This window comes from Anas acuta, chromosome 11 (assembly GCF_963932015.1).
Source record: "Anas acuta chromosome 11, bAnaAcu1.1, whole genome shotgun sequence".
In the NCBI taxonomy this organism is placed as follows: domain Eukaryota; kingdom Metazoa; phylum Chordata; class Aves; order Anseriformes; family Anatidae; genus Anas; species Anas acuta.
This window is the reverse complement of record NC_088989.1, coordinates 19,702,971-19,847,149: the sequence shown is the minus strand read 5'-3', so window position 1 is coordinate 19,847,149 and position 144,179 is coordinate 19,702,971. Positions and strand designations below refer to the sequence as shown.

The 144,179-nt window shown below is 41.7% G+C and overlaps 1 protein-coding gene across 1 annotated transcript; it reads left to right on the top strand.

Annotated features, from left to right (window-relative positions):
- Positions 1–29,486: 29,486 nt before the first annotated feature.
- WNK2 (WNK lysine deficient protein kinase 2) lies at positions 29,487–140,227 on the top strand. The gene is made up of 29 exons (XM_068694091.1): positions 29,487–29,847; positions 30,136–30,840; positions 70,699–70,871; positions 71,845–72,065; positions 75,902–76,059; positions 85,368–85,456; positions 86,233–86,452; positions 89,219–89,507; positions 92,529–92,725; positions 95,398–95,550; positions 98,800–98,988; positions 99,991–100,530; positions 103,065–103,379; positions 106,386–106,435; positions 109,015–109,180; positions 109,261–109,377; positions 109,536–109,703; positions 109,932–109,977; positions 111,172–111,288; positions 112,456–113,549; positions 115,408–115,480; positions 117,179–117,234; positions 117,312–118,006; positions 119,233–119,447; positions 121,509–121,724; positions 122,648–122,746; positions 127,974–128,018; positions 129,548–129,801; positions 138,033–140,227. The coding sequence occupies exons 2-29, from the start codon at positions 30,223–30,225 to the stop codon at positions 138,381–138,383; spliced, it is 6,924 nt and encodes a 2,307-aa protein (XP_068550192.1). The 5' UTR covers positions 29,487–29,847; positions 30,136–30,222; the 3' UTR covers positions 138,384–140,227.
- The last annotated feature ends 3,952 nt before the right edge of the window (positions 140,228–144,179 follow it).

The following is a 144,179-nucleotide window of genomic DNA, read 5'->3' as shown; positions in this document are numbered from 1 at the left end:
TAAGCTTATTTTAATATTCAGATGAAAAATGGAAGTGTATAAACACAACCTGAAGTTACATTATAACTCTCTGCAATCTTCCTTATTTATTTACAGCATTTATCATGTAAACAACCGTGTTGTCATAATTTCCTATGCTAGCGTTTGTACAAATTAAATTTTAATTACCCAAGTATATCCTGAAATAGGAACGCACTGTGGAAGACGCATACTGTGGGTGGCGGGTGAAAAATTAATACTCTGTCTTCGGTTCTGAAGCAGCACTTGCAGTCTGTGGCTGGATCCGTGCTGACATGGATATATTTACCCACTTAGTCGCCAGAGTGCATTCTAAGATCATAATGGCCACTTCTGTTAACCGTTTGTAGGTTTTGTCTGACAATGTGTTTAGTGTTGGTGTGTGGAGCTAGTGCTTGGAGGTGGAAATGCACAGTCCTAAGCAACATCCTGAGGGTCAAGGACGGCTGTGGAAGTGGTGGAGTTTGTGGTGATGGAGCCGAGCAAACACCGGCAGGGCCAAAGGCCTGGTGTGTGCCCTCCTCTGCAGGCCCCTTCCCCCCTTTGGTGGGGGATGCCCCATAGGTTCCAGCCCCAGCGGCACAAGTGACAGCCAGTTCTAGTGGTGGGGCTCTTTCTGCTAACACTTAGGCTGGAAGGGTAAAGTCCTCCCCTTGCAGAGCTTTCCAAAATCTGGCTGCTGGAGGACAAGCTTCGTGACCACTGAGGGACTGATTCGCAGGGTTCAGACTGAAGCTGTATGAAGCATCAGTGCAAGGGTTCGGTGGGTTCCTGGGAACCCTACCCATGGGGAATGAACACCATCCACCTCAGGTATTCTATTCCATCATATAAAAATGATTTCACCTTTGATTCAGGCATAGGTTAGGTGTGTTCTTCATCGTTCTAGAATTGGGGTTTGAATTGAGCTTGGCAAAAATCCTAGTGCTCATGTGAGCGCTTCTCATCTCTGGGTGAGTACAGGCAAGGTCCAGGGGACAAGACCGTGCAAGTCCTTGGAAGAGATGAGGACATATCTCTTGGGGATAGATTCAGGTTGTCAATTAAAATTTAATGATAGCCTTTGGCAATATGAGAGCAAGGGTTGGATCTAAAGCTTTTGTTCAGTTCTATAAATAAATTAAAGCCAGAAGGTGCATTGGTCATCATCTGAAAGACAGCTTTTGCCAGTAAACATAGTCACACCGTATATTAGATTATGGAATTATGAACACTGCTGTACAATGACAGAAAATTAAAACCTGGCTTTCAGTGCAGGTTTTATGTGTTTAATCTGCATAGCAGCTGAATGAACCCAAGTGAGAGGGCTGAACATAATCAGCAGGAGCTGACTCCCTGCACTGCCACTGTTCTGTGTGGCAGGCGGTGAGGTGAGAGATAGGATAGGGCTCTTTCTGGATCTCAGTAAGAAAGGCCTGACAACAAATAGCTGAATAAGCTAACTGCTTTCATAAGGCAGAATAAGAAGAGGAGTAGAGGGAGCTAATAAATCTTAGGTCCTCTGAGATGCCAGGCACCCTGTGTTCGTGCAGCACCGGACAGCCCAGGTGGATTTTCCCCCAGCACACTGTGCAGAGCAGTGCAGCCCCTGCCTGTGGAGAGAAGATCTCTTGGGCATTCTAGCCAGTATATGATTTCTGTACAATAAAACAGCTCTATTCCTACAGGATGTTCTCAGGAGAACTTCTTGTAGCACTTTCAGGTGAGGGCGAGGCCAGACAAGTGTGTAATTAGCAGCAGTACGTGGCAGCAGCTGGCAGGCTCCTCTGCTACAAAGAGTAGGGCTGAGTTTATCCCGAATCCAAGGGGTTTGTGCGGCACAGCACTGCCTGCACCCACTCAGGCTAAACCATGTACATCATTAACTCCTGAACCTGCAATGGTCTCTTAGTCAGGATCAATGCTTTACACCTCTTGATCCACTCACAGTTTATCTTTCCTAAAGCTATGGTAAGTTACAGATTACATTAATTACATACAGGCTTCTCAAGCTCAAAGTATGAGGCCCAGTAGAGCAAACACGGCCCGTTTAAGATCATTGACTCCTCCATACGACGTCTTTCTTCTGCAAGGCTCCAATACAGTTACAGTGTGACACTGCAAGTGAAAAATCCATCTTAACATCTTTCACTTAATGTCAGCTGTGCAGAGCTCCATAGCCTACCTGCCTTGCTCATAATTTCACACAGAGCAAGCATGGAGAAATCCTGCAATAGGGCTGCCCCCCCCCCAACCCAACAAAACCAAAGACACACACAGACACACACACAAAACAAACAATAAAACATAAAGATGTGGTATGGCTTGGTAATCAGAGTGCCACTCCTGAGAGTATCCAGCACCAGCAGGCTTGTTGCTAGGCAAAAGCACAAAGGACTGCTGTAATAATGCTCCAAAGAGGAGCCTGTAGATTCAATTTTAAGAAAGCAGTTGAATTTCAGTAGAGACATTTACATATTTTGTTTGTAGAGCTGATGTTTGATATTAATTTTGAAAGAGATCTATAATTTCCCTTGCCTGACTCTGGTGTTTTAACTATTGCCTGGCATTATATTTTTCCCCACTGCAATTAACATACAGAAAATCTGCTGTTTCTTTGGATTTTATGAAGACGATTGCTTTCAATATGATTACTGTGCCATGTATTTTCACAGTGAATATGTTCATCATCTTACAGAGTTAAACATGTTATTAAAATGTAATAACTGTAACATCATGGAGTTATAATTACATTATAAAACCATTATCTGCACAAAATAATGGTACTTGAGGGACATGGTGAAGTGTACAGGTTTTTGCATTGTGAGGTTGTTTTACCACCACAACCATGTCTTTCTTTCTAGGAATGTCATGAGACTTTTGCAGTGCTTAAATAGTGATGTGTAATAATAAGAAATCTTGAAAGCTAGAACCCTAAGTGACTTAATTTGAGCAATTTGACCACATTTTCTCAGTTATTGTTTGTGGCTGGAACCTCTTAACTGTTGAGGGAGTTAATCAGTAAACGAATCTATGTTTGTACCCTGTACATGCATGCATATACAGACAACATGTATGTGTATGTGGGTGTAAATCTACCTGCAATACAGCCCTGTTAAGTGACTGGATATCACCAGATTTTTTCATTTCACTTTTCTCAGTGAGAGAGACACATGATGAAATCCTAATGCTGACTAGCATTAGCTAGCTGACCTTACTAGCTGACCTTACTGGAGCTAGAATTTCAAACTAGGGTTTTTAGCCCCCAGGCCAAAAGAAATATTTTTAAAAAATAAATAAATAAAAATCCCAACATTAGAAATTTAAGAAAGAATATATTTTTTAAGATTTTTAGGGGTGTGTGTGTGTTCAAAGTCTGTCTAGCTGAGTTGTACAAAAGTTGTATAGCAAGAAGAGGATAAAGCTTTGATATTCTTTGTTGAAATTTGTCTCCTTTTTATAGAAGATCTGAAATGTGGATGATGTGCTGGCACATGTTGCATGCTCTACAGACACCGAGCAGTGTCTTATTTCCTTGGTAGTGGCTGGTCCATTACTTGCCATAGTACATCCTCATATCCAATATAAATAGGCAGAATGAAAGGTATTTCATTTACATAGATAATTAACAGCAGTAATTAGGAAATCAATGTAGAAACTTCTTTATGTGAAAAGAAAAAAGTAACTGAAGACAAAATTAACTGCACATAATAGCATGAGTCAGATATCTCTAGGCAATTCCGTAAGGATGGCTTCAGCATTTATATCACTTACCTCTGTGATGTCTCAGCCAGTTCTGGCATGCAGCTAGGGAGAGAATAGATTATTCTGCAACAAAATGAAGTTATTTGAAGAAATATGGTCATTTAGTCATCTGTTTGTGTAGGTCTGGCTCAAAACTGATCTCAGCTGCTAGGCAAAGCTGGGCCTCAGGGAAGCTTCTGACAAAGGGGCTTGGGAGCGAGTCTGTGCCTCTCGATGGCCTGGGGACTGGGAATGCTGGGGCTGCTGCTGCTTTTCCTGCTTTACAAACCTTCCTTGAGGGTGTCTGAAGACTAGATTAGCATCTCAGTCTGCTCTTCCCACAGCTCTTCCTCTGCAGCTGCTTTCCCTTCACATCCATTTCCTTCATGCACCAGGCTAGCCTTAGGTGCGGGCAAACCCCTGGAAGGGAACACTGTGCCCCTTTGTAGTGCGGTGCCTCAGGTAACTGCCTTCACTTAGAGCTGAGGCTGCTCCAGCACCTGAATTTATACACGGATGTACGTTTGTGACCTCTGATCTTCACCGTAACTCAGACAGGAGTTGCCCACAGCCATTGGTACCACGGAGCCCCGCTGCAAGGCTTGTAGGATAGCTTTCAGGCCATGATGCAAGTTTGCAACAGATTGCATCAGCCAGCATTACACATCAATATAACCCCAGCAGAAGCCATCAGCAGAGAGAAGGAAGCAATCTGGCAGCAACTGAGTTAGCATGGAGTGAAACGCAGGTATCAGGGCAACCCGGAGGGCTGGAGTAACACACTGACACAACGCGTTCATCTATTCTGCAGTTTGTAAGGAAAGGAGAGGAAAAAATGGTGGCCAATGTATCCAGAGAGGCAAAAGCAAACAAGGAAAGACCAGTTTCTGCCATTCAACATGATGTCAGTGGTACTGCCTTGCAGAAAATCCTGTGTAAGACTTGAACAAACTGGGTGCACATGAACATCCCAAATCTTTTAACTGCTTTGCAATGTACAGTATTCAAAGTCACTGCTGCACCGAGTAGTTGTAAGGCAAAATGTTTTCCTTTTTGTTATGAGCAGTGTCTTTCAGAAGAACAACCTCTTGCTCCTTGTCACACGAAGTGTTTGTAGGCTTGTCGTGTTTCCTCTTGCCTGTGGCTTTGAGCTGTGACGCAGCAACGTGCGGCACAAGGCAGGAGTGCTGCACTGGGGTTTCGCTCAATAGCTAGCAGCATATAAATTACTTGTGCAAAAGTGTCGATGCAGGCAGTTTTCTCAGACATCTATTTACTTTAGCCTCAAGCTTTCTGACCTTACTTCCACCTTCCAACACATAATATAATTTTTTTGTTAATTCTTTCCCATTGGTAGGAGCTGGGCAAAAAAAATCTAACCTATGCCACTGTTCTGTGTGTGTACTATTTCTTGCATGTCTGAAAGAATACTCCTTGCAATCTTCACAAAACCTAACTGATATCTGAGGCTAAAACCACTTCTGTTGTTGAAAATATGATGTATTATGACATACAGAGCTTACAGTGATCTTGTCTAGGCACAGACAAACATGCTGTGCTTAAAAATGGCCTCTTGCTCGGTGGGAAGCACCAGAAGGTGACTGCTGCTGAAGATGAACACCCACCAGACATGGCTGGGCTGTGAGGCTGTCCACAGGCCCAGCTCAGAGCGCGAAGTGCCCCACTCCTGTGCGAGCCTTGTGCCCGGTGCACTCGCCTTGCACCGCTTGCTCTGCTGCTCCGTGCCCTCAGTGCTCCGTGCGCCATGCAGGCGTGGCAGCAGGCCCACAGCTGGTGCGAGGCGGCACGCTCTGCTGCACTGCTTGGGGATGTGGTCTTGTATTTGTACTTCTGCATTTACAAATTGGAGGTGTTTGAGGAGGCCAGCCCCAAGCCCCAGACTGTTTGGGCTTGTGTGTTTTTTTTTTTTTCTTTTTTTTTTTTTTCCTTACAGTTATTATCAGCTGAACGTATGCAAGTTTAAAACATTTTTTTCTTCTCCAGTGACTCACACTCTGTGAAACATGGTCTGTAATTATGTTCTCCCTTGGTTTTCACAGTGTCTAAGCATTCCTATTACATTTGTCTAATGCTTGTACTATTTCTTCCGCCTCTTTTTAATTTTTATTTTAAGCCTATGACTAAGGGAAACAATTTAAAAACCCATTACAGTGTTGTCCTTGATGATGTGTTCATCGGAGAACGGCTCATAATGCTCTCCTAGGACTGAAATTATTGGGTATCTTCAAAGCTCAGCTGACAGAAACCAACCAAGCGAGGGAATTAGCCTGATCTACGAGATAGAACAAATTCCTTTCTGCATTTGCCAAAACATAATAGAAAGAACCATTGTTAGTGTGAGGGAATCATCCTCTGCTAAGGCCCTGGCCATTGGCCTGCATTGTGAAACGTGGATTATCCACCACTGGAGGTCTTTTAAGAACAGGCTGGAACAACGTGTAACTTGGCAGGAGCATGATATGCCTTGAGGAGCCTGCCTCAGAGCACCGGGCTGGAGAGATGACCTCCCTTAAAGTGCTTTTTTTCCCTACCACTCCAATATAGGGTGTTTTTTTTTTGTTTGTTTGTTTGTTTTTTTACTTGACAGGCAATACAGATGTCTGGGTAGCTAAGCAACATGTCTTCAACTAGACCTCAAGGTTTGCCTCCAAAAGTCACTTTTTCCATTTTTGGCTCAGAAAACACAGAACTTGAGGCTGGCTCAGAACCTGGAGGAACGCTGCAGAACGGGCAAGGACTGCACAGTTCCTATGGGAGTGCAGAGGAAAATGAAGAGCATGTGCTGTTCTCATGAAAGTATACTCTCGAGGCCCCCAAATCCCTGTTTCAAAGCTTAGTCATGGACACCAGCTGAACAGGTCAGTCAGGAGGCCTTGGCTTGCAGAGAACACAAAGGGAGCAAAGAGCGATCTAGCTAGGTTCCAGGTGGATGCTCTGGCATCTATTTCAATTTCTTTTGAATCTGTGATTTACAAACCTTGAAAGAGTTGGTCCAGATCAAGAAAATTAATCTGAATTCAGGTTTCTAGTAAAACCTGGTGCAGTTCTTCAAATCTGTTGCATGACTCCATAGTCTTTTGAGTTCACACTAAAAATGGAATGTATTTGCTTTGAAAAAAACAAGGAGGAACTTTTATTAAAATTTGCTCTAATTCAATTTAGAACCTTTTAGATTCTTAAAATAACATATTGACCTAAAGTTGGATGGGGCCTCATTTTGCTTGGGAGTTGCGACATCTGAAGTGGCTGATGTTGTGCTGTTACTGTAGTGCCTTGCTTGAATACATTCTGTCTGACACGGACAAACCATGCTGAGCTGTGATGCATCAGAAGTTATGATGCAAATGCTTTCTCTTTTCTTTTTTGCGTTGTTAATCACAGTCCAAACAAGCATAGCTATCAAATCCCTCTTCGTTTTCTTTCTCTTTTTGTATGGGAAGCAAGAATCTGTCAGCAGCAAAGTGATATAACTGATACTAACACAAAAGAATGCTCAGCCATGAAGCTTCACTTGTGCTCTCTGTGTGGCCTCCTGAGGGTCAGAGATTTAGCATGAAAGGAGAGTCCAGTCTCTAAAAACAGGAATTGCTGGTCAGGGTACAGCAGTCTAACCAAAGAATATCTAGAGCAGAATCAGGCATTGCCAGGCTCATAGTGTGTTAACTTAGAGTAAATATGGCTTTTTATCTGTTTCTTCTTCTGTTATCTTCTAGTGCAGATGGCCAGTCTGTAACCTTTGCTCTGTAGCACGCCTGAGCAGGACAGCTAGGACAGAGGGGTTCCCCTGCCACTTAGCCTAAATGCATGAGATCTTCCTTCCCTTTCAAGGCAAAACCCAAAGGGTTTTTCTTTAAACAATTTGTAGTTAGTAGTTGCACAAAGCTGTGTTATCCAGAAGTGATTACATTCTTTGATTTCTTGAATCATTTGGAGTACTCTGGAAATGTCACAGCATTCAGTGAAAACTGCTGACAGCCCTTCATATCCTTAATGGGGTATCCCATTGTTGTTAAAAATGTATTCAGGGTAAAATAATGAAATGAAAATAGGCAGAATGTCTATCTTGTCTAAATGTAACCAAAAATCCTTGCATATTTTTAAATCAAAACAGCTTTGCTGTCTTGTGTATACTAATACAATCTTAATAAATAAGAGAGCATTCTTAAAATTCAATTTATCAGCAGTTATTTGGTTACTTGGCTTGATATGATTGATTGTTATTGTGATGAAAGAGGTCTTAAAGTTTCCAGCCCAAAAGTAACAGAACTGGGCAGTCGGTGCCATTAGACTTTTCTTCCTCTATGTTTGTATGAAGATATTTTTATCCTGTCATGGTTTTGAATAACATTTTTCAGGTCTATCTGAAATTGTGTATGAGTAGTGCAGCTCCCGGAAAAGGCAATGGACCAGGTAAAGCACTGGTGTCATTTCACACATACAGCAACCTCATCGAACAGGCACATATGTTATTCAGCTATTTTATAAATTGAATTCAGAAAATGTTGAAGGGAGTATCCAGGCAGAGGAAGCCTAGGTGACAAATTCCTGCAAACAAAACTTACCTCACAACTCAGGTGTAATATACAATGGAGATTGCTCTCTGATGATCTTATCTATTAAGTCTTGCCATTGGGTTGCAATGTGAAATGAAGGAAGAATCTCTTTCTAACTGCAGAAAAAAGGTGTGAAGGATGTTAATATGAGGTATGAATAAAGCTGCACACCATTATAAGCCACAATGAAAATACACAACGAAGCGGAAAGTGGCTGAAAGCAGAACAGTGTTAAAAACTGGTGCTGTGTATACTTAATTTATAGTATTTACATCCTAATGTGTTTTTTGAACAATGTGAATTGTTCTCCAGCTCTAGAAGAAAACAACAGCTGTCTGTGCTAGCACTCAGACTGTCTATTAGCTAAGGTACATCCTTTTTGCCAGTGGAAATAGTGTCCCAGTGTAAAGCTCGACCAAAGGTTTTATTGCTCCACATGTGTTTCCCTGCTGGATTTCCTTATTTTACTGGATCTGAAGCTGTTCTTTCCTGCCATTATGTTCATTGATTTCACTTCCAGAAGAAGCAGCTGGAACCATGTTTCCCTATAAAATGACAATACTTGGCAAACAGGTTGCAAGACCCTGCTGTATCTTTCTTTAGCTGTTGGCTCATGGTTATTTTACATGATAGTGAAGAACAGCCAGCCAGCCAACCAATGATCTAAAATCAATGCATGCTTTAAACAGGCCACATCCTATGCTCTAGTGTAATAAGTATAGATCAGTGAAGAATAAACCCACTGCATGAGTGACAGAAGTCTGTATAACATTCTCATTTGGTTGTTTCATGATAGGCAGCTTTGCAAATGATTTCAGAAGTGCAGAGAGATGACAGTATTTGTTATCATGCTCGTTTTTATTATAGATATTAAGGTCTTGGATGCCTTGAAATATTACGTGCTTTAGCAAGGAAAATGCCTCTCCTGTGCTGCTGAAAGCTTGCTCTGTGCAATATATTTCCGCCAGAAAAGATGTTTGAACCACCCAGGTAGAACAAGTGAAGAAAAAAAAAAACACATCTAACTAAAAAAGTAAGTGCCTTTGCAGAGTTTAGGCTGGTAGGACGTGGGCAGGAGGGAATCCTGGGCCCAGCCTAGGAGGGTCTGTTTCAGGGCGAGTGTGAGGTGGTGTCTGTCCTTCTCTCTTCCCCAGAGACCGCTTAGCACTGATACCCTGTGCGATATGTGAAGGGATGTGTGCCTGCTGCACCTTATTTACTCATTAGGGCCATTCGTGGTGGGGCATTGCTTACAGACTCGGGTCCCAGGAGGGTCTGCAACCAGAAGTCAGTTCCTGTAGGCTATTTGCCGGGTGGCAGCCTCATGCAGGAATCAATCGGGCCCTGCATCTGAAACCGGCTGTGTGATTTGGAGTCACGGCAGTCAACTAGGCTAGAGGAGATGAACTGCTAAGCCTCTCCCAGAGCTAGCATCTGAAATGTGTGTAATAGGACTTCCAGAGACTAGTTTGTTACAAACGATGCCTGCTTCCAATTTTCCTCCAGTAAGCACATGCTTCTGAGAGTGCTCAATTAATTCTCATCACAGCAATCCATTGGCTTTGGGAGGTTGGATTACATCCATGTAGAGATTAACTTTAGGCTGCTGTATTTGTTTTAACCAATTTTCCTAATGAAACTGCAAGCTCATTGATGTTTATTTATGTTGTAATTAGTAACAGCTAAATATTAGATACATAGAAAAGCTCTGCTCAAATTCCAGGCATGATAGCTTGCAGAAGTCTCCCCAAAACAAAGAGCCTGCACTATCTGGAGCATGTCCTTGGCATTTAAGCGTTTTAAAGAAGGTGGCTTGTGCAGTTGTTGTTAATTATTTCTGCTTCTCTTGGGGGTAAAAATCTGACAGAATGCAGAACTTCTCAAAATGAATGAGAAGGAGACAATTCACTTCTTGAATATCAAAGTATATCTTTGACCTTTTTTTTGTAGGAACTTTCAGTTGTTAATTTCTTCAAATCAATCCACCCTTCTCCATCCGTCTTAAAATGCCTTCAGAAGAATGGAAATACTCATTTTAGCAACAATAGTAGTTTCCAAATTTATAAAATCTCTTAAGAATGGTTGCTAATGATCATTGTCTGGAATAGAAGAAATTATAGAAGCCACTAAAACACTGAGGGCAAGGCAATAAAAGTTGAATGTCTCACATTTAAGAGTTTTTAAGAAGAAATTTAATTTAAAATATAAGGATCCTACCTGCAGATTTAGAAAGACTGAAAACCCAAGTATTTCAGATAGTGCTAAACAACCTAGGCATCTTGCTGATATGATTTAGAGTTGTTAAAAATAAGCCACAGTGGAAAAGAAACGTGAAGTACCTATAGACATTGCCAGGATGAAAGTTAGAGAAGCTGATCAGAAGGTGGTGGTAGCCATCTCATAAAGTGTTAGTGCACGGATACTGATCTAGATAAATAACACTGCAAATGTAAGCATGTGATGTTTGAAATCAACATCACACCCTCACCTGAAGCACAACATTCAGTTCTGTTGGCAAAAGGATTTTAGAAATGAAAGTCACTGAGAAAAGTATTGAAGAGATGAGTCAGAAAAATGATAGGCACGGAGAATATGAGTAAGAGGGAATGTAATAAATATGCTTAGATAAATAACGAGAAATCTTGCACCTCTATGTACTTTTATCGCAAGAGCAAGCATTTTAAATCAAAAGGCATAAAATCTGATGTATTGGGCAATGTTTCACCGAGGAGCCACTTGTCTTGGGACTCTGCTTATTCTCTGGGTAAATGTATTGAGCACTAGAAAACAAGGAAAAAGTCCTCTAAAAATTGTTTGCGCTGGCGTGAATGATTGTCATCCTCAGGAATTTATTTCTTAAATCTGGAGCAGGCCCTGGGGAGCTGCAAATATCTGAAAGGTTTTCTCGGCACCATATGGTGGTTATGAAAGGATCCAACACAGGCCTAGTTTTGAGTCAGAAGAATGGAAGTGAGGAGGGCTAGATCTTGGAAGGCAGCATGTTCCTGATTATGAAACCAAACGTGGTAGACAGACTTAAGCCCTCTACACTTCAGCAACACTTGCCCTATGTCTATTTATAATTCATTTTGCTAGAGGGACATTATTTGAGTGAGAAAATACTCTTCCGCTACAGCTTGGGAGTGAAGAAACTATTATTACAAAAGAAAAGCAAACGGGACTATTTCAGGTGTCTGCAAGAGGCCCTGAATACAGCCGTATACTTGCCAGAGATCCTTGCCTTGGCTGTTTTCCCCCCATGCTCTGAGAGCAGTGTCTGTTACCCAGCTTTTCCCTGAACAGGCAGCTCTGCAAAGCTTGTGTTTTGTTGTTCCTTGATAAAACAAAGCTTGATAACGTGTGAACATCTATGCAAATGCCGGTAAAGCATTGTAGAGGTTGTTGTTTAAAGCAGAGCGAGTTCTTTTTGGACATTTGCCTTGCACTGGAGGATTACTTTCTCCGTGATCTCCTCCCCTCCTGTGTTGGAGAGATGCTGCAATAACATTTTGCTTGTGCTGGCAGGGTCCCTCTCATGGCATTCCCAGCATCTCGTTTCCTCGTTGCTGTTCCAGCTCTAGGAGTCCCCCCATTCAGCACTGTGGTGTTTGGGAAGGATCTGCTTTAACTATCCACATCTCTCATCGCAGGTCAGAACCTGCTGGGGCTTTTGTTTTATGATAACAATAGAAGTGCTGCAAAGCATCGGTTGTTTGTCTGTGACATTCCTCCGATAAGCTTGTGCCCTCTCCCCCGTCAAGCAAAACAGGCATATGAGGGAGTGAGAGCCGTAACCTCAGCTGCGCCTGCACAGCTGGGGGTCCTGGAGAGCCCCCCAGCCCCTCGCTTCCAGCAGCAGCATGGCTCCACTGAGGTTGCTGGCGACATCCTTGGGCATCTTGCAGCACAAAGGTTTCATCCTTCTCTTCACGGGGACCAGAGCTTCCTCCTGAGTCCCGCCGGTGGTTCCTGGCTCTCTGTAATGTCCTCCGACTGTGTAGAGCAAGAGCAAGGCCTGCAGCTGTGGGAATTCTTTGTACAAAAGCAAACTTCCAGGAATGTTTTCAGGTTGGCTTTGCACCAGCAGCAGGCTTCAAAGAGTACCCCAGGAAGAGGCTCTTCCAGGAAAGTGGCGTACAGCACGCCGCCGTGGGCTGGCAAGTGGTGAGCACGTGGCTCCGCGAGCTCAGCCAGCTTGTTTCAGGCTACTGGTGCCTGTGTGAGGGAGCCAAGGGGAGGGAGGAAGAGTGCTCATTCATTCTCAGTGTTGTTTAGCAAAAAAAAAAAATACATGTTTGGCACATTGGGAAAATGCATGTTCAAGCACAGGTGATTTTCTTGCTATGAGAGAATCCCTGATGTCTATTGCATTAACTCATTTATTTCCTTGGTACAAATCATCTTCAGGGCATCCAGGTATATTTAAATAGATAACACCGGAATCATTTATTTTTCCAGTGATCCTATTTCGTAATTAATCCAAATGGATCTCTACCCGATAGCAGGATTTGGCACAGAGTGGCTAATCCCACTGGAAAAACTGGGAAATCAGCAGGAAGAGGTGACTTGAACCGCCAGGGTTTCAGCGCAGAGAACAGAGGTGTGTTTTTGTTCCCCTGTGGTGCAGATCAGGGATGTCCATTTACTGAGCACAGATACTGTTTCAATTACTTATTGAAGTTGGACTTCATTGCTAGAACTAGAATAACGTTTTAGAAAATATAAATGCTTAAACAAAAGAGCTTGAAGAATTCCCTGCTGAGGTATTATTTTACTGCCTTCTATAAAGCAATTCTGCCTCACGAAGTGAAATCACAAAGATCCAGCAGTAGCTGGAGAGTACGCAAAAGGGAAGAATGAGGATTTTGCTTTAAAATTAAAAAAAAAAAAAAAAAAAAAAAAAAAAGGACACCCCCCCTATATTTTTATAACTGGTATTCATTAAAATTTTTAGCAAATATTATCTGGAAAATAACTTGATGTAAATTGAATTCATCTATATAACAACATAAAGGAAAAGTTGTACGAAGTATTTTATTTTTCGAGTTTGTTCAAACTTGTAAAAAATGCACTAAAGATCTCTATGTTCAGTTGTCCAAAGCTGCCAAAAATTAACTGCTGGACCCCCTGATCCACTGATGTGTGGTCAGAAAGCCTTATGTTTTAGCTACATTTCCAGCTTATAGTATGGACTTTGGTTTTGTTGCACCATGCCCTTGTTTACAGCAGCATGTAAAAAAATAATAAAAAAGAAGGTGTTAAAATACTATTTGCAAATGAAGCAGATCATTTTTAAAGTGCAAGTAAGTTATTGAAAAGCCATTTGCACAGAGGAATAGCAGAAATATGAATTATTCTGCCCGCTGCAAATGTCAGGCAGTGATGTCTCCTGAAGGCCCTGTCAGGAAGGAGGGAAGGCCAGCTGAAAACCAGGCGTCCTCGTGCAGCCCCACCGCTGCTTCCCACAGTGATTTCCACCATTTGACACGACGCCAGGCTTTAACTTTTGCCCTTTGGAAGTTAACACTGCTGGCAGTTTAGGCTGTATGTTCTAAATTTCCTGAACTGGTTGTCCAAGAGGGTGTCCTGGTTTCCCCCGTAGGAGAGAGCAGGACCAGTGGCTTGGGTGGAAGCTGGAGTGAATCGCGGGCTCGGTTTGGCTGAGTGCTGAGCCACCTTCAGCTCCGTTTTGTCACAGGGCTGCTTGTTTGCTCTGTAGAAATCATCACCTCGTTTATTGTTATTACATATCAATGCAATGAAAATCAAAGATTAACCTTTTCGGCATGTGCAGAAATTCACCAGCCTCCCGTTAATCTCCAGGGACATGCTAACAGTTTCCTGAACCTCGAAAACCTGTGGCTAGGGCGTTTCATTGAGAGAGCTACACACTGCTTATTTTCCCTGTCTAATACAAAGAAGCCTTGCCTAGTAAAAAAGGTGATTTTCAGAGGATGTCAACTGCTATAGCTAAAGACTGTGTTTGCAGCGTGCTGTCAGGTGGCACTGCCGGAAAACACGACGCTCACTTTGGTCTCCAGTAGCAACACAGATTTCTTCCTATCTAGTCATATTCTGACAGAAGCCCTAAAAGATTACATATTGTTTTAGATGAAAATCTGGAAGTACAACAACACTTACAGTTATGGAAGTAGCACAGATGCTGAAGTCTTTGAAGACCTGGCATCGTTTTCAGGAGGGTAATGAAGAAATTAACAAGACTGCCTTAAAGTCAGCCATTCTTGTGCTCAGGACAGAAAATGCTATGCACACCACTTGAAATAATCAGTGACTCAGCAGCTGGGCTTGCCTGTCCCAGGGTGGTGGACTCACAAGCCATTGATCTACCATCATTCATCTACCTCCTTCTTCCTTTATCCCTGGGGTTGCACCCAAGATGAGTATGTCCTGGTATACACTGGTTCTGTATGTACTGGCTCTGTACCACTGTGGAGATTTGCCCTACACATATTTCCATACATGTGGGGGATACGTGTTATTTACCACGTTTCTCAGAGCTTGGATGTTAGCCTTTAAGGGAAAGCATCTTTCACAGGGAATGGACACGGAGGGTCCAGGTGAGGACCAACTGCATCCTGCTGAGGCTTTTCCTAACTTGGCTTCATTCTCAGGTAATTAAATGTCATTAAGCCCTCCAGCGAAAGGATGATAATGGTCATGGAATTTAGCCTGTATCAGGAAAAGAATTTGGGGTGTTGGAAAAAAACTGTATTTAAAACTGTTCTAATTTCCAAATCCAGTGATTAAACATTCTATTATTTTTTATTCTATTATTATTATTATTATTATATTCTATTATTATTATTCTATTTTTTTTTTTCATGTTGATATTATCTTGTAGTTGGGAAGCTATTATTGGAATTCCACTCTAATCTGTCCATTCAATTATTTTGGCTTTGTGTACTACTTATGACCTTTTTAATATTCTGTCATCTGACTGACTGCCTATTCTCATTCTTTTTGCTATTTACGGTTTTACAGCCCCATGGGGAAGGAATAACCACACTGACTATTAATGAAAATGTAGAATGCTGAAATGAGCAGAATGGTTTCTCAAACTGCTACAGTGCAGTACGTTCATGAAGCTTACCAAGAACAGTAGCCTTGTTGCAATGGTAGCCCTCAGCCCTCTTCCCACTGAAGTTGCTGGGTGTTTTACCCTTGTCTCATGAATCTGCAGAAAGCAGAGGCAGCATTAAAGAGCTGTTCCAACAAAAAATCTAACACGATCATGTCAAATTGTTAAAAAAAAAAAAAAAAAAAAAAAAAAGAGGGGGGGGGAGAGAAATTATGAATGTGTGTTGCTGATTTTATTTCCTTCAAGTTCACAGTGTTTTTTTTAGAGCAACACAGAGTGCAAGTAATAAGAAATGGAGAGTTAAGGTGTGAACCTAAGTCAGAACAAGAATCTCTGCAAAAAAACAGGATCAAGGAGCTAAGTTTATGTGCCTGGTCAGCAACACTGAGCTCAAAAGATACACTTGGACTTTCAGTGTGATTTTTGTATTACGGCAGAGCAGTATCAAGTACAGGGCACAGTAGGAAGGAAAAGTGGTAGAGCCCTTTGGCCTGTCTCTCACAGGCTCACAATAGCATTAAGGCTGTAAGCTGTCTAGGGCTGAAGCAGCCCACGGGCTGCTGAGGATGAAATAGTCCGTCAGGAACAGCAACAGGGACTCCGTGGTACTGAAAGACTGCAAAGTGCCAGAGACACCTCGCCCAGCTCCTGTGGGCTGGCTGCTGGAGCTTCAAGTTCTGTCCTATTTTGAATAGTTTATTTTAGAAGAGCCAAATGTTACCAGAATTTGGAAGAAGACATGTAATGGGTAGTGTTGTATACACAGCCAAATTCCAGGTGGTGGATTTAAAGCAGAGAATAAATAGTATGTATGAGAGCAGACAATTGTGAATTTATGAAGCTAAGGTTTATGAAGAATGTCCTTTAAGCCTGTCTGGATGTAATAGAGCAGATACTTGCATACTTCAGGAAGCAGAGAATGAACTTGAGCTTATACTAGAGCATGATTTTTTTTTTTCCTAGCTGTTGCATTACAGTAGCTTTGATAAGATGCGCAGGGCTATTTTTCATTTGATTGTTTTGCATGTGGCAAAAGATAGAAGCTATAACATGCATAGTTAACATTTGAAGAGTATGTACAGAGGAACCAAATACTGGAGAAAATGTGGGCTTCAGCCAAAGGCAGAAACTGACCATATACCATGAGCTATCTCCATCATTTTTAGACTCTGATTTTCTTACACGTGCGCTTGCATAGTGCACCTTGTTAAATATATGTTTGAAGGTTACTTTTGCACACTTGCTTGCTTTGTATCCTGGTAAAGATAGTATGGTAGCTGACAGGATTAACCATGTAAAATCACAGGTCAGAATTAAAACAGGGTCCTCCTGTGCTATTACTTAGTGCTATTGTTGTATTGTGTGCTATGGAGAAAGCGACCACTGGGCATGACATAGCACGAGATGAAAAAGGCATGCTTTAGATTGGCTTTGTAAAGAGTATGGGAAGCAGTGCTGAAAGATGGCCTCTAAGCTTGTAATGGGAAATTTGTAATCAGAAATGGCATGGTTTATATCCTTCTGTATTTCTAATCGTATTGTTGTCTGATCTAATAGAAAGCCTAAAGGCTTCTTGCTGGGTGAAAATTGCATGGGGAAATAGAATCTAGATAAGATGTCTGTCATCTTAATATCAAAGCACTTGAGTCCAGGGTAAAAATGGCAGGTTTTTGTTTTAGGAGAAGAAAGACCTTTTCCTTCTGTTGGATTCCGTGAACATCGTGATTCAAAATATCCTGTACCATTGGACTGCAAAGAGTCAGAGTCGATTAGGTTTCAAAAACGTGGCCATGGTGAGGTGTAACTAATTAACTGCCTGAGACAAATCCCATATCTCAGCAATATAAATCTGCCCACCATTTCTTACTGTTTTCATCCCACAAAGGGAAAGCATGAAATAAATGCAAGCATTGTTCTCCAACAGTGTTTTTGTGTTTACCTGGAGTTCATGGAGACAGTTGCAAATAACTGGTTCCAGGTATTTCTGCCACAACTCTTGACTTTCTGGCAAAGCTGCTGGATAATCGGCACTAAACTGAAAGTGCCTTGTTGCAAAGATTTTTGATTGGGAAGTATCATCTTTTAAATTTGTTTTACCCAAATTAATTAACACCATATATCAGAGCATTTTAAATGGTAACAAGAAAATTCGCTGGGGCCTCTTAATTGGACAGGCGAAGTGGAAGTCTAATGCAGCACATAGCCATGGGTAAAATGTTTAGACTACAAACCTCTCTGATTAATCTTTAGCTTCAAGGCAAAAATAAATGTGTTTAGTAGCAGTCATCTTGGGATTGTCTTTGTGGATCACTGGAAAGAGAAGTGTGATGATAGATAGGTGAAATATATGACCAATGAAGTTAAGTGACAGATAGCAGTGCAGAAGCCTGGTTAAGGCCAAAGCTCCTGAAGTATGAGGAAAGGCAGATATCTATAAATAAAGCACATAAGATGTGGAAGCTGATAAGGAGAGAGGACAGCGTGAAAAAATAAGCTCTGTAAGCCGAATGAAAACATATGGCTTAAGCTTTGGTTGTGTTCACTGCAGTCATCACTGTGAAAGTTATCTGAATATTTTCTTTGCCTAGCAAGAAGCAAAAATATCACTTTTATCCCCAAATTAACAGAATCAAGAAAACCGCAGAATCTGCAGGAGTCATTCTACAGCCCATTCCCCTGGGAGAGAAAGGGAGAGGGTGAGACACCCCTGACATTCAGCAAAGGAATCCAAGTTATGCCTGCTGTGTGCCAAGTCCAAATCTGTCTTGTGAGAATGTTACTGGATTGGTAACATTGAGCACCAAGGAATTTATGCTCTAAGAGCCACTGCCTCCCAAATGGTGGTGCCTGAGGGCAGACTGCAGGGGTCAGAGGGAAACGCACAGCCTCTCTCTCCTCCACCAGCCCCCAGAGCACAAGGACGACCCTTTTGCAAAGTTATTTGTGCTTTAAATGTTCCAAAGAAAAAGAATGTGCGTCTTTATTAGCCAGTGGAATGAATCCTCTTTCTTCTGTAGGTGCTTGAATTCTCAAAGCAGTTGGAGTGGGTTCATGTATCTTCTCACAGTGTGTGCTGGATTTTTTCTAGGCAATTTTCACTCCCCCACAATGAGATAACATGAATGAATCTGACTGCGGTGGCTGCTGATGAAGTCAGGTTAGTGTATGGAGTATATTCCCTCTGTTTCTGCAGCTCCTCCAGCACTGAGACTCCTTGGTTAGCAAACAGACCCAGACAAATTTTCCTATCTGTTGAGCACCTGTGTTAGGGTGACTCCAGATCCTATGTAGGCTCCTGCGGGGAGCTCTGTGCTGGGGGTGATCCACCACTGGTCTGACATTGCTCAGAGCAGCACCTGACAGACTCCAGAGTGCAGTTAACATTAGGCACGTTAATTTAAAGGAGTGGGCTACTTTTTCTGTAGAAGTAAAGCAATTAAGAGGTATTCTGTGATATTACAGATTTATTTCTCAACACAGGAAGTTAAAAAAAATAAATGAGCGTAATGTTCTTTAGAGCATCTATAACTCAGTGTTGTGGCCTTCTGCTGAGGGATGTATTAAAGCAAATACCGTATTTCAAAAATACTGACACTGTACCATGTCAGTGCAAAAGCCATGCTTTTGCATAGCTTTGTGTTTTTGCTTCACTAGTATGTTTTTACAGTAAATAAGTCAGACGGGCATCCTAAAAGAGCTCAGATCTTACTTCCATGCACTGCTCTGTGGAGTGTTTCCTAGCAATTTGCCTCCTGGTTAAGCCTGGCTAGAGGTTTCCTATAGCTATTAAATGGGATTAAAACCAAGCAAGGAGCAAATTGCACATTTTCTTCCCATAGAAGTGACTGCTATAAAAGATTGGTTTGGCAAGAAGCTGTCCCGAGTTGCACTGCCCTTATGTTCCAGTAAGGCCACACATTAATGCATCCCGAGTGCCTGGAACAAGTTGATTTCCCTTTGGGATCTCCAGTGCTTGGTCCTGCATGTTCCAGAGAGCCGAGTGCCCCATGTCCTTGTGTGGTCTAGGAGGACTGGACGTCCCTTTGAAGCTCCACAAGTGCCCTGCTCCCTAAGGATCAGCTGTGAGGCAAGGTGCCCTGTTAGGAGGCCGTGTGATTTCTCCTTTTGATCCCTAAGCATCAATTTCTGATCTCCCGTCACAGCGGAGGATCAGTTTGTGCTGCTTTTCTTCCGGGTGCCTTTCCTGGTTGCCAAGGAGACAGTGGCCTGCCTTCACCGTACCAGCCAGGCACTTGGGCCTGATTCTTCCAGGCAGCAGCCGCAGGATGTGTTTTCTCTCGAGCATGAAATAATTCCCCAGGAGCAGGCTTCTGTACCTGCGCTGCCCTCTGACATTTCTCTCAGCGTCAGAAAGCCCTGCCTGTGAGAGGGGGAATGGCCTGGGACAGAGATGGTGATGGCCCACATAGGGCCCTTCCTGGGGGAAGGAATCATTTGTCACCAGCTCCTGTCCACGCACCCATCAGCCCAAAGGTTTTTTTGGCAAGACTCAGTGACCTCGCACAACCTTTTCTATTACGCTTTCCTTGGAAAAGAGCTAAAGGAAAATATGGCAGGATGTGGCACAATAAACAAGGTAGCATTGCATCTTTGCTCTGACACAGAGTGGAGAAAGAGTGACAGATGGGTATGTGGCTGATACCTTTCTGCTTTTTGCATCGTCCTTGGCCATCATCAAGTTCTCTGTCATATCATGGTCATGACAAAATTGTGTTCTAGGAAATTCTGCCTGTCCCATCTTCCTTTCCTTCCTGCTTCCCCAAGAATATAAAAATCTGCTTTGATGAAAGTTTCTATGTGTTTTTTTTTTTCTCTGTGTGCAAGATGCGGTTCCTATTGTGGAAGGTGCTCTTGCTTGTTTGTACTGCTGGCCAGAGGAATGGTGGTGCTGTCCATAGCCCTACAAATACTATGGAAATAGTTTCATAGTTTGGAGAGTTTACACCTAAATGACACGAGATCCAGAAATGTTCAGGAGTCTGATAATTGCCCCAACAGTGAGAAGAAAAGGAGGTGCTTCTGCAGAGTTATGGAAGAAGGCAGAGAATACATATTACTAGACAAGGGTGGGCAGGTGTTTTTGTATGCGAGACCAAAGTGGGAGACAGAAGCGGCACCTGGGAAAAGAAGATTGCTTTCTGTGCTACAAGGGGTTGTGAAGGCAAGGGTGACAACAGAGCTCAGTGACTAGTTTCAACAGAGAAACAGGTACAATGCTGAAAGCATCACCACTTTTGGAATACATCCTAGACTAAGGACACGTGTTGCTAGGAAACTTTTATATTAAAAGACATTCATCTTTAAACCTTGGGAACACAGTAACAGCTTTTCCTCTGTGCTAGGGAAGTTCTTTTAATGTCAGTCCTGACGTTACTTAGACAAGTAGTATGCGAAAGGAAGAAAAATACTGTGAATTGTCTCGGGCAAAGATTAAAAACTAAGATTATTTTTAGATAGCTTGCAGAGTTTAACTGAGCCTTAGTCATTCTGGTCTGACTAAAAAGAGACTGATAAACAGAGATGATTGTGCTTTGTTTGATAAGATGTTTTATGGAATGAGAATCAAAATATGCGTGGAAAAAGTTGGTTAGCCCAACCCAAGTTGGTTTTGGTTAGCCCAACCCAGAAGATAACTTGGCTTGTGGCAAGATTTGATGGGCTACCAAGGAGGAGAGCTAACAAAATTCCTTCAGGTTATGGCATTCTCATCCACAGGCTTTCTGGCATTGCTTCCTCACTTCATAAAAGTTCTGTATACAAGTCTTGATAGCTTATGTAAACTCTTTTAAAAAATCCCCAAGCATCAGATCTCTTGAGGCCAGTTTCTAATAATTTTGCTGATGTTAAAAACCTGCTTCCTGAGCAGAGAAATCCTGAGAACAGAGTGGAGCTATTTGTGGGGCTCTCTGCTGGAATGAGACATTCAAGTCTGCCTCAGCACCTGATACTTTAAGGTGGCATTACCTATTTTTCTTACGTACTTTACCTTGCATTTTATTCCCCCTCCCTCCCTCCCCCCCCCCCCCCCCCCACACACACACACACAAATCAGTTTTTCCTTCTCCCCTAGCCTGAGGAAGCTACCTCCGAGCACTGTGTGACTGATCCGATTACAAGCCAGCATCCTGAGATGCCTGATGGTTGCGGTGGCAACTTCAGCACCTCCCTCCCACTGCTGCCATGCTCTCTGTTGTGCGGGCTCAGCTGCCTTGGGAATTGCACACTAAACAGAAGTTACTGCTTTTGTTATCATACTGGACTCTCTCCTCTTTCCCTCTTTGCCCTGATCACAATGAAGGTCTGACCTGTTTGCCATGCCAAGGTCAGAGTTTAAAACGTAAGTTATAAAACATATAATGGTTCACTTAAAAAAGTAAACAATAAAAATCTCTACTGATAAGAATATTAGGAGTAGTTGTAATAGGCTTTTCTTAGTAGTATCCCTATGTGACATGCCCTGGCACGTCAGGAGCTTTTCCATAGCACGTTCAGCCTCAAGCTCTTCATGTGTGTTAATGGCAAGAGAGTGCTCTTCCCTTCTGCCTCACCTCCAGAAGGAACAAGTATTGTTTCTGGAGAATCCTGCAATTCTGAATGGATTCACTGAGAGGGGAAAATGCTCTCTGGGGACTGATATTAAACATGTTTTCAAGTGAACCTGAAAGTAACATCCTTTGTGTCTTCATGAGGGATAAAAGGGTTCTGTGCAATGAAGTTTGCTTTCTGGGTAGAGATGTGCCTTTAGCACATCAGCTGACACATCTGGAAAAAGCAGACAAGCTTTAGGGCTCAACCTATTCATAACTTAAGACTTGTCTACTAAACCAGAGTGGAAAAGTAAATTTGAGCTGTTGGAACAGAGGAGTGCTTCTGAAGGTGTTAAGTAGCTCTCCCTTGAGGAAGAGGACCACAGAGTGCATTGGTGCCTGTGGTATTCCCTTGGCTCTGTTAGCGTGTGTCACACACAGTCTACTTTTTGTAGTGTTTTCATTCTGGGGTATGGATTGATTTAACAGTTGGAAACCTTTCAAGGCAGAAGCCATCTTTGTTTTCTGTGCTGGTAACACCATTCATTTTGTGCCTGATGCTATTTAGGCACTGACAGAATATAAATGAGTAACAGCAGATGTTTGTGTCCCTAGCATGTATGTTCATACAGGCACTACTTCTGCAACCGCTCCTGCAAAATGCACAGGAGTGTGACACTTGGGCAATTAACCTCGTACCCAGTGGGGTGGATGGGGAAACCTGTACTGCAGCATCATGAACTGAGTGTTATATAAATAATAATTATATTGCAGGGCGTCTTTCTGCCAGTGCCCTATTCATCTTCCTTGTAGGAGTTAGAAAACAAAAGTAGCTGAATACTTAATTATGGCAGGCTAAGTGGAGATCACAATCACCTTTGAAACGGTTCCAAAGCACAGACTTCCATCTTTATGGTAACACGTTCTCTGTTGTGCCACTTGGTGGAGCTTAGTGATTTTGGCTATCACATACATTGTTTTGCAAACTTACTCTTTGATTACACAATCAATTGACAGTGTACCCTGAGAACTGACAAAATCCCTACTGAGGAAGTAGAAGCAGAAGTTTACCAAAGTCTTAAAGAAGAAGATACTGATTCCTAGCTGCTGCTGAAATTGGTCTTCATCCTTTCTCATCTAGAAATCAGTAATATAAACAGTGCTTGATTTTTTAAATAAAAAGTTAAAATGTAAGCTTAAGAGCTTGGTATTTCTGATATATAGGAGGAGAGGTGCGTAGAATTATGTCATGTTTGGTGTATTTTTAGATTGTAATTAACGTTAGGATATTTTCCTTCTAAACGTAATCTTTATAGAATTTTGTGCAATAAGGGCAAAGGATGTATGCACCTGTGTGAAAGAGTTCAGTTGTGTTTGAATGGGTGCTTTTCCCAGCAAACATGTGAATTGTGAGCAGATCAATGGTTAAATAGGGAAATGATTATATCACATGCTGAGTCTGCCTTCATTTAAACCAAGAGCTACTCAGTTCAATAAGAACAGAATTGGGACGTGGGCTAATTATGTGCTCAGCTAAAACACTTGTGCTCAGAGTCTATCTGGAAATCAAGGATATTCTACAAATTTGACTCTGTCTGAACTATCTGTTGTTAAATATAAATTAATTACTATACAAATCTCACTAAGTTCCCATTTTTAATGTTTATCTAGTACTTTATCCTACATTAAAAGGCTTCAGACCTTGGAACGGGGTTCCCAAAATGAGATCTGTCACTTTTATTTTTGCATGTATGCTGTAACTCCCAGGCCTTGATTCTTCCCAAATCCTTCCTAACGCTGGATGCCTACTGTCTACTAAGCAGTCTTGAGAAATACAGGTTTCATGTGCAGTCTCCTTGCTGTTGTCAGGGATGAAAAGGTAAAAGAGAAACAAAGAAGAGAGGACCCAGCTCTGAAATGTGTTGTCTGTGGTCTTAGGTGCCTTCCTTTGTAGACAGCTTAGGACTGTTGGTGGTTTTTCTGGCCTCCTCATAGGAACTGGAAGCAGTAAGTGCAGATTCTTTTTACTGTAGTATTTTTCAAATACTTTTTTTTTGTTGTGTTGTACTGACAGGTGAGAAGGAACTGTTGACATAGCAATGTACCATTTGGATTTATTAAATGCTGAAAACTGACAGTATGTCGATGCTCTTCTGGTGTGGCATTTGACAAGGGATGAGCAGATTTTGTTAGGAGCTCGAAAAGCAGTTCAGAGCTGGCTGTAATTATCTCCAACACATATGTACCATTGGCTAATATTTGGTGTCTAGCCACTAGTACTTACACACACACACACACAAAAAAAAAAAAAAAAAAAGCAGTGCAAGTAATTCTGCCCAGAAGCAGGACAGAGCTTAAAGTGACTTTTTCAGGCGTTTGCAGGGGATCTTGCAGAGAGAAGAGCAAGATTATACCAAGCAACCGCATATGACTGTGTGTGACAAGACTCATCATGCACATGACATTTTCTTGTATAGTCCATACTCCTTGTCCACACCTTCTTGCACTGATGGACCTCTTTTGTCCATGTCATTGTCTGTTTTCTAATGGTCTACAAGCACAGCAGTTGGCCAGTCCATGCTGAAAGGCCACAAGTCACGTACCGCAGTCACCTTGGGAATGCAGAAAGCTCCTTGGTCTTGTGAATCCTCTCAGGACATTAATGGCATACTCTACTCACTGTAATTTCTTACCACAAAAGTGGAGTGCTGGCGTGCTAATTGTATGAGACTCATAATGAAGAGGGTGGAGCGTGAGGCTGTTTGCAGCCTAGGCGTTGACTCTTATGTGTTTTGTTTTCATCCATGTGTGCCATGGTCTCTGCATTACTTATGTTGTTTACCTTGTGTGTATTGTTTGTAGTTCAACTTACTGCCACAGCAGAAGTACTTCGGGATTTTAACTTTATTGTAGCAGTGTGTTGAGAGTCACTGCAGGCAGCCAGATGAATGGGTGCATTCCTCCCACCACACTGCTGGTTCTTATTCTTCCTTGGGAAACGAACCCATTCACTGGGACGTGTGTTGCATGAAGGGGAGTTCTTTGTGTGGTCAGGTTATATGCTCTCATCGCTTCTTCAATTTGTAAGAAAAAACAGGATCAAAGACATAAGTACAGCAAGCAGCATTGCACAGAAACAAGATGAGCAGGTGTTCTTATTAAACTTAGAAGAACTTACGCCTTATCCTTTATGTTATAAGGAATACTGGCATTGTCATTCTGTCTTAAACGTGTGCATTTTGCAACACACAATGTGTTTGATGTGCTGTTTGGTAAAATACAGCTCCATACAGCTAAAAAAAATACAATCAGAAGTAAAGGCTATTCACTTTCTCAACATGCACATTAACATTTTGTCGAGTCCTGTGTCATGTAGTGCCACATTGGACTCATTGATTCAGCCTATTTTGCTCTATTCCTTATGTTTATCTAGTCCTTATTTAGCTCTATCCATCTATTTTATTTTTATGATAAAGGTACTGCAGGGATCATGAGACACAATGGCACGAGAGGGAGAGAGGTTCTAAAAAATACCAGTATGCTATTTGAACTTGTGCAATCCTCGTGGCCACACAGAAGCATTTGGAAATTAATTGGGTAGTTCATTTGAGTTTACTGCAGGCTCAAAGCCATCATTTCCTGGCAAATAAAAGCAGATAAATAATTAAATACAAACTTTTGAATCACACAGTAATCCTTAAACAACTATTAATCATTGCTGGTCAGTTTTGGGGTGGGAAAGGTGATAGCCTGCCTGTCTGAAAAACAAACTTCACCTTCATGCATTGGCACGGAGAGATGATGCTCCATGTAAATCACACAGAAATGAAGGATATCTGTGTTATATAATAATAATATTTCACAATGTCATATATAATATTAATAATATATAATTATTAATAATAGTATATGATATATAATTATATATTATTATATGATATATAATAAGGTTATACCTCCTAGAGGCCAGAGCACAGCTCCTGGGACAGGGATCAGGGAATACACCTCAGCGACACCACGAGGCAGTGCAGATGCTCTCCATGCATTTCTTTGCAGCACCAACTTTTTAAGATTTTTAAGATTTTAAGGAATCCAAGAGGGACAGTTGTTAAAGGGCATATAAAATACTACTAAAATCTGTAGGAATTAAAACCAAAACTTCTTTGGAGTTTAAGTTGTCACACATGCTGGAGTGATAAATTGTAATGGTGTAACACGTAAAAGCAAGGACAAATGGCATTTATCCACTTGTGATTGGGGTGATGCATGCTTTCCTCACTTGTTGCTGCCAGCCTGCTCTACCTGCCTGGTGAGTTCAGCAGTATCCACAATTTCACTGTGCAGAGATTCTTCTTTATACATTTGCAATAAAAGTTTATATTAACTCAACGACTTGAACTATTGTATCTATAAACAAATGGCTAGAACAGAACACAGATGACCTAACTGAGGCTATATTGTGAGACCAGGATTTTCAGTTATTCTTATTCTTTTAAAGAAAACACAATTATTATATAACCCTGCAGTAGGGCCAGTAGCAGATGTGCAGTTGTAAGAGCACGCCCGCCGTCCAACTGAAAGCAGCTCCCAACAAGTATTTGACCCATTTTTAATCAAGCTATAGGTTATATAAAAAACAAGTTAATAGAAAACTGAAGGCCAATAGAAATGTTTCTCCAGTCCATAGCAAACATTTATTTTAAACAAATAAAAATTTTCTGAGTATCTGAGAACCTGAAAGTCAAGTTGTTAGCATGGGGAACTGGACTTGACTTTCTCCCTTCAAACTAACAAATACAGAAAGAAAATACTGGCTGTTATGAGGTGAAAAAGGCTATTTTTCTCCTTTTTAAGAGTAACACCAGCCATTAATTTGCTCTCCAGCAGAGGCAGACTGTTCCTTACATTGGTCAGTGGAGCAGCCACGGATGTTCAGCGTTATCTAATTTTCTGGTGGAAACGTCCACGTGTGCTTGGGGGAATGTGTGGCTGTTTGCATGGAGAAAAAATTTGGGCTTTCAGCTGTACAAAGAACAGGTCTTGAATGCAAAAGCTTGGTTAAGGTCACTGTGCCAGAGGTAGCACATTCACTGCCTTACTGTTGGGAAGAGCTGCAGTGTCAGATGCCACCTGCATGCCAGCTGTTCCAGTGGTGCATCTATTTCAAGTTTGCTCTTAGGTTGCTCTAAGAATCAGGAAAACTGTAGACGCTGACCTTTTTCTATGCTCTGTGGTAATAAAGCATACCCTTATCTACCTGTCTGTCTACTGTCACAGGGCTGAACTCAGGATAGCAGAAGAATCAGCAGCTTTTCCTTCTGAGTGACTGAAGGCAGGCAGAGCAAACCCATTGAAGCAGCTGGTGGAGATGTAGCTGGTGGGACCCTGTTCCCATCAGCTAGGGAGTCCTTGGCTAGGTTGTGGAAAGGCTGTGTCAGTCTTTACCTGTAGGTTTTCTTCAAGAGTCCACCCTATGCAGCTGTCAAGCTCTCGTTGCCAATGAGGGATCCGTGTTTGAATGGCAGGGCTTTGGGGAGACTGCTGGAAACAAGAGCCCAGGTGACTGCATGGCTGAGTGCTGAATGTGTCTCCAGGTGCTGCATCTGTTCTGGCTGTTAACACCCAGAAAGGCCTGGATGGGCACTTCCTGAAGGCCACTATTAAAAATCATCCACGAAAACAGATTCCGAACATGTGATAGTGGGTCGCTATTGACTTTGTGATGTGCAAATTGTGTTAATTTTTCAGGAGCCAAATGGACACCAGAAGAGCAGTGGGCACACGTGCTCTCATGACGCTGGACACCACAGCAAGCACCAGTGGATGCTCAGCAGTGAGAGAGCTGGGGTGAAGATGGCTCTTGCTTATTTACTGAGCACTGGGTCTGGTAAGGAGCTCACCTGCAGCTCAGCAGGGTTTGTGTTCTTGGCCCGTGTCTTAGGAGGCTGTTGTGGCTGTGCTCTTAGGCTGATTCCTACAGGTCGGAAGGAACAGAGTAGTTTTCCTTTGTTAACGCACATTGGTTTGGTTAATAGTGCTTCTACACCGAGGAAACAGCCTGGTAAGAGCCCTGGGAGTGGGGGGAATCCTTTCAAATTTGGATGACCTAATGCTGTAATAGGGAGACATTGAATCCTCCATAATTGCAGGGTATTTTGCAGTTTTCCCCCAGGTTAAAGAGTAATTCCAAGGGATAATGATATCCTTTCCTTTCTTTCTTGTTTTTTGATGTAGTCCTCATATGAATGCACACATTATATTTGTCTTCCTCCAAGAAGGCCTGGCAGTGAAAGACAAATGGGTGCATCAAGTCTTTTTTCTCCCCATATTTTTCTTGATTGTGGATTTGTGGTTTTGATATTTGTTCAGCTCTAGAATACTCCCCTGTTCCTTTTGTCTAGCTGCTGAGTGAAATGTTGGCTGCTACTTTTAGTTTCATTAGCCTGAATCTTGTCCCTTCGTCTACATGGTGGTGGGAATTTCTCCAGCTGGGATGAGAGTTCAAGGTCAAGTTAATCAAATAACTGGGAGGTGTCAGGGCTCTTAACCTTCCCTGCTTTTCTCTTGCTAATGTTATGCTGCTTTCTGTTAATTAAATGTCTTGTCCATGGGGTAGGAAGAGCCCAAGGTACAGAACTAGCCGTACGTCGCTCTGTAGTTTCACACATCATGCCAACCTGTGTTCTAGGCCACAGCTGCAAGACCTAGAGCTAATAATTGCATTGTGCTGTATTCAGACACTTCAAAAAGCAAACCCCTGAAAGATCAAATGTTTCCAAACCCTGAATTACTGGTCATCAACCGCGATTTTAAAATAAAAACTGGAGCTTCTATAACAAAAAAAAAAAAAAAAAAAAAAAAAAAAAAAAAAAAAAAAAACAAAGGCAGGCAGCAGTATTTTTATTTTAAAAGGTTTCACAATCCCATCTGAAAATGAATAATGAAAAACTGACGGCGGTTGCTTAGCAGTCAAGAAACCTCAGGAATTCTGAATTCAGGTAACAACTACTGGTAAACCCGGTGGGTTCGGGTTTTCTTTTTCAGATGCGCTGATTTCGTTAAATCCTCGTTCCCCGAAGGCGCCTGTTCGCCGGAACGCGACGCCCCAGAGGGCAGCAGCGCCCCCGCTGCCGGCAGGTAGGGCCCGTGGGTAGGGCCCCTGGGCAGGGCCAGCCCCGCGCCTCGGAGCCGGCCGGGGGCAGGGGCTCGCTGCGGGGGGCTCCGGGCACGGCTCCCCCCCGGCTGCGGGGCCCGAACAAAGGAGAAATGGCTCAGCTCGGGGGCACCGAGGAGGAGACCCAAAGAGGGGGGGGGGGGCTCCGAGGACGCCCCCCGCAGCACCTGGGGGGGCCCGGGCATTGTCTCCGGCGGCCGGGGGCGGTGCGGGCCGGCCGGGGTGCCGCCCCCCCCGCCCCGTGGGCGGCCCGGCAGCGGCGGGGCGTTAAATGGGGCGGGCGGCGGGGGGCGCTTCCCATTGACAAAAGCGGGGCGGGGGCGGAGGAGCGAGGGGAAGGGAAGGGGGGGCAGGAGGGGGGGGGGGGCGGCCACTGCTGCTGCTGCTGCCGCCGCCGGCGTCGTCGCCCATCCTCGCGTCGCCCGTGGGGGCGCGGCGGGGGCTGCCGCAGGGCTGGCCGCGGGCAGGGGCGCACCCCGCGCCCTGAGCCCCGCCGGGAGCCGAGCGGAGAGAGCCGGGGGGGGCCGGGCACTGCGGGCAGGGCGTGCTGCAGGGGCGGGCCGAGGGGCTCCCTGCACACCCGCACACACACACACACACACCCGCAGCCACACTCGCGCACACACACACACGGCGGCACCCGCCCCGCCTCCCCGCCGCCCTTCTCATCCCCGTCCATGGCGCCGGGCACGGCAGCCCCCCGCTCCGCACGTAAGTAAAAGGGGCCCCCGCCCACCCCCGCTTTGTGCTCGGAGCTCCCCCCGGGAGGGGATGGGGGGGCTAAGGTGGGGGGGGGCTAAGGGGGTGCGACTGGGCCCCGCAGCTCGGCTGGCCGCCGCTGCAAGCCCCCCATGGCTCGGTGTGGGGGGCGCGGCTGCGGGGAGGGGGGGGACGAGGGAAAAAGGGGGGACCGGGGAAGGCTGGGGGGGAGGATTAGGGAAGGGGGGACCGGGTCCGAGCGGTGCATCAGGGCTGTGCGCTCTGCATTGCCCCTGGCAGGTGGCGGAGGGGCGGCCCGGAGCGGGCCCGCAGCGCGGTGACTCCCCCCGGCCCGGGGGCGGCGGCGGCGGCAGGAGCTGAGAGCCGATGGAAAGCGGGGGCGATGCCCGAGCGGCCCCCCGGCGGGGAGGAGGCGGCCGCGGGCGGCTTCCAGGCGCTGCCGAGCCCGGCATGAACGTGGATGGGGCCGCCGCTGCCCCGCCGCTGCGCCCGCACGGCTCCAGGGACCCCAAGCTGGTCCACCAGCGGTTCCTGCGCAGGAGCGTGGTGGACTCGGACCAGGAGGAGCCCGCTTTCGACCTTCCCGAGTCGGAGCATCAGCGGAAAATTATCCTGCTCCCGAAAACGCGGAGGATAATCGCGGAGAGGGCGAAGGCGGGGCAGGGGCAGGAGAAGGGGTGCCTGGGGACAGAGCCCCCCGGGCAGCTGAAGCCGGGGCCAGCCCCCGGCGGTGCCCCGGGGGCGGAGGAGCAGAAGGAAACCGGCAAGGATGCGGAGAGGAAGGAGGCGGCGGACGCTTCCAAGGACCACGGCAAGGCGAAGAAAGAGGAGCCGGAGGAGGAGGCTGACATGAAAGCCGTTGCCACCTCGCTGGGTGGCAGGTTCCTCAAGTTTGATATTGAACTCGGGAGGGGATCCTTCAAAACGGTCTACAAGGGGCTGGACACCGAGACGTGGGTGGAAGTTGCTTGGTGTGAACTTCAGGTAAGCCCGGCTGATCCGCCTGTGTTTTATTTCTGCTTTGTAAGCCTAGGAGCTAAGGGCAAGGTGCCGGTGGCATCCACAGAAGCTCGGCTTTGAGCAGCCTTTATAGTCACCATTGCTTAGTATCCAGTGTCTAACTATAGCACAATATCCTCATTGGCTCCGCATCTACCACCTTATGTACACTCCTCCCAGGCTTAACCCTCACAGCTCTGTACCCGGCTGCCGAGCTAGCCGTGGTAATATAGGAGCTGTCATATTGCATAAAAAGGTCACGAGTCGCTCTCTGAATGCGCAGAGCATGCTGAAGAGAGCTCAGCACAGCTCCTCTTCCCCTCCCTACCCCCCAGCCACTTCAGACTGACACTTCACAAACAGCAGCTGGATTTAGCAGGAGCCAAGCGGCAGGTCTAGGTTAAAGAAACACACGCAGCGTATAAATGAACGTAAATGCGTTTGCGCGCTTCCCTTTTCCCACAAATATAGATGCGCTGTGCTTTTATGCAGACAGGGACGTGTGCTGTCTCTTACCCTGCCCGTTCCCTCTTCTGAAATTGTGCCTGTCACCAGCTTGTGAATTGAACCTACTTGAGTGCTTTCCTTTTTTTAATGCATTGTGCACTAGCGCTTCAGTCAGGTCAAAGACTTGTGTATCCAAATACCTTTGAAAAGTGAGGTTTGAAATAATGGGCCTGTTTTAGCTTCTAGGTCTTTAGACTGAAGTCACCCATAATACCCAAAGAGAGAAGATACAAATACTGTCATTTTGCTGTTGTGGGGCATGGTTATTGCCTTTTGTTTATTTATTTTACAGTGCGTATAGTCTCAGTTGGAGACCATATGCTTCTGTATGTACGCATATATTCCTGCTCTTGTAAAAATGCCAGTAGAATGTTTCATTTTTTTTCTTTGTGAAGCTTTTAGTATCTATTATGTGCATCCCTTCTGTTAACATCTATTCTAACAAGGCCTTATTTGAGAGAAGAAACATAATATAGATTTATTTTTTTTCCCTTGAGCTATTGTTCAGTCTGAGTTGGCTCCATGGTTTCGGTGGGAACTAGCGATGCAGCTCTTGGTTCCAGTCCCAGGTCCCTAAACTCCCCCTGGACGATTGAGCCTCATGGCCTGTGAGGGTGTGAGAACAGCACGTAAATATTGTGCTGCATGAAGCTTGAGTTATTTATTTATTTACCCTTGGCACAAACCGCTTGTGAGTTACTCCCGGCCTGGTGGGGTAGGCAGGGATGGATGTGCAGCCGCATCTTTATTCCCCGGCGGTTTTGTTGCACAATAGGGTTGCAATTCACCGCAGCGCTGCTTCCCTCAGAAGAGGTACAGGCAGCGCGCCCCGGCCCTCGCAGTCTCTCGCCTCAGCAGTTTCCATGAGGCAGAGCTCAAAACGCGCAGGCTGGGCAGGTTGAGGCCGCGCAGCTGAGGGCAGGCTGTGCTGGTGCAGGAGGAGGCTCAGCCCCAGCTCATGCCCCACAGCCATGGGGCTGGGGGAGGGCTCTGGCCTCTGGGGGTCTTGGGGGGCAGTGTTGGAGGCTGCTGGGGGGGCTCTGGAGGAGAGCTCAGCCCCACAGCAGTGCCAGGAGCAGGGTGCATGAGGCAGGCCTCGTTGCTGTTCGGTGGCTGCTGGAAACCGAATTGTGAATGTGTAAGGCTCGTACTGCAGTCACCTGAGATTCATTTAGGGCAGTAATTCAGGTCCCCTCTGAGGGAGTGTGTGTGTATGGGAATGGGCTGGGGTGGTTTAGCTGTCTGACAGAGCTCGCGTGCACCGGCCAGAACGCCACAGAGCAATCACAGGGAGCAGGAATTCATTTTTTTTTGCCAATTTTTTGCAGTATGTTCTATCAGGGGAGTGGGAAAACATGTTTTCAAGATATTTTCTGTAACAGAATAGCTTTAGCTACAAAAGACTGCCAGATGTATTGGAGAATCCATTCTATTGAAATTCCAGTGTTTGGGTCATTTAAATTGAAGGAGATTGGGAAGGGAAGTTTGCAGTATGAAGTTTAACTGGAGATTGCTTTTCTTATTCTGTATACTTGTTTAGGAATTCCTGAACTGACTGTAAAGAAATAATCTGTAGTAATTCCAGAATTCCCACTGGTTTCTGTTGTCAGCTGTATGTGCTTCAATTTAAATCAGGTCTTGCTGCTAGATGTTTTAAATGCAATATATGCAAATTGGTTTAGGCCCCTAACTGTAGCAAGAGTGCTTGTTATTAAGCTACTTTAGAAAAAAATGATGTAAATCCACAAAAGTGTATATGGCTGCTGTTTTTCTTTAACCATTCATGTCCCTTAGCTATGCAGATATCAAAGTATTGCCAGAATGAGTGTGTATGGGAATTGTGGGAGACAGTGATTGGGTCTGGAGTGAAAAAGTAGAGCTGAATGGCACAGGTCTCCAACACCACGTGAGGCCTTTGCTTTCAGGATTAGTCTGCAAGAAAGAAGCAATGGAAGGTGCAAGTAGCTGCGTACTGACTTGGGCAGGACTTTCGTGCTTCAGCAAGGGATTTTTATTATGGAAACAAGCCAGAGTGCTGTGAAGGAATCACTTTATTCACAATATTTTGGAAACTTTTATGTATAATAATGTGTACTGTGCCATTTGGATATGCTCCTTTCTGTAGAAATTTAGTGTTCAGATACACATGAGGGGGAGCCACGACTGCCATGCTGTCAAAATGCCTTCCTCTGTAATCTCACACCATCAAAAACAATGGGAGAGCCTTTTTGCAGGAAAATGGCAACGCGTTGTACTTTGTCTCTCTTCTAGAGATGTGCTTGGCTTGTTACTTTTAGAGCCTGAGAGCTAAAAGCTAACAGTGTTGAGGTTCCACACAGGCATTAATCCCCTCTCCTTGCTCAGCAGTTTTCTCAGCCCAGTTGTACTGTTGCCTGGGTGTCTGCCTCTTTCTGTTCATCTATACAAAGACCCTGCAAGCCAGTCTTATTCAGTCCTTTTATTTCATTGAAAAGATGGCTTTAGGGTTCAGAACCAAAATCATGGCTAGGATTAGAGTAGGACCCAAATGGTAACCAAGCTAGATGTGGGTTTTAGACCCGTCTGTGAAGACATGAAAGCTTTAGTCAAATTCTAGCTAGAAAATAAGTTTGTTGTTCCTTCCTGAAACTGAAGTATTGGAATGGGATTAGTGTGCCCTTGCAGTTTGGAAGGGTTTGCATTCTAAGGTTTTCAACAGCTATAATTAATTTTAATTGGTGGCATACAATTGCTGTGTGGTGAGGCTTCAGTAACAGTATTTCAAGCATTGTGCTCATAAGTAAAATGTTAGATCATGAATAAGGAATATAGGCTTTTGCCAACCTGCTGGCAAGCCAAATAATGTTTTTAGTTGGATGAATAGTTTCCAAAATCCCCATCCTGTTCTCCTTAGGGAATGCGTGGGGAAACTGCAGAAGAGCCTCACACTGTGCTATCTCAAACGCAAAGACCTCATTGTACCTCTTGGTTCTTGCTTTGATGCTGAACACTACGGTTTCTGTTTGGTTGTAATTCATTTGGGTTTTATTTGCTAAAAACATGGAAAAGATACGCCGTCTCCTGCTGTTGCTGTACCTGTAGTGGAGAGGTGAGAAATGTGTGTTGGTGAACGCTGTAGGGCAGCTGTACCTTTTCCACCAGTTGCACAAGACTTGCTCTGTGCTTATAGGTGGACATGTCCTCCATGTGCTCTGTGTGAGCGCTTAGTTCAGGCATTGGATGCTAGAGGTGTCTGGGGAGCTATGGAAGAGCGAGGGAGGGACAGAGGTAAATTTCCCCCCTTCCCCATTTGAAAAAAGAAATCAAGAGTGCTGAAATAGCTCTGACTGCATTTTCTGAATAGCTACCAAATAAAGAACACTGTGAAGGACTTCAGTGGTCAAACAAACAAACAGAAATGGCACAGTGGGGTGGCAAGAAATTACCCCTTTGTCCCTCTGCAGCTTTTCTGCTGAGCTTCTGGTGCTATAGTTCTGTATGGAGAGACTTCATCTTTACAAGGTGAGTGTTGTGCTTTGTACTTTCCTAGCACTCTTTCTTTTGCTATGACAGGTCCACGGCATGGATGTTTTTGTGTAAGCAGAAATGTTTGCATTGTTAGAAGAGGGTGCCCATAAAATGGGCAGTGTTAAAGTTCACTTGACACCGACTAACAAGTGGCTTCTGGCAGTGGAAGGAGGATGTCCTGAGCTCCTGTGTGAATTCAGGTGGCTTCTTCATGGAAAAGTCAAAACTTCAGGATTTTCACTGGTGCAGTAGTTTGGCTTTTATGGTGTCCTTATTGGCGACAGCATTCATCTGATGTCAGAAGAGCAGATTGTTACTATCTGTGCTGTTAATTTATTGGCTTGGTAAACTTTGTAGTGTAAATGAACAGAACAATTTAGCAAATTCCTTTGGAAGAAGAAAGGAGGAAAAATGTATCTGAAAGCTTGAATCTGATATTGCGATGTGCTTATATTAAATTAACTCCTGGAGACTAATATTGTCTGTTTCATGTTGATTTCTGAGATAGTGACTTCTGTTTCAGTTGAAGCAATTGGTTTAGCTCTGTTCCACAGTGTCAATATGAAGACACGTGCCTGTATCGCTGGTGTTTGTTAGGAGCGCTGTCTCCATGACAGGGAGAAACGGGATAGGAATATGGTAGTGAACTATTAATAGACTGCTTCTCAAATTCAGTAAATGAAATAGAGCTGGGTCAGACTTCACATTGTTCCTTTGAATCAAATGAGACTCCTTTCTTTTGCTTTTGAGTATGTTTCCATACGGGTTGGTTGTACACCTTTGGTACTAGTTGAGCTGTTTCCTTTTATGCACGTGTGGTCCTGTAGCAGTAAAAGGAAGTGACTGAAAAATAAAATCAGATCTTGATGTAAAGGATATTCCTGGTCCCTTTGGTCATCTGTTGTTTGCAGCTGATGGGGGGGGTGGGGAAGGGGCGTTGATTTTTGGAACTATCATCTGAATAATGTTTGCACTTGGCACACTGTCTGACTTGTGTGTGTGTAACATGCTTACATTTTGGTCTGATTGCTGCCTTGCTTTGTGGCCAGGGTGTAACAGAGGTCTGAAGAAAGCCCAGGGGTGCTGGTAATGATGTGCTAAAAGAAGGATGGCAACAGCAATTCAGCTACTGGAGGCATCAGGATTTTTGCATGCTGGGAGCTACTAGAGGTGCTGCAGAGATCAGGAAGAGCGATGCTGGGCTGGGCGGGTGGAGGGTAGAGCGCCTGTTGTAAGGACCAGGTACGAAGGCAGTGTTGAGGAGGTATTGGTGAATCCCTGCATTTCAGGAGCCCAGCTGTACTGGCAGGTTTGGGTGTGAGCGATGAGGAGAGCTCGGTACAACTCTCTGATCAGAGGAAAGGCAGGTTTTAGACTTGCCACTTCATAGCCATTCCCTGCCAGCAGCAGGGCACTTACTGCATCTTTAGGAGGTTCTCCAGGAGGTTTGGCCTGGAAACACAAGTGTAAGCTAAGCACTTACGTGTGGCACCCAGAGAGCCTGTAAGAAAAGGGCAGCCAAGCACATGTCATGGGAGTGCGTGATGCTTGGCACTGTTGTTGGAAGAGACATCTTTGTTTCTCTGAAATAGAGTGATTTATGCAAGTAATGTTTGGAGGAGATCTGAAATAGTCATGCAGCAGCAGAACTGGCTTTCCAATTGATTAGGTTTGTGTATGTGAAATTCAGGTTATGTCTAGAAATTAGTTATTTCCCTGAAGTGATTCTGGCATATTAGAAAATCTGGATGCTATCTTGATGAGACTTGATTTCAGTGTGCCTGAAGCCTGGCGAGGGAGGGGGAAGTTGTGTTGGTTTTGTTTTTTCCCATGAAGCTGAGAAATCTGACAGCTAGAAACGACCTTCATCTGATGTCGCGCTATTCTCTGTAGCCTGAAATGGAGGAACCAAGTCCCTTCCTTTCTGCAGATCTTCTGCCTGCTCACAAGTGAGAAACCTGCCTTACTGCCAGACGCCGGCTTTACAGTGAGGCTTTTGCGGGGTCTTAATGAATGTCTGGAGCCTCTGCTGTGCCAGAGCTGGGAGCCTGCTGAGACTGCAGGGTGACAGATGCAGGCCTGACCTGCACCACGCGGGTGTGTGTGTACCTGGACGTGTGTGTGTGGAAGTGGCACAGCTGATGATGGGACATTGCTGAGCCATGGGAGATGTGTCAGAAGGCAGTGGGGTCTGTCCTTTTTGGAAGGCATGTTTCTCCCATTTGTTAATCCTGCAAGCCATATGGCAGGGAAGCCTCTCAGTTGCCAGCCAGGCCTCTACAGGGTTTGATCAATTCAGATTGAATTCTAAATCAGCTGCTGATAAGTTTCTACCAAAAACTTTCTAGAGTAACTGTTTTGTTTGTTAGCACTGACTTGACTTTCTCTGAATGTGTACAACTGGGAGGTCGGTGTGTGTTGGCATCCATTCTGCTCAGTCCCTGAAAGAACAAATAAGTGAACGCATGCAATTGTACTTGCCTCAAGTTTCTTTTGGAAGATGCTCTGTTTTATGCTCGAATGGACTTACCTGGGTTTTCAGTTCACCAACCTCTCAACAGTTTTTTCTTAAAAAAAAAAAAAAAAAAAAAAAAAAAAAAGTATTCACCTCTACCAAACATGCCAGGTCCTGCATATCCCTGTCATGGCTGTAGCATTGTCACAAATAAGCAGCGGGTGGATCTTGTTCCCCCTTACTCCAGGGTCTTCCACATAAGTGCATATACATTTTAATTCATACCAAGTGTTAGTGTACACAATCTGAGCACAGTAAGCAATTTACTGGAACGTAACTTTGCTGCAGTGTGTGAATTCAACGTAACTAATAAGTAATATGGTAGTTAAGCACACAAGGGGAGTATGGGTGAACTGAAATGCTATAGTATGGGAACATACATGTCAATTAAACACCAAGGAAAGAGTAACATAAGACCTAGTGCCATCTGTTCTTCAGTTGTTTGCTCCAGAGGGATACAAAACGCTTATTCATGAACTCTCAGGAAAACAGATAGGAGAATACAGGCTCAAGTAACGTTAGCATTTTTTTTCCTTTGGCCTTTTTTGTGAATTCAATTTGATCTTCATTCCAAACTTCTTAAAGGAAAATTAAATGTACTTTAAGTAGTATTTGATCCTATTAAGAATCTCTGCAGCACTTTACCAAAGTTAGTTTGAATTTTAATGCAATTTTTGGTTAGGCAAGTAAGCTTAAACCAGCATTGATTGCTAGATTATAAGAAAATGATTAGATAACACCCCAAAGGGATGTTTTTCTGTTGCATTCTAGTCTTTTCCTAATGCTTTTTTAGTGGAAAAGCTGCAATGTAGTTAGTTACTAAAGCTACCAGTTCTTCCAGAGATTCCAAAAGTCCTGCTGCAGAAAACTACTTTAAAGGTTTTTTGTTTCGTCATAATCCAGAGAAGTTATATTTGAATCAATATGGATGGTGGCTGCCTTTTAGAGTTATTGGGTAACTGTCTTGCTACAAAGTGAATGAAAAAAAAAAGCAAAATATGGACCTTAATAAACAGTGGCTCTGTACAGAGCACAGCAATGTTGTGGTCCCTGCAGGTATTAGCTATACTTGTCCAAATACCATGGTCGGTTTGTTTCAAGTGTTTAAAACTTTTTAAAACCTAGTAAGACCAAACAGATGGAGGAAGTTTTTTTTTTCTTTATGAAAATAATAAGAAGTTGGCTATACATTGTGAAATGTATCTTTTATTAAAGTATAAATAGCATTTGGCTGCTTGCTACATTGACAACTGAATTGTTACTTTACAAAATAAATACAAGGTAGGTATTGCCTAAGTCTGCTCCTGAAATGAATGTTTCTCTGGTGCATAGTTTGGGGATTAAAATTATGGTGTTTATTCCAGGTTTTTGTACAATAAGCAGCTTTTTTAACATTGCTCTCCTGATGCTGTCTGTTTTGTTTTTTTTTTTTTTAAGTTGGAATGATGTTTAGGGTGACCCGTTGTACTCGCTGGAGCTGCTACAGCTGTGCCGGTTGGCTGCGCGGGATCAATTCTGGCTATTAAAGTAGAGCAGCGCAGGAGGGGGAGTCACATTTCCAGATGTATCTTGTTGCTGCAGGCCTGCACGGCTCATGGCTGAAACGTTTGATACCTAGATCCTGTAAAACTGATTCCAAATATGTCAGCTTTGTTCTAGGTTTTACTGATTATTTAAGGGAACTTGCTGGGGTCATGTGCACTGGGACTTGTTTTCTTCCTGTTCTGCACCAGTGCTTACTTTGAAAATTGTTGTTGATAATAAAGCAAGTGCTGCACCAACAGAGCCGCTTTTCTGTCAGCTGCAGCAAAAACTTGCTTTCAGTTACTTATGGAGGATGAGAGCATCTTGTCCTTTGGCAAACAGTGCAACCATGATGAAAATAGGTTGCTTTGGATGAACATGGTGTTGTTGGTCCCTATGTACGATTAGTAGCAGAAGTAAATACACAGCCACTTGTATGAAGTGATGGGGTATTACATAAAATGAGTTAAGAATGAACTAGAATGAGTGCTTGTAGCCCGTCTGTGATCCTGTCTGGTCAAGGTTTCTGAGGTTTTTGTGCACGTTGTAACTTCTGTAACATTTTTCATTAACTTCAATGAATTCAAAAAGTCCCTGTGCCAATTCAGCCTAACCAAAGCCTGTAAGGTCCAGGAATTTTCAGCATGGGCAAGTGGGGGAGAATAACATCAGGTGTAATTCAGAGTTACTTTTATTGTTAACTTGAAGTGCTTGTGGCACAATTCCAGGTGACAAATAGGGACTTTCTGTAACTTTCCCCTAAAAAAAAATAAAAGCGAGAGCAAAGCTTCCACTGTTAATCTGCTGGTCCTCAGATGCACGACAGACTCGTGAACTTGACTAACGTTATCTGAAGCAAGTTGGAGCTATAAATTCTCCTAGCTGCCGAGCCCATGGGTGTCAAGTAGCCGAGATCATTCCATCTTTAAATAGAAAACTCGCTTTGGAGCCTTTATGTTGGGCCTTGAGGACCGCCTGCTTTGGTTGCTTTCAGCCCCACATCAGGCAGTGGGTGGCAAAGTGGCAGCTCGGGCTGCTCCTTGAAGGACCACGCACAACCCCGACCTGTTTTTGGGCAGGCTGCCGGCACACAGGGCAGCTGGGGGGGGGAGGCTGCGTCCCACAGCTTGAGTCCCCTTCATCTTCAGATCAGGACCCCAGGATCCCCAGCAGGGGGAGATGGAAGGGACCATGACCTGCCTGCTCTGCCTGGGGGCTGTGATGCTTTGTGCTCAGATCTGGGTCTTGGAATTTCTGCTCCTGAGGAGTGAGGACACAGCTGGGCTCCTCGCCCTTCCCTTAGCTGCAAGCTTTGGTGAAGCCTCCAATGACTATTGCAGGTGGAGTCAGAAATTAATTGTCCCTGTTAGCATTAAACTTGGGGTCTAAGTATTGCTGCACTGGGAGGGGTTGCAGGGACTGCCTCTGCTGGCTGCCTTGTAGGGGGAAAGTCAGTGCCATCATGAGGAAGAGCCCTGCTTGTCCATGGAGCGGTCGGTGTGCTCCATAGGTGTCTTCTCCTGGCTTCAGCTACCTGAGGAGTGGATGATGGTTCCTTTCTGGATCCCAGCTGTGTTTATACATGAGGGGGATGCTGAATGGCCTGGTCAGACTGAGGCCATATGGGACACATGCAAAATACCTTTGCTTCACAGGCACCTCGTCTTAAGAAAAAAACACATTGTCTCCAGTTCCCTGGCAGCTGCAGGAAGGGGTGGCAGAGCAGCGAGTGATTGCAGAAGAGCCTACTTGGACTCGGGTCAATTTTATGCCTTATTTTTATAGCCTCATGTTAAATTAAGCCAACTGGATAGGTTCCTACCTGACACAAGATACTCCTATGAAGGCACCCTGCGGTTTCCTCTAGGTGAAAGACAACTCTGAATCCTTGTACGTGGAAGAGGATTGAGCCTTCTTTTCAAAGTATTGAGAAATAGAGGAAAGAAACCTGTAGCAGTATCTGTGCTTGTATGTGTGTGGGGTGGAAGGAAGCACCCCGCACTAAGAAGCGCTCTTTAACTCTCTGAAATAAATTATGGATATTTGGGGGATTTTTTTTCCACTGCTTTACTACTTGAGTTTCCCTCTCCTTGCCCCCAGTCTGAAGCCCTCCATCAAAGCCCCTACGCGTACTGAGAAACACACAACCAAGACCCCTGGAGCATTACTGTGGGAGGCTCGCTGTACAGGCAGAGGAAAGCAGCTGTGCTCACTGACTGCAGAAGTGACTCCAGCACCACAAACTATGAGGAAACAGCTGATACTTAAAATGTGTGTGATCTGAGATGTATGCCTGTTTACTGCGATGAAACAGGATTGCACATTTCTAACCGCCGAGGCTACAAAAGCATGGGAAACGGGCTATTCTGCCCCAAGTGACATCAAAGTACAAAATGCAAAACTTCATTTATTGACTTGTGTGTAGTTGTTGGAGCTATCTCTTAGGTGGTTTGAGGGAGGGAAAGAACTGGCCATTGCTCACTCACAGGTGGGCTTCAAAGAACATCTTTCCTCTAAATAGCTTTGGTTTTGGACCACAATATCTTGCGTCTAAAATGAGACACTTGAGAAACAATGGAGTGTACATGGATTCAGAAATAACTGCTGCCAGAAATGGGACTGTGGGTGTTTATCAACTTCTGCTGCACAAACACTTTTCTGTCTTTGTTTTTCTTCCTTTGTTTTTCACTGTTTCTGAACATAACAGCTCAACTTATTAAAATATAAATATATGTATTGCTCTGCAGAGCAGTCCATGTTGGGAAGGAGCCCTTCAGCACGAGGGGGGTGATGTGGAATTACTGAAACTGCAGGGCTGTGCTTGGGGAAATGCCCTTTGCATGAAGAGGGCACAACAGAAAACACGCAGCTTACTAACCTGGGACCTAAAAATGAAATTGGTGTGGCTGCTATGTCTGAAGTAATCAGTGTGAGGTGTGACTGATACTGATCTGGTTTTGTTACAGATGAGGGAAGGATTACAGGTGATTCATCAGCCAGTTCCTGCATTCCTTTGTGCCCTGGTAGGGAGGATTCATTAAAAATGGATGGTACTTCACAAAAACTTTTACAGTAGGCTTTTAAAAAAGTTAGCTTACTTTCTTCCTTCCCATCATTTCTCCCCTTTCTTGTACCCCTGCCCACATTTCCAAAACAGAAGTTAGTGACAGGGCTCTGGTCTGTAGGACCTTCTGCCCAGTGAGGTGCATGCAGACAGACTTGGTCTTTTTTCATGGCCTTTCTTTTTCTTTAGAAGGTTCTTTTTCCAATCAGGTGAAATTATCTTCCTGATTAATCTTATAAGATACTTCTCATAAGCAGTGATCCTCCCAGGCGCTTTCCTGGGCAGCTTTGTGCAGCAGTGAGGCTGAAGCAGTGACAGCTTGGTGCCCTGTGATGCTTTGGTCAATTAAGAGCACTCCTGAGCCGAGGGCTGGGTAATTGGCTCTGTGTCCGTAACGCAGCCTGCAGAGCTGGGTTTTGCAAGGTTGCAAACTATTCCAGTTGGCACTCACAAACAACCGGTTTTCAAGTCTGTGCTGTGATAGTTAGCCTGAGAGGAAAATCAGAATTTGCAGAGAAATGAAGGAAAATGAAGTGGAATCTAGGGTGAGGGATGAAAAGCCATTTTGTAACCTGACCTCTTGTGCATTGGTGGTTAGCTTCTGATCAGCAACAGCTGATGATTGCTGTCTTTCTGACTGCCCTGGTGGTTGATGCTTAGGTCCCCTAATTCTGATGTCGCAATTAACAATTTTATGGTACATGTGATGTAAGTGTTTTGAATAATAATAATAATAAAACTTTCATAAATTGTGTATTTTATGTGTGCTGGAGTCTCCACTATCCGAGTTGCATTACCTCTATTTGTTTCAAAGCCGAAATTGTAATTTATGAGAGATCCGTTAAAGAAAGGAGAAAAGCCATTAGAACATTTCCAATAAGCTAATTTGTGTATAGAAAGAGAGAACTCCATGCTTTCTAATGAATGCTGACCTTTGTACCTTAAAAGATACAGAGCATATATTTCAAGATGGATTTCTGCAAGCCGTGTAACTAACAAAGTCATCTTGTGGTTGGAGCCCTTGGTACCTAATAAGATGTGAGCTCCCCATGAAGCTGCTTCTCACAGTTTGGTTATTTATAAACGTGCTTTCCTGTGGGTTTTACAGCTATCAGGGTCATGATTTTTCTGCAGGTTTTCCTTCAGTGGAAGAAACGAGTATTTCTTTCCCTTTTCTATCATTTTTTTTCTGCAAACTGAAAGCTGTCTGTTTTCCCTGAGTCACTCTGCCAATTCCCTTGCTGCTTTTGTCATGGGCAGCAGGAGGTGTGTGCACACGCTCGTGTGCTCGTGCAGGTGGCATCGTTGTGGTCTTATTTCCTGAGGGCTCAAAAGCACCTTTTTTCTCCTGAGAGTACAAGTTCTTAGTCCTGTCCTGCTACATTTATGGAGCCGCAGTGAGAGCTGTGGGCTGTGCCAGGGTGTGTGTCCTGTGTGGTGCTGCTCTCCTTTGGGTGGCCACAGGACAATGACGAAGGGGCTGGGGCTGAAGGAGGCAGGGGGTGCTGGGACTCCTGGGGTGCTGCTGCTGCCGGGCTGGGTGTTGGAGGGGATGCCTGGCTCTGCACAGCAGCCGGTCGCTTTGCTGTGCTCTGAAGGTCTCTATGTAGCTCTACAGAGCTCTGGGTTGTTTGTAGGGCTTGTGTGGTGTTACAGATAACATCTTTGTACAGTAACAGAAGGATTATTATGCAGCCCACACGGGGGATTCAGTGGAATGGTTTGTCTGTTCAAAAGTAACTACCCGGCATAGGTGAATTAAGTATAAAATGCTCGTTAATACTTGTTCAGAATTTATGCAATGATAAAGTTTCTCCATCAGCTCGGTACTGCTGTGTATGCATCTGTGTAGAAGATACACGTGTAAAGGCCAGAAATAACTGTGCTCTGTGGTAAAGCAGGGTCTGTTGCATTGCATGGATGGAAAAATGGAAGCACTGGTTGAACTAGATATTAAACTGATATGGTAATTACTCTTAGGTCTAAGACAGTACGATGAAAAATGCCTAATGAAGCCTGTGCACCTGTTCTAATGCACTCTTTAAAAAAGAAAAAAGTTGTATGTTATCTTAAAACGCTCATATACCAACCAAATCAGTACCAAAGTTTTAAAATTGCAGAGTCACGGCTTGTGCGTGTGTTGCAATAAGCATTATACTTGCTCTGCTGTGACAATGCGATGTGTTTTGAAATGTAATAGCATTTCCAGAGCAGCAGCTTTATTCTTAGGCCTACCCAAAATTGCTATGCAAACTTACCTAATTTTAAAATAATTCTCTGTGCTGATAATGGTGCGATGATAGCAGGTCTTTGGAATATTATTTCTCTTGCAAGATTAAAATACCTGCAGGAGTGAACAAACTAGGATTTTATCAGAGAGATAACGAAGGTGGTGAGGCACAATACACAGCGGCAGTATGGAAGCCTGTAGCAGAACTCTCATCTACACAAAGGAAAGCACAATGCAAAAACAGAGTTCTTGTAAAGATATTTGTGTATATTTATATATGTAAACATACATAGAGAGCTGGAGATTCAGCTGATTGACTTCCTCTTAATCCTGGATCTACAGGTGAGACTATGCACTCAAATGCTTACGTTGCTTTTCAGAGAAAAATCAGTAATTCTACCTTTCTTTAAGAAACTGTTTTACAGAACATCATACTTATGACCAGACTTAATTTTATAATGTTAAGCCTTGTTAAGTCGGTGCTATGATGTATCTGGTAACAATGCTACAAGTGGAGTGGAGAGGTCACGCAGTAATAGCTGTTTTGATTTAATTTACTTTTTTTTTTTACCCGTTGAGCTGCTGTTTACTTTGATATTCTTAGTGACACTTTACTGTTTCCTTGCTTGATCTTGCTTATTGCATAGCTGAGATGGATGTGAGAGTTGCTTTTAAAAACGTGCAATAGTATTAATAAGGAGAACAAAGTGTTTGCACAGGTGAGAAATACAAGCTTCTGAAGTTCTCAATGTCCTCTTAAATTTAGTGACTATTAAATAAGATTCTCTCATAATGAGTATTTTTTGTTGTTGTTGTTAAAAGACCCTTTAAAGTATGTGGTTTTTTAAAATCAAGGGCAGTGTGTGACACTGATAATTGTGGTGTTGCAGAATATATAATGCGCTTCTGGCAGGCAAAGCATGCCCGAATGACTTGTAGAAAAATCTTTAGGTTAGGAATTCTCAAGTACTTGTTCTGAAAAGGACCTGGAATGGTTTGGGTGGGCTGCAGACCTGCTAGATAGGAGTTTTACATAGGAGTGCTAGAAGTCTTGATTTTACAAATATTTTAACTCTTACATTGCAGCCGATACATCAATTTTTTCTTGAATGCTGCGTATAAGATTGTACTGATCACGTGTTCTATCATAAGGTGTTAGAAAGTAGATCTTTAAAATGAAATTGTGACTCCAAGGAAGTCTGTGCTACAACTTTTATTTCATTGGAGTCAATAAAATGTTCTGATGATTTCTCATTTTGAAAACTTAGGAAAAATAAAATTTAGAATATTTTAATTATCTTATAACTCATAAGGAGTTTTTCAACTTCAAAAATGCTGTGTTGTTTTTTTTTTTCATATTGGATGCTAATTCTTATTTAGATTCTGATCTTTATTCTGTTACTTCTATTTCTGATATTTTAACTGTTCTTTGTGAGCATTGGCAATTGGGTGAGTCTACTGGTGAGACTAACGCAGCTTCCTCCTGCAAGAAGTCCTTTGTTGAATACTTCTTAGTAACCTCTTCTGGGATATCTAGAATTTAACTGCAGTTACTTGGAACCTCTTTGAGCTCCAACTTTTACATTTGCAAAATGTTTTGTTTTGTTTTTTAAAGTGCTTTTTGCAGAAAATCAAATCATATTGGTTTCAAAAGCATTAGTAGAAAACTATTGTTTTTTGAAAACTTTCTCGGTTTGATAAAAACCAAGCTTTTGTCAAAAAAGCTACTGTTTTCTTGCGTTGCAGCAGAGAGCTGTCCTGCTTTGCAAGTGACAGTAATACATTGCTACTTCCCTTGAGGGAGGTTAAACAATCCAGAAAGACAAGATGCAACGAGAGCTGCTCTTGTGTCTTTTGGTTCATTTGCAGTGGAGAGAGACTGTGCTGCTACTTGTGCACAGTTGTGGTTGTTTGCGTTTGTGTCTTGCCACCATCAAGGGTCTGGCAAGTTCAAGATGCAGCAAACCGAGAGCGTGCACACCCTTCGGTTCTGACGGTGCCCAGCACAGACACGCTGTGTGCGGAAATGAAGCTCACAGGCACTGAGGAAAGGTAAAACCAATTGTTAAGAGGTCACTTTTCTGTAATCACATTAATTGAAGGAGCAGAAAGGGGTCAAGAGAAATTTTCTGGATTTCATGTAATGGTGAAGCACAAGAGTAGAGAGGGCTGCTCTGGCAGTCCTGGGCAGGAAATGCACGCTGTGTGTTGGGGCAGCAGGTAGCTTGCAGCCTGCCATGCGTACTGACAGCTAGCTCCTGAAACGCTGTCCTAATAACGTACATTTCATAACTGTCTTGTTAGAGGGGGAATTAGCTTTTTTATTTTCCCATGGAAATGTATTGGAGAAAAGGGATGTGCTTATAAGTTATTCAGCCAGTCTTCTCAGCTGTCACTCGGTGCTTTCACTTGAATTTCTCCTGCTCTAGAAGAGGCTATATGAATTTAAGAGCAATTAAGAAATCACCCTAGCTTTTTTTTCATTTTCCCCATAGGTAAGGGCATTTAATTTCCTACAGCTATATTTCCTGGCTCCTTTCAGAAGAGCCAGATTACAGCGGGTCTTTTCACATAGCATGCCCAGGTAGCTGAAAGTAGGAAATACGAAATCCTATTAAGGGCTGAGCCTGTGGCAGTTTTAGAAAATATTGGTTTTGTGTGTTTAATGAGTTGCAAAATCTTATCTCTATGTGAACCTTCTTAATATTATGTTACGTGGGCTTACTGTTTCTTTCTTTTTGCTGGCTTACCATCTTACCTGCCGGTGCTGAGAGCTCTGCCGGTAGGGATTGCCACCATGCCCAGCACCGAGGGCTCCTCTTTGGCATTTCTAGGGTGAAAATCTGTGAGACTTGGATTTGTGAATTGAACTTGTGGGCAGACCTCTTTTGACATAGGTGTGCCCTATTCTATCTTTGTCTCTGACATTTTAAACCACTTTTTTCCGGATATAGTTCTGGAGAACCAGAACCTTCTTTTTAAAAACAAAACAAACGAACAAAACCCTGCTACGGGGAATAAAAGGTCATCACAGAGCTTTTAATTTGGACTCCAACCAGACATGGTATTTAACAGATCTTTCCCTGGAACAGCAGCCAACATATAAAAGCTATAATAAGACAATGATTAGTTATATCCTCTAAACTAATACATCCAGGCCGGTGGTGATTCTTTTTAAAGGTGGCTTTGCTTTTGCTGGAGCACAGTAAGTTACCAGTGCCAGCTTTCAGGTCATGGTAGCAATAGTCCAACATCTGTCAGGAGTCAAACCCCTGGTTCTGGCTTGTAGCTCCCCTTTGTTTCTTTCTCTCATCGGTGTTTCAGACCCTGTGCCATGGGTGCTTTCCCTTCTGTGCTGCAATTTCGGGTACTGCTGCTGTTTGAGAAGCAATCATCTGGCTGCTGTATTTCAAAGCCCTGATAGTTCTGTGATTCTCTATTGAATCTAAGCTGTGGAAGCAATTTCTAGGTAGCTGCATTTGAGCTCTAAATGATACCTGCAATAGGATCTGTTTCGATTTTGAGCAAATAATAAGAGGCTGTCCTTGCTTAACTAGCTGTGCTTCATCTGTTTTTTTTTTTCCAGCTAGGAGTTCCTAAATCCGTTCTTCCAGCTGGGGGTCTGCTGTAAAGCACAACTCACTACTGTCACAGAATGCTGACATCTGGTATCTCAATTCTGAAAAGGCGTAGTCCTGTAATTTCTTTCAAGTCCCATTTCAAATTAGTTAATTCAAATTTCTCAATAGCTTAAGAGATGTTTGTTTGTTTGTTTTTTCTGTATTCAGGTTCATGACTGTATTTTTGAGATCAGATCTTCTCTACATCTGTTTTTCATATCTTTTTTAGGTTGAAACATTTCAGAATTCCTTTCTCAATCACGTGCAAATTTCATTGTGTGAGGAAAGAATTTCCTCACTTTACCCATAATAAATAAGTTATTATGTCTTGAATCAAACTGTTATAATGAAGAAGGCAACACATGCAATAGCACTTGGCTATGCTGTGTAATGCCGCCTAGCTAATGAGGTATATTGAATGTGAAGTTAAAATGTGAAAATTAAGGAGATTTATTCCTATGATAAAAAAAACATATTTCTCAGTTGGTGCAGTCAGAGAGATCAGCTTAGAAGGAATTTATTTAGGTAAAATACAGTCTGAGCATACCAGGCACGTATGGCCTTGGTTTGTGTAAGTGAGCACAAAACCCCACCACATTACGAGGAATATTCTTGCCATGTAGTGGAACCTGGGATAAGCTGGTAATCCAAATAATCACAGGTTTTTAAAACAAATGTGAGGATGGAGTTTCAGCACGTGCTGTGCTGGTGCCGGCATCTCCAAAAAATGAAGCTCTCTGATGGCAGGAGCACGTGAGCTCCCATTTGATCATACAGAAATATTCTGAAAATTGCTGAGAGGGATCTGACATGTGTTTCTGTACGTACCTTGGTTACATTGACTGGGATGTGAAACACTGACACCTTAGTGTATTTTATAACACCGCTGCTTTTTTCTGGGAGGGAGAGGGGTAAGTGGGGGTGGATGTTGTAAGGAACTGAAGCTGAAAACATGGCAGAAAAGGAAGTTTGCAATGGTTTGTGCTACATTAACTACAGTTCAGAAACAAACTTCAAAACTAGATCTGCACATGAGTGCTTTTAACCTCTTGAATCTGAAAGCAGTTAACAAAGCCTGGTGAGGGGTAGTGTGCTGGCTCCTTCCATCCGGGGCAGATAACAAAGAACAAACTGAGTGGGGTGCTGGAGTACCAGGAGCCAGTCAATGACATTGACTGCTGGAGCCCTTCACAGATCAGATTGGCATTAGGACTTCTTTTCCCTCTGCGTGGTTGTTTCTTCAGAGGCTCTCTGGTGGGCAGGCCGAGAACGCGATCACATGTGGCATTAAGGCGAGATGATGATTCACAAGAGTGAGTTCCTAATGTTCCTTCCTCTCGGAATTGCTGTGAACGTACTTTGGAAAACGTGGTTAGTACTGGTATTGGAGAAATCTGGCCACACGCAGAGGTACAGTTACATAATGTGGATATAGAGGACAGCGACTGCTGCTGCCTGCTTGCGAGCTGTGGCACAGCTCAGATGCTGCCGGTTGGAAAAGGCAGGCTGAGCACCGACCGCCAACTACAGAGCCAGGGGAATGAGGTTATTTCAGATGTTTTGGTCGTTTGATCCCCAAATGTCTCCATAATATTCATCGCTCTTTAAGTACTGCAGAGGGACAATACTGTCCAGAAGAAGAGTTAACATCTTTCTATGCATGAGCAGCGTAAAATGATGTTCCCCATGGGTTGGACAGGCAGGGCAGAGCCCTCTGCCAGCAGGTTTCCAGGGGGATACACAGAGCCTCACCTGCTGCATGCTTGGCTGGTGCCCTCTTGAATTTGGCCAGTCAGAAATCTGTGAGAACCAAAACACGTTGCACCAATCTGGTTTTATTTTTTTTTTCCTTCAGGGAGTTAGGGAAGGAATAATGTGATCTCAGCACAGCAGAAAATTGCCAAGGCAGGGGTTTTCCAAGAGAAGATAAGGTGGAAGCTTGCAGAGGGGTGACTTGGGGACTCTGCAGGACATGGATGCTGAGGGGAGCAGGGATGGGTCCCTGTGGGGATCCAGCTGAGCCCTGGAGCTGGGAATTGGGTGCCCTCAGTGGGGAGCTGCGAGCAGGCGCATCAGGTACAGAGTGGTGGTGCTGGGGGGGCGAGGGAGTGAGCGAGCTTGTCCTGGTGGCACGTTTGGGAGTGCTGACACTGGGAAGGAAAATGCCCTGATGAGGGTGGGCAGCACAATCCCTTCTGAGGTGTTTCAGGAGGGCGTCTGGTTGGGATATATGAGCCTCTTCAAACCCTCCTGAAAAACTGCTGCTGTTTTAAAGATTAATACCCCAAGTACCACTGTGCCTGTAGGCTTGTCTGGACCTTTCCTCTAACTGGGGTGAGTGTCCCATTGCGTGGTTCGGAGGCTGAGCAGTACACTGAGATACTCTCAGATTTTTTCTAGAAAGTGGACTGGAGCAGTATTGCATTCCAGATCCCATGGGTAAACTAAATAAATAGCTCAATGCTTGAAAAGTCATATTAACCTCAAGGGGCTGCTGACCATTGAAATGCTATCTGTTTTTCAGGTTGAACATTAACCAAGTATCTGTGCAACACCTATTGAGTCTCAGCTGTCCCCAAAAGAGGGGATGTGTATCAGCTGTGGAGCTGTGAACCATCAGCTCTGGTTCCAGCTGATGTTCCCCTATTTCCCAGTCTTAATGTACAAAATGCAGGATGACTCCGCCAGATAACTAACTGCTTGCTGTCTGGTGCAAACCGCTTCATGCATCTAACTCCAGGGAAGATACAGGCTAATCGGTTGGTGTGCAGCGTATGGGTACACAGCAGGCTGAGAGCTGGACTACGGGCTGGTTGTGAGATGGAGTTAGGTTTGTCCACTCTGGGAAGGGGGGGACTGACACAAAGTTACCTGAAAAACAGTTTCTCAAGAAAAAACACAAAGCCTGCAGTTGGGAGGTGGAAAATAAATGATTCTTCGTGCCCCCGACGTTGAGGCAAATAAATAATGGGCTTAAATTGAAACTAGGGAGATGTAAGCTGGAGGAAAGAGAGAACTTTTCAACTTTTAGAGCACTTAAGTATTGACAAATACTGCCTAGGGAGGTTCACTGAAGCTGGTGTGAGGTCTGTCAGGAATAATTTATGAATCATTGAGCCTGTCTTAAGAGCAGGGAAGTGGACTAATGATGATGTTTCTAGGTCACTTCCAGACCCACTTGCTGCGATTCTTTTATTCTATGCTGTGGCATTGGTCACATATTCAAGGTTATAAGATTTGCATCTGTATTGGTTTGCTGAGACCTGTGAGCACTTATTTCAATCAGCGCGTGCTGAATGTAAGTTTGGGAAGGAGCCAACCTAAACTGAATAGTCATAAGTCATCTTCAAATTGAGCTGTTGGCAAATTATATTTGCATTAATTTAATTAAGAGTGTGTTGAACTGGTTTCAGACAGTTCACAGGTTATGGTGCAACTTCAGCTAATAGCCAAGCCAACAGAAACTGTGCCCATTTCACATCCAGAGCAATAAAGCACCCAAGAGAAGCAGAGACTTGTCTGGGTGCAGTGACCGTTGTGGTTGTGGTCAGTGTCTTCAGGAAGGACAAATGTGTGGCGAAGAGCTACTGGAGGAGGAACACCCTGCTTATTACGGGAGGATAGACCTCAGCCTGGCAAGCTGAAAACCAAGGGGGCTGCAGTAGCTCTGGAGAAAAAGGGAGAAAGACTCAATAGAAGGAAGACTAAATGATGAAATAGGCTCAGGGAACAGTGTATCTGAACTGGCCGTGAATAAACTAAACACAGAGGGGGAACAGCGTTTTAGCCCAGCTTTGCTTTAGGAAAGGCACGACAAGAATTCTGATTGTTTTAAGATCAATATTGCTGAATTTTTGAACAAGATGATATGACATGTCCTGCAACTGACCTCAGAAGTTCCTGTGGACGATGTCTCCAGAAGCAACTTTTCCTGTTAACAGCCTGAGTTATTGCATGTATCTTTTTCTGAAAGAAGCCTTATTGTCAAAGTTTTCAGGTGTCATCCAACGTCTACAGCATGCTAGCATGAAGTAGAAGATTTAGATAGTGGAACATGGAAATGAGATTTTAACTTGAAATCCTCCCCACCTTTTTTTTTATACCTGCTTATGTAGCTGATCAATTGCTGAGCTTTTTAAAGGTCTGTTTTTAACACTGTAGTTAGGTCAGGTTTGTAGCTGCATGAATCAATGTGTTTTGAATGTACCTGTAAAAATGTGGGGGGTTTTGTTTTCCTGTCAGTGCTTCCTATTAAAAAAAAATAATAATAAGCAAAGGAAAGCTCTCATTCTGTTTGTGAACCATGATGCCTCTCAGCTTATGCATTTACATTTTTGCTTATTAATTTGATTTTGGTGGTATTTTTGGCAGTAGCTGGAGGCTCAGAGTCAGAAAACTAACCCAAATGATGCCAGCGAACCTTGAACTTGAGAACTTGGAGAAATTGATGCAATCAGATGGCTGCTTATCCAGCACAGAGCGCGTCAACTCAATCTTTAAGCGAGGCAGGGTTGTGTGCAAGCAGCCTGTCGGACTTGGGCAGCCTGCAGCGGTGATGGGAGTTCCTCAGCTGCTGAGCCCCCGAAACCTCCGAGCGGCTGCTCTCAGAGCAGGGAGCTGGCAGCAGCGATGTGCTGCCACTGGTTTTGTGCAAGTGCTGGTAGGGTCTTCTTTGCTGTCTTCCTGGGTTTTGTTTTAAGTAGACTACTTGTATTTAATTTACAGGACTGGGGAAAAAACGTTTTCTGTCTAACTATGAAAGAATAACTCTGCATCTTATGGCAAGCCTGCAGAATAAATGAGCATCATCTCAATAGCTTCTTGCCGTGCTGCTGGGGAGCCCTTGCCAAGGTCGCTGTTTGTAAGGCCCCAGCCTTTCTGAGGGTGGCCTGCTGGAGTCTGCTCAGTGTAACCTGAAAACGTACAGCTGGTGTCTCTACTTTCAGGATATACTCAATGAATTTTGGTAGTGGTGGAAAAAAATGCATGCTTGATGTCAAGAGAAGTGGAGCATTAACGTGTTGTTTTGGCTGATGCTAGAACACTGAAGTTAATGCTGGGTTTTCCACAGAGCCTTGTCTCTGTGAGTAGGTCTGTTACAGCTGGGGTGCATATGTCATGAAGCAACCCAGTAAATAGACCAGAAGAAATCACTGGTTATTAACTTAAGATTGGTTGTGAGAGACAGTAGACAGGATAATAACCTGAGACAGGAATTTGATTTCTGGCAAGTCAGCTCTTAATTGGTTACGTGGATATCTTTAAGGTGAAGTATCTTTTTCTTTTTTAAAAAATAATACCACTTTATGAGAAAGATTACTGCTGTTTGACTAGGTGTTACTTGAATTCACAGAATTCGTTCTATGAGAATAGCCAATGCACGCTCATTCTGTGTCCTCCCTTCCAGTCTTTTGGTCCAAGTTGTATGATCGTTCTTCTTCCTTGCAAAGGCTTGACACCGTTCAGGAATTCAATGGAAATGGTGTTCCTGTTATGGCAAAGGGTTATGTTTGTGGGCCATCTCATAAATCACACCTGCTTTCCTTCCAAACGTGTCCTGTGGCAAGAGCATCTGTTTGGGAAAATACCACCAATCCCTATGGGATGATTTTCCATATGCTCCCATTTCAGGATAAAATTAAACCAATGGACCTTGACAGTGTTTTCTTAATCAAAAATGGGTCTTTGTGCCTCTGTTAACAGGACACGCATAGTATTATTTAATAAAGGCATGAATCACTTCCACTAGTGCTGTTCCGGAGAGCAATTCAGCATCTCTGTGACTGGAACTGTTCTTTCGCACATAAAGGCAGATGGTGTTAAACAAATCAGATAAGCGTATGTCCAATCTGGTGCTGCTTGGCATACTAACAGGATAATGATTTATAGGATTGAGAGCTTTGACTTATGGTTGCCACCAGAAGGAAGAAAAAAGAGCTCCTGTAGTCTTTCCTGCAGACTAGTAGTGCTGTCGAGTGCCTGAATTTCCTTGGGTGTGCCCCTGCTTGTGTCTGTGCGCTTTGTCTGCTCAGACAGAGGGCTCGGCTGTGCGGTGTCCGGAGGGCTGAGGCAGGTGGCCAGGCTGCGTTCAGACCAACCTCGGGTGCGCGTGTGCCAGTCTGTATGGGCACAGTAAATCCAACGTGTCCTGGATGACCAGGCTTACTGGGAGGGCTCTGGCCAGCTGTACTGTGTGTCTGTGCGTAGTCCTGTACGGTATCTTGTGTGAAAGGACAGCCCGAATTAGTTCGGGCCTGCAGTGACTTCTGAAACACCTCTGTGTTCCCACTGCATCTGACTTGTCCTGGCAAATTGTAATCTATCTGGCACAATTAGCATCTTTAAAACACTTTGTGGTACTTGAGTGGCTGAGAAATGAGCACTAATGCACTGCCTGGGATTTACAACAAAGCTTCATTTAGAAACTAGCATAAAGGTTCAAAAATACTTTACAGCTTTCAGCACAGAGATCTGCTTGCATGCGAATATAAACAAAGTAAACATTCAGTTGCACAGTGATTTTTTTAGTATTTTTTTCATGATTCCTGTAATGTCTTCCTGAACTTTCCATTGTAACTTTCACCCTAGCATGCATATTAGCATGAGCTGAAAATAAATGGGCACGCTGCTGTTTCAGATTTGAGCTGTTTGGGCTTAAACTGCAGCATATGCTTTGGGCTTGGGTATGGTCAATTGTGAATAAGCGCGTGGCCTTGCACTTTAATATAACGACGAGTTTTAAAGACAGCCCTGCCCTCTTATATAAGCCTTCACGGTATTTTCATGGCTTGTTTGTGCTATTTATCATGGTATCTTACCTGAATTTACTATGCAATTATTCATCTCAGTGACTGATTTAAAAGGAAGCAGCGCCCAAGGGAAATGATTCGGTTTAAGTGAGACTGATTTATCGAAGGAGGCACAACTCAATACCTAATACATTTCCAGAATTCCAAGTGCAGGCAAAACCACTAATCCAGACTGCAGGGAGAGCAGCAGACAGAGATAATATGATGGCCGGGTGGGTGTTAGCAGAGAGTTGACTTCTAATTTGTGGAGCTGGAAAATGGTCTCTCTGTCCTCCATCCTCTCCCCCTCCTTTTATTTTAACTTTGTTTTAGGATGTTTACTGTATGATGGTGCAAAAGCAGTGCGTGGTAACTGTTTTGGTGAGCTGGGGGTATTTCTGCCTGACCACTTGCCAGTAGCCAGAGGAGGAGCCGTGCAGGCTGGCAGCTAGCTCAGCATTTGCCCTCTTTGGCACCAGGTTGGCAGTGACAGAAGAGTAAGGAGTGGAACCACTGAGGAAAGGTGGGGTATGATGAAAAGGATATTTTGGGAGAGTTTAGGGAAGATGATTTGCCCCCTTTCCCCAAAGCAGATAGGTGGCATGGCTGCTCTGGGTCATTTTGCACTGGGGAAGCTGTGCAATGAATTCCTCTCCTCAGGCAGAGCTGCCTCTTTCTAGCAAGTTTGCAATAAATGATCCGTGCCTGTAGCATAATTCAGAGGGGAGAACCTAAAAACAGAACCCAAATTTGATTAGCTTGGATGGTTAAAGCGCAGGTGTGTCCTCTTGCTATGTGGCATGTCCTACACCTTGCAGGTGTTCTGCTGGGCCACCTGCGGGTGAAGGACCTGGCAGAGGGGTACCCTGAGTGACAGGCACGTGGGCTGCTGACAGCAGGTCTGTGCCAGACTGAAACTGGTCAGCTGGGGGGCAAGGACGGTGACAAGACCTTCCTGATCACCCTACTGATTACATGAATTAGACCTATGGACCTAAATTCAGTTTTCCTGTTGCAGTCTTTTTGTGCCTTGCATGAGCCCAGCTTTTCCTGAAACGTCTATAGAAAATGCATAAAGAGATAAGCTATAAAAATCAATTCAAACTTAAATCTGGATTTTTAATACCTCATTTAAAAGGATGAAGATATGAAAACTGGAAATCATGAATGCCGATGCAGAGGCTCTAAAACCTATTGTTAGTGCTGTTTTACAGGGGAGAGGCGGTTTCAGTTCAGAAATCCTAAACGCAAGTATTTTACACAAACCATCTACCTACCAGTTTCTCTGTTTTCCTGAGGAAACTTTTAAAAGTGATTGTTAGTGATGATCTACCATTGTTAGACTTCACCCTCATGTGATTGCATCCATAACCATTCATGAGCTACTCTTGCACGGGAGCGTGGCAGCCTTGTGGCCAAGCCCTGCGGTGCGATGCTGCACTGGCGGGGTGATGCTGAGCGCTGGGGCAGCTGGAGCTGAGCAGCTGTTATACAGGTGGTGCTGCATAGAGCCGTGATCTGATTGACACAGAAACAGAAGGCAAAGAATAATTTGAAGGTATTAGTTTTGCTTTTAATTTCAGTAAGTCTTGAAATCTCCTGTGAGGCTACATCCCATGACACGTCGCCGTGCCAGGGCATCAGATACATCCTCTGATGTGTGGTTAAATGCTGCATTTTTGTCTTTGTTCTTTTCTGTCTATTCTGCAGACATCTGTGCTTTCATTTTTCTCTGAGTACCATTTTCCCCATGACTGAAAAATAACTTGTTGACCGATAAAGCCCTTCTATGTACTCACCTGTCACTAATCCTGGTGACTGTGGGAAGCACATTTACAGGATTTGCATTCTTTACAGTGAGCGTCCATTACCACTGGTGATCAAAAAAAGTCTTACTTGAATTTCTGGTTCTCCATCACTAGTAATTAAGCTGTTGTTTCATACTAGGAAAAAGCTTTCATGCTGTGCAAGCCACAGGGACTTCAGAGAAAACAGCATTTATAGTCTTAAAAGGGCATATTGATTGGTCTTTATTAATAGGAAAATCTCTAAGGAGAGATGAAATAGTTGAATTTTAGAAAGTTTAAAGAATATGTATAATGCATTTGAAAACTGCATGAAAACTAGGCAGAGTTACCAGGTAATTTATCCTAACAATTTATCGTAACTGCTAGTAAACTTTGTTACTGTTCTTTATTTTTATAGGAGATTAACTTGTACTGAGTAGAGAGATCTGTCTTTGGAGGGAGTAATGTTGTCTTAATTAAAAAGAAAAAGTCAATCCAGGTGGTGTTATTCAAATTAATGTAACATTGTCTTTTTTTTTCTTCGGTTGTTTTGTTATAAGAGATTTTAATCTCTTTTTTTACTGAAATTCATAGAGGAGAGCAAGCACTTCCATTGGGCTAGTTCTCAGAGCAGGGGGGTGTCGGTTCTGTAGCACCTTGTTAGTGCATTTGAAATCAAACACTGGCTAAACTGAAAGGAGTTCTCTTTGCTTTGCATAAGTACACGTCACTGTGGAGTGTGCCAGATAACCAAGGATAATGGCATCTTTATATATTTCCTTTGTAAGGGACTTCATAGAGTTGCTTGGATTTTTTCTTTCCTGTTTGCAGAGCATTTTGGGGAAGGGGAGAAAGGAGAGAGAATAATAAGAACAACACAAAATCTTTCTTCCTTTATAATTCAGATTAAGATGAGAATCCAGGGAGCTCACCTCCAGGCTGCTTAGGGTTATTTTGTTGTTGTTTTCTTCAAATGTAGCTTTTTGATGTATTTGAAACAAACTCATCTCTAAGGCAGGTAGCACTGCTATCTTGGTATAAGAAGTCAATAGAAGCATGCTGTATGATGCACCAATAGTTAACTTTAGCAACTACTATGCAATCACTTGGGGTCTAAATCTCTTTTTATGAGAAAAAATATCTTGCGAAATACCAATATTTCATAGTGTGATCAAGCATCTTACGTGTTGTGTTATATATATGTATCATTGAATGCATATTGATTGGTTTGGATATTTTGACTTTCTAGTTTTGTTCAGTATTGGGTTTTAGCAACATAGGAAATAATATGTAATTAAATATATTTAAGGTCTTTATTTTGACAGACAATGTTTCTATATTGACAATATCTTCTCTTTGCCATGCTCATGAAACCTGAGTCGGAAGTGCAAACTGCCAAGCCATTCCTTTCCATAGCTTCATTTTTCTCATTAAAAGTATTTGAAGTATGTATGCTGTATGTGCTCTTCAAGTATTTTGTAAAATGTTGCCCTCAGTTTCTGACTGGTACTGCTTTCTGCAGAGTCTCTGATGCCATTTGTTAAATCCAATATGTGAAACATTCTTTGCATCCCATTCTAAAATCCATACGTATGTAGTCTTACGATTTTAGCTAACTAAACAGCTGCCATCAAGGGATCTGAGTACATTGACTTGTAAAGAAACCTGTCTATGCCTACCAGTTCTAAATATGCTAGTGCAGGATACATCTGAAAAAATCTTTGATTTTTTTTTTTTTTTAATGTTTTGGGTTCTTTTGCTTATCCAGTTTTCAAGCTATTGCCATGATTGGCTGCAGGATCTCCTATCATTTAGCACAGTTCAAATTTGTTTAGACTTGGTGCTGCTGACTTCATGGTGTTTTTTTTTTGGTCCTGTCTAGCCAAGATTTGAACACTCTTGATTGCACTTGATAACTAGCATTCAAATTAGTATTCTAGGACCTTGGCCAAGAGCACGCTGCTTATAGCATAGTTCCACAGATTTCAGGTTGGAAAGTAGCACTGTGATCATCCCATCGGATCTCCTGAGTACCTTTGCTCATAGGAGTTTCTTGGAGGAATCTCTGATTCACAGCCAGGCCTGCTGACTGAAGTGAAGCGTGTTGGTTAGGAAAACACCCAGCCTTGAGGTTACAGGCAGCAGCAATGGAGGCTGCTGGCTACCTCCCAGTGCTTCGTTGTGCTTTAAGGAAAAGAGAAAGTGTTTTATTGCTGATGGGAATCTGTTGAACTGCAGCTTGCAGAATAGTTATGCGTTTGATAAAAAGAGTTTTCCCATGATGAACTTTGTTTTGACGTTCTTTGTTTGGCTTTGAAGTACTTACAGACTGTCATCAAATAATCCCTTTCCCTGTCTGAGATGTGTAGATTGAGCTCCTTGAGTCACGGCCAGGATGCCCCAGCTCTTCCGTGATGTTCATTGCCCATCCTTAACCTGTTTTAAGGTGCATACTGAAAAGCGTGCTCTGCAGTGGGAAATGCATTTTTGCAACACAGAAGATTGTTCTTGTTTCCTGCTCCCCCTTGGGCCTCTCGTTTCGGCTGCCCTGCAGGGAGAGCTGGCTGGCAGTGCCCCTCGTGTCTCTGCCTCCATGGCTTGACAAGGCTGGCTGCCAGCCCGCGGCCGCCTCCGGCCTGACTTACACAACCCCGTGTGGGTGAAGCGCTGTCAGAGTGCTTGTGCTCAGCTTACGCAAGCACCTGGATCTCTTTGTGGCCTCTCATCTTTATGCTTCAACACTCCCCTAATTCTTTTAAGGTGTAAAATTTATTGGTGACTGTGCTTTTTTCGTGGTTTGTTGTAAAAATGCAAATCACTTCATTAGAATAAGAGCAAAGCCCTGCAGAACCTCTTGATTATCATCAAGGATGTGCAATTTTTATATGTATAACTTAAATTGTATGACTGATTACTTAATTTTTAAACAACTTTTCTAAATGGATATTTTCTTTTCTGTATCATTCTTTTTTTCCTTAATATGAAACAAATGCTTTAGAGAAATGTGGGTTCATTATGTCAATGCTATTATCTTTATTAACCCAAACATATAATCTCATTGGAAAGTAGCCAGGAGCTGTTTCTTATAAAACTGTGTTGATGTTACCCTTTTCATGCTTTGCTGTTGAAGGGAAGGGAAGTTATATTTTTAGCTGTGACTATGTTTTAGCTGACAGGCTAGTATTATTCTTTTGGGCAAGGCTACAGAATGTCAAGCTTTGCAGAAGGGTCTGTAAAAAAAAAAAAAAAAAGTTACAAATGTGATTCTCTCAGCTTAGTTCTTAACCATTGTGGGAGACTTTGATTAATATATCCCGGTCGGGGGTGCAGTATTTGCCTTTGAGTGTTTTCTAACAGGTTGTCAAATGGTGTTAGGAATGCAAGAAATGTGACAGCTCTCTCTTTAGCATTTAAAACTTCTCTCAAGATGTTTCCAAACTCCAGATAAATTATTGTGTGAACATTCAGGAGCAGGGATACCCCAGTCTGCAAAGTGCTTTTGTCGTGGTGAAAGTTCCCTGTCTCTATTTTCCAAGTCTTGCAGTTATGCTACAGGGAAAGCTTGTTTCCAGTCTCTGTATTATTTCAACACAAAAGATTGTATGTTGGCTTTTCCCTTCAACCCTGCGTTATATCCTTCCCATAGATCTGTTTCCAGTGGCAGCAAGCAGCTGGTACACAGTGTGCTGTGGTGCTTCCTTGGGCACCCCAAGGAAAAAAGCAAGGTGTGAGAAAGATGAGCTGCCTGTACTGCGGGTCACGGTGCTGTGTATCCACAGATCTGCAGGGTGTACTGAGGAGCTCCTTGTCAGCTTTGTATCACATAGGTGAGAAACCTGGGCACAGAGGGGTGAGGTGCCTGGGTGTGGATGAGTTAGAGGGCTGAAGAGTGGGTCAAGAATAAAGAAGTTTCTCCAGAATGCATGAAGCCCTTATTAGAGTTTTAATTAAGGGGTGCAGAGAGAACTGTCACTTTGAGGGAAAGCAATGTAAAATGGCTAGACAATATAACTAAATTCAGCATGTGATAGAATGTGTGCTTGTTCATTCTTAGTCTTTTCATAAAAACAAATACATGAGAAGTTTTGAAATGCTTATCTTAAACTTGCCTATGCAGCCCTCGTGTCTTGTCCACCTCTCATGTTCTCTGGGAGAACAGGATATACATGCAGGTAAACAAAGGCTGCACTTATTAGAGGGTGATGAAGGAGACAGAAGCTCTAAGATTGCCTTTGGGTTATTTTTTTTGTCTGCATATAGTGGAAGAGACACAAAGCTAACTGGTGTTAGGTGTGGATGAAGCAGGCTTCCCAGAGCGCAGGCAGCAGAGGTTGACCTGGATGCTGTGGCTGGTGCAGCCCTGTTACTGCTGCCATTTAGTGCCATCCTCAGTGGGACAAAACCCTTCCTGTGTCTGGGCACAGCCAGGCTGCTCCCAGCCCCAACGTGGGGACGTGGGGTCACCTCCTGCCTCCAGCTGTGTGAGGAGAAGGCCTTGAGCGGCCCGGTCAGCTCTGGGGAGGAGCCCCAGGGCCTCTGGTGGCCCCTCTGCTCCATGCTGGTGCAGCCTGCTCTGCTGCTGGGTCTTCAAGTCTTCAAGTATCCCATTGTACTGGGTAGATGGCAACTAACAAGAAATGGCTCTCAACTGCATTTATGTAATGGGAGAAGGCTTTTCTGAGAAGAATTTAAGGTGTATTCATCACTGTGTAGGGATAAAGGTTTGAAGAACTCTACAAATGCTTCTCCAGCCACAGGTTAAATGGCTTTCAGCCCAGCTGTCTGCTTTTGGTGGGGAGTTTTGAGGTGTTTTCTCTTTTTCTGCTAATTTGAAACTTTTTGAGTTGGTTTCCTAAAATAAATATATTTGGTCTGCAATTAAAGACCAAGCCTGAAGGCTTCTTTGGTCGATGCCTTCTAAGATGGAAAAGATGGCCTAAGCCTGTGACTAATGAATCCAGCACAGTTCAAAGGCTTAATTTTGGATGGAGAAAATGCATGTTCTGACTTTAATAATATACTCCATACTAAACGTGATACATGTAGTGTATTTCCTGTTACTGCATTTGTGGTTAGATGTAAATTCTGAAGGTAATGGTTTATCTTAAATGACTTTTCTAGATTAGTGTATTTGTGAACAATAAAAACTAATTAACGAAAATATACAAGTCAGTATGCAAATGTCATGTATTCTTCCCATCCTCAGGTGTCAATAGGTTAGAACCAGTTAAACATTTGTTTCTACCTTTGCTACTACTGCAAAGAAAATTTAAATCACAACTTATTTTGATGAGACTTGAAACCCATGCAAACATTTGTGTTCGTATCGGATGTACATGTGAAACCACTTGACAAAAGTTAATGTTACTATTCAAAGCACCTCTGACACTGGTAGGTCTGTGCTAGGCAGCTGCATTTGTGTTATTGAGGGAACAGCTCTGTTCTTTCTGAATGCTTGTGGCTGTAAACAAGCGTCCTCTTCTTCACCTAGGGTTATTGGGGGTTATAATTAATTCACGGGTAACGACATCTCACTTTATCAATGTGCTTTACAAACTAAAGGACCAAATTGATAGGTTATAGCAAGATGGGAAATGGTAGCAATAATGGGATGAAATTGAAAGGAAAATGAAATTTGCTGTTGGAAAGGCAGGACTGCATGCAACACAAGAAGCAGTCAAATTAAATTTGCTAGGGCAAATCTAAATAAAACTTGCCTTATTCTGCTAATTTTTTTTGTGCTGGTTAATTTTGCTGGCAAAGCTAATTGGTCAAATGAGCATTACCATTTACATGCTGAATATTAACTTGGGATAAATAGCATTTTTGCTTCATGTTGGAAGGCTGGGAGCAGCGGTGCTGCTCGGGCCGGGCCTCTCGTGTGCCAGAAGTGGCGCCTCATCCTTCGGGGAGAGAGCTGGCCTCAGAGAACAGTAAAGCACGGAGTTGTGTGCAGTAAAGATAAAGCGATGGGGGTTTCGTACCCATAAAATAAGCTAATTAGAGAATTGTCTTGAAGGAGAGAAGCTTAAAGAAAAAACATCAGTGGCTTCTGTATGCTTGCCAGTGGCTGTCCTGCTGCTGTCCTGGTCTGTAGATGATGTTCATCTGCCATGAGCTGCCCAGCTTCTCTTCCTCTCACCAGGCTTGGGAGGGAGACACCAGCCTTCTGAGGGTGGTGGCATCTCCTCGCTCTTCCCTTTCACACACTTTCAGTCACCTGCAGAAGGTTAGGGGGCAGCGGCAGCTGCCAGACTTCTCTTTCTTTTCCTGCTGTGGCAGCCCAGGCCAGGACGGCTGCAACCACTGGCACTAGCACACGGGTACTTCAAAACCACAGCTATTAAATTATCCGGACATCAGCCCTTGTACCTTTAGGTATTTGCATAATCTTCCAGGGTATCCAGCCTGCAGCAGATACTCTTTAAAACTCTTAGAAATGAAAGCAGAAGTCAGGATGGTGATTTCTGTACCCTGCCCACTGCAGGTGGGACACAAGAACAGAATAACAAGCACATGGGAATTTAGCTTCAGCTCGTTGGGATGTTGTCTCATAGCACTGGACATTTTATGTATCCAAATACTGTGTTTATGGATGACATGAAGTAAGTGATGCAAAAGGCTTTTTAAAAGCAGCATGAACTGTTGTGTAAACTTTAATGAACACTAGTTCAGAAGTGAATTCCAGAAAATATCAACTCTTATGACACACATGAAATTTTCTTTTTCCTGTGGTGTTTTTTTTTATTTTTTTTATTATTATTATTTCTGTGTTCATTGAGAAGCAGAAGCTGTACTTTGGTGATCTGATGTAACAGGTTTTGTCTGTTTTCTTCACACATTTATTTCAGTTTCATTTGAAATAGTCATTTTGTGAGGCATGCCTGGACTGTTTCTGGTATTTCATCTAGATTTATAGGCTTATGTGGGACCTGTGAAGCACTGGTAATTAAGAGAGTTAATGGGGTGCTACCTGCGTTTAATTCAATTGCTTGTGACATTAACTTCTTTCTTTTTAACCAAAGGTTATCATAGCATAGTTGGGTTTCAGGGTTTTGATCTGTAAAGCAGCCTCTGCCCAAGGTGTTGGGTCTCTTATGTATTTTCATGACCCTTGCATACAGCTTTGATTTGAGATGCTGATTCACCTTCCTCCTGCACCTTGCAGGACAAGTTTTTTAAGTTCTGACGTTCAGAGGTGAATTTCATTGTTACTCTGCCTCTTCTCTTAAGCAATTTAAAAAGTTGCAAGCTGTACCTGCATCCAGCGGGAAAGAAAGCTCAGGCTTTTTTACAGTGCCAGATGTAGCCATAACAATTCAAATTTGGCTCCAGATTTTCTGTAAATTTCCAGCAAGAACTCAGGCAAATAAGTGTAACTTCCTACAGCCTTTTCTGCAGGTCCTGCTCACTGAATTGTGAGCGTCCTTTTGGGCAAGGACTGATTTTTCTGCATTTGGAAAATGAGCTACCACTGGGAAACCTCACTAATACAGCTAACGAATAGTAGGCTGTAATTCCACAGAGGGTGACTTAGTGAAGAAAAATGTTGGCTGAAAGCTGATGTGTAATGAAGCTGTAAAAATTTTTCCTCGTTCGCAAGTTGTCTAATGGCATCTGTTGTTTGTTCGCAGAAAGGGGATTTTCTGCGTTAGGACTTCTTTAAATGACACACACTTGTTGAGTTGAATATATGGGGAGTGGGAATAAAAGGTTCTAAATATCTTTAAAAATTCACAGCATAGGCATCATAATAATAAGAAAGGCATAAACCTGGTACATGAGTGTAACTGCTTCAGTAACATCTTCAGCCCTTCACAGTCCAAAATGCTATGTCTGAGCCTGCTTGTGCTCCCAGTTGTCTTCGGGACTTCCTCTGATAGTGGATGAAACAAGTCTGAAATGCAAAAAGTGATTGTACTCTGTGAGTGAAGTTTTCATTTTAAATAAAAATTGCTGTTAGTTTTCATCTGAGATTTATTATTGTTCATTTCTAAAGGCCTGTGAAATTACTGTAGTTTTCTGAATTACAGTATCAAAAGGTTAGGTAAGCCATAATTATTCCTGTTGAAATCAGTGGCTACTTCTTATAGAAGAAGGTGCAAAAAATTACGAAGATGGGTAAGATCAGATTTTATAGTTCTCTGTATTATATCTTGTTCACTAGCCAATAATTGATATTTCTACCAGAATTTTTCAATTAATATTGAATAAGCTGTTCTTGGATTAACTTAAAAAAAAAATCAGCTCTTGGAAAACTTTCTTTTGGCAAATTTTCTCTAGCATGTGAAGGTTTTGAAATTGTATTCCGTAGAAGAAATTGGAGAATCAGATTCTAGAAATATGAAATACTGATGGGGAAAGGGGAGACCCATCAATGAGATTGGGGCATCTGGTACCATGCATTTCTCTGCCAAACACAGGACAATTCTGAAACCTGCATCTCGCATGTTTTATAAATGACATAATATCCTTTGGATCATACATCGTCTTCAACCCTGACGTGGAGTGAGAATCTGGTCATCCTCCATAACACTAAGCAGTCCCCACAGTAGCTGCCCTGCACAGGTGTGAGCTCTATTACTTGTAGATCCTATTATTTTACTAGTTACTTTTGAAACTTTCTCCAGAATTATGGTGTTTCCCTGAAATAGACAGTACTGATAATAGAAAATTTAAGGAGTTAATGGTGATATGGAGGTACCAAGTAATGTGTCCCAGGTTCACAGCAGGAACAAATCAAACTCCTCTCTCACCTGACAGGGTCTGGTGTGTGCTGTGTGCTCCTTCCATGCTGGGTGTCCCACTCTCAAACTTGTGACAGTAGGGCAGACCAGAACTGTGCTTTTGTTCATAAATCTACAGTAAAATTATGTATAGCAACGTAGGAGAAACCTATCAATGGATCCCACTGCTGATGCATATCTCAAGGTGACGTCCGATTAGAACAGCAGCTGCAGTGCATGAGCAAATCTACAGATTTGGCATATGGATGTAGAAATCAGCATGAATAGGTGTTCATTCTGCTGATTTAGATACCTGATTTCCCCTCTTGGGAGTGCCTCTTCAGTTCCCTTTTCATCACTATTGTGGGTGAAAGATGACAGCAGCCCTTGATGGGACTGTAGCTGACACAGCGTGTACGTGACAGAGGTGAGTCCTTCCCTCATTTGCTGGCCTAGTGCTTCTGCTTGCCTCTGTCTTCACCGACTGACCAAAATAGGTTCTGAATTGAGGACTTTGTCCTGTTACGCAAAATCAAATAGCTATCTGTAAGTATAGCTCTGCAACTTCAAGCATTTTTAGGCATTTCTATATAAAAAAATAATCTTGTGATCTTATTTTTATTTTTTTTTTCCATCTTGTCTCCTTTACAGGGTGGTAATGTAGGTTATTCCCAAATCTATTAGCCCCTCACAACTAACTAGGGAAGGAACTTGTCTTCAGTGGTTAATCTTTCTTAGAAATCTTCTGTAACTCAGGTGAAAGCCAGTCTCATGCTTGTGTAACTTACCAAGACTTAGTCAGAGCCCATATGTTACAACCTGGAGGAAATGATGCTTGGGGATGACTAACAGAACATGTTCCTGCTGTTAATTTGGGTGTCATTCCAGAAATTTAATTCGTAAGCCTTCCCTTTGATTTTATTAACACATTTACTTACTAATTCCAATCTTTGCTATTGTTCCCTGCCAAGGAACTTAATGAAGGGATAAATTTTATGTTAACAAAGAGAGAGCTTTGGTAGCTCTGCCTGGGAAGAGCGGGGAGAAGCAGAGAGCGTATGTGATAGAATGGTGTTTGGTTAGCAGAGTTATGAGTTACAAGTAGGAAATTCAGTTCGATGTGTCTTCCTGCTAAAAACATCTTTTTACTCAAGTCTCTATGAATCAGTATGTAATTTACCAACAGCAATTATATAAAGTACTAATGGGGAATTATTTTTCCTTCCAAAAATAAGTGAATAGCTTTCAGTGTTTTGATGCTTAAAATGGATCACATAGGTATCATCTGGTTTGCAGCAGGGAGAATTAGAAGGCAAAGAGAATTAACGAAGAGAAGGTAGCTTTCACAATTTGTACCTCTTCCTACCACTTGCTATCTGTCTGTTACAGACTGCCTTTCATAGTGAAGTATACATTGTGCAACCCTAAACCAATTAATGCACATTTATTTGTATGAAAGGTTAAATTACGGAGCCATAAATCACCCAGGCTGCGTGTGTGACTGGGCAGTGCCTGTACCCCTGCTGATACTGTGCCTGCGATGCACCATTAATGCATGCTGTTGTGGCTTATTCCTGCAGAAGCACTCGGTAAATATGTAACCGCAGGAGGCCAAAGTAGCTGTGATAATAAAATGTTAAATTCTGAATGCCGGGTAAGGTAGCTGACCACGGCTCGGTGTGGCTGCACTTGGGAATGAGGCTTTGACCCATTCTGCTCTGCAGCCTGCGTGGCAGTGGATGCAATCTCTTATCTGCTTAAAAGAGTGATTTTCCTCTTGTGTCTTGTGTAGCTCAGTACTTTCCCTGCTGCTAGACGTTATTCTAGTTATGTCACTGCAGTGAATAACAGACTCAATCTGAGTTTGCATTGTGCATGTATGTGCGAAATTAATACATCGATGGTGTGAGAAAGCTGCTGCTTGTTGTATCTGGTCTCGCTGTGGCTTTCGTTCTGACTGTGCTGCAGACAAATTCTTTACTGAATCCTTTTAAGCTGACTATTCCTCACAGTTTATTAAAATGGAAGAACAAGGTAAACTTTAAGATTCCTCCTTAGCAATAAGACAAGCTGAGCAGCTGACTCACTTCTTGCTTGGTTCTGTTTAAATTCAGCTAGTCTGGAAAAGTTGAACCAGCTTGGTGTGATTGTTATGAGCTTTTGAAGGTTGAAGTTTATTTTGGAAGCCTAGGTGCTATGTAGAAGACTTAAGAAGCTTTCAGTTATTGTAAATGGGAGTACGATGCAGCCCCCGAGCCCAGACTACATCCCTGTGAGGAGGGAAAGAGCCGAGCACCATGGGTGCCTTAAAAGGAGACGAAGCATGGAGACATCTACAGGTTAATACTGATATTTCTCTGATCACCCTGCAAATATTTTCCAGCCTCTTTTCACGTCTTGTACCTTGAGGAAGCTCAGGGTAGAAGTGGTGCCATTAGAGCAGTGAGGCAGACCAGCCAGGTGCCTGTTGGGCAGCTCAGTGCAAGGCTGTGGTTGCGCTTGTTCAGCTCTGGAGCAACGCTGTGTGTAGCAGCATCCCTGGGAGCCTCCCTGTTCGGCTGGATGGTGTCGCAAACATCTCCCATGCAGACAGCACGATGGTTGGTGACTCAGTGGGTGAATCTGGAAACTCACTTTACTCCCCCAGATTTTCATAAATTTCATTTGAATTTGGATTATGCAAAGTGATGCCTTATATCCAGCTAAGTGGGCTAAGCTTTCTTTGGTATGGCCATTCCAAAGAATCCTGTTCCTCATCTTAAAATTTGATATCTTAAGGTTGTTTCAGACTTACATCCTTGTGTCCAGCACAAAAACTTTCCACCTTGGGGGGATTGTATGGCAGGGAGTAAGTGTCTGTGACCCCAGTGAAGTTTTTTGGGTTCAGAATAAATGCCGAATGAGTCACACAGTTCAACAGAGGTGGTTTTGCTGCTCCAGAGTAGAAAACAGTTCAACTGTTAAGCCCTTTCAGAAACAGTTTACGTTTTGGCAAATGGCTCGTGTCAGGTTCAGCCTTGTGGAATTTAAAAAGCTTGGTTTGCACCGTCTGAGATGAGACCCCTCCGGTGGGTGTGAGCTCATCCTGCCAGGGCAGCAGCTTTGTCCAAAGCCTCATCCTCTGCTGCTTCGTGTTAGTAATGGGCCCTGGCTGCCTCCTGGGAAATGATAGCTCAGCTATTGTTTTGATTGGGGGGAAAAATCCAGATTCTTCCCTGTAGTTATATGTGAAATCTGTATTTGTCTTCCAAAATCATTTTGTTGCTGTTGCTCAGCTTGCCGTCTTAATACTTTTGAAGTCAGTTGTCAATCCCAATGCTCATAATACGTAGAATATATGGGATATGATTGTCTGCGACGTCTGAATGGTCTTTTAAATGTTACTCATAAAGTAGCAGTGGAAAATTTCTTGCAGTGCTCAGAAATCTGGAAATGAGAGTCAAAGGGTTTAGTATTATTTTTTTCATTAGGAGTTTTTTTTCAGAAATTACTGGATCTGCAATGCCTTCTTTTCCTTTCTCTGCTAGCCCACACTATGCTCTTCCTGCCTCACACAAGGACTTGCTCCTTTTCCTCCTTAATAGCAGTGTGTCTGATTTATTCTACAGGGTTTAAATTAAGAGGAAACTCAGCAGTAGGGGAAGTAGTGATGGATTTGAAAGCAATTCTCAGGCTCTCTTGTGCTGGCTCATTAGACAGCCTATTTTTTTTTTTTTTTAAACTTACAGAAAACACAGTAAGTCCAGAGCAGCAGCAGCAATACTGCCTTGCTCCTGGCAGTGGGAACCTGGTGTGCGGGTGCCCGCCTGCTCCAGCAGCTCTGCCAGGGCATGGGGTGCTCCCAGCCACCCCTTGGTTTGGGGACACAGGTCCCCATGGCCACCCCTGTGCCAGCCCAGAGAGCGTTATTGCTAGGAAGAGGTTCTCCTCCCCCGTGCTGCTGGAGAAGCAGGCTTTCTGTCTTCCAAGAAGAGCTAAAATATCACTGTTTCAACCCGGTTTTTCTTCTTGTGAAAGCTCTGTGCAAAGCTGGCGTGTTTGCAGCCCCCTGAGTACTCCTTGCTGTGCCCAGTTTGTTGCAACCACAGGCAAGGGCACACCGTATCGAAACGCAGCGACCTTGCTGCTCCGGATCTCAGTTACAAGTAAGCTGGCTGCCAGTTGAATTCATGTTACGAACATACCTGAGTTAACTGAGAAAAGGAGAATGTCCGAGGTTAATATGTGAACTAATTAATTTTAGTGATTCACGAGCCTGCCTTTCTGTAAGTAAGAACAGTTACACAATTGTGCCTTTTAGGGAACGAACACGATTCATTTCTAGGGCAGCGGACTGCAGTGCTCCCAGCCCCACCGGCTGGCCACGGGAGATGAGCTAGTCCATGGCTATGTGGTCTTCAGTGATATGCCTCTAAAGGGGCCAGAGCACAAAGCTGAGCTTCCTGCTGTAAGGTTTAGATGGTGTTAATTAGACCCCGTGTGCACCCCCCTGCAGCCAGGACGTGGGCTCTGTCTCGTGGGCTGGGGGGCTCCCGGCTGGAGCCCACCTGTCTGTGAGCCTGCAGGAGGTGGCAGCTGATGGGGAAGCACATAAAAGCCATTTGGGAGAACTTGGTTGATTTATGTCTCTGAGCTGCATATGCTCATTTCTGGCAGTAAGAGCTCTTGGGGAGGGAAAAAAAAAAAAAAAAAAAAAAGCCTTTCTTGGGCTTTACATACATTTTAAGCTCTTACTTTACAGCCTGGACTAAATGCTCCCAAATTTATTTAAGAATGCTGCAGAAGTTGAATGTAACATTACTCACATTTCTAATCTAAAATAATAAATCACAGAATCACAGAATTGTCTAGGTTGGAAGAGACTTCAGGATCATCGAGTCCAACCTCTGACCTAACACTAACAAGTCCTCCACTAAACCATATCATATTGCCCTGTAGCCTAAAGAAAGAGCTGAAGAACAGTTCTGAATTAATTTTTGCCAATTTTCAAGAAAAGTCTGTAAAATTAAGCACAACTGCAAGTGAATAGAGAAATTGAGGTGGTATTGTCTTAATTTGTCCCTAGAGAAATGGAAAGATCCGCACTGCCCAGCGTGGTTACTCAGGGGACCTCACCTGGTAGTCCCTGCTATAAATTCCCAGGTGCAGTCATTGACTGTGCTGAGTATTCACAGCTGTAAAAGGAAGCAGAGGCTTTGCTGTGGCTATGTTGTACACCTGGAAATGAAAATGTTTTTATTAATCTGACAGATAATGATCCTTACAAAAGGAAGAAGTAAATAGTCATATGTTGATACATCAAGACACTGGTATGTTTGTGTTGCCGGAAATATTAGTGCTGTCATGTGGCATAGCACAGACATCTCTTTGTTCCGAGGCAAGTCTTTGTCTTCTTGACACTGGATTTAAGGCGAGTGCCCTAGTTCATACACATGGCTCGTCTGTTACATAAAAGATTTTGTAAGTGTTCTTGATACAGGCATAAAACAAATCTAGAATTATGAATATTGTATCAGCACAGTGGCTTTATTTTTTTGTCCATTTAATACTAATAACAACTTATTTTGGGTTATAGGACAGAAAATTAACAAAAGTAGAGAGACAGAGATTTAAAGAGGAAGCAGAAATGTTGAAAGGTCTACAGCACCCAAACATTGTAAGATTTTATGACTTCTGGGAATCCTGTGTAAAAGGCAAAAGATGCATCGTACTGGTTACCGAACTGATGACCTCTGGAACACTAAAGACGTAAGTACTGTGCTCCTGGTGAGCAGTCTAAGAATAGCTATGGAAATTTTTAGAAAAATCCTACTTTCACATTCTGAAAAAAAAGCATCTCAAGATAAAAGGAAAAAATGGAGCTGTTCTCTGGTGTCTGTCGTGTGTCCCTATGTTTGAACTGCATTGACTTGGCAGGAAGAATTTCGGCCTCCACCTCCCTTTCCCCGTTCTTCTGTTTCAGTTATGTAATTGGAAGCAGTTCTCCGGTCTGTTTCATCTGCATGTGAAGTTTCGATCTGTCAGGGTGTGATTTTGTGATGGCTTTTGAGCTTGTATTTGCATGTTTTGTTACAAAATTCAGATAGAATAGTACTTGAATGGTAGAATCTCTTTTTGAAGCAAGAGGTGCTCTAGGTTATCTGCTAAACAATATTATTTAATAGCTTTTGATACTGACAATCTGGTTAAGGTTGATATAAAGCACTTGGCATGAATTCGGGAACAGATTTTCAGCCCCAATGGGAGCAAGGCTCATCACTGCATATATCCAGTGTGCTACTCTGGTGCATTAGCCGACTGGACATTTTTCCAAAATGTACCTTCCCCATCAGTGTTTTAGGTGAATGGAAGAAATGCAGCTGTGTGATACACAGGTCAAAGTCCTGTGTTAAAATTAAACTTCAGTATTATTCAGTTCTGAATATGTGAAACAGATTTTCTAAAACTGTTCTCTGCATGAAGTGATTTGCTTTACTATTAGTCTTGCAAATATTTGGTTGTATTTGCACCAAAAATGCTTATTCTCTTCTTCCCTAAAAATGAATGTTCTGAATTCCTTTTCTAAAAAGATCTTTCTTTCAATTTGAAGATATTTCTAAGATGCTATTATGGCATCTAATAAGAGGCTTTTATCGAAAACGAATTTCAGCTGTTGAAGCCCCTAGAATCTGTAATAACACTTCATTTTCTTTATAACCATTTCTGTGTGTTTGTACTGCAGGTATCTGAAGAGATTTAAAGTGATGAAACCAAAAGTTCTGCGTAGTTGGTGCCGGCAAATCCTGAAGGGTCTTCTTTTCTTGCACACAAGAACTCCACCAATAATTCACAGAGACTTGAAATGTGACAATATTTTTATTACTGGACCAACTGGATCTGTGAAAATAGGAGACTTAGGACTGGCAACCCTAAAGAGAGCTTCATTTGCCAAAAGTGTAATAGGTAATCATTCTGTTCTCTTTGGCTTCCTTCTGTTGGTATAGTGATTGTCTTTTTAAGTTGTCTGTCTTTGACACTTCATGTTAGTGTTTTTTTCACTTGTAGGCTGGTAGCAGAGACTTAAGTGGTTTTAGTGGCTGTTCCCTTTATACCACCATAAAAATCTCAGTCTGTAGGGCCTATGAAAGATCATCTACCCTGATCTTTTCTTCCTTCTGTATCACAGTGTTAAATTTTTAATTGAAATATTACTTTCCATCCACAAATCCTTCTCCTCTCTCCTCCAAAAGAAGCAGCAACAGTTCCCAACAGGTTGTGTGTACCATCCCCCTGAGAACAGGCTCAGTGCCTGTTGGGGAGAGAGGAGAAAAGAGGTGGAGGAGGAAAGACAGATGATGGTCTGCTCTTCACAAACCAGGTGGCACTGTGAAAGGCTCTGGGAAGCCCTTGGGAAGACTTCTGCTGCCAGCAGTGCTGGGATAACAGTTACTTTGCTGAAGGGAGAGGCAGCCTGGTCTGTGGGTAGTACCCTGCAGAGCCAGGCTTCTCTCCTTTGCAGGGAGGTCACAGGAGAGAGAGCTGGTCCAGCTGGAACAGCTTATCCCCATTTACTGGGGCATCAGCAAAATAAGTTGCTTCTGCAGACAACTGCAGAGCTTGTCTGTGCCTCGGTGTAGTCCTGGCAGAGTCCTACTTAAACCACATTTGCAATTTATTAAAAATTAGTAGCTACAAAATTAAAAGAAATTTCCACTAGGATATACAATAGCTGATGTTCTTAAATGGTACCCATGCAAGGAGCATTATAATTTGGTTTTGCTTGAACTGGGAGGACATTTTCTGAATGATTGTTGTTCCCTTGCAAAAGTGAAATTCAGTGCCTTCTGTGTGAGAAATGTCTGGGATATCCTTCTCCCGAATTCTCAAACATTTTTTATTTTTTACCCTGAGCTTTCTTAGCAAATCTTCCTTATTCGGATATGTATGTGTTGGTTCTTGGAATATGTAAATTCCTGAGAAAGGATGCTGAAAGTGAGGGAAGTTATCATGCATATATTTGTATCTCAGCTCGCTATATAAATGGAAATTAGGTTTGAGATGATTAGAATTAACAAACTGCCAGTGACAACCACTATTCCATAGCTATAAAGAAAATAGCATGCTATCTTTAAAGCAGTAGTTTCTAAAATAACTGTTATAACATCTCAAGTTTTCTTCAGTTATATTTTATAACTATTTATACAGAAGTTTCACCCTTTTTAGGTGGGGAGCCCAGTACTGTTGAAGTGAAATTAGGATTGAAATGTTGGGTGTGTGTTTGGCTACTGTGGGTCTGCTTAACCTTGTTGATTTCAGTGAAATCGTGTTGGTTTACATCTGTTAAGTTTCTCTAGTTCTTACCTTCTAATGGCTTTTTTTTTTTGGGGGGGGGGGAGTGGGGGATGGGAGTTCAGCATTTCTTCCCCTAATTTTCTCCTTTTTTTGCAGTATACCATGTTATATATGCTGTGATAGTATACGGTTACCCATGGACTAGGAATAATATCAGAAATACCAACATAGATTTTTGCAAAATGAGTTTTTACAACAGTGCTGTCAAGCCATGGCTGTGTCTAACAGAAATTGAATAATGAAAAGGGCTGCATGTTGCTGGCAAGCTGTCTATATTCATTTTGGCAGTGTAACTGAACCCATCTTTTTCATGAGTAGTGCTGCTTTGAGGAAAGAATTAGGGGGACTTGGAAGCACTGGTGGTGTGACTGGTTCTGCTCCTGATGCTGGGCCAGCTCCCACCTTCACAGCAGGATAGAAAAATGCATTTTTCCCCCAAGTGGGAAGCTAAGGGTTGGAAGTGTAGGCAGGGAGGTGGGAGGACTGAAGAGGTGAAGGTGGGCTTTCTGCAGGGGCAGGGTGGGAAGGGTGTCCCTTGGGCACCAGCCCTAGGCTCTGGCTTCTCCCTCCTGCTGCGTGTCCCAGCCTGGCTTTCCAGTGCTGCGTGCGCCCTGCTGTCCTCAGCGCTCACCTTATCTTTGCCTACAGCAAGCCCTCTCCCTAGCTGTAGTAGCTTTAAATGAATATTAGTAGCTGCAATTCCACATCATTTTTAACAGTGAAGTCAGCATGGCCGAGGTCCAATTTCTCCCTCGCTGTGTTTGTGCCTCCACTGATGCTCGCCTGACCTTGCGGTGTGTCTCTTCAGGGAGCCCAGCCAGGGCACAACTCGTGCTGCAGAGAGGAACTGAACAGCTGCTGAGCAGCTTTGCATTTTAGGTGGTCTGTTTTGTTAGCAATACTTGTATGTATTCCTTCCCACCCCCAAGGGATGGGTGGAAAATGTCATTTTCATGGTGTTTTGGAATGGTGTCAAGAATATCATTTGCTTCTTAGTCTATTGCTATCACTTTTTTTTTTTTTCAGATTTGCAAGAAACTTACTTGAAATGCTCCATAATTCATGAGGTTCACTTCTGTGTCTGAGTCTTGTTCATTCTCAAGTGATGTAGCAGCTCTAGAATAGACTCTTTCAGAGTCTTGCAGTTGTGCTTGTGCTGATGGGAGAGATGTCATAGCCGAAAATCAGATGCTGCTAGCAACCTGCCATATCGACAGCAGGCTCTGGGGAGGGGGATGTGGGTGCTGGGATGGATTTTACTGCACTGAAGGCGAGGTTATGTGGTCCACGATCCCTCACATTCCTGTTGTTAACCTGTTGCTCACTGGTGGAAACTGTCCTCTCCCACAGCAGATGACTGTTAATCTCTCTTCCTTCATCTTTTCTATATGTAAAAAGAAAGGTCAGCCTTGACTCCCAAGCGTACAGTATTTTAGGAGATACAGTTCTTGAGATAAACTACGTAAATGTTTATTTTCTGTTTTGCTCTATAAGTACTTAGGGATGTGGTTTTACTGGGTGATAGTGGTGGCAGGGGGGATGGTTGGACCAGATGATCTCCGAGGTCTTTTCCAATTTTTCCAATTTCAAGGATTCTGTGATTTTATAGTAAGACCACACCTTCCTGAGCACTTTGCTGTGCAGAGGTTCTTTGACAAGGAACAATTCTTGTAACTGAACTTGCCGGTCTGTGTGAAGTGTAGGAGTTACTCTGCAGTTGTGGATGACATTGTGTGTTCATTTTTGCTTTTCTGTATAAAAGATAACTTTTGCAGGCATTGTAATTAGCCACTTGTCACAAAGCAGCATCTTCCCATTATGAAGCAGTAAGTACAACGTTTCCCTTAATATTTATTCAGTCGTATCTGATTTTTGACACCCTAATCCCTGTGGAGTAGGACCTTATTCTGCAAGTAGTCTCATTGATTTGTACTGCTGAACCAGTGACAGAACCATGTTTAATGTTTTTTGCACGACTTTGTAGGTGAATTTGTGATACCACTTGCTTTCAAAGTGCTGTCTGTCTGCTGGGTAGTTGCTGTGTATCTCCCTGGAGGAAAAAATGCAAACTTGCCTTGTCAAAAGCAAGACCAAAGCTTCTCATTTCTTGTCATTTTCACCACTACAAACAGCGTCCCTCCCTTCATCCAGAGAAGGGAACCATTTTGTAACTTCCAGTGTATTCAGGCATTGTTCTGTATCTCATTTCAGTACTCTCTTTTGAAGTTTTTATATGTATCCCCTCCCCTTGTATATTACCGGTGAGCTGTGGGTGTATTGACTTTGGGTTTCTTCCCTGGAGGATGTTTGAGCTTCTTCTGGTTACTTCCCTGTTTTGAAATAATCTTGCATGCACCCTTGCACAGCTGTGATTGCACAGCAAAAGGATTGCGATTAAAGCCATTCAGACTTTATGAATAACTTACAATCTTTTCATCTATGTGTAGGTACACCAGAATTCATGGCCCCAGAAATGTACGAGGAACACTACGATGAATCTGTTGATGTTTATGCTTTCGGAATGTGCATGTTGGAAATGGCTACCTCAGAATACCCTTACTCAGAATGCCAGAATGCTGCTCAAATTTACCGGAAAGTAACCTGTGTGAGTAAACTTCCTTAATTTTAGTTACATCTGTACCTTGGTTACTTTGTAATCTGAACGTTTAAAAACATAGTTCAATGAGATGTCAGTACTGTCTTGTGTGTGTGTGGTTTGTTGTAGAAACTGAGGTATCTTAGCTCTGGGTTGCAGAGAACTGCTGCAGGTCTCTTTGGAATGCTTCCAGTTCTATGGTTGGACCGTGTTTGCATACACTGCAGCTACAGATAATATTTTCAGTAATATTTGTTGCTGTTTTATCTCCATCAGCTAAAGGTGCATGAAACTTGGGAACAATGAGCAGGAAAAAATCTCTGCTGTAGTATTACCTTTGAAATAGGGACTATTCAGAGCTGGTCAAGTTTCCCACAAAGACAAAAAGACTAACTTTTAGATTGCAGCCTAAATACTTAGGTGGTGTCTGTTGTTTGATTCAAATTTCTAGCATGGGTTCTTTCGGCTTGTGTGTGTAACAAATTGTATAAAGCTATAAAAGGGAAAGCATACCCATGTTTAGTTTTGGAGTGTGCCTGAGGAGTTTTACATCTGCATTTAGGAACTCTGTATGGTTTGTTAATTGCCAGACTGGAACCATGGAAATGGGTTGCTGCATTTTCGGGTTAAGTTAGGCTGGAGGAGAAACCAATCTAAAATTATTTCTATACTAAAAAAAATCATTCTCCCCAACACCCTCACCTCCGGATGATAAATATATTTGTCTACGTGAGCTGCACTGCGAATGCCTGAAAGAACTTATGAGTTTGTAAGTTTGCAAATCGGTGAAAGAATCACTGACTGCAGAGAAATGGGATGTGCCAAATGCCTTGGAAGAGGTGGTTATATTCTGCTCTGCTTGGATAAATAAAACCAGGAGTATAGGATTTGTATTTTTTTTTCAGGATAGATAATGCTAAGAAGAATAGCTTGTCAAAGATTTTCCCAGCTACTTCTTTCCATCTGGCTGCTGCAAAAGGAGCTACTGAGCTGTACGGGTTGACCCTTGTATATTCCCATCACCGAAAGATGCAGTCTGCACACTCAGGATATGACGAGAGTAGTCCTCTGAAGTAGACTGCACTAAAATTTGCAAAAATAGCTACAGATAAGGTTGCTTTTATTTTATTTTTAATCTATAAGGTAAAAAGAGTTGTTAGGCTTACATTATAGATGTATTGCGAAAAAACATCTCAGCTTTCAAAAGCATGGTCCCAAAATTAGTATTCCTCTTGTCCCACTGCTTGCAATGAATAAAAATCTTCACAAATGAAATTCAGTAATAACTTCCCAATTTTGAAATGTATTTGAGATCACTCTTCTTCTCCAAGAGGTTTTGTGAATCACGCTAGTACAAATATGGTCCTGTAAAGTACTGCAGTCAGCTAATGCTGCTCAAATTGCATTTTCTGACTTGGCGAATAGTAGTCTCTCATGTCAGGTAATAGAGATGCTTTAGTCAGATACCCACACACTTGCATGTGCAATTTGATGTGCACTTCATTCTTCATAAGTATATTTTGTATTGTCTAGTGTCTATCTTTCCTCATAACTGAAGACCAGGCTGCAAGGAGGTTAGTGCTCTTGTAGATTGCTGTGCTAGCCAGCTGTGATGATGCTAACCTGACAGGAGAGGGAGGATACAATGATCAGAAGTCTGTTTAAAAGTTGAAGTCAGTATCACAAAAAACAGGAGGGTGTCCCTGCTGGAAATGAGAGAGATGTCACGACTTGCTGAAAGCAGGAGGTTGCATCTGAAGAGGGAAACAGCTTTATCTCATTTCTGTGTAAATGGCTGCAAGCTGACATTTGTAGCTTGGCAAAAATGAATCTTTCCCAATGGACTGCAGCCCTGGGTTTGGGTAGTGTAACTCTCCTTAGAGTGCTGCTTTCAACCCATTGCTACTTAGCGGGGAGGGAGGCATCAGGAGCTGCTCTGCAGTGCAGTTAGCTCTGTTGCTAGCTGATGCACTAATGGCTGGGCCTGCTCTGTAGGGTGGTGTAGTGTGAAGTGTGTGCAGAGATGGGACGTCTGGTTTGCTGACTACAAGCTATTCTGCTGTGCAGCATGGGCTGGCTGCAAATGCATACTGCATCTTTTCAAAGAAGTGAAATACAGTTGATGGCTTGGTGAAGTTGTTTGCCTGAATCCTTATGAGAATAGCTGCTTGGTTCACATTGCTATTCTGTTCACTCCACCCCTACAAGGAAAAGTTTATTTTGTTTGGCACAATGGCTTGTTGGCCTCGTTTAGGTATGTAGTCCTTAGGATCTGCTCTAAATGCTATCTTTGTGTGTATCTTAAGAGATCTTATGCTCTAACACTTCACGTGGTGACAGTAGAAGACTACTCTGATGTTAGGCTATGAGGCTTCATCTCCTAAATGTGATACTGGGTCCCCTTTTGGTCTGGTTATCCTAGGCATTTAGTAATGGCTTTGACAAGGGGTGTTTGGTGTGTTGCCTCCTGCACTGGGCAGAAGTTTGTGTGAGCAGTGTGCTGAACTTCTTTGTGGAGCTGCCATCGTGTTTAGCTAATACTAAGCTGACCTGTAGTATGTGTGTGTATGGATTTAGAGCCACAAATAATATAGATTTCTTCTGTTGCTCCATGTTCTTTGAAAAACTTTGTGTACAGCTCTTTGCCATCTGGAATATTGGTGATTAAGACTTCATAAGACTCAATAGCCTCATTTATCAAAGCAATATCCAAGACGGCAAAGAATAAAGATTAATCAGAGGTTTCCTAATTAGGTGCTATATTTCAATTTGCAGACATAAGTAGTCATTTTTTAAACACTGTTGAAAGTCTGAGCCAACTATGTTTTGTGGCAATAACCTTTACACAGCTGAGGATTATATGGTAACTTTGTAAGAGTGGTCTTATACTTGCAACTCCAGAGAGATGGAAAATAAAGATTATTGTGAAGAAGCTTTTAAAAGGTCAATTTATTACTTGTAAGAGGTGTTTTTGATACAGATCTGTCTGGTAGGGGAAGCCGAAGCAGGATGCATCAGGTACAGACACAAAGGTACTGCTTTTTTTCCTGCTGATCTCAAGGCAATAGCAGCCAGGGCAAAGGCACCGGGATTCCTTTGATGGAAAAACTGGCATTACTGTCCTCACGAGGAAGGGGTTAACCAAGCCTCTGTGGAGAGGAAAAATGCCCTGTCGCATGCCATGAGCTGCATGAACTGTCAGACATGGAGGAGGAGCAGAGGGAGGACCTCCAGGGCAAGTGTGTGAGGGGAGCAGCAGGAGCCCTGGAGAAGATCCTTGTTCCCAGATGGAACGGCTCTTGGGGGCTCAGCAGCTTCTGTAGAGAAGCTATGTCCACAGAAGAACTGGCAGCAGCAGAGGACCCCGCATGTATCCACGTGAGTCGCGCTGGCAAGGCACCGCTGGGACTGAGGGGGGCTGTCACTATGGGTCGGGTGTCGGAGCACAGGTCCTGGGGACCCTATGCCTTCTCCACACCATGTGCCATCAAGGAGGGTTGGCTCTGACCACCTAGGTGGGCTGGGGACCACTCCCAGGAGACGAGATTTAAAATGGCTCTTCATGAAGAGTCAGGGTTGCAGTCATCGTATAGCAGCTGTTACTGGCATTGGTTTTTACTAGGCTGAATGGGGTGTAGAAGTAGACTGCAGATGAAAACCAAGAGGTTGAATCACACTTTCATTCCTAGGTTTAGTTGAGGACAATTATGTGTCTACCAGGGTACTGCAGCAATCGTTTCCCAAAGTGTTTCCCAAATGTACAGAGAGGCTCGTTGCTTTGCCAGGTTAGACATCACTGTTAGGAGGTTTCTCTCTGCCCTGTCATCCAGAACTCTGGAGTGTAAATCAACACGTTTTTCTTCACCCCTTTCTTCTGGTCCTGTCCTAATGATTTCTTATGCTTTTTGTCACACTGTAAAGAACAACTAAAGGAGATGAATATTGTTCCTGACTGAGTCTGCAATGAGAAACTGGAATTGCTATGGAAGATCATGGGCTCCTCGTTAGGGCCTACTGCAACAGTGCACCCAACAATGTACACGAGGGGGAAAAAATAAAATACAAAACTTTTTTTGGCTGATTTTAAGCATATGTGATAATACAAGAGAACATAAGTAACCTGTTTTTCAAGCAACAGGGCAAAGCCACATTTACTGCAGTTAACTTCGTAGTGATTTCCTTGTCAGCATATTTGCAGTCATCTTCATTCTGATGCCATAATCTCATTTTTCATGCATAACTTGATGTTTTTTTAGTCAGTTTTTTTTTGTGTGTTTAATCATTCTGCCAAGAGATTTTAATGTAGACAATAGGCATATTTAGTGATGAACCATCAGAGTCTGTGGCCTTCTCATGCAGCTCCAGACCAATGTTTTCTTACTGAAGCCCTGCAGAATTCACTACAGACCAACTGTGCCCACGGGGGGGGAGGGAGTGTTCACTGCTACCTTGTTGGCTTTAGCTGCACAAACTCATGCTTTAAAACAACCCATGTGTCTATAGAGTTCTGCTTAGCATGTTAAATTTTCATGTAGTTTATCATGTTAAGTTTTTCATCTAGATTTTCATATAACTGCATTTGCAGGTTATATATTGATTGTATAGATAGGATAAATTCTATAGCTGTAGCACAGCCACAGCAGACAAAGTGTTATCAATGTCATTGCGTTGACCGGTGTATTTCAGATATCTTCTTAGATCTGCAGATAATCTTCTTAGATTAGCATTAGGATTGAGTAACGTTCTGGAGTGAAGTAGAGATCAGTTTATAATTACAAACGGTGATCTTGCTGATGAACATTCTGGAACAAAATCCTGACAGAACTGAGAACTTTATTTTCACCTTACTGACTTTGGAGGAGTGTGGTAGAGTGGAATTTCAGTTGAAAACATGGTTTCAGCTTTTTCAGAGGAAATGTTTTTTTTACCTTTCAGGAACTACTTGATTCTAGGTAGTACACTGTACTGTATGCTCAAGCAGAAGGTGGATCCGGAGTTCAAAGAAGAATGTATCTAGTCTAGAAGGGCACCTTCTGGGTGCAAGGAAAGCCCTTAGAAAAGTGACCCACGTCAGGCAGCAAGACTTACCATTGATTGTCTGGCATAAGTTGTGCATTTCATAAAGCATCATCAGTTTGAAAAGTGCGCTTTGCTGATGGAAAAGTGACAAGCAGCTATTCTCAGAACTCTGAAAAATTAGTTTCATGCTTTTCCCCCTAACTCAGAGATAAAGACTTTAATGTCTTACATGTACCTGTCTGCAGACTCAACTATCTTATACCAGAGTGTAGTGTATTTCCTTTCAAATCTAATCCTTTTTAGAAAGAAGGTGAGGAGATACTTGAAGGAGTGGTGGGGTTTTGTTCTTGGACTGAGGTGTTCTTTTTTTTTTTCATATAGGGTTTGATGTGTTTTTTGTTATTGATGGTGTTTTTTTCATAAAGAATTTGTATGAAATTATCCCTATACATCTCCTGTCAACTAATTAACCCTCCATTTTGGATGTAGTGGCGTTGAATTTACTTCTCTTTGAGAGAGCTGTGCAGTTTTTATACAGCCATGGATAATTCCTTAGCCAGTATACTTTGAATGTTGTTGCCATGTTTCTTTGGGAATGCTCAGGAAGGGCAGATGGCTTTTGAATAAATGAATGAGATGGATCCTTTGATTCCAAATAGAAACCTGTGTTTCACATAAACCCCCTCCATTGTCAGGAGGCTTGTAAGCATCAGGGCGCAGTGCTATAGGGAGGATTTGCAGCATTACAATGAGGTGGCCTTGGAGATTTTAATGAAGAGTAAGGAACTAAAGCATTCTGTAGCATCTGGGCATTGAGAAAACACTTCAGGAAAGCAGTTCCGTTTGGTACTTCACAAGGATATATACTATCCTTGTTTGTTTTGGTGATCTGTTCATAGCCTAGGTGTTCAGTAGATTAATACAAGAGATGTTTGGATGTGGAAAGTAAAATGGTGTTTGTAGGAGATGCTATTTTTATGAAAGGGATTTGCACTGTCAAAAATCAGGGTCAGTAATCAGGGATCTTTTGAAAGAAACGTTTGTTTTGAGGCAAACCTAATTCCTTGGTGCCCAACATGTCCTGCCCTGCTCCATCTCAGCCATGTCAAAGTTCATCAGACTACTTAAATGAAGAATGTTTATGAATTCTGAAAAGAAAATGAAATCAAGAGGTATAGTGATATACCTTAAGCTGTTTCCACTTTATATGCTCAGTTTATGTCAAAATATCCATGAGGCACTCTGGAAATACAAGAAGTAATTGGCAAGTTTATGTGAGCACATAGATATGGGAGCAGTATGTTCATCTAGAAAGGTGAAAGCTGCTCAGGTAGTGGGGTGGAAGCTGCCTCAAGGGTTATGTTTTAAGGTTCTCTTAGAATTCCATAATTTTCTATAGCAAACTGAAGTGTCAGAAAATATATTTAACTATGTCCTATTGTTTTTTATTGTGAATTTGCAAAGATTTCATTAAACTCCTCCCCATCTGAGAACAAGACACCCTCCTGTAGCTTTATCTGCCTATTCAGTCTGAGGGCCCCAAATATTTGGTGCTGGGCATGGAAACAGTGATATACTTTTTCTAAAACTATAGAGAAAGAATTGTGATAGCAATCTTACCTGAAACACTGAGAGATAGCATTGCAGATCTGAAAAGCATATCCCTTGTCAGCGTGGCACTGTTTCCTCAAAGACTGTTATTCTGAGGTGAGATTGTAATGACCCTGTGACATGCAAGGGAAGAAAACCAGTTCAAGGATGATGATTTCATAGTCATTTTACATTGACTTACTTTTTCCCAAGGTTATCATCCTAAGGGGAGCTAGAAATGTGCTTCTTTCAAAATAAAAGATTGTATTGGCTTTAGTAATGAATTTTAGAGATTAGTGCTAAAAATGTATTTTGGTACTTTGTTTTCATTCATTTCCAATCACGTACAGGAGCCCTTTTATGAAACAATTTTCGTACACTGTGGTGTGCTTTTGCTTATTCTAGGCAAGTCTGGGCTTTGGTCAACTAGACTTTTCCTATTGTTTTGACACAATTTACTAATATACAGTAATTGAACCTACATTTTGTAAGCAAAATTTAGTTTTGCTTATTCGAATAATTATTTTTAGTTGGTCACAGTGAGCCCATCACATGTATGGACTATTCTGTTTTGTTCTGAATGTTTTTTGATCTCAGTAGCTCTCTGCCTAAGCCAGAGTTTGTGTGACTTTTCCATGGTTTTCTTTCAAAACCTATAAATTACATATTTTACTCTTTTGAATCTTAGGTCGATCACTCCCTCTATGTCTTGAAATTAAGATAAGTAAGTCCAAGTTTAAAGTCAAATCTAAGGCCTAAATGGTGACAGAATATTGTTAAAAAGGTAAAAGTATGATGTGATTTGGAATACTCAGAAATTCTCCGGGAGATGCCGGCCCTCATTGAATTTCATCCATGAAATTTATTCAAGACCAGATTCAGTGAGGGGTGGTTCTTTTTAATCAAAGATAGTGTTAGGTGAGCCAAAAGTCCACTTTTCAGAACCTCAGGCATCCTTATCTGCCACTGTATGATTATTACTACTGTTCTTTCAGAACAAAACTTTTAAAAGGGTTTGACTGGAGTTAAATGGCTAAATCCCATTCGATTATGGGCTTAATCAGATTCTGTTTTGTTGTTGTTGTTGTTTTGTTATTATTATAATATAAAGGAAATTATGTTTCCTATTTTTGTTCTGCTTATTGATTTTATTTTAAGTATTAGTTTCCTTAAATAACAACGTCTAGCTGCAAAACCTATTTAAAAATACATGTCTCTGAATTTTTGTCCATACACACCGTGTTCTAGTAGGGATATGCATCTTTTCAAGGATGACTTTTTGTTTCTAAATTAAGCTGAACATCACAAAAGGGAAAGCTTCCTGTATTAACACTGGCATCTATAGCTGAATATGTACATGAAAAGCATTCATAGGAAACCTTGTGCTGAACTGAATGGAAGTCAGTCAGCGTTACCGCTGGTGGGTGTCAGTTCCTCCTGCCTCAGCTGACAAGGAGCGTGGTGGGGTGGCCTCACCGGGAATGGCTGCTTTTGCCAAATCCAGAGTGAACTTCCCTTCTTTGCTCTCTGCAACCTCACAAAAGGAAAACTTGTCAGTCTGGGCAGCTAGACATGTCTGCTAACTGCCCAGATCTTCCTGGTAATTATTGTTATAGTGCATTTTGATTACATGTACAGAGATATGAGATATAAACTGTTACTTAGTTTGAGTGCTTGCATGCTACTTCTTCTACAGTCTCTCTTTATGTTGGTAAGGTGTATGGGTTTTTGTTTGTTTGTTTGTTTTGTTTTGTTTCCTTTAATTAAGGGTCTCTATACCTTGAGGAGGATCATGTTAAGATATTCACCCTGAAATATTAGAGAGTAGGGAGAGGTGAACTTTGACTACCCTAGAGGTGTGTTTGTTTATTCTAATCCACTCCATCTTCTTAAAACAACCCTTCCTAACCTGAAAGAAATTCAAATTGTTCCTGTTGCATCTGTGTAGAGCCAGAACATGGGGAATGAGATTCTGCTTCTGTAAGTTTTCTTCTGTGGTCAACAGATGGCTTTTGTCCTTGGAAGGCTATGTTCATGGGTTAGATGCTCCACATACAGAATTGACCAGCATTTCTGGGGGAAAAAAGTTAACTTAATGTCAATTTACAGGTTACGCCTGTCCTTTCACTCATTCCCAATAAGATTCTAGCAATGTGCTTGGGAAAATGCAAGAGCAACACAGAGCTGTTGGGCACATTCTTTCTCTGCCATACTTGGCTTTGGGTTGGTTTGAAGTGGGGAGGGGGAGCTCTTGAGAATACTGGGGGCATAGAAAAGCAAAAGGTTTGTGGAAAACAGGAATCTGGAATAGTCAGTGGGTTGTCAAAGGTATATTTGACCTGCAAATGGCTGTCTGAAGAAAAACGCAAATATTTTTATTTGTTTTAGTGTTTTGAGAGTTAAGGCTGTTTCTTGAATAAGGACTTCAGAATCCCCAGGATGCAAAAGAAAAGTTTGCAAGTGTTAGTAAAGAAAAAGGAGATTTGCATGGTGTATGACTGAGTTCATGTACAAACTAATGTGCCTGAAGTGCAACGGTACTTAGAAATATAGCTCTAAATCTTCATTTTAGTTTTAAATTTAGACAATCAACTTTATTAGTTATTCCAAGAGTTGAATTGACTGCACAATGTAATAAAAACATCCTCACTGAAGAGCTAAAATGTCATTCTTTTTCAGACTAACTTGTTTTTTTCCTATCCTTTTAGGGTATAAAGCCAGCAAGCTTTGAGAAAGTTACTGATCCTGAAATTAAGGAGATAATTGGGGAGTGCATTTGCAAAAATAAGGAAGAAAGGTTTGTTTCAAATAAGCAAGTTTTGTATTAAATAATGTATATGCAGAAGTTTTGAGACTGTGGATTTCTGTTCTAGCCTCTGGGTCTCCTCTGTGCAGGAAAAATATGGAACGCAAATAAAAATATAAATGATTGCCTACTTTGCTGTCAGAATAACAGAATAAACTTCATTGCTGTGTCTCTCTGACTTTTAAAGTGTAATGTCAAAAAGCATAATTGTGGATGAGTGGCATAGCTAACCATAGGATCTCAGTCAGGAGGTTCTGACTGGAGCATCAAGCATGGTGCAGGTTCGTTCTGACTAATGTGGTAGAGGATTGACAACATCCCTTTAGATTCATCTGTATATGAGGATAAATTGTGACCTGTTTCCATCTTAGGTTTTAAAAACCTAATCTTCTTATACTGGCCTCTATATATGTCTTAACTTTAAGAAATACAGGTCCTAGGAACCTTAGGTGATTATCTAGAGAGAACCTCATTTTAGAACTCACTAAGATTAGATACTTGAGGAAAGTTGAACTATAATCTCCATTTCTGAGTATGTTTATGGTGTATGAATATTGCTGAAGCTTTGTGAAATAGGCAATGCCATTTTTTCAGCAATCCTCAGTAACACCAGAAATACTACCTCTTTATGCTAGTAACACGAGTTGTTTTGGATAAGCACCGAAAGACTGTAAATGTTTTTGCCTCTAATACAAATTTATTGTCACGAAGTTCTTTGAAAGTGCTTAATACTTGAAGTATTCAAATATTCTTTATGTCCATTGCAGATATGAAATTAAAGATTTATTAAGCCATGCCTTTTTTGCTGAAGATACTGGGGTAAGAGTGGAACTTGCAGAAGAAGACCATGGTAGGAAATCCTCTATTGCCTTAAGACTCTGGGTAGAAGATCCTAAGAAACTGAAAGGAAAACCCAAAGATAATGGAGCCATTGAGTTTACTTTTGATCTGGAGAAGGAAACTCCTGATGATGTTGCACAAGAAATGGTAAAATAAACTTCTCCTGACAAAAATATATATGTAATTAGTGCATAAATCTCAAACGACAGCAGGAGCAAGTCTGGTAAAGTAACTTCCATTTAAACCATTCTAGATATTGTTTAAGCAGTTTGCATTGCTTCTTTAGAGTGAATGCTAGAAGAAAGGGTAAATGGGGAAGAACTAATAACTGAAAAAGATGTTTACTGAATATGGAATCAGATACATGAAATGGCATTTCAAAATAACAAGTCACTTAGGGACCAAGGAGGTATCTTCTGTTCCTGAATTTTGAAAAGTCTTCTGCTAATTTCTGTTAGCTGTTGCACGTCTTCAAATTTGTTTGGAACCTGATTAATTTCAGACAGCAGCTTGAAATAAATTAGAAGAGTTCAAAAGATCAATCAAAAATATTCTGCACAGAATTTTTCAAAACACTTTGTTTTTTCAATCAGTGTTACTTAGGAGGAATATAGATGAGGAGGAAGTCTGCTCAGTCACTCTATCACTAAACATAAATAGGAAGCTCGATTCAAGCCAACTGCAAAGAGTTAGGAGTATACTTTGGATATTTTTTAACAAAAAGTTTAATTGTATCTTCATGACTTGTGTTGTTAAAAAAAAACAACTATTTCTTGTGTTCAAGTTTCAATGCATAATCATTGAATTCATATTTTAAAGATGTCTTTACTGCCGTTGTTTCTAAAGTTGTGGAAACAGAACCAGTAAGCCCTTAGTCAAGGGTCTGAATGTTCTTGTGCATGCAAATATGTTCCTATTATTATACCCTAAATCTCAAGGGATCCTGTTTAATGATGTTGTCATCACCATTCCTGTTCTGCCTAGGAGGCAGTCATTTTGGTAATATTACCTTACTATGCTTGGACTTACCACCATGTATCCAAAAATCAATGAGAGGAAATCAGGCTCCTCTGTCATCTTGTCACTAGTTTGCAATAGATCCAATATTTTTCCAGTAGTTTATTGTTACAGAACTTAATTTTGAAGTTGCTCTAGTCCAGTTAATTACTCTTATATCTTACCTTTATATTTAAATATTTATGGAAGCATTTGGAGATTTGAAGTTCTGTAGTGTACCAGGCTAATAGTTGTGATATTTATTTTTAAGCAGGAAGTACCTCTCGTATAAAGTATATTTTGAAGATCACTCCCAAACTACTGTGATGCTGTAGTATCAAAAGTCCCCTTTCCCGAATTTAAAGCTTGTATTTTACAATTACATTAACAATTACCCGAGTGCATGTGAAATACTTACAAACTTGAGTTTGTTGGGTGGACAATCATTCCTAAATGTCTTTTTCTAGTCCTAATGACTTATGAAACACCACAGCCATGTGTTTTCATCAGTTTGTGTTGATTTATATGCTGTGGAAGAAAATAATGCAGGAGATCTTTTGAGTACAGGAAATTGTTTATCATTATTGATGAGGTTTTCAGTTGTCAGGCATTCTAAACTATCCAAACGGTGTGGGCAAAAAGAACTTGAAATGCTCTGCTGGGTTTGCAACCTGTTTCAAAGCCAGTTGTACGGTAAAATGGCATGTCTTCATTAAATGTTAACCGTTCTCTGAGTAGAGATGTAGGCATAAGAATTGTTTAGAAACTTGCTAATATACCAGGTTTTTAGTGCCTTCCCATTAAGCTTTGCAAAGAAGAATCTGCTGGCAACCTCAGTTAATACCATACAAGGTTCCCTGGACCTGTGTGGTTCATCTCTATAGTAACTCGCTCCCGTTGTTAGCGTTTGCTGGATCAGCAGTTCAGGAATGTCAGTAAGGTCTGAGGGCATTGGCACTGGAAAATACCCACATCCATTTGCAGCTGTATTTTAAGCTCCTTTGTAACTACTTGATTTGAGACATCAAAAAATCCAAGCTGTAAAACTGTGTTGTGTTTGGGCAAGAGTAAAGAAGGACAACGTCTAAATTTCCTCCCGGTAGATAAATGCTTCCAAATCTGTAGAATATGCATCTTTCAGAAGATGCAGATCTGAACATACAATTCTCTGGCAGCTCGCTATTGATCTAACATTTGTGCTCTTATTTGTAGGAGTATGACAAGGAGATTAATGCAAACAAAGAGCAAAAGACAAATTTTCCGCTTTGATGAGCGAATGAATTCTGAGAAATTTTGCTCCCCTTTTCAGTCAGATGTGAACAGTCTGTATTTGACTCAATGATAAGCAAAAGCTTTTATAAGAAGTCAGTCAATACTCCCTGACTTCACCTTTTAAGAGAAGTTAATTTGAGGCTAAACTCTGTTAACGTTTTCTTTTATGACTTGCTGTGAAATCAAGCACAGCAGTTGGGAGAACTGTGTATGCTAGAAAGGTTAGGGCAATAAATTCTGATTAATGGTAATAAGATTTACTGCAGTTCAAAGGGCATTTTTCAAAAGTTTTTTTTTTTTTTTCTTTTGACTATTTTGTTAATCTTTGGAGAAAAAGAAAAAAGAAAAATACCCATCTGTGTTAAGCTTGTTCTCATCATTGTATATTAACAGGTCAATTAAACAGATCTATGTTCAGGTCTTAGAAATTATATATTGCTGTTTTAAAATGCATTAGGGACAGAAGTTTAATTCCTAAAACCATCGAGCTCTTTGAATTCCTGTTCTAGTGAGGAATGAAATTGTAACTTTTTTTTTTTCAAAGTGGTATTTTCTGTTAGAAAGAGATTCCAGTAATAGATGTGTGTACTTGTATGTGCACCTCTGTGTGCACATGATCTTGCTAAGTTTGTTCCTCCTCTGTAGATTGACTCTGGATTTTTCCATGAAAACGATCTCAAGATAGTTGCAAAGTCAATACGTGACAGAGTAGCATTAATACTATGGAGAAGAGAGAGAATTTGGCCTAGAATACAATCAGAGGAACGTCGAGATTCTGAATGCTTGGAGAAGCTGAAGACCCCACAGGCACAACAGGTTCAAGTCACATACCTTTCTCACACCGGTCACCATATCCTGTCTGAGTCGGAGGAGCCTGAGGCAGACCAGCACCCCTTTCAGCAAAACCTGCCCACCAGCGTCACATCTGTTGCATGTAAGTCTCATGTTAACTTTGTATGTGCGGGATGATGAATGTCCTACAGTAAAAATCAAGAGTAACGTGAGCTCAGCAGTGAAACATTAGGCTTGTTTTTGCACATTAGCTCAGAGACCACAAGTGTCTTGAACTCTTTTTGAAATGAAAAAGAAGTTTCAAGAAAAAAACATTATATGGAGATAGCTCCTTCTTCGGTAGAAATAAATGCGAAAAAAACAAATGTATTCTAATATATTTGTAAATAGAACAGCAAATAGAACAGCAAGGATACCTACTGCTAGACATGGAGAAAAAAAAAGCATTTCCTGCAATTTCTTGCATTTTGAAATTTCCTTTTTTTTTTTTTTTTTTTTGGTGGAAAATAACTATGGTTTGGTCACACTTGTTGGAAACATCCCACCTTGTGGGCTGACAGTTATTTTGTGGGTTCTTAAGTCATGATGTAGGTGCTTTCTCTGTTCCTCCAGGCTATTTATTTCATTTTGAGCTCATGGATCTGAGGCAAGGAAGTAGTTGGATCTGCACTGGGGGACAGTGGGGGCCGGAGTAGGTAGTTGCTTCCATTCCTCCAGGCTCTGACAACCACAAACCAGAGATCTGCCAACTCGTTACATTCAGATGGTGGTCGATTCACAAATAATTACTAATCACTGGGCTATTTCAAGACGAGTGGATTTCCATCTCTTGTTTTAAATTCAAACACTGATTGTGGTCTATCTCTGAAAAAGAACTACCTTGCCTTGCTTGCAGAGCTTGTTGTTTCTTCATTTTACTTGTGAGCATCAGACTTATCTCCAGCAAACGGCAAGGCGTGAGGAAGTAGTGGTTTTAGCTAGCTAAAAAAACTTGATCCCGTGTCTGTCCCCTTTTTTAGCAAGTCGAGCTCTGCTATGAAAATCTTAATGTATTTGTAGTTTTAAACATCTTGAAGGCAATTTTGCTGGATAATTTTAGCTTGGAAATTTTGTAAGATTTTTTTTCTAGCCAGTTTTTCTGATAAAATCTGATGTACTTATTCTACTAAGCTATTATCATGATATTTTTGTTCTACTGTTCCGGACTTTTATGCAAGCGTATTTAAATTAAAGGCACATTATCTTTAGCAAAGAGACAGCTGCTACTTTAATTCAGGTAATGTATAAATTGCTATACAGAGGTCTGCTCTGAATACTAAAATAACCAAGCACACCTCTACAAGAAAACAAACCTTCAAAAGATAGGAGAATGCCATATTTGCATAAATCTAAGAATGTTGCAGTATTTACAAAGCTTTTTTTTTTTTTTTTCTGAAGCTAAATTGTTGTCACTTCATTTTCTTAGATCATGTATTTATTTTATGCTAATTTATTTGAGAAACACTAATTATAATTCTTTGTTTCCAATGGTACAATGACACTGCTCATGCCTCCCATGGTTCTGTTGGTCACGAGTTGGCAGAACTTGATGCAAAATAGGACACCCCTGGTTTATTTCCTGCTCCTCAACTCTTAATCAATATTTGATATTATTCAACAATTTGCTATTGGATGTCTTTCAACATTTTCTCTCATATTCAGTTTTGTTCCTTTGATGTCCTGAATAATTGTAATAAAATGAAAGTGTGTATGGTGCAGAAATCTGTGCCTTCTTATAGTAGGGCCATGCTGACTTTTTGTACATGAGCTAAATAGGGAGGTGAGTTTAATTTTGCAAAAAATAGTAGGGAGATGAGTTTATAAATACTGAGGAGAAATTTTATCACTGACACTATTAAAGCTATTTGTTATTTAAAATCTAAATAAGTAAAAACCTACTCAAAATACGGAAAAATAGAAGATGCAAAGTGTTGGAGAAAAAAGGATATAAACTTTCTGGTAACAGTTCTCTTTCAGGGTGGGGTTTTAAATTTTATGTTACAATCCATTTGCCTTTTGGTTACTTATAGCTACAGTGTTAGTTGTCTCTTGCCATTTCTCAAATGAAAAAGCAGTAGGAAAAAAAAAAAAGAAACGAGAAACTGGATAGATGTGGCTTCAAAAGCCATGAAAAGACATCTTAAAAATAGTAATACTCAATTGCATACTTATAAGATTTATTTTTGTTCAACAAAAGATACTACACTTGCCCAATACCACAGTTGTGCAATTCTGCAGATTAGTTGGATTTAGCATGCGAAACACTGACAGAGCTCTGAATTGTCCTCTTCGATTGCCACAAAGCTGGACTGAGGTAGCTCTCGTATTTCATTACGTGATTTTGATTTAAATACAGGTAGCTTAAAGCTTTCCACTTACAAATAACAAAATTAGGATGCATTTCATTTGTAATTCCTGTAGGATCTGTTCTTGTACTGCTACTTAGTCTGTTTATAGCCAGTGCAGCCCTAAATCTGCTGCTTTGTGATGCAGGGCCTCTTTTTGCAGACTTGCTTAAATGATGCTGCTTTACTTTGTGTCACACACATCAATCAAAAAATCCATAATACGTTTTTCTGTGATTTCTTCATTGTATGTTTTCCCTTAATACAATTGAATTATTTTGCTATCCATTCATCATCTTGAGGTATTGCTCAAGTTGGTTATTATTTAACTAATACAAAGCATATAGTTTGAAGAATTTTGTGGTTTTTCAATACTACTAATTCACAAAGATATTTAAAATTACTGCATTCCTAGAAGAACTAACTCCAAGACTCCATGACCTGCTATGAACATTACAATTGGGGTTTCCTATCTTTTCATTGTACAAAATCCATAAACATCTGCAATTCTTAATGTCAACCTTGTGCCCTTTAAAGGAAATATCGATGTGCCTAAAGTATTGTTGTAGACGGAAATCCATGGGGATTTTTGGCTTAGAAGCAGCAGTGTGTGCCTTTTGTAGAAAATAACATTTGTGTTGTATAATTTATTTATATAATGTAAAGGGCTAGGTTAGTAAAGTGCAAATTACATAAACCAATGTTGACCTTGCTCTGCAATCATTATGTGAACACTTGGAGTTGCTGAGCCTGTAATACAAAAAATATTCTTCTTTCAGCTGACAGCACATTTGACAGTGGTCAGGGGTCCACTGTTTATTCAGATTCCCAGAGCAGCCAGCAAAGCGTCATCTACTCATCTCTGCCCGATTCAGTACCTCCTGCTATTCAACGGGTGTATAGCCCTCCGCTAAGTGAGAGCCAGGCCTTGCCCCATAGCCTTCAGCAGCTGGGGCACTACCAGCAGCCCTCAGGGGTAAGTCTAAAGCTTTTCAAAACTGTTCTGTTAGCACAGATTATATTTAAGGACTCAATTTATACTCTGCCGTCAGTAGGAATGAATTCCAGGGCTTGCTTCATATATTCCTTGCTTGTTTCTACCAATGGCGACTTGCTTAGTCTGTGTTTTTACTTGATCTAAACCACGCATTAAGTAGATCACGTACTTGCCGTTCATTTCACCATTCTTAAGACATGCTTCACTGGCAGCTGTTATTTTTTATTTTTTTTTTCAGTTAAAAAGCATCATCAATCTGTTTTCACTGAGCTGTAGTAACAGCTTTGGAAATACTAGTTTTAAAGTCATGACTAGATTTGAGAATTGTTTTGTTTGGTTTTGTTTACTGTCAATATAGCCATGCATTTTTTCTTCACTTGTTCAAGAGCTTCTTTAGTATGATGTTTCTCCCCATTGTGACGAGGGTCAAACATCCATTCACTGCCATTCTGGCTCTGGGTTTGGATTTAACATCACACAGATGGCGAAGTACTTCCATTATTGAGGCTCCAAAATCAAGGACTGGAAGCCCAGTCAGACATTCACACTTGTTCCCACTTTCATACTGTAATGACCTTGACCAAAAGCAGCTAATGGAACTACTGGTGCAAGAATAAACACATGTGAGTGAACATAAATCGTGGGGTGATTCCAGTGAGAGGCACGCCATAAGTGTGGTATGTCCTTCAGAAACTGCAACAACACCATGTTCCTGTCGCAGCCTGCACATGTGACAGGCAATGCTCCGTGTGCTTCTCGTTGCCACAGTGATTCGGTCGTGGGGTTGTCTCCAGACATGATGTCCCTTCCCCAAGAATTCAGAGAGAGGAACGCAGCCCTGCAGACTAGAGAAGGGGAAGCAGGCACATCACCACCAATGGCTTTGGGGTTCTCAGTAAACCTTGCTGAGGTAGTCTTGATTAAGCAGTCTTGTCAGGCATGCCTACCTTACTTATTTCAGCCTGGCAGAGACCAAAACGTGTCAAAAGTTCTGATGCCTACTGAAAGTGCTCACTCCCTGTGCAGCCAACTTCCAGACAGCTCAGTGTCACAACCTCTTCCCCAAATAAGCAGGCCATGTGGCAGGAGTTTAGACCTGCCTGTGTTACATGAATCTTTACAATACATAATTAGCCAGAAGACCAGTTCTCCTGTGAGATCTGCAAGAGTTGCAGAAAGTACTCTGCCTTGTGAATCCTCTGATTGTGGAGAAGTCAACATGCCTGGACTGTTCCAGCCCTGTTGTGAAGTTTGCTCTGGCAAAACACCACTGGCAGAGAACAATTGGGTGACTGCAGCTACCCGGAGCAGTGGAAGCAGCCTGCCTAGTAAAAATGACAGTAATGATGTGGTAGGTTAATTTTTTGTTTCGTGCTATTTGATATAACAGAAGAAAAATGAAATCCAGGACCAGTGGTTTTCCTGCTTGATCCAGATTTACCCAACGTACTTTGAAAGTGCTTCACTTTCCCTGGTTTTACCTTGTATTTTCCAAAATGCCTGCAAGAAATTGTGAACTGTATTTTGTGAATGCACTGAAACATGACTCCATTTACCTGAAGGAAAAACCTGTAGCCAGCTCCCTCCACTGTGGAAACCACCATTCCTCTGTGCATACTTCTGCAGGGAAGCATTCTTCCTCATTCCTTGTTTGCATGAAGCACTAACTTAATGTAGCACACAAAAGGCACATTTTAAAATATTTTTTTATTAAATTGAGCTGTGCAGACTGCTGTTGTAGAGCAGACTCATTCTTTCCATTGATATATCTCTAATTTGAACCTAAATGCATTACTTCTTCTTGATTAAGGTTTTGAAAGGATAATAACTTTATTCATAAGTAAAATAGCTCTTTGGTTTTTGGTGAGTTTTCCATATTTATTTTTCTTTCTGCAGTATCATAGATAAAATGTTCCAGAGTTTGTCTGTGTTTCTTGGGAATTTCACGTCTGACTCAAAATCTTCCATTTTCCAAGAAAGAATAAGTATCAGTGTATTTTTCTGGGAGATTATTTACCAAGATAACATATCGGCACATAGCTGGAGCTGTAGTTGGTTTTTTGTTTTAGGCTTTTAAATATCAGTCTGACATACTGTTTATTTTCAACATATTTACCTACTTAGAGCTGAAGTTTTAGAGAACTGCTGTTGTTACAAGCCTTATCTGTGTTTCTTTTTTGTTGTTGTTGTTTTTACTTTCACCGGTTGTTTTATTTTTTTCACTTCTCTATTCATTTTCTTGGCCTCAATGTCAAGTAAATTACCTGTTTATTTCAAAGATCAAGATTCTTTATGAAAGTATAAGTGTCTTTGTGCAGATATTGTTGTACCTACTTAGTGGCTTGTTGTTATGTTCTCCATCACCGTGAATGTACTGTCAGTGGTTTTACTAGCTTGCATGCTTGCTTCCATAACGAAATGCAATGCAGTGTGGTTGTCTCATTGGCCTTCGGAATGACAGCTTTTTTCCATGTTTTTAGATTAACAAACTTTGCATTCCTTGCATAACACCTTCACATTATGTCTTTTTCCTCCGTTTTGAACCAAGTATTGAGTAGACTATTTGCTGGAGTGTGTATCCCTAACAGTTGCAGAGACTTTTAGCATCAGGGCTATTCTTTTCCCTAATTCTGTGCTCTCCTTGCTTGCAGCCTGCCCTGCCTGTGGTTCAGGCTCCACCTGCGGTCGTGCCCCAGAGACCCCAGCACTACCAGGAGCCAGCTATGACGTTCCCCGTGGTGCAGCCGACCACCGTCGCTTCCTTGCAGCTGGGGCAGTCGCAGCCGGTGCTTGCCAGCCAGCAGGTGAGAGGCTGACTGCTGTCCCACAGCGCCTTTCTCACCCCAGTCCTTAGCCATGCTCTGCTCAAGCTGACACCTATGATAAGTTCAAGTTACTTGAAACTATTAAACCATCACTTTAGAGCCTCAGATAAGGTCAGGGATGGGCTTTGAGTTTAATACACAGAAGAGTAATGGGTTTGAGCACAATCAGTGTTCAATACCTTGAAATAGAATTTGTATTAATTTCACTATAATTTGGCACCTCTAGCTCAAAGTATTTTTAAAAGGTTAGAAAGCAAGCCTAGTGCTGGTGTCAGTTGTCTTCAAACACTCAGTGACACTGTTGTGCATGCATGTTAAATGTAGCTCATTATAAACATCCAGCAGATCCCTTTATCTTCGAAAAGAGGAATCTGTCTCCAAATAGTAATTCTGTGCATTTTGGGTTATCAAATTCCCCAACAAGTTCTGTTGCTATAGTGTTTACAGAACACCTCTTTCAAGCATGGACATCCGTGAAGGCTACAATTGCTTCCTTGTACACAGGTGGTATCAGCTTGAAAGAGGTGTAGCCACAGATCTATATAATGTGTTAATTTGTGGCTCATTTTTGTGATCCTACCAAAATATTGGCTTCCTTGGGAAGAAACTGTTGACAAGGCTGAGAAATGCCTGCATACTTTGTGTCTGACCCATAACAAATCTCTTCATACCTTTCCAGTTATCAGTATTTATCAGTGTTACGTTATTATTTTTTTAATATGCCCTACTCTTCTGAAAGCATCAGTATGGGAACAACGTGATTTGGTCTCTTTGAAAAACACATGCTTACGTGAAATTTTATGATGTATTAGATTTTTTTTCTTTTTATTCTAACGGGCAGGGATGATATGGTTCTTTCAGCCTAAAGTTTTGTTTTTTCTCAAGCAAATTTAAGACCTCTCCCATTGCGGAGATCTCTGTAGTGGCCTCTGGAGCTTTACAGTGACAGTGTAACGCTTGTTGGTTTAGGCGTTCACACAGGAATTCTTAAATGTTTGTGTCACTCTTAGTTGGTTGCCTTTAGGAAGACCTACTTTGAAGACAGTGATAAGTTATAGGAATGGTAACTGGTTTTACAGTCAGCACAGAACATATTCCTTAAGGCCAAATCCAGTAGAGCACTAGATAATGTGTCTTCGTGCATGACACTGAGCAGTGGAAAACTGCAATCTTTTTGTAAACAGATGGTAGGGCATGTCAGCAAATGGATGGGAAATCAGGGTGCTAAAACTTGTCTGTTTAAAAGAATGAAATATATCGATCTTTTATGAATTACACTGACTCAGACATGGGATCAATATAGCATCTCCTCAATTTTTTTTTCTTTTCAGTTTGTGTGTCTGTTCACTTATGTTAAGGCTATAATGAGGCAAAATTAGCGCAGTTCATTTGGATTTTTTGCACTCCCTGTGCTTGATCCGCTTCACAAGCACTTTGTGAAATACAAGTAGAATTGAAAATGGAGGCCTTAGTTAGCTACCTTAGCTCCATTTGAGCAGTTTTTCTGCTTTTAAGTGTCCTCTCGCGTGGAAGGTAGGTCGAACAGCCGGTGTCAGTGTGCCCAATTCCCAGTTATCTGTTGGCCGCCTGTCTGAGCTGCAGATTAACCCAGCACAGATGCCGAGGTACCTGAGCTGGCTTTGTGTGCTGGCCAGGTTTATCAGCCCAAGTGCAGCACCATGCACAGGCGCTGTTCTGCTCCTGAGCTCGGCTCAGGCATTGTTCTGCTCCTGGAAGGAGGGTCCGTGCTGCAGAGCTGAGTGGTCTGGGGAGCAGAGCCCGTGCTGTGGGAGCTACTTGTGCTCCCCACCAAGGCTCAGTGCCTCATCTGGGCTCCATCTCAGCTGTCTCCTCCTTGCTCATTGCCAGTGTCAGGACAGCTCTGGCCATGCCATGTGTTTGCACCTGCACTGCCACTCCCCGGAGTTTGGGATTTCACCTGGCTAAATGCCCCTGCTCTTCCAAACCTGGAATGGCAGGAACTGCAACACAGAGACAGTTCTTTGTTTTTTCTTTAATGTGGCAGGACAAATACTCAGCCGAGAGTAAATGTTGCGGGAGATGAACTGATGTTGTGCAGTTATTTGACACCTATACAGTGCCTTCTAGTGTGTCTTACACTGGTTGTGGCATTCAGTGCATTCAGCCCCAAACAATAGGCACCAGTAGCCAAATGTTCCTTGGTTCACTGATCCTTGTATTGGAAACTTACCATCTGCAGTGGAATTTTAGCAGTTCAAAGGGGGGTGGCAGCTGGCTTCCTTGATGCACATCATACAGTTTTATTGTGTTAATATACCTAAAAATTCTGGTTGAAGAATCTCTCTACTGAAAAAGTATAGAGCAAAATTTTATAATACAGGTTTATGGTAGAAGTGGCAAAGATGAAAGATTGTGCTGTTTGGCTATTCGTTTGAAAGTCACCTTTTGAACATCAAGCATGGTATAAGGTTTTATGTGCTGCAGAGCCTGGGCTAATCAATTAGTCCTGTGGTCCCAAGTAGGTCAGGCCAGAGCCAGCTTGGTGCCTCAGTGCCATACTTCTGAAACAGAAGATTTTTTTTTTAAGTACTTTCAGCATTAATTAATTGTATTGAAGAGGGAGATATCAGTACCATGAAAAACATGAAACTTACTGGTTATTTTCAGCTTTAATGCAGCTTTTTATTTCTGCTCTGCTGTATAGAATTTGGCCAGGCCAGTGGAACACCATTCCCATGAAATGATAAAACTGCTTCTTTGGCAGGCCCACTGTTACTCCAGCACTTCACAAATACCTGGGATCCAGCTAGAACTTCTACTATCACAGAATCACCTAGGTTGGAAAAGATCTCAAAATTAACGAGTCCAACCTCTGACCTAACACTAACAAGTGCTTCACTGTAATTATTGTTTTATTCACATCCCAGATAATATGTTGTATATTTCAATGCCTGCTGCATTACGCAGTTGGCTTTTAAGTGCCAAGATTAGCTGGGTATAATCTGTGTAGTAGGAATCTTTGAACTCAGTAGGTGGGGATTTTACTGGGCCAACTAGAATGATCTCTGGGATTTAGCGACTGAGTCATTGCAAATAACCTTTCCAAGACAGTTAGAACTTGTCTTTTCAGGTAATGTATCTTGCATTTAAACATGTTGAGAGAAAGCTGCGGCTGTGTCCAGTGAACTGATTCTTTCATAATATACATGCTATAACCCATTTTTGTTTTTTTTTCTTTCCTGGCAGCAACCCATATCACAGCAAACTCCTCTGCAGCAGGTGCTTGCCAGTCAGCCAGTCTGTCCAATCCAGCCTGCAACCCATCTATTGCCCCAGTATCAACCTCAGACCTCTCAGGTGGCAGCTAGCAGTACACCACTAAAACCCCTTCAGATTTCAACTGTGCCACAGCTTCCACCCGTTGCCCCTTCCCAGGTAATACCTTTGAAAACTGCGTACAAATACATCCATTTGAGTGAAGCTTTCCAGCTAATAATTAATATGATTTGCAGTTTTTGTATGGCTATTTTGAATGCATGCCTGTTTAGTCCATAAGAATACACCTTTTCCTTACTATTTGTTTTTGTTTGGAGAATCAAAAATATACTTTGTGAAAAATCCTGTGTCATGCCTGGATAATCCCATTAGTTTATTTTTATTTTTTATTTGCACCTTCCCCTGTGGTGTACTCTCTTCCCATCCCAGGCCTTAGAGCATGAGAAATTGCCCGTTTTTTGTGTTTGAGCTCTTGACTTCACCACTTTCCCTAAACCTCTCCCAGCTCTCAGACCTGCTTCCGTGTTCAGTAGCAGGGATGGACCCTTTCTGTGGCCTGGAACGGTTTGTTGGAGCTGTTGTGTTTGCTAGTGACAGCCTTTGTGATGTGAAGCAGCTTACCCAAAAGGGAAGAAGCAAGCTGCTTCGATGATAACAGTGCAGTTATCATGGTCTGCTGTGTCACTGGGAGGTTTTGATTTTAAAAAACCCTTTTACAGAATTTCCTGTGCTGCCTGGGATGCAACCAACCTTTTTAAAGATAAGACTTTTATATTGTCACATTGAATTTTGCATGAAAGAATGTAGCATTTTTGTCTGCTCTGATTCCTTTTAATTTCTGTTAAAATGAAAGCAACTTTTTAAGTTAGGATGTTGCTTGAAGGCTTCGAACTGGCTTGAGAGATAGTTTTAAGCTCCCAAGGTGTAAAAATGCCCCCCCCCTCCCCCCAACTGAAATTCTTGCTCTTTTTCTAATGACTAAAGAACGATTACGTTTTTATTACTTTTTATAAACATGAGGACATAAATGGAAGTGATTAACAAACAGACATAATTATCATCATGGCACAGGTGATCTTTACATACTTGTATGGCAAATGAAACTACTTTGTACCATCAATGAAAGCACTTGCAATTTATGTGATATTATATTTTTTTCAGATTCCTCAGTTTCCTGTCATTCCTGCAATTACTCCTCTGGCAGGACTTGACAACCTTCCTCCAAACCTCTCTGATATACCTGCTGCAAACGTGCCCCCCATACCTGCTCCTTCTCAATATTTTGCTCCAGCTGTGATTTTACCGAGCCTCCCCATGAACCCCACTCTGCCTATGGCACCAAACTCCCCAGCCCTCCCCATGCAGGCAGTGAATCTTCCTCATACAACTGTGGCTTCTCTGGTCTTGCCCTGCCAAACAATAGTGCCAAATATGTCAGCTGCTACAATACCATTGCTTGCTGTGGCTCCACCGGGAGTGTCAGCGTTGCCGCCACATCACGCAGTGTCCCAGCTCTCCCAGCAGCAGATGTACCAGACCACCTTCCAGCAGATAATTCAGAGCGAAGCGCCCTCTCCCCATCACACGCAGAGCACGCAAGCAGTTTCCCAGCCGCAGCAACCTCCACCTCCTCAGTCACTTCAGCCAAGCATAATTCATCCTTCAGAACAGACGTTGCCCGCGGCTGGGGCTGGTAACCAGGTAATCCGTTCGCCGTTGGGCTGTGTCGCTGCTAGACCCTAGGGTGGTTATTGAACGCAGGCATTCCTGGGGCTTATTCCATTGTAAACGTGCAATTGGGAGATTTGTTTCTTGCTTTTAAGATGTTTTGTTAACTCCTTGTCCTTGATTCTGACTGCAGTTCAGCTAGAGCTGGACTCAGGTGGAGCACTGAGGTCTTAAACCAGAGACAGGTGAATATTGTGGATTAAAGGAGTGATCTAATGGCCTTTGAAAAGCAGACAGAAACGTGCACTTTCAGAATTCCCTCTTCTTTCTCCCATCTGAGCTAGAAAGGAGCGGCAAGGAAGCATGAGCTGTCATTCTCCTAGGACAGGAGAGGTGACTAAGCCGTGACAGCAACTACCCAGCACTGCTGATGCTGAGGTTTTGCTGCCAGTACACTCAGGATGCATAGACTTCATATACAGATGGCAAAATATGGATGAGCTGGCAGAAGCAAGTGAAATGATAGAAATGTTTTGATGTATACCCGCTTGAGAACAGCGTCCTTTGTAAAGCCAAAGGAAATGACCACCTGATGGTAACTTCAGAAATCTGCTTGACAGCAGTCTATCAGACAAGAATGAACACTAGCTGCAGACCCTTTTTCCCCCTTAAAAGAAATAAAGCGTAAAATGAAGCTTCCAACATTAGCACTGTTTACAAGAGAACTGATTCAGGACCCGTTGACAGAGTCTGTAAACACTTGTATTGCCGCATCTGTGGTATGACAACATGAAATGCAGTCTGACCCAAGCAGGAGAGAGCACTAAATCTGTTAATAATAGCATTCTTGAAAATCTCTGTTCTACTACATCACTTTGCTGTAACATACCGATTAAAATTCATAACATCTCATTTCAACCTGCCATATCATGGCATCTTCAAAGTAGTACATCATTTTTAAATTTGTCTTCAGCCATATATTTGGTACAGAAATATTGTTTGTGGAAGTGTAGGCAATGCAGACCCTGAGACTGTTACCACTGAGCTAATTAGCCATAGCTTTTCTGATGGCTTTAGAAAGAATTGAACCAGGCGTGGCAAACACCAAACCTAAAGAACTGATATTTGCAAACAGTGCCGACAGTCATTATTTACCAAATACGTACAGAAGACTTCCATTATATTCTTTAGGATTAAAAAAATAGCTAATGCAAACAAAATGGACAAGCACATAGGATTATCCAAAAATAGATTGTTCATCTTTTAAAGTGCTCCTAATGGGAAGGTATTTCTGTAAATAAAGGCATTCCAATGCAGGGCTGTTTCTGCAATTGATGTCCAGCACCTTTATGTCCAGTCTTGCCCAGGTAAATTATAAATTGAAACATTTTGTGAATTATTTTAGTTATGTAAGATGAAAAAAGCATTTCACTATTCTTCTGCACTGTACACCAATGTTACTACTCTAACAACCTCCACTTAGGCAGTCTTGTAACCATTGTGTTGCAAGGGACTCTGCATCTTCATATTTATCCACTTAAAACCTGGAATAATAATGTTGGCTCATATCCAGAATCTGCACAGAGCATGCAGTAATGAAGCTGTGTGTTCTAGTTCTCATCGGAGTCTTGATTTTTATTTTTTTTAATTGTCCAAATATTTTAAATCTCTGGGTGATGACAAGTACTTCAAAAACAATTAAAAATTATGCAGTTGTACCTAGTACTAAAAAGCCTTCTTTCTTCTGTATTTTCTTATCTCCCCTTTTCCTTATTCCTACAAGCTCAGTCCCCTTGGAAAAATACACAATGTACCTAAAAGGAGAATATTCTGTTCTTAACTGTACAACTCAAAGAACTGTTATGCAGAATAACAACATAGTCTCTAAGGTAGTTGGCATCTAATCGTATCGGTCCAGTTCCCACAAAGCGCTTACGCACACGAGTTATTTTAAAGCATTGAAGAAATCCACTGAGATAAATGAAACTTCTTCTGTGTGTTACACAAGGAAGCGCTTGCAGGATTGAGGCCTGAGTGTGCCAGGAGAAGTTGTATCTGAAATTTTTAAACTAAATGGAAAACAATGTGTAATGTAAGGCATTGGCATATATTCTGTCTAAAAAGAGTTAATTGTGTCTATATTAGCTAATAGTGCATATGCAACATTAAAAAAAAAAAAATCTAAATTATGGATAGAGTATATTTTTCTCTGCATGGATGTTGTGGTGTGCTCACTGAAAACAGAACAAACTATACAGGACAAGGAATTCATAATCTAAGATTTTAATTTCTTAGCAAAACATGGTTTTGTTTCTACAAAGAAAATAGTGCTTGTGAAATACACGCTGTCACAACTATACAGGAAGAATCCTTTGATTTTTATTTGGTCATGTTAAAGCAAATCTACACTCTTTAGTTGCCCTTCCAATCAGAAACCACACGGGTATATTCTCAATGCAGAATTGTAATCCTTTCTCCATGAACTGCAGTGACTTTAGTACTTTGTCATATAAGTCACAAGCACTCTAAGTAGAGATTTATTTTAATAGGTGTCTATTGTGTTGCAGCAGATTACTGGACATACTCAGTATGCTTTGGAAACTGCAGCCCAGGTGCCGGTACTCCCAGTGCAACCTTCGATAGTCATGTCACCGCCTTTGCAGTTGCAGCCCGAACTATTGCCTCCCCGCGTCGCTCCAGAAAGTATTTCACAGATCCATGGCAGCCTTGCTACGGCTAGCCCACCAGTGCCCATAGATCACTGTCTGCCTCTTCAGCCTTCTGGTCTTCTGCAGCTTCAACCAGATCTTTCCCAGCCTCTGGGTCAGCAGCTCCCAGCTCCCAGCTCAGCTGTCCAGGCAGTTACAGAGACATCGCAAGAGGTAGTGCTGCCTCCCCCTTAACCTTCCTTATGGGCACGGGCTTATTTCACAAGGGAGATGATCCACTCTCACCACATAGAGCTGCTTCTCCTAGAGGCTAGTAACTCCGAGTAGGCAAATAATTGGCTATTTCCAATGAAGCTGGAAACGGCATGTTTTACCTTCTGCTACTTGTGAAATGTCTCCTTGAAGTAATCAGGCAGCAGGACAAGTCAGCCACAAAACACATCTTTGTCAGTAGTCCAGCGCAAATACACACAGAAATTACCTTCTTTAAGTGCTGTGGGTCAGTAAGAAACCGTTCTATAAAGTTCCATCTGTGTTTTGTCCAGTCTCGTTTTAAATGTCTCAAGCCATTGTGCAACCATTTGCCTTAAGAAACTATTTCATAATCTGATTTTTCATCGTGTAAAAGCTCTTCATGTTCTTCAATTTGAGCCTTGTTTGCATTTCATCAGCGTTTTACCCTCCTGTATTGCCTGAATTCTACTCTAGCCCTGTGATTTTTTGTTTCTTCAGGTACTCATAGGCATTGCCAATTCTCAATGGCCATATAAGCAAGATACAGTTTATAAGGAAAAACAATAAAACTGCAGCTTGTCTTCTGTCTGCTATTTTGACTTTTGTTTCCACTCCCATAGTTGTTTAAACCTCAGTCTTGACAGAATGTCTTCTCTTCAATTCTTTAATAGATATCTATAAGCAAATCAAAATAAAGGCTTTGGCATTTGTACCGGATTTTAGTAATTAAGTTGAATCTGTTCTCTGCTTCTGAGTGGACATGTCCCTCATCAATTCTGCTTTCATGTTTCTACTTGTGGTTCTCCGTTCTGAATTATCTTTCCTCCCAAATTAACCCTTTCCATCTTCTCAAATTAATCTCCTCTTTTAACCTATACATCCATACACTTGTTGCATCCCTTTCCTACACAACATACCCTATGAATTTCATTAGAGGTACCACTTAACTTTTCTTCCAGAAGATGTTAAGAATGATACAAGCACTGAAACTAGATTCTAGTTCCACATTTTGTCAGTCCTTCTATCCAGTGGCAGTCTAGTTCTTGTCAGGAATTATTTGTGCTGTGGTGTAGGATATCTCCTGGTGAATTTCTTTATCCTATAGGTTAGATGTAGGTAGCAGAAACGGTAGAACTAGACTGTAGTACTTCATGTGTGGAGTCCCCACGTAAAGAATGGCTGTATCAGACACATCCCTTAGTTGAGTTATTTTTTTCCAGCCTTCCTTTTATCTCTGTGCACAGCTCATGTTCGAATCAGTGCTGATGTCAAAGCTACAGTTTTCAATGCAAGGCCCATCGTGTTACAGTATCCAGAAACAATAGTGTTTCTGGAAATATGAACAAACTTAATTGCTGTAGTGGAGTGTGCGATGGGGGATGCACATTGTCCCACATTACCTGAGAAATCAGTGCCCACTGAGGCAGGTGTCTGTCTTGACACGTCATCATATACCTAGGAACATGTATCGGCTGTTTTGCTAACTTCATTCTTGTACTGCACCTGTAATTTAAGTCCCCTCTCTCATGCAATTTAAGAAACCAATCCAATGTCATACTTTTGTCACCTTTTTCTAGAGTAATGTAGAACAGGCTTCTCGAGTAGGAGAAGCTGAATTTCTGAGTGACAATACAGTCCTCTTCTCTCCCTTCTATCCCTCTCATACCTGCAAAATCTCCAGTTAGAGCCCAGCCCCAAGTGCAAGTGCTGCCTCTGTAGCCCTTTGTTACAGGAGACACTGGAATCCTGGAGCTGCAATGAGCCGTAAGCACTGATCATTGCAGCTGGCTTCTCTGCAAAGTGCATGGGCATCAAACTTCCTTTGTAAAAGTCAAACTGATCCAAGTGCTTCCCGTGCTGATTTTATGACATATATTGCTAAGGTTTTCTTGGGTGTAAGAGGAGTTTCATATCTGTAAATATTCAAAACACCACATATTGTTGCTGCTCTGCCATGACGCTTTTATCTGTCTCTTGTTTAAATGTGTGGCAGTACTCATATCCAAACCAATTTGAATTGATCAGGCAAATGAGATTTTGTAAGACACTTGATGAAGTGCATTACTAAAATCTAGATACATTATGTCTGTGTTCTCACTGTTCATTAATTTTGCAGTTTTATAGAAACTGCGGTCAAGTTTGGCATGGCAAGTGTGTGGCATTATAAGCAATGAGGGGTGTGGACTGGTTAACCTCTAAGCTTTTAACTATGGTCTACAAACAAACTGCCCTGGTATGAATATGTAGTAATGACAGTCCAGGAGCTTCTTTGTGACAGTGTGTCTATAGAAGGATTTTCTATATATGTCTATAAATGTATATTTACATAAGTATATATATGATTATATATATTTATTAATACATTTGGTGTGTGTATATACCTATAACTGCTATATACAAACCAAGGTGTGTGTGTCTGTGTATGTTACCTGCATACGTGGTAAGATTATACTAGTAGGGCCAGTAATAGCACCACCACAAATTCATCACAAGAGGAGACATGGTATGAGGACCATGTTTTTAAACAATGAATTTTTGTCTTTTATTTGCAAGTTCGTCGGAAATTTTCACAATAAGCCAAATATACAGAAAATACCTAGTATATTTCAGGAAACAATAGAGAGCAATAAAGCAAATTAGCGTATAATTTACATCCATTAAAAAAGAAAGGTAGGTGCTGATGTGGATTTGTCCTGCATTGAAGTTTTTCCACTGTGGTAAGGAATATTTTGTTTCTTTCACTGCTTCTTCTGCCTCAGAGACAGCAAGAGGGAACTGGCATTTTAGTGTCTCTGTCTTAAGAGCGTGCACAGGTATTGATGCTGCGGTCAGGAGTAATGTTGGGAGGGTCAAATGGGGCATTTTTAAGTTCCAAAAAGCGGTTAAACAGAATGTTTTAGGATTACTAATGTCTCAACAAAACTTACTTAAATTTCATACAGCAATATAATGCATTTACTTAAACAACTTTTTCTTGTATTTTAGGAGCAGGCAATACAGGACAAACTTCAAACTCTGTCACAGAGCTGTGAAAGGTATCATATAATCTATTTGGCATATGAAATATTTTCTTTCTGGAGGCTGTTTTCCCCTTCTATCTTTACAAAGCTGAGTCAAATGCCTGTTTTTTGGCTTGGGTGAGAGGAGAAGGAGCAGCAGGCGCTGAGCGGAAGAAAGATGCAAGGATGCAAGTGTAGGGAAAAAGTCACAACTGTTTTGTCTGCAGAGTCTGTTTTGGTTCTTCCAACACTTCTCATGCTTTAATTTGGATATTGCATTCTAGCATTGATGTACGTACAACAATTTTCACTTCAGCATGTAATTTATTTTTGTTAAAATAACTGAAGCGGTATGATCACTGATTCTGATGCTGATGAATCTATATATAATGATATTTTCGCTAGTTGGGTCTGTAGCTTATTCCCTATTTGGAATGGGTAATCCTGCCCCACCTTCTGTAATGATCTTTCCCCAGGTATGATACGGGGGATGAAGTATTGGTGAGGACTGTGTATTGAGCCATTCACAAATGTATCATTATAACAAGAGTTGGAACATGCAGCCAGAGCCCGTTCTGTGGCTTTGCAGTGCACAAGTTCATACTTAAGCCCAGTAATACATTAATTGCAGAAGTAATGGTAAATAATAATTCATACAGCCAGCTCAGCACTCCTCAGAAACATAAGCAAACCTCAGTTTTTGCCAGCCCTTGACTGTCTGTTCTTGTACTCAAAAGCAGAAAGGGAAGCAGCAAGGTTTAGAAGATGTAGTGAGGAAGAGCCCAGGAGCGGAAGGCTTGCTGCTGTGGCTGCTTGACTGGAGAGAGAGCTGAATGGGGGCAGTGGCTGCTGTTTCTGGGGCAGGCATGCTGCTGCTCCCATACCACAACTCCTGCTTTGTGGCAGCAGTGACAGAATTTTCAGTGCTAGGGTTTGGATAAGGTAGATATGAACAGCATGTATCTGTAAGCAGCTGAGTCCTTTGCCAATTGCAGGAGCTAGCACCAGGTTTGTCTTCAGTGATTATAAAGCTGCAGGGCTCTGTGCTTTGGGCTAGGATTTTGTTGACCTTTTCTGTTTTCCTAAAGAGACAAGGTGAGTTCCTGAATTTAACTTGAAGACCCCTTTTACCATTTTCTATCTGCCCTACCAAAAAAAAAAAGTCAGTGTGACACAAAACCATGCAACCCCACAGCCCTAAAATTGAAATTTTTTTCCCCCCTCAAGAATTTGCTTCTTTTAAACACTGCATAGAAAGTGAAATCTAATTTTTCTTAACTATAGGTTAGTTCTGACTATGAAAAAGTTAGACAAAATGAATTCACTTTGCTATCTAATGTGTTGTAGAAAGGTATGTCATTTTTTTGTCATCATCTAATTTGCCTGTTCCAGAACTGTGTGAGAAAAGCTGACTATCATGACTGCAGTAACATGAGGAGGCTGTGTCAGAACCTGTCTCGTAGTTGTAGACAGGTTTCTGTTTTCCACATACACGTGGAACTCAGTGTTGAAGTTGGGCTGTATTTTTGTAGAGTGAAGGTTAACAGTGCATGAATAAAAAGGCTGGCAGTTGCAGCAAAGGTATGATCCAGGGTATATCCGATGTGCAGAATGGGTTCTCTTTCCTGACCTAATACTTGCACATATAAGATACCTGTGAAGGGGGTAGTACTAAGCAGTTCAGTGCAACTCCTGCAGTTAGAACAGGAAGTAAAGGCCTTAAATTTAAGTAGGAATCTGTAGGTTAGTCTTAAGCTCTTTTATTCCTGTACAAATAAATTAATACAGGAATAAATTGTCCAGGAAGGTTATGAAATCTCAAGGGAGGTTTTTAAGATCAATTTTACACAAGCATATGTGTGTACTGGCATAGAGCTGATCGTACCTTAAAGTAATAAATGGGTCAGATGACCTTGCAAGACTCCTTTCTGAGTCATTTTCTATGAATCTTTGGAAAATTCTGGCAGCTTCATAAATGGCGTGTTGACATTTTCCAATACACATTATTTTACGATAAGGTTGTTAGGAGCTACTGTTTTGGTTGCTAAAAATAATGGACTGTTACTAGCTGGGACACTGGTCATCAGGGATATTGTGGCACAATACCTTCTTTTCAGTTCTTGAGAACTGTGGGGATGGGAGACACTGTCCCTGAGGGGTGCTGTACTAAGTTTTTTCTTTTCCTTTGTCTCTGACAAACAACTTGACCAAGTTCAGACTTTCTGCTGTGAGCTTGAACAAACTGGAGTTGAGAAAGCTGAAGCTTAGACAAATAAGAAAGTGTGTAGTTTGGACAGGGACTCCAAGGATCCCTAAAGAGAATGGATTAGGGAATGTAGTGATGTATTAAGAGTGATAGGACTTCCCTATGGTATTGAGAGCAACCTTGATAGGTCACTTCTTGTTAGGTGTGATAGCGAGAGTACATTCCTGACTTAGAGTAGCTCTGTTCACTTACTGTGTATCTCTCCATAGCTGGCTAAATTTGGTCTAGAAGTGCATTCACTTTTTTTTTTTTTTGTAGTCTCTTTTTTTCCTCTGTTTTACCTGTGCATAACTCCATCATTTGTGATGGCAATTTCATCCTGGGGGGTTTCTTCCTTTCTCTTGCAAAGCTACATGAGTCCAGATGTTGCTTCAGGTAAAGAGATGAGTGACAGCTTCGAAGGAGCAATAGGAAGTGGAAAGCAAGAAGGAAAGTCTTCAAAGAAACATAAGAAATCTACACGTGCACGTTCACGCCAGGAGAAGTCCAGCAGACCCAAACTGACCATACTAAATGCAAGTACACTCTATTTGAGGATAAATTCAGGATTAGTTTGGTTGTGCCAGAAATAATCATTGTTAATCTTGGTCTGCAGGTTTGTAACACAGGCGATAAGATGGTGGAGTGCCAGCTCGAAACACACAATCACAAAATGGTGACTTTTAAGTTTGATTTGGATGGCGATGCGCCAGAGGAAATTGCTACATATATGGTAAGACTTGATGGTACAGCTGCCCACAGTCTCTTACTACAACTTGCTTCAGCCAATTTATTCTTAAGTGGGCTTGTTACAAGCTTTCTGGTGGCTGTGGAATGAGACATTAACGAAAATGTTATTCTTCTGCTCTTTATTTTGATGTGACCCTATAGGTAGAGAATGAGTTCATATTGCAGAGTGAAAAAGAGACATTTATTGAACAAATGAAAGATATTATTGATAAAGCAGAAGATATGCTCAGTGAAGATACAGAAGGAGAACGAAGTTCTGATCAGGGAACAAGTCCCCAGCAGGATACTGATAGACTGGAAATGAATGAGGTAAGAAACATTAAAAACTGCTAGTTTGATTCCTTTTTCTTGACATCCCTTACCATAAATTAGTTTTATATTCCATGCTAAAACAAGGTTTCTTAGCTATAAGAATAATTCTTCTACTCAGTTAAGGCTTACAATATACATATTCCTTGGAATAATGCTGCTCTATTGATACCAAGACAGCTAGTTCCTCTGTTTTGTTTTTGTTCCTTTTTTTTTTTTTTTTACTAGGAGAAGCGGCAATCTCAGATGAAGACACCCGTGTATCAACAGAATGGTAAAAGTACATTTGAATACAAACTCAATCTCTAGCTTGAAATCAGTGATTAGTTTATGCAGAAGTTTGCTAATTCAGGAAGACATCCACTGGCTACTGGTGGCTGGTAATATATCTAGAAATAAGGGTGTAACAGTGGTCTCTGCTGTTAGTAGCCTTGAAGATCGCAGGGCTGAGCTGGATTAGTCTAACATCTGGGGACATTTAGGGAAGCCCTGAATTACACAAGCTGATAATGAGTCTAGGAAAAGTCAAGAAGGCACAGGAAAGCATACTCTTCATAACAATTAATACATTTGGAAGAGAAAGCTAAAAGATTGTGTTTGCATTGGTAATTTATTTGAAATTTCTAACCTGTAAGTTTTTAGCTATCTCAGTGTTACTGAGAGGAATCATGGCCTGCTGAACATCATTGTGTCTTAGAGGTTTTACAGCCAAGTGCAGAAGGGAAAAAAATAAGTCCTTTAGTCTCTTTTTAAGTGGATGTTGGTGGAAAAATTTAAACCTCTGCAGGAGGAAGCAGTGTTCCCAAAATTCTTATTACTGGGGGTAATACTGTGTATTTGCTCCATTCTTACAGGGAAAGAAGGATAATTTAAAACTTGACAGCTACAGAAATTGGATAATCTTCCAAACTAGATTTTCTGCTAAAAAGATAGTGTTTATTTTTGCCTATAGAAGTCGTATAATTTTCTAGCACAGCTTTTTTTAACATAAGCTTTATAGTTATGCTGGTGGAAGGTTCAAAGTGTGTACAGTTCTGGTTTGCCATTTTCATATGCCACACCTTGAGATAAGACTTGAAAGTAAATATTAGCTATAACTCTTTGTCCTTAGTTAAAATAGATAAACTTCACAAAATTAAGAACTTTTTCCATAATGAGAACTGTTTGCAATACCATTAATAAAATTGTGTATGAAGCTATTACCCTTCCAAGGGTAATAAACACTTGCAAATACATTTTCCAATAATTTGCTCTAAGTACATGGTGGAATCGGGAGGTATTGCTGTCTCCCTTCCAGATCGTGGCTTCTCTGGGATAGGAATCAAATTGGAGCCATTGTTTTAATCTTGGCTAGTACTACAGATATTCTGTCTTTCTATCTAAATATAGAAGTTAAGACTAGTTTATGATGTGTGGTCTGGAATGAAAAGAAACTATTGTTTACTTCCTATTTTATTTTCATCTCTAGTTTTGCATACTGGAAAAAGGTGGTTTATTATATGTCCTGTTGTGGAAAATGCTACTACCGATGCACCAGAATTTTCTCCACCAGTTCCTCAGAGTACACAGCAGTCTGAAGGTCCAGGTATTAAAAGACTTCAAAGTTTTCAGAAAATATTTTCTTCTCAGAGGTTGCTATGTCATCTCTCTCCTAGTCTTGCTTGATTTAGTTGGGATAGTTGCATTTAGTAAGAGGAAGAAAATGATGGATATTTTCTAGTGGTGGTATTCAATAAGTTACCTAATAATGACAGGCAAACATGTATATAATGGCACTTCAACATTCGTTTGATCCCAGAGGGCTGCAATCTACCGCTCCTGTGCTGTGGTAGTTTATTACTATGATCTGATACTGCTTAATACTGTTACCTAATATTACTTAGTAGTTAAAAGACTTGGGTGCTGTGTGGCAAAACATACTGCAAGTGACCTTTCTGTTCTAAAAAGCTTTTTGTAATTATCAGGTGGCTGCTTAATGAACTGGGTGGGAGAAAAAAACAGGTCCCTTGGCTTTGATCTTCACTCCTGCCTGTCCCTTAGAAAGCTGTTGTAGCCTGGGGAAGGCAGGAGAGGGGAGGAACAAACCTTGGCTTATGTCTGCCTTGGCTTAGAGCTGCACTCATCAGTCATTAGTTTCAAGATGTTGAGGATAAACTCCTGAGATCTAGAAAAGCTCTTCTTCCGTATCCTATCAGTGGTATACCTTATGAAGTCTAGGACTAATTGTCTTCATTTAACAATTTAAATTGAAAATAATTTTACATCCCCAAGACTTCACATAGTCTGAAGAACCCAGGCCTTCCTGTCCTTGTTCCAGTGTTGAGATGAAGTACTTCAGAGTAAAATTTCTATTGATTAGGAAATGGTTATCACCCAAAACAAGTGTGTCATGAAGAGCCTTCCTTAAATCGTGCATTTTCAATGTGTTTATGCTTCTGAACCAAATTAGGAATATTTATCTGAGTTTCAGGAAAGTCCCAGTGCTTTAAAACTCTGCCTTATAGTATAAGGTAGTCAAAGGTCTAGTCACTGCTGGTTTAATAATCAATGTCTTTTCAGTGAAATATTTTTGCATAATTTGCAATTTTCAGTTCTAGTTTGACTTCTTCCGTGACAATTATTTTCTGAGAGGAAGCGGTTATCAGTTAAGGCTAGGTGTAGTTACCACTGCAGCCAACAGGGAAGCTGTGCCGTGGCCGTTTCACTCAGTATAGCTCATCAGAAGTTGAACTGATGTTTGTATTCTTTCTAGACCTGGAGCAGTCAGATGATCAGCAAGTGAGCTCTGCGGTGATGGATGTGCCTGGTGTCTTAGCTTGTCAGCAGCTTCCTCTACAAGCAAGTGTATGTGACAGCCCTGTTGGAGCCTCTCCATCTTTGGCACAAATTCCTGCTGCAGCATCTTCAGCCGGCTTACAGAGCCAGGCAGAGTTTTCAGCTCCAGCACCACCGGGATCTGCTCCAAATATCCTGGAGCAGACGGCTGCTAACGGAGGTCAGCTGGAATATTCTCCACTAAAGGCAGTGATGCCTGCTCAGCCTGGCACTCCTGCCCCCCACGCTGCCTTGCTGGAGGAGCCCACCGATGCTCACCTTACTCCTCAGCCCATTCAGCATGCGCAGCAGCCGGCAGACGAGGGCATGTGTATTCCTGATGTGGAGATAGCGTGTTGCAGTGTTGGGCCACCCAAATCAGTCCCACCAGTTCCTGCAAATGCAGCAGAGCTCTGCCCGCTCCCCGTGCTCTCAGATGCTGTCGTTTTGGAACGGCAGCCTGCATCTCAGATCCCTCACTTGCCAGAGGCCAGCCAGCCTGGCATGGTGCAGCACTCCTTTGTGAACCAAGTGTTTCCTGCAGCTGTTGCGTCTGATTCTCTCAGTCTGGCAGGGTCTCAACTTCAGAGTCCTACTCAGGTGTCAGTGGCTGCATCCCAGCAACACGTGATGCTGCCCCAGACGCAGCCCATAACCTGCACCGGCGTGGGGATCAGCCTGCTGCAGCAGCAGCAGCCATGTACCGTGGAGTCAGATGGAGAGGGGCCACCCAGGGTGGACTTCGTTGACAACACGATAAAAAGCCTTGACGAGAAACTGCGCAATTTGCTTTACCAGGAATATGTCCCTACTTCCTCTGCATCAGCAGGAACTCCAGACACTTGTGTGCCGTTGGAACAGGCAGACAGTGAATTTAACTTGCCACCGTTTACTGAGGATCAAGTTCCCAAGTTGGTGTTGGATTTAAGAGAACCAGGCTGTAATGTTGCAGACACTGGCCAGGAAGTGAAAGCTGCTGAGGCCCAAGTTGCATCACTTGTACCACCTGAGATCTCACCTTACCCAGTACTGGTTAGTCCAGTAATGACTTTGCCCTTTATACCCCTAAATCCAGCTGGCATGAACAGCTCCAAAGCAGAGGTCAGAACAAGAGTGTCCATGGCAGGATATGTATGGGTTTCTGGCTTCTCTGGTATATCACCTTTTGTCTGCTGACAGCTTTCCACTGTGAAAGTTCTCTCAAGTCCTTACTCTGCCAGATGCATTCTGACTCATTTTCCATAAACACTTATTAGTGAAAGCCAGATTTTTTCCTTTGGGTTTTAAAGTGGCATTATATCTTAATGCATTCTCTTCCCTTTGTATTCTGTTTCTAAAGCAGTCAGAAATATGATAATTTTTTTTGTAGTTTAAGAAGGTAAGAGACATCGAGGTGTAGTCATTAAGTTCTGATGAAGCAGGTAGCGTTTGGTCATCTGGCTCTGACAGACTATCATCTGTTCCTCGTTCCTGTGTGTAGTTATTAGATGGGGATATCCCTCTTCACCTTGCCTCACACCACAGCAAATGCAAATAGCAGCAGGCAAGTTGCAGAGAGCCTCATGTTTGTACATGAGGTGGAATTAGAGTAGTTAAACAGAACTCCTCTAAAGACTGATTATAAATAGAGTTGTGCTTTGCATCATTGTCATGAAGTTGGTGATAATAAATGTCTAATTTGCATATTATGCATTTATGACCAATTTTAGAATGCCTAGTAGGTTGCTGAAGTAGTTTAGACTCCAAATATAGCCTATATTGCTGTCACTGTAAAAGTGAGGTACAGTAGCACTGAATGTGAAATATTTATACTGCTATAGGAACCTTTTAAGTATTAATTAATGGCAGTGATTATAATACATGCCTTCTAAGTCAGTCTGAATAAAATAAACACTTCAGGACCCTTTGTTTTGTTCAAGTGCTGCAGCTGATGCAAGACATGATAGGTAGGAGACTGCTCTGCTTACAGGCATGATTTTTCTCTTCCTCTGAACTTAGCAGAGCAAGACTTCACTGGGGGGCATCCAAGGAAAAGTGAGCTTTTTGAGGGGGGGTTGATTTGTTGTGGTTTTTGTTTTGGTTTTAATTTTGTTTACTGGAGTAGGCAGTCTTGGGTAATTATTCACTCAATATCTTAATAGTGGACATGCGTTGCACTCTCTCAAATAAAATGTTGAGTTGATGACATTCAAAAGATTTGCAGCACCTTCTGGTAGAAGATCGGTGTATGCCTTATTTGAAAAGAAGTACTTTTGGAGATAATTACATCACCACTACCAAGGATGAGTCTGTTCCACGTAGAGTCAGCTGGATGAACGGTCTAAGCTTTTTGAAAGATGCTGTATCTTACCAAAAAGATGGCTGCACTTGAGCCTCCAGTTATAATGTTGTTTTTAATTATAAATGACCACCTACAGCAGTTAAAATTCTCTATGAAAGATGTTGTGTGTTTCCAGTAATTTGAACTTGTCCTTTAAAAATCTGTGCAAATAAGAAAATAGAGGCATAGAATTTCTGAAGAGAGACTTCTGAAAGGAAAAAAAAAAAAAAAAAGATGAGTGTACAGTTTGGCTGGAGAAGCAAAACAGAACAAAACCAAAATTCATATATATAATTCAGTGCCTGCTTTTAGTAACTTAGGTTGCAGTCCCCTCTGTGACACTGCCACCTCTTTTTTTCTTCCAAGGGAGAAAAAAATGGAGGAGTTGAAAGAAAAGCTAGGAGGCCACTCCACAGAGTATAAAGTAGTCTCATACTCTACAGTAGTGTGAATATAGAGAAGGATTTGGGGGGAGAGAGAGTGAGCGAGAATGTGAATGTATTGGCTTCCTGCTTTGTGCCCAAGACTGAAATTCTTTTCTTTTTTCTTTTTTTTTCTTTTTACTAAAAGTCTGAAAAGTCTGAGGTCCCTGGTGTTGGTGCTGATTCTGCAGAAGCAAGAGGTGGGTCAGCGAGCAGAAAAGGTAATGCTCCTTTCAGCGATGAACTGCAGTGATGGATCTGGTGCCTCGTCCTCTTCTGCTGTGTCCCCTTGCTGCCAGCTCTTCTGATTAACTGCAGAGCTGTGCCCAGCCCTGTGCATTTCTGATCCTTCAGTAATATAACAAAATAACAAATATTAAATATCTCACCTCTGCTAGGCCTTCTAGAAATAAGTAGATAATATATGCACAGGAGGTGTAGGTGTTTATGTGGAAGGCTACGTTCCCAGCAGTAAATTTCTGGTGCCATTAAAATGTCTATCAGAACATCTCTTGGATTTCTGGGGCTACATAGAAAGGCATTCACAAAAATAATGTGGTTGAAGGTAGCATCTCTGGGAGGAGGATGCTTGTTAAGTTTTTAAGAGAGTCCCACAGAGAACTAGGAAAAGAGTTCCTTTCTTTAGGTACTTGTAGATATAATGGCAACTTCCATAATAACACAGTAGGAGCCCCACAGTAAGCAACCGGGCAGTTATAATGCTCTATGTACCTGTCTTGTAAGTTACAGGAAGTTTTAAGTGTTGAGGAACCGGAAACTGCTGCTGCCATGGGTCGGGAAGGGGTTGTAATTTCTTTTTTGAGATTGTCATTGCAAAGCTGGGTCCCAGGTTTGTGTGGTGACAGAGATCACTCCTCACTGATGCACCTGCAGCTGCCTGCTACATCTCTGGCTGACCCAGCAGAGCTGGAGCTAACGCACTGCCTCTCCCAAACTCCACAGTAGTGCAGTTCTTCTAGAAAAAAGAAGGGGCTTTAAATAGTGTCAAGTGCCAAAAACACTGATGGATCACTGCAGTCCACCACCACCTAAGTCAGTGTGAGAGGAAGACTCTTGGTTGCTTACATTAATTTGGCAGACTGAAGCCAGAGAAGAGCATATGCAAGTGAAATGCAGCACTGTGTAGTAAAATTAATGTATCCTAGATACCATAAAGCAAGAATGTATTTCACCATTTCAGGAATATGAAGTGACAGATTTCTGCCTTATGTTCACTCAGTGCAACGTGCCATAAGAAAGCAGCTTTCTGAAAAGCTTGCATGTATTGCTTTGATTTCAAAAGCAGTGTCCACATTGTGAAATAATGCTGTCTTGATTATTGCAAATAATACTTCGCTTCTTACGTGCTTCTGTGGTCCATATGGTCATCTTTTGAGCTTGTAATTTGCGCTTTCAGCAATGTGGTGCTTAGCTTCTTTTCAGGCACTTTAAATTGTTGGTGTAGGTATCTGTCAAATGAAAGGTGTGAAGTAATGGGCTATTTGTGGTCAACTGCAGCATTTTTTGTGCATGAATATCTGCCAGCAGTTATTTTTTCAAGACATTAAGAATACCTCAGTAGTGCAGCACAGGCCCAATGTAGATTTCATTCTTGTTTCTCTCTAAAATTATCCAATTGGCTAATGAAATGCCATACTTCTATTATTATTTGAATTCCCCGAATGAATAGACTGAAGAGAGTATTTACCTGCAGATATTTTATATTGTTATCATTATTGTCTACTGCATTTAACAAATAAAAATCCTAGATCCTGCGTTACAAGGAATTAATATTTACATTGTTCTTCAGTGCTACACCATTAGACTTCAGTTTATGATCATAAACATGCAGGCTTTTTCTATACTAAGGCATTCTAGACATTGATTTTTTTCATTTCTTTTCCCAACTAATAAAACAGGATCAGCTGCAAGCATCGTTCCAACTCCTGTGGCTCCAGCAAAAGGCCTCCTTCAAGTAAGCAGTAACTATGGACAGTTTTATGTTTGGTTGTTGCAGTTACTTTCAAAATTAATCTCCGTTATTTTCTCCAGGTTGCACCTACATCACCAAGCATAGCTAAACAGATGGAAACTTCTAAAAGGAACGAGAACGCAAAGACTACAACTTCATCTACACACACAGATAATGTAATGCAGATATCTACAGCAGATGGGGTGATAAATAACCTTCAAAGGGATGACTCTCTAGACTCCGGTTCCTATGGAAAACAGGCTGAAACTCATGATAGTGGTACACCAGCCAAAACTATTGGCAGGTTTTCAGTAATCAGCACGCAAGATGAATTAACTTTAGCAGCGCCGCATTGCTTAAGGTTCTCTGCACCCCCAGACGTCTATCTGGATGAGCTACCTTCCAGCCCTGATCTGAAGACAGCTGTCCGACGGGTGCAGACAGCCTCTTCTGTTGATGTCCTTTGTGACCAGGGTTCGAGCGATTCTGCCGATGAGCCTTTCCATCGGCAGGCTGCTGCTGCTGCTGCTGCTGCTCAACTATCCCCACCGAGCAGTAGTGCGGCCACCGACTTAATTAAAAAAGCAGCTGCTTTTCTGCAAAGGTCTGGAAAAGCTAGCTCACAAGGCCTCGATTCACCTAATGGGCAAGGAACAAAAATTCCTACCATCAACATAACATCTTTCCACTCGCAGTCGTCATACATGAGCAGTGACAATGACTCAGAATTTGAAGATGCAGATATGAAGAAAGAATTGCAGAACCTGAGAGAAAAGTATGTCGGGTTTGCAAACGGTGCTAGGGTAGATTGTGTTAAGATACCTGGGCAGCATCTCTGCATATGCTAAGCAAATGTGTGTTTTGCATAGCTGTAATGAGTAAACTGGTCCTGAGCACATTAGGCGTCACTGGGACTTTCCCCTGAATGTCATACTGCATCATTTTACATCAATTTATTTGTCAATTCCATTTAGAAGTAGAGTAATTCAATAGTAACTTTTTCAAAGCAGCAAAGAACTCCTGCCATGATGTCCAGTTTCCCTACTGAAAAGCTGCATTGTTTTGGTAGCAAGCAATAGAATTTGTAACGTGTTTGTGTGTAGTGTGAGGTTCCAGTGTGGATGCCAGTTAAGGCTGCATAAAAGTAATCTGGATGTCTGCATAGACAGCTGAAATGGAGTTATCTTAGTATCATTCTCTGCGAGGGTAGTTTGGACTAGCAGATCCACAGACCCATCACTATTCCTGAACTCAATTTTACAGTAGCTCTTGTAATGCAAGTAGCTCTTGTAATTGGATAGATTACTACATAGAGTAATCTATCCAATCTCAGGGGTAGGCTGGCTGAGCCTGTACAGAGTTTGTGTGCTGCCAGTCCCCAGAACCAGCTTTTTAAAATTTGGATCTTTCTTTCCTGGCATGTGATGGCTAAACTAGCATTAGCTGGTAGCATAACCAAAATATTTAGCTTAAGATACAATAGTTTTACTGAACATGGTTCTTGTTTTAAGCAGAACTACAGTAATACAAAAACCTTAAACTCAATTTATGGCATCATTAAATCTGCATTAATAAGGTAATGATTTATGTGCTCCCATTTTATGGGAAACACTTTTGTTTTTCTTCACATTGAACTATTTCAAACTGACATACTTTCCTCAAGAGGTAACTTTGTTGAAGCCACTGGTTTGAAAATAGAAGTTCTGGAATAGTGTTGAGTTCGTGTTAGATCTCATGTTGAAATTGATTGTTTTTACTTAGCATGTTGAACATCTTTTTAGCTGTCTAGGATTCTGTCTCATAAATGAACATATGAGAAGTCAGCCACCACATGTGCTAGGTAGATAGTTCTAACTTCATGTGTACTGTTGGCTAGGCAGTGGATTGTCTTTATAACTGAGGACTGGTTTGTTTCATCTTGTAACTAACTGTGCCGTCAAGATGTGGTGCTCTATCAAATACATTGCTAACAGTTTTTAATCTTTATTTTTTTATGTTTAGGCATATGAAAGAAATTGCTGAACTTCAGACTCAGCAAAAGAATGAGATAGAGGCACTGTACATTAGGTTGGGGAAACCCCTTCCTCCCAACATGGGGTTCCTTCACTCTGCCCCACCAAGCAGCCGTCGCCGAAGAACCAGCAAAAATAAATTGAAAGGTGGAAAACTATTAAACCCTCTGGTTCAGCAGCTCAGGAGTGGAACATCAAGCACAAGTAGGTACACTAGGTTACTTTCCATTTCCCTGTTGTTTGTTGCTGTTGTGGTTCTGCTGTGTAATTGCACAGACTACAGAAAACATCCTAAATGTTTGAATCTTTTTTCTTTCTTTTTTCCTTAATACAATGACTCAAGTTAGCATGCTGTGAACTGTTTTTGAAGTGGACTTCCTTTGAGAACATCTTATTACAGCTGCCTAGCACTAAGCTGTACCTTCTTTGCATCATTGACAACGTTTGGCAGTGAAACAATATCCCACTTTAATTTGGAATATGGCCTGGTTACATTTTCTCATCTTTTCTCCAAATACAATTTATTGATGTTTGTATTCACTTCTTAGGAACTGTTCCCTCTATTGATTGTGTGCTGTATCATGTTGTTTATTTTTTCTTATGACGTGCCATATAAATAAGATTGGATTGCATTTGCTTCCCCAAGGATGCGAGGCAAAAAAAACAGTTATAAAAGCTGTGATGGATGCTTTGACCATTTGAAGAACTTGAGATTTTTTAAATACTCTCAAACAGTGTGACAGCCTTGAGTCATTATGTCTTTGGAAAGTATGAAGATAACATTCACGTGGGAAATATTGATACTCCCCATGTCTATTTCTTCAGCAGGATGTAGAATAGAATAAAAATATTTTTCTTCAGCTTGGTTCATGCTGTTATGTAGAAGAGTAGCAGCACTTCCAGTATTAGCCCTGTATTTTGAATCTGGTAGGTCTTGTTTTCAAAGTCGATGTATTATAGAATTTCATTGCATCAGTCTTAACAGCCTTTTTTTTTCTAGAGGTTTTTGCTTTTAATTTAGAATTTCAATTAAGACAGGAATAGCAAAGATACCCAGAGGCAAGAAATTCTGTGATCCATCTTGAATCTCAGTATTTCTGCACAGGAACTGAAGCAACGTTCAGCCTTTTATAAGTTTTTTAGCTGCCGCTTGGTTAACTTGCATAGGTTTTACTTCCTTTCCTTGTGGTGAGATGCTGTGAATGTCTGTGATCGTTTTCCATCCATTTTCCCATTTGTTCTTGGGTTGTCTGTAGCCTTTCTCTGTCTACACACAAAGCCCATATCTATGCCTCCACTAATGGATCTTGGCTCGTATCAGTGCGTTACCTTAGGTCAAAGAATTTAAGCCTGTTTCCACATTACAATGTCTTCCTCTCCATCCTTTTCATTGTCACTTTAAGTCAGAGAACTGCAGTCTGCTCAGTCTGGGTGCTTCTTCAGTGCATGCTTCCTTCATGTATTTCTTCAGTGTTACTTTTCACTTTTTTGAGGCATTGTGTAAAGTTCACATTATCTTTGAGAACCTGCATTCATTGTCTGAGTTTTCTCATCCTTGACTAGTTACATTCCTCATTTTTTGGCCTCCCTCTAGGTTCTTTCTCAGGGATCAAGGACAGGTGGTCTCTAATGCAGTTAGTTAATTACATACACTAATTAGCATTGCCACTGTTAGTTGTTTTTGCTGATAAATCCATGTCACGAATGATTACAAAGTTACTCAGGTGTTAAAGTCTCTTTGCCTGAGATATCTATATAGGTGGATATATAGATGCAGATTATATTTCATCACATGTGTATCTATAGATAGCCATAAATAAAAAAATCATGTCTTTTCAGCAACTTTTGTATTTCTCTCCATTTATTTGCTTTCACCTTTCATGTTTGAGTGCAAACCTACTTACTCTGCTCAGTTATTTTGTGACTCCATCCTCCTAGTCAGGCACTTCTGCAACTCTCACTTTGTTTAAACAGTACTCTTTGAGTTCCTGACTCCAGTCTTTCTAAAATGTGGAAAAGAAACGCTGTAAAAATCAAACCTACTCCACGAGCTTCTTGGAGAATCTGGATCAGTAATAGCATGTGAGGTTATTCTGTGCCACAGAATAATCTATAAAGTCTACACTTAATACAGTACTTCAGAATTGTAGACTACTATTCTTCTTGGTAGCAAATTAACAATTATTTTAAGACACTGTTTGTTTTTTTCTTCAGTAGTTTCCTAGCATTTGCCATTGCTTCTATATTGTTTGTTTGTTCTTTCAGGTAATCTTTCAGACTCTAAAGACTCACCCCACAAAGAAACAACTAAAGCTCAATCTGGATCTCCAGAAACAACGGCAGTAACTTCTTCTGCATCAGCCACATTTGGGAAGTCTGTTCAGACACAGCAGCCATGCTCTGTCAAAGCCTCTTTGTCTTCTGACATCTGCTCCGGGTTAGGCCCCGAAGGAGGCGATGTGAATGCAAGCTCTGGCCAAGGTGATTTTTTCATACCAGCTGTTCAGCATATCTTCCAGCACATGCTAAAATTAATTTGCTTCCCTTATGCTTGAACTTTTAGGAGTGGATTTCACTTTTAGAGATATAAGAACACGAACCTTTGGCAATCCAAATTACTGGCTTATCTTTTAAAATGCCACTACGGTATTGTCAGAAGAACAAAAATAAAGTATCTTACAAAGTATTAAGAATCAACGCTCAGGAAGGCACACTAGTTTTTTAGAAAGTAACTGCCTTTTACTTTTGCCAGCAGTGGCTTTATACGGACACCTTTTCTGGAGTCTGCCTTATGGATTTCTGAGAAAAAAGAAAGGGAAGGGAAAAAAAAAGATGAAGATTGTTTCCTTTTGTTCATTTTGGGCTTTTTGTAGCCCCTTGATACTGGTAGACCCAGATTTCATCATTATAAAGTACCAATCCATCTTGGATGTGTGGAAAAAAAAAAGAAAAGAAAAGAAAAAAAAAAGAATCAAGTTATGCTTCCATTATCTAAGGGGTTAACTTTGTGCATGCTTTTGGAGTCCCAGCTAAGTGACTGTAGGGTGGTAGATTTGGCTGTGCTTCCCCAGTCCTGACTTCTGATACTTCTGTGTAGTGCACACCTCTGTAGGCTTTGACTGATCTTGTTGCCATGCATATTGGAAGTTATAATGATGATTAAGATACCTTCCTCTCATTGCACATCCTGCCAAACTAATCTACAAAATATCTATCTGTTCTCTTCTGCTGTTATTGCATCCTTTGTGTATGGTCAATTAACTTAATCCTCTTTGGCAAAGTTAAAATGGAGATGTGGATGTTTAACTAACAAAGCTGATTTGACTGATGGTATAGGACATCTGATCACAACTACTTGTACTTTATAAGTGTCTTTGTTTTCTTCCCTTTATATTCATTTGCAGGCTGGACGGTTTTCCACCAAACGTCTGAGAGAGTGACCTATAAATCTAGTAGCAAACCTCGTACCAGATTCCTCAGTGGACCTGTGTCTTTGTCCATCTGTTTGTATTTGTTCTTTTGTATTTTATCACAGTCCATCTTTCTTTTACCCCCTTTTTCCAATTTCATGTTTTATATCTCTAATATGTTTGGCAGGATGCCCCTTTTTCTGAACCATCTTTTCTTTCTTTTTATCTTTCTTTTAAGTAATCATCATGAACACACCTTATTTATATTAATTTTTCATATGAAAGCTTTTTTTGCACTGCTTTTGGCTCATGCCTGGGCACCAAAAGCATGTGTGGAAGATCTCATCATTTATTATATAGCCTTATGGTAAATTTTACCCTGGACTTATCAAAGCTTTTGTACTTTATGTGATTTATGTTGAAGTAATTTTTTATTTGCAATGTGGCAAATATACATGTCTGCTGTCCCGGTTCCAGCGACAACAAAAAGAAATCCATCCTTCTGTAGACGAATGGTCTCTTTCACACATGTTTGGACTATGAAGACATGCATGTAGCAAGCTGATACAATACTAGAAGGTCACTGAAGGGTATAACTTCCATACAAGGGCTGTATTAACACAATATACAGTACTGTTTATATCCACTCTATTTTCTTTAATTTTTTCCCCCCGCTCTTTGCATGTGGAAATGCTGAGACGATAGTGCTCCAGCTAGTTCTTTCAAAACGTCTTTTCTAGGTGGGCTTTTCCCCATGCATTCACTTTAAGTAGTGTAAGTGAGCAATTTTTTATATACTCATAAATAGTGGGAAGATCTGGTTACTCCAAGGTAGAGTACCATCAAACATTCTTGTGTAAACTGATCTGGCTGAAGCACTTCACTCAGTTTATTTTCTTATGACCTTATGTGACCTCAGAGATGAAGTCAATTAGCAGTTCATCAAAGCAGAAACAAATAAAAAGCAGTATCAGATTTTTATATGATACTTTGAAACGGATTGCTAGGATCCAGAACTTCTGAATTCAGATAATTGTGCACCTACTATTTATACCTTATTTGTATGACATCTAAAGTAATTGGCAATTTAACCAAATGATATCAAGCTTTCTAATTCAAAAATACAAACCTTTTTACCTAACAGTATATGCTGCCTTTTAGGCAAACAGATTTTGCTTGTACAATAAAGATATGTTGGGCTGACCAGGTACTATAGGCCACTTACATATAACGCTAGGAAGGATAATAACTTTCTGGAGAAAACATTTGGTTAACTGGCTGTTTGTTTGCATTGACAGCAGATCTCCTACTGGAGTTCTGTGTTGCTCATTATTATCCAAGCGCTATACATCAAAGGCACAAGACCACTCAAAAACACTCCTCCTAATTTTATGAAAAAACAATATTTTTAAAAATAATCTTGATTTTTTGTTTGAGGCCCATAAAATTCAATTGTTCAGGTTCTTGAAAACTGATGTTTACTGCTTAGCATACTGCATTTATTTTCATGCAAGTTTTTAACAAGTTTTGAAACAATTTTGCATTCAGGGATTTCTCTGAGAACCTGAGGGAAATTCTCAGTTCACGAGTTGTTCCATTTGGTATTATAATAGACATAATAGTTTCTTCTTCTGCACATATAATTCTCAGAAGTGGTTTCATTATTCTTTCACAAAATTACTATTCGGGAGGATGCAAAAAGACTGGGAGATGGCAATTAACAAACAGCATATTAAAGATGTTTGGGTGCATGGATATTGTGAATGAAACCGAGGGAATATGTAAATTCTTCAAATCACAAAGTTTCCCAATACTTAAATAATTCAGCAGCACAACTAATTGGTTTCTGTTCTCAGCCCATATGCTTGCTTCTCCGTCTCTTTTGGGCAAAGTGTTCAGAGATTGGCACTCCCCCATTTCTGAGTCATATGAGAACACAGACCTGCTTTTAGGCGCTTCACCCTGACACATCCATCCCAAGCTTGAAATACTGCCAGTCACTTCAGTTGCTAGACAGCTCTCCACAGCTGAATTCCTGGTAGCTTTTGATGGGGATGGAAGATTGTTTCAGCCTGTTTTCCTGGTGAGCCCACCCGACCTGTTGTGTGCGTGGGAAGGGGCCTGTGAGGAAGCCGGGGCTCTGTGCATCCCACCTGGCCCAGGGCTGGGGCTGCTGCAGCCATAGCCAAAACCTGACCAGCCGTGTGTCTAGTGGTTCCATCTAGTGGTGTCCAGGGCAGCCGTGACCACGGGCCTCAGAAAAAATAGTGCCAAATGATGGTGATGCCAGTGGGAATGCCGCAAGCTCACGCCCATTCCCCTCTGGAAGGGATGTAGTTTGACCCAGCTTGAAGGAGATCCGAGCGTTTGGAGCAGGCGCCAGAGGCGCGGTGTGTTGGCATCTCTGCTGCAGGCTCGAGCAAAGAGCGTGAGCGTTTGAGACACGGTGAGCACGTGGAACTGGGGTTACAACCTGCAAACACAGGTAGTTCTTCGTGTCTTGGTAATTCAGGTGCCTGGGTCCTTTCCACAAGTCAAGGTTTCCTTGGGACTTTTTTTAGTTTATTTGAGAGCTGCTGGCAGAAGTTGTGCTGGGTTTTCAGAAATGCTCAGAATCTATACATTTGATGGAGGAATAACAGTGCTTTGGGGAGCCTGGGTGTTTCAAAGTGCGGCACGTATTGTATTAGTAGAGAAAGCAGCAGCAAGTTTCTAAAAATAAATGTTCGGATGTTTTAAAGACAGTTTTACCCAATATTTTTTTCCCTAGTTACAGAGCCCATCAAACTTGAACACTTTCACAGTGTTCTCCCAGGGCTGCTTTTGGTGTCTGTCTCCGTTCTCCAGGATTGACTTTTCATTATATATTCCTCATGGAATAAAATATTTTTGATGGCCTCCAGCATCATTTAAGCCTTAGCTTCTTTCACGGGTTAAATTCCAAGGGCATCTTAGGGAGGAGTTTGCGCTGATTGTGAGTAGGATTTTCAAGAGATCCATTTCACTTAGATTTGTAATCTCATGTAAAGCTATTTTTGTCAGGTCTATAGTCATTAATATATTGTACATGAATATGTGATTATGGAAATGGTCTAACAATTTATTGCCATTTCAATTTTATTTTAGCTTTCAAGTTTTTTGGCAGCTGTTACACTACAAGTATGGGACAGTGCCTTTTTTTTCTGTCCTGTAAGATACAATAGCTACTTAATTTTTCAGATATTATCTCTGGAATTGGAGGTAAAACACTTTGCTTAACTTTTACAGTCTGAGATTAAACCTTAATTAAGATTCATCTCCTTTGCTTTTCAGCTATTAAACACCCTTATTGTAGAAGTAATACAATTAATCTGGTGAATTAATTTTACCAAGTGCGTTTTTAATTGGATTTGAATTTTAAATGAATCTTAGGTGGTGATCATCAGTCCCTGTTTCAGGCAATAGCGCTATTTAGATAATGTTTCTCATCTCCCAAGCAATGAGCTGGAGTGATACAGCTTGGAAGAAACAGCACTTTTTGGTGATTGACCCTTTCATAGCACTTTTCTTAATTCTTAAAGTAGGCTCCCTTCATGTGGATATTTTGTGCATATGTCTAGTATCGTTGTTCTGTTACTTCCCCACGTGATTCGGGGCCCTGGGTTTGGCATCCAAGGTGCACATTAGCTTGTGACTTGGTGTTCAGGAAGTAGAGGGTCTGGTGATTAAACGTTTTTACATGCTTTTGAGCACGTACTGTAGTCAGCTGCCTGCTTGTATTTTTTGCAGGCAGTTGCTTTTCATTTACATACATATTGTGCCAAGCACTACCCATTGCTGCCTGCAAAATGCTGCAGGATAGTTAAGAAAATAGCATTCCAGTATCACTACCACTGATGTTTTATAATGGCAGTTGCTAGCTAACTTTAAGAGATAGGTAAGGTAAAGTACATCTGAGCAAAAAGAAAAAAAATTACCAACAAATAAAGAATGCAACACAATGTTCAGTTGTGAATGTGACTTGTACTTTTCCTCTAGGCTTTGAGCTGAGAAACTAAACGTTTGGTCATGCTTGCATAAGACATTACTGTAGTCATGTCCTTCTGATTTCCCTGGAATAGAAACTTCATTCAACTTCATTAAACTATAGCAAATAACAAGAAAATATTTCAAAACAATCCTTTTGTTCCTCCTCATGCCACCCATATCAGAACACAAGCATTTCTTCTCCCTTTTTTTTCCTCCCCCTTTTCTTTATTTTCTCTTTTCTAGTCTCTGAGTGATGTCTCTCCTTTCTCCTTTGAAGACTCATTCAGAGCCTCTGTCAACCTGGACCTGCAATCTCTGAGTTTAAAGCTGCATTTCTGGCACAGTAACATAAACTGATGGCACCAGTTCACCGTGCAGGAAAAGCACACACATTCTGTATCTTGCCTTTTGCCCAGCCTTCTAATTTTGTTCATGTGTTCAAGTGCTTCTTCACAATAAACTTACCATGCCCCATACCAGATCTTCATCTCCTACCATACCATGACGATATTCTTCTTATCAAGTCCAAAATACCTTTCAGGAAATTTGGCACTCAAATAGAAATGGTGCTCATGTCTGGCGAGATCTGACTGTCAAATAGGGTTCTCTGTACACTTCTGGCACTGTAGATAACTGTCCAACAGATTATGTAAAATAATGATGAAGGATCTAATAAGATAACAAAAAACCGCCTAGTTTCGTTAAATGAGAACTCTGCTGGATTATTTTTCTGCACTTGGACAAGACATAGGGGAAACTCATTCACAGTTGCTTTAATTGAAGTTCAGAATCTCACATTTAGACACAAATCATACTAATAAATATTTGAGAAAATTGGCCTCAGACCTGCAGAACAATGTATCTTTTTGGACTTGTAAAACAGGACTTTTAGGGTTGTTTTACAGTTTCTCTTTGCAGCCAGACTAGCTTTACTTGTTCCTGAAAGCATTTTTGGCCTCCTATCACAAACTTGAATTGACATCATTTCCTGCATAAAATAGGAATCCAAATCTCCTAGTAGGAAGCCAAGGCAATTTGAAACAAACAAACAAAAATGCATCTTTAAGTCATGGGACCTTGCTTTTGGCATGCTATTGTACCTTTCAAAGCTTCTGAATGGCTGCACATTAATAAAGGTTTGAGCTGTCCAGTTATTTAGACTTTCTTTACTCACCTGAACTGCTGACTTTGTCTGTCCTTTCTTGCATAATAACTACTTTCTGATTGCTTAAAAGTACAGAAGCTTGTCCGTCAGATTTGTTGTGTTTAGTCTTACCTAATTCTGTATGTCTTGTATTGTTTTACCTTGTAGGGTCCACCTTGAAACGACTATGTCTAGGCAAAGATCACAGTAGTAGTAACTATCCCATTTTTGTTTCTCAGTATTTCCTTCATGGCATGGGATTATTTTTGGTTTTGTTTTTTACTAAAAGCTACTTGTTTAATGAATAGAGCTGATGCACTTATACTGGTATGAAATTAGACTGTATAAATCGTGATACTTTCATGATAATGCATGTGCTGTGATGTTTGGGGAACCACGCATGCTGCAAGACAGTTGTGGTATTCTTTGTGTGTGAGACTGTGCACGCATGCAGCCAGAAAACTGGATTATGTGTTTATGTTTTTCTTAAATACACATCTTTATATGACTGCAGTTTTCTGCTGGAGGAATTTATAGCTTAAAACTGTCTTGTTCCTGTTGAGATGCATGAAATATTAAACACTAATTGAAGAGCTTTTCGGTCAAGATACTTATTTTCTCACTGGTCCCTTTCCCCCCAAAAAAAAAGGAAAAGGAAATGAGCGGTGTTGATTTAGATGTTATGTTGCAGGTTGAATGCATGATCATTTAAAGGTTATTAACATTTTATATAACCGTAAGAGTAGTTAGTTTACTTAGTTTCATTGGCTGGTAACTGATTAACAGAAAGAAAAAAAAAAAAGACTGAACGTTTGTGTTTGCTTATGTAATAATTTTACTACAGTTCTCTGAACTTTTTGCTTGGAGAGATGGTCTTTATTTAAAATACATAGATGCATCAAAACTGTTTGCAGAAAGTTACTTTATAGTTTCTGTTCAGGTCAAATTCAGGCACCTTTGGTTGCTGTTCACTGCTGATCTTGCTGTGTCAGACTTGTAGTCACCAACAGATAAATAGGATGTTATTTCTATAAAAAATAGAAAAAAATGTGAGCCTATAAAATTAAATCTCTGTCAATATTCTTCCTGTCTGCTCTTACCTATCCCAGAAGTTCTGTATCTGTATCTTTGTGTCAGAAACTCCAACACCCACTTACGTCCTCCTCTCTCCTCTTCCTTCTGTGCACTCATGGTCCTGATGTTTTTTTCCAAAACGTGAAGATGGCACCAAAACTGGTCCTAGCGCATAGAGGCTATGGGATCCCAGAGCCTCTGAGGCAGAATAGCCAGCTGTACTCGTAACCTGTACGGTAATTGAGTTTTTCCAGGAGGACAGTAAACTTATGCAAGTAAAATAGATGGTAAATTCTTTTTTAAAATGCACGCAGCTTTAGCAAGTAACGTGCCACTCTTGTGGTAGTCTTCCATGAAGACACTTTGCAAGCCTTAGGAGGTCAGTGTTACTGGGAATGAGTTGTTTCTTCTCTCTTGGTCATTAATTTCAGCTAGAGAGAAGTTTTGTGCACTACAGCTAGTGGCTCAGGTAAGGTAATATAATTGCAAATACGAATGCATTGGACCTGGACCATTTCTTTAAGCAAAGGTGTTCTGTAGAAAAGAGGGGGAAGGCTAAGTCAGAAACGCCACCATTTGATTAATCGCAGTATGTGAGAAACTGTTTGAGCAGCGAAGTGGTGAGACAGAGATGCCATTGTCAACTTTCTTTGTGTGTGATTTTCCAGGATCCTCCACAAACAGTCTTGTAACGTGTCCTGAGCCCCTCCCGCAATCAACTCTGCAGGTTCAGGCCAACAACAGTAACAACAAGAAGGGAACCTTCACAGACGATCTGCACAAGCTGGTTGACCAGTGGACAAGCAAAACTGTTGGAGCTGCACAGGCAAAACCTTCTTTAAACCAACTGAAGCAGAACCAAAAAAGGCAGGACATGGAGCCAAAGGCTAATCCCATGCAAACGCAGAATGAGACATGTGGAGTAAGTGGCACTCCTTGAAGAAAATACCTTTTGCTATGTGTCTGAAAGCCTTTGCAGAACTCAGATTTGGAGGAGGACATAAACTAAATTACATCAAATAGATGCTTCGTATAAATGTCCAACTCTTTTCATTAAGTACTAAAATAGATTTTTAAAAATTTGCCTTTTGGAATAATATTGGAAGATATATGGGCTGCAATATGTATATAAATATATATTTTTTAACTGCAAACTACTCATTAACAGAAATATACAGCAATACTCGTACCATTAACCACATGTTCTTTGAGTTAAGTTTTTACTATTGCTAAGATTTTCGTTTTCTTGGTATTTGACGTGAATCTTCCTTAGGCAGAATGGTGGCTGGGGTAGCGGCTTGGTGGCAGCGAGCTTTTGTTTTAGCAGAAGCGGTGTGGATGCCATGCTGAGATACGGGACAGACAGATTTTGTTCTTACCCTTGCTTGTTGTGCTGCCCTGTGCAGTGCTAAACTTGTGCGTCTCTAAGATGCTCTGCCTCATGAAAACAGAAATTCTGTGAAAGTAAACTACAATCAAATGGGAATTAAAAGTGCCCCCATTCATCCCCTCTCATTTTCAGTAGCAGGAAAACAACATTGTGACATGCGTTTGTGTCTGTGTTTAGCTCTTGTTTTTATGACTCTGTGATGATACAGAGGCAGGCACAAAAGCGAATGAATCCCAATTTACAATCCTCTCCCACCCTGGTCTGGTTTTCCAGAGCCCTTCCTCCTCCTCACAGATGGATGGTTTGTTGACTAATCACTTTTGCTGGATTCATTTTTTGAAAGAGTGGAAATTGAGCCAAAGTAGAGGAAAATAATTTTAAAGGCAAAGAAACAGCGAAAACAAAACTAGTGAGGGACTGCTTGAATACAATACCTGATTATAATAACTGAAAAACAAGATAACCAGACCTGAGCAGAAATCCATTGCCTATTCAGCATGTAGAAGGGAAAAGGCATTTGTATGCAGCAGGGCAGCTGTGTAACTGTTCAGGAGGTGAAACTTGCTGAAGCAGGGACTTGCTGATGTGTCTGCCTTGCTACCTGCTGGTTTCTGAGTTGGTAGATCACTCACTTCACAGGATTAAAACATTTCTGTAAGTTTATTAAGCAGTTTTACATCAATTCCTAGTGACCGTAAATGAACAAAAAATGGAGAGAAAATAACCCTGCTATGTAGTAATAGTTTGAACAGTATAAAAGTGTTCGGTGTAGTAGCAACACAAACTTAAGACCCTATTAGTACTCACAAAACAGGTCAAAGAGAGTGTTAGTAAACATAAATTAAAGGCTTCTGGAGGTGTTTTAGAAAGTGATGATGAGGGCACAGGATTTTGATCCCTTTAGTCTCTTCTTACTCTTTTCAGTGTGCTTTTTAGCACCTTGATTTCTTTTCCCTGAGACTAGTATGATAGATTGAAGTATTTGGTGGGGGTGTTTCGCCTAATTTCCACTCTGAAAAAGAGAGTGGTTATTTTTCTTATCTAAATGGGCTGTTAACATCAATTTAGGGTTAATTTTGCCTTCTGCTATGTGCTGTTTCAAGCCTGTGGAAAAGGCAGAATGTCTCTGAGAGAGAACAGGAACATCCTTGTCTTGACACACTGATTTTAGAAGGCTTGTGCTTTTCTAGAATATGCCTGTTGTTCCAAGGAATGAACAAGGCTGAAGTAACTCAGACTGTTTACAAAGAACTTAGAAAGGTTGGGGTTCCCTGCTCTTCAGTTCGCGTTGCCACTTGCTGCTTGGAAAGCTTTCAGGCAGACTAGAAGCTCTGCACCAGCTTGCCCTGGGTTATTTTATGCATCAAGGCCTCGTAGGGGAGTGGAGCTGCAGAAGAGGTAGATAGCAAATCTGCCTAGTGTGCTTAAGGTTATTGCCGGGGTGTTTTGGCCGTGAGGATGGCAGAGTGTGCCACAGATGGTTTCGGACCTTCCGATACAGACGAGCCCCTCTGAATTGCACCATCCTGTGCAGGGAGCAGGAGCTGCCGCTGTGCTGCATCCATCCTCCCTCTCAGGGAGGAGAAAGCAGAAAACAGGGCCATGGATGTGATTTAAAAGACTTCAGGACAGTACAAGGGCTGTTCTGGAAGTTGAGCATCATTTTGCTGTTTGTGCCTCTTCAAATTCACCCTAGAGGAGATTTGAGGTGAAGGCAGGAGAATGCTTCATGGTGTTGAGAATAGCCCAAAGAGCAGGGGGGAAACTGTGAGAAAGGACACTTAGCCTGGACAGTCAGACAAGTGACCCAAAAATGCCAGTTGCTGCAGCAGTAATTAGTTATATGGGGAGATATATACTTGCACTAAATCAGTGCTGAGTCCATGTTTTAAAAAGGTATTAGGCAAAAAGAACTCAGGAAATCACATAAAGGAAGGAAAAAATAGCTTCCTAACAGGGAGAGTATAAAGCTCAGGCTGTTCTTCTTCAATCCATCTGTTAACACCATCTTTTTGTTTTCCTTTTGATTAAATACAAGAATACCTTTGCAATAAAAGAATTGAGGAGCACTAAACAGATTTCCAGCCCACCAGAGAAAGTTAGAAAAAACAAAAACAAACAAAAAAAACAACTTTATGTTGGAAATGAAGGCTAGATAAATTGGAAATGCGGTGTTACTTAGCTTTTTTTTTTTTTTTTTTTTTTTTTTGGCAGTACCAATGGCTAAACATTTGAACAAAGCAGCAGGAAAGTAGGAGAGCAGGTTGCCTCCTACCTTCAAACTGGGTATTTTGTTGTGGGAGAAGCTAATGCTGGTCCAGCGTGACACTTGGCAATGAGGGTCAGGAGGTGGTGTTCATGCCTTTGTTTTGAAATATCCTCTGGAGTTTATTGGAAAGAAAGATGTCAAAGCTTGAAGAGCTTTTAAACAGGAGTAGAAGCAATGTGAATTATCCCATAGTGCTCTGTTGGCTCTAAGGAAAGACCCTGGACTGAGCACCATGCAGAGCTCCTCCACGTAGCTGATGGGTGCAGGTTTGGGACTTGTGTTGTACGAAGTATGACCAAGAAGGCATCAGACCAGATGGCCCCTTTCTTCTGTGTTAGTTTTCCCAAGCTCTAGGCCAAAGTAAAATTGCAACAAAACATCTGTAGGGGTACATTGGTTGGTTGTTTTTCTCCTGCTGTCCAATCACTGCTATCAGTACATAAGGCAGTCTGGCTGTTTTCAGGTTTTTCACTGTGGAAACAGAGAAGTAGCTTTCCTGATATCATACTGATCACAACTTCCATGAGGTGTTCTGGGTTTTGGATTTGTCCTTCTCTCTCTCCTCCTCCCTCCCCGGAAGATGCTTCTAACGAACAGCAGCAAATTGCTGTGTGAATACTATATGTTCTTGGTATCTTTTTTTTTTTTTTTTTAAGGTGGAAATTGGCTCAGAAGAGAAATTAATGGAGTGTTTAATAAGCTGCCTCAAGAGTTAGTGGTTTTATTTTCTTCCTCTTTGTTGTCAGAGTATAGAAAGCAATAAAATAATTGAGATGCAAGGGAAGACTTGAAATTCTGCTTTATTTCTGTGGAAGTGACAATTCTGTCAGCAAAAAAATTGCCTGTCAGTTTGGCTGCAAATCTTGATACATATTAGAAGCTTGTGGGGGAACCTTCAGGCTTCCAATTATGTTACAAGAGCACTGAGATATTCCTCTTCAGAGGTTTTATGTGAGCATGGAAACATGAATGGATTCTCATTTTCAGTAATTTGAAAGGTAGTAGGAGATACTAGGAAAAATTAAAGTCAAACTGCCTGAAAATAGCTATTTCTTGCATGCTCATCCATGTCAAAGGCATGATGAAATAATCCTTTCTTCCTGTGGTTACCGTCATCTAGGAACATGAGCTGCTTTGCATGAAAAGACTACTGGATATTGTGTGCTTAAAGGTATTATCTGAGGATGCCTGGGAGTAAAAGGTGTAGCAAAAATGTTTTCTTCCCTCATACTGTGACATGGCTACATGGGTTTTAAAGGAAAACCTATTACCAAAAAAAAAAAAAAAGCTGTAAACGTGCTCTGAGTCCCTAACGCGGCTGTTTCTGTGAAGCATGTGGGTCTGTGTCAGTCGGTGACGTGTGCTGTGGTTTAGGCACTGTCAGTAATAGCTGCACATCTGTTTGCATTTAGTACATCTTGGTTTTAATGAGCTGGCTGCCCGGGAAGCAGGTGCTCTGGAGATAGCTACAGATGTGAAAACGGAGCAGAAGGACTATTAACACCTTTTACTGTGTCCTCCATGTCCATTGAATTGAAAGAATAATAAAAACATGATGAATCTGTGCTTGAAGCTGTTCAGAGCTGCTTTCTCGCTCTGAATGTCAGAATAGCTTTCCAGGAGCCTGGAAGGATACAAACACAAATCTTTGTAACACCTCGTAACTTTGGGTTTTCAGTAAACTGGAAAAGGTGATAAACAAGTGTTAGCATCCTTGCCCTGCTCGTGCTGGCAGCCAGCACTAACCTGTTCTGTTTATCGGTTTCATTTCAGTGGTAGTTGGGCTGTGCAGAAGTACAACAGTAATGCTAATACATAGCCATCAAAATGCAGCTGAAACAAAAAATATTTAAATCCTTCTTTTTCAGAATGGGTTGCGATAGTTATGGTTTCACAGCAGAATTAGCTGGATTCTTCTGTTCTAACAAAAACAGATATTTATAAAGTTTATAAGTAATATGTAACTATTAGCTATATACATTCCCAATACTGTAGCTATGAATATTGCTAAAGGGGAATTTTAGAGCTTGGTGACACATGATGACAAGGCAGATAATTGAAAAAATGAATCCAAAGAACAGATATTTTTTCTGTACTACTATAGCTTTTGTCCAGTTGGGGTGTGTTTCGTTTTCACGTATGTTCCTTCTGTATGTGTATATGCCTTTCTTGTTCATGCGTATATTATTCTTATTCTCTTAATGAACATGTATGGTTTGGGGACCAGGAGCAAATGGCAGCAAAGTGAAGACTGGCAGTAAGAAGCAGACATCTGGGGAGCAGGAGCAGGAAGGTGTTTGTAGCTGGCAGGGATGTGTGTGAGCCCTTGGGGCAGGGTTTGATACAGCGGGACAGCGAGCGAGCAGGTGGAAGGCAGTGGGCAGAGATGCAGTCCTAGGTGCCTGTGTCTGCGTGGGTCCCCTTTCAAGGCTTTCCCCTTAGATAGTGAAGTGGTTAAGTGCTCTTTGTGTGGTGATGTATGTTCATTAAGTATATTGCTTCTGTAGCAAGGGCTAATTCAGATGCAGAAGGAAAGAGAGAGAACAAAACCTCCCTTCCTGTTCAACGTAGAATACGTTTTAGGATATCAACCCCTTCTCCCTTCCAAAAAAATAATAATAATTTTTAAATCCCTATTAAATGTCACTAGCAGACATACTTACTTTACGTGGTGATGACTGGTGTAAATTTTGCACTGCTTGTGCAAATCCATCAAGTTTGAGACAGTCTGTCACTTCAGCCTGCTTATGGCGAGGTCAGCTGATGTTACAAAGCTCTAGACAGGCAGCAGAACGAACAGAAGTAAATGAATATTGTAATATTACAAATGAAGTAATGCCATCCATAGTTAGCTAAGTCCTATAATCTCATTCTGTATTGTTAGTGTTTCATCATCTAAAGTTGAATTAGAAAGGAAAAACATCCCTTTTACTTCACCTTGCTGCAGGAAAATTAGGATTAAAAAAAAAAAAAAAGCATGAGTGCAGGCTATTGTTAGAACAATCTGTTTTCAGTGACCTCTAAACATGGGCTGCTTGAGCTGGTGCAGGATTCTGATATTGTACCTCTTGCTTTCAATTCCCAAGATAGCTTCAGTGTGAAGTAACTGATTTGCACCCAGCCTCAAGCCGCAGGGAGAGCACCAAAGCCCAGAAGATGCTGTGGAAGCTGAAGCCTTGTTGTCACTAGGACGTAGTGTGTTGCAGTGCATAGTAACTGATGCACATTTTGGAATCAGCTGCTGATACCAGAACTTGCACTTTTTGAGCAATCTTGCAAAATGACAGGATGATAGCTACCAGGAGAGGACACCCGAGCAAGTGGGGAGCTTTGAATTTTGTCAGCAAGGTGACTGCAGTCTCCATGGCTTTCCTAAGGCTAGGGGACATAGCTCCTTGTGTGTGTTGAGGACCATACCGGTGCGTGCTGATCTTGATGTTCCAGTCAGTATTGGCATGCTGGAGGAAGGCTTGTTTCAGCCTCCATCAGTACTGATTCATTACAGATGGTCCAAAGATCATGGTTTAAAAATGGTTTTGACCAAGGGGCTTCTGCAGAGGGGAAGACGCAGGAGCTACGTGTCGTGTTGCCTCTCACGGTGTGATTTGCTTGTCTAAAGCACACGAAGGTAGAGGAAGCAACCTTAAACGGTGAATATGCATTTGTCACGACACAAACAGATTTTAATGTGTATGTGTAATGTTTGGGTTTGCAGCGTGATGACACTTCATTCGTGGCTGCACATAGTCTTAAATATAGCTACTGCTTCACTGAGGAATGTAGCTGAGAAAGAAAGGATAAAGAATTGGGTAGAAGTAGATTTCTCAGCATTTGAAAAGATCTGAGAAAAAGCTTTTCCCGGTTATAATATTTAAGCAAGACCTAAAATGTCCTGTAAAGGATTTAAAATGCCACCTTACATTTTCAGTGCTATTTTATAAATCTATGGGTTCTATAAGAAATTGCGTATTTTGGTTAGGTACCTTTACAGCCATCCTTTGTCAACCACTCAAAGCTGTCTAGTTTGGTGGAAACCATCACTTTGAGGATGTTAAAACATGGTTATAATAATAGCTTAAAGATGTCATCACATCTTATAAATGTATATGTACCTAGTTCCTCTGTTTATTGTTCTTTGGATTCTGCTGTTGGTTTGGGTGGATTTTTATACATTAGTGATTTAACATTCATTATATCAAAGTAGCATTTTCTCTTAGTTTGCTCACCATCAGATTCAAATTTCAGATAGAACTGGAGACAGTGAAGCAACGAAGGGTATTGGATTTTTTGTGTTTTTCTAAAATTTTCTCTAGATCACAAGTTTATTCCCCATATCAGTAAATCAGAGTATCGTTGCCATTTTGGTTTTTAATTGAGATGAGACTAAAATCAGAAACTTAGAGTAAGCATTCCACACAGTCTTACACATATATTCATGTCTCTTCTGAAATTTAACTGTCATGCCAATTTTTATTAGTTTAACGTGAAATATTTTGGTATTAATGGGTTACTCCCAGATGGAAAGAGTATTGTTTATGTCATAAATAGGTACTGGCTTGGTGGGAACTATGGCAGGGAGTTGTAAATTATGTGGAATTTAAAATGTGAGGAAACATTGTAAATCCCATCCAGAGAGAGACCGGACAGCATTTTGTATAATTATTGTTTCTGTGGCATTGTGCATTACAACGCATATAATTCGGGAAGCTCTGCCATCCCCATGTTTAGGAGGAAATCTCTTTCCTTGAGCCTAGCATGCAAAAGCAGAATATTTGAAGTGAATGCTAGTAGAATCTTAGCAAAATAGTGGGACTGAGTCCAGCAGCCCCTGGGGCATGATCAGTTCGTGCTGGGTCCTTGCTCATTTACCTGACCTGACCGCAACCACCAGCAGCACTGGATATTGCATGGATATTTAACCTCCATGGAAAATCTCTTTCCATTCCTGCCACCCGTAGTTCAGCGCGCACAAATAACTTTCTACAGAAATACTTGCTGGATTTTTTGAAAACTTGCGTTGGGAAGGGATATAAGAAGTTCCGTATGAAATTTGGTTTAATATTTTGCATTTGGCTACTTCATTTACTTCTGAGCATGATATCCAGTAGTAAGGAGGGATAATGGGGCTACTATGGATTGTGGTTCACAGGTTCATGGGTTCACGGGTTTTGTGGCATTACATTCTCACCTGTTCAGTGATATCTCCTGGCTTCTTCAGTAGTACACCCTTCCCCTCCTCCCTATATCAACCTTTGCTGTTAATTTTCAAAAAACAAAAGTAAAAAATAACCACCACCAATGTGTGCGGACAGCAAGAGGCCCCTCGGGCCGGGGCTGGATCATGCTGCTGCAGGGAGCAGCGCAGGCGTGGGAGCTACTTGCTGCTGCCGGCAGGCCAGAAACGAGCCGTCCTCCCCGTGCATGACAGCGCTGCGTCCTGCAGTTAGGAAAATAGAAGCTTAATAGCCATGCTTTTTTATTTTTCTTTTTGTAGGTTAATTCAGTAAGAACAGGATTGGGGAAAAGGTGCATTGTTCCAGTGTCTTGCCCTATGTCAGCTGCACTAACTCCCGGAGTTTCACCATCCCTGCCAGTGCCTATGCCAGGTACTACCCTTTCTGGCCCAGTAACGCCCTATGTGATGCCTCTTTGTCAATACGGAGGAGTGTTCCCTACGCCGCTTTACGGAGTGCAGTGGTCGGGGGCGGCGGCGCGGCCGGGGCTGGTAGGAGGGCAGAGCCTTGCTCGCTTCTCGGCTCTCGGCAAAACTTGCTTGCAGATGTACCCCATGCCGCTGCAGCAGCCCGCGGCCGACCCGCCGGGCCCGCACATGAGAACGACATAGCTCTGTTGCCTGTCGATAGGTAACGACGATTTCGACGTTGTAACGTGGAGTGTTTGATCTGTAGCTGCCATACGTGTTGGAAGAGGTGTGGGTCTGCCGCTGGCCCCAGGCCAGGCCTGCTAGCATACACAGCCATACACCGCATCAAGCAATCACTGTGAAGGGTTTTCACAAAAGATCGGTTGTTGTTATGGCAATATTTGCATATATTTCATTGCTAAAGACACTTTATTATGTTGTGTTCAGATGTTTTACACTTGCAATCCTTAAAGTTGATGTACTTGAATTGATGACTAGCAAATTGTACTAACCCTGCAGGAGTACAGTGCCTTGAATATAAGCTTTTCAGTTCCAGCTGGAAAGAGATATACAAATATTTGAAAGGTGTATTTTATTTACAATTTGCTTGTGAGTTAAAGTTCTTTTTGTTTGCAATGATATTGAAGGTTTACAGTTGAAGTTCTTCATCAGTTTCATTCTGCTGTAAATGCTTCACTTTTAATTCATGGGTTGAATTTTCATTACTGAGGCTTTCAAAAAAAATTGTGAGGTGAGATTTGTTTGAGATACTGATCGAAATTTGTGTTTGTACGACGAGTAGTGAAATGCACATTTTAAAGTAGGAGCATTTACAGGATGATCCCAGTCAGTTGTATATAAGAACAGGTAATAGCTTCCTTCGGGCAGTGCAATTCATTCCCTTACACAGTCTCTGGTGAAGTTGCTGTAGACGGCAACTTACTTCATAACAGGCAGGCAAATACTGTTTTCTTCCAGATCAGCACCGAATCGGACTATGTTTTCTTTCCCTTGCTGGGCTTCTATAATTTAGTTAAATTACAAAGCCATGCATGTTTCCTAAGTGAAAATTCTAACTGAAACCTCGATCACAGGAGCACGTCCCCAGGTCCCTGTAAGAGCCGTGTAAGTACAGCACCTGCGTGCGCTCTGCCTTCGGTTCAGCAGCCAAGGCTAAGAATGGGGGTTTGTCGTTGAAGTGCTAACCATGTTCACATTGAAGTGGAATAAAAATGTGAAGCTATTATTTTTCTTTTTTCATATATGACCAATGAATGCTTCAATTTTGGAGTCTCACCACCTTTTGTTTGAATTTTTTTTTTAATTTTAATTAAGTTTGCACTGTAGGTGGCATGGACACCTCTCTCCTGTTTGCAAGTTGCTTTTTGCCCATTTTACTGTGCATAGAGCCTACATCTGCACCTCTCAGTCTAAAGGCACAAGATAACCACTAAAACTGATTTGCTGATGGTAAGTTTCATTTTAATAGAAAGCACTAAGGGCCATCATTACAGGCACAGGTAACAAAACATGCAGTCAAATTTGGAGGCGCGTTGCTCTGTATCTCTACTGCAATGACATTCTATACTGTCTGCTGACGGGCAGAGATGTCTTGTGCTGCCAAGCTGTGAATTGTATAGTTCTATTGTACTTTGAGCATTATATCTGTCTAAATTATTTTGTTTGTACCCTTTGAATATATTATTCCATCAATTCAGTTAGAATTGAATTTTATAGACAATTATGCAGAGTCTTCTGCCAGGGCAAAATACTTACTGTAGTAAGAGATTTCTGTTCTCTGTAACATGTATCTTTTAATTTGTTTGGGTTTTTTAGATTCATGTCTGTATGCTTCATGAGCAAACATGGAAAATATGTTCTCACACCAGTTTTCCTTCAGCTTGCACTGAATCTTACAGTTTATGTCGCTATTGCCTGTTGTATAGTCCACCCCTTGTATACTGACAAAGTCAGTGGCACTAAAAGCCCCAAGAAATTGTATAGATTAAAAAGAAGAAAAATAAACATTTTGTGCTTGAAAACTGTGTGAAAACCCCAGTGTTTTTCTGAAGCGTAGAAGCGTGTTAATTCTCAGCTCTTCCGGGTAATTCTGCATTTGTTTTCCAGACTTCTATCCTTTGTCTTGTGCGTAAGGAGCAGATGCGATGCCTTCGCTGTTCCTCAGCCTGTGCCCAGAGCTGCCATGTCCCACCTCCTGCAGCTGTAGACATGAAAGTGTGCACCACAAGTGGCGTAGTGCCGCCTTGCAGGCTGCGTTGCTTGAGACCTCCCTGCTGCTGCGGCATTTCTGATGTTCTGCTGCTGCAGAGCAGGCCAGACCAGAACAGTAAATGGGCTATTTTAAGCTGCTGGTATCTTCAGACAGTACAAATGAGGATGCTAGAGTTTGGTAGGTGGTGAATGAGGTGTTTGGACTGGGTACATCCTACACTGAAAAGTACTAGGGAAGCCTCGTTAACTTGATCTTGGCATAATTTAAAAGTGAGAGAGGGCAGATACGAAACTTGGCCCTGCTACAAGTCTGCCACATGCATGCTCCTGGCAGTCGCTGCTGTTGGTGTGGGCTGCAGCAGAAATTAGGAAGGGATGTGCAGGCAGGGGTTTGGTACTTCTGCTTCTGTGTTCCTGCGCATCCAACCCACACGGCTTTGCTGTGCGTGCTGCGCACGTTTCCAAGCGCCAGGCCTGCACTGCAGTTCACTAGGAGCATCCCTCCCCTACCTTCTCCTCTTCTCCCCTCTCCTCTCCCAGGCAGACAGCTGCGTTGCATGCGCCGAGCACCTGTGCAGAGCTGGTGATGCGGTGTGTGCCCAGTGTGCGGCCTATGTGAGCAAGCAGGGCCTCCCGGTGCCGGTTCTGAGTTGGAGACAGACGTGTTGGTTTGCTCTTCTAAAATGAAGCTTTCAACCTTCTAGTCTCTGCATTCTTAACTAGGGCATCTCTTGCTAGTGTTGGGACCAGAGGTTGATGCTTTCATTTCAATATTTGTGATTTTAATTTTCTGATAGCCATCTTGGCTTCGGTTCTTCCGACCATTAAGTTCCAGCTACATTGCATTATCCTTGATCATGCTGAAGGGCGCTTTGACCCTCAGTGGCAATTAAGCAAATGGGGACAACTTCTTGAGAAAAATGTGAGCAAAGGTGCTGGCCATAGCACTTTGCCTGCATCCTTGAAAAGTGGGGGGGGCGGAACTTGCCTCAAACTGCTGTTTGTCATTAGATGTCTTCCTCGTGCTTTAAGAAACAGCTTTTGTTTCTTAAAAAACTAGAGGAAGTCCACTTAAATAGGACCAGTGAGTGAGTACTTTATTTTTAGCTACATGCATGTGTTTTGCGTGAAGTTTTTGGAAAGGAAAGGGTGTAGGTACTGCAGGTATGGGTACTTCCTTGGGCAGCAGGGCTGCCTGGCACACCGCAGCACGTGAGCCTGCCGTCAGCAGCCTGCTTGTTGTGCCAGACTGAGACAACTTAGGCCGAGACCTTAACTTCCACTCAGCTCCGACCTGCAGCAGGAGGCACCCGAGGGGTCAGTGCTGCAGTGCTGGAGAGGGGCACAAAATACTGAAGGAGTACTTCGAGCTGCCAAGTCACGCACCCAGTAGCTAGGAGATGCCAAATTAAGTTTGCCCATATGCCCTTAATTAGGATTTCCAATTGCCGTGCATCGTGATGGAGTATCTGGCTGCAGACTCGCATCCTGTTTCTCCACAGCATCCCTGGGCTGGGAGCAGGCAGGGGGAACCTGCACGCTTCAGGGCTCTTCTGCCACACGTCCTAGTTCAGCCCCCTTGGCACTGCATCTGTTCAAAGGAATGATGCAAAAAATGTACTTTTTTTTTTTTTTTTTCCATGTGTAAACTCTGGTCTTCATTCTACAGCTTTAAGAGTAAATATTACATGTATTTAGCTATTACTTGACATCTATCTGCAAAGTGCTTCTTTTTTCCTCTTTCATCACTGTCTGATGTAGCTTTCAGTTTTTTTCTGAGATATTTGACATGAACTGTTATCAAAGACGAGATGATGATTTGAACGGCCAGTCAGCTAGCCAAGTGTAGCAGTCTGTGTGCTCTTGTGGAGAGACTTGTATTCAGGAATAGGTGCCTAACGTTAGATGCCAATATTTCTGGAGATGAACTTCTTAATCATATTGGAGGTTTTGCCATTTGATATTTGTGGAAGGAAATCACTAATACCTTTAAGTCAGAGTTTAACTTGACTTTTTCAATAGTTGCTTTTTCCATTAAAGCATTTTTGTGGCCCCGGTATTATCAATTCAGAGAACTTTCAGAATTTTTCTAAGCAAGCCTCATAGGCTTAGCGTTCAGCATGTTTGTGTCAGTACTGTTCAATTAGCACGAGTTTTTTACAGGCATTTTTCAAGTGGGGAAAAACATCTGTCCTTCTACGTTCTTTGGAGTCAGCTTTGGAGAGTTTTAATCGGAAGTCTCCATCCTGAAATTACTTGACCTCATTGCACGGCTTTCCTCCTCCTGCCTCAAAATAGGCAAAGATTTCAAGTCTTTTTGAGCAAGATGGGTATCTCAGAAGTTAGCTACTATGACAAAAAACTGCCTAGTTTTCTGGTTTGCTGCTGAGGGCTCCCCAGCCGAGTTTTCATAACGTTTTTGAAAGTGTTGGCTTGGGGTCAGAAGTTACAAATGCAGTAGTTCGGAACTGTGCTTAATACCTTAGTGAGGTTTCTCGCGTTCTCCTGGTTTCTCATCTGTCCTTCCCAGTCCCAGATTTCTGGTGATGTTTGTGGAAAAGGATGGCTGTGCTGGAGAGTGATGTGTTTGCTGAACAGGGGCAAAATCTCTGCAGAGTCCACAGGCAAATAGGGGAGGTTTAGCCTGGATATCGGGAAAAATGTCTTCACTGAAAGAGTTGTGAGGCATCAGAACAGGCTGCCCGGGGAAGTGGTTGAGTCACCATCCCTGGCGTATTCAAAAGACGTGTAGATGTGGTGCTCAGGGATGTGGTTTAGTAGTAAACCTGGCAGTGCTAGGTTAATAACTGGACTTGATGATCTTGGCAGTCTTTTCCAACCTAAGGGATTCTGTGGATGGCTATCTTGCTAATTGAATTTATAAAACAGCAAAAACATGATCACATGAAATTTCTTGTGATGGTTGTTTATTATTTATTGAATCCTTCAGCATGAGGTTTTTTCTTTTGTTTTGTTTTGTTTGTTTGGTTGGTTGGTTGTGGGTTTTTGTTTTTTTTGTGGTGCTGGGCTCTGGTTGGCTTGTGCTTATGCCAGTGCAGATCTGAGCTGAGCTTCAGCTGAGCATTCGTGCAGGCTGACTGTTGTGCTGATCCTCATGTTGTTTCTCCCGAGTGAACTTGGTAAATACAATTATTTTCCAGTCTATATTGCTGAAACTAACCATCAAGCAGAGGTGAGTTGTGCTGTGACTTATGTGTGCCAGTGGTTTTTGACTGGAGCAGTACTTGCGTTTTCACGACAGTCTCTGCGGAGCTGTCCCTGTGGATGCAGCAGGAAGGGGGTGTTCAAGCCCTGGCTGTGTTTGTTCTTTTATTAATGCAGATAAGCTGCAGAAGTGCAACATAATGAAATGGATTTTAGGAGCTGTCAGGTTACAAATTCTGCATTATGAAAGAATTTGTTGCTCAGAGGGATTTGGATGTACCATGGTGCTGACGTTGGCTGTGTCAGTAAATAGATTACTTGTAACTGATTCATCCAGAGTTCAGGCTCGTAGCAGTAGGCAGTAACTTTTGTGAATTATGTGGTCCTTTCTGCTTTTTTTTCCTCCCATGTGATACTTGCGGTGTAATATCAAGACTGCTGCTATATGTGCTTGGATCTATATTTGACTATAAAACGTCTCACTTGAAATAACTTCCCCAGGAGAAGTCTAGAGGCTGCATAATTCAAGCCTTCACTCTTAGATGCACAGCCTCATTAAACTTTAGATTTTCCTTGATAAGCGTGGAGAAGCTATGCATA

Excerpts from the sequence above, each read along its gene's own strand:
- WNK2 (XM_068694091.1), top strand. The coding sequence starts at position 30,223 with ATGGAAAGCGGGGGCGATGCCCGAGCGGCCCCCCGGCGGGGAGGAGGC. Across the intron at positions 111,289-112,455 it reads ACAGCAGTCTGAAGGTCCAG|ACCTGGAGCAGTCAGATGAT; the intron begins GTATTAAAAGAC and ends TATTCTTTCTAG. Across the intron at positions 118,007-119,232 it reads TTGCAGAACCTGAGAGAAAA|GCATATGAAAGAAATTGCTG; the intron begins GTATGTCGGGTT and ends TTTTATGTTTAG.